Below are 144,179 nucleotides of genomic sequence, written 5' to 3'. Positions count from 1 at the left end.
CCTCCAAGAAAAACCAGAACAATGGTAATAATGGTAATAACCTCTTTGATTTTCTGATATTGCCCCTGTTTCTCTGCTCAGGAGGTTTTATGTGTATTTTAATTCTGGTGCTGATGTCCCCTCCTCCTACCTTCACTTCCTAAATTTAATGATGTGTTTTGTTCATCTTGCTCTCTCCGTCCTTCATCCCTAATGTAGAGATGGAAACTTTCTAGTCCTTAGTTGATCATCTCCCCTCTATAGTCTCCAGATATCTCTGTTTTTCTACATGGTGCGTTTATACTAGCTGACTTGGACACCTCCTCAAAAGGATCTTTATTTACTCTCCTTATATTGAGAACAGAAAAAATTTAAAGCCTGGGCATAAATCCTTTCACTCTAAAGAATTCCAAAAGATTGCAGGGAGTGGAGACATAGAATACTGAGTGTATCAGAGAGAGCTATTGGACTGCTGGAGTTACTTATTCCCCAGGTTTACCAGTATGCTGAGTAGGGGAACTAAAGTAAAACTTTCTGTTACAGAAACCACCCTCAGGTCCACTCACCAGTGCGACACTGTGAGGGAGCCCAGTAAGGAACAACTCTGATAATAACTTCAAATTGATGAAGTTTGTCTTCAGTCTTTTTTGCTTCTAGTGCTTCCCCTGCCCTTCAGAGTCTCCCCTGAGCACCTTGGGTCTAACTGTTAACCTCAGCCCCCAACAGTTTCCAGTCATGGTCCTGCTTTTCACTCATTTCTTCATTCCAAGAATATCTCCAAGCAGCCAGTGTAAGAAAGGTCTTTGCCTGGCAACTAAAGCATCTCTCATTTTAAAGAAGTCTGCAGCCAAATAGCTGGTGCTTTGGGCAAGATCAGGTAACTAATACACCAAAGCCTTTTTCTTAACTTTGACTTGATTCTTAGGTCAGTGAAGCAAATCTAATTTCCTGTAGTAAGAGACTAATTAGGAAAGCCATTTATTTTACTGTTGTTTCTGAGAGCCACAAACTCAGAGAGCCAATAGCCTGCTTCATCCTTTGTAAGAGAAGTTGATCAAATGATGAAATAAGCCATCGACATGAAGCATCTATGTTGGCAAAATGATGACACAGATGTTTATCTAGGACCATCTGAAATATTCTTTTATATCTCCTATCTCTCTGGTTGTTTTATCTTTCTCTTTAATCTTTCCTGTTCTCATCCCTGTAATTAAAATCTGACATCAATCTCTTATATCTTAGATGAAATGAGTCAATACTTCTGAAGAGTGCCTACTAGTTGCATTGTTTTTATGCTTAATTGAGCTGGGATATGAATGAAGACATCTGATTTTGAGGAAGTTCAGATATTAGTTCGAAGTGATATTTAGAATAGAAGGGTAAGGAAACTAGTTTCTTTGTGTTAGTTGGAAATCAAATGAGAAAAGCTGCTTCAGCTTTCATTCATTCATACAAAATGTGGATGCAGGCTAAGAAAGGGCTTCTCCAGAAATTTTGCAGTAGTTTTTGTTCCTGTTTCTTTTCCTTTTTAAAAATTTGTTTTGTTCATTTGCTAGTTTTTGTACTAGAGATTGAACCGAGGGTCTCTTTACAATGAGTCACATCTCCAGCCTTTTTTTTTATTTTGAGGCAGGACCTCACGAATCATTTTTAAATACTATTTTTATTTTATTAAACAATAAAATAAATTTTTTAGTCTTTCTGGTTTTGTTTTGTTTTGTTTTTTGAGATAGGGTCTTGCAGTGCAAGACCTTGAATTCACTATGTAGCACAGGCTGACCTTAAATTCACTGTGTACCTCTGGCTGGCCTGGAACTCCCAGCAATCTTTCTGCCTCAGCCACCCACGTGCTGGGATTACAGATCTGTGCCACCATGCCAGGCTAAAATAAAACAAAATATTCTAACAAAATACTAAGAGAATAACAATAAATTTACTGTGCATCATTATCTTCAAACTAGTTAGAGTATAAGAAATAGGCAAAAATATTCTCTGCTATCTGTTTCTTCTTTGTAAGAAAGATTCTTTTTGATTGTTTTAAACAAGAAATTTTAAAGTCTTATGGATGATGTTGTCAGGTGCCTTTTATGAGAGAAGTACAAGAATGGAAGGAATTTTCAGGATAGTTTTATCCATAATTGCTTTGAGAAATTCAAATCTTTGGAGAAAATGGCTTAAAAATTAAAAATATTTGATATATTACTTGTACATAATTTAAAAAAGTGCTGCTTTCAACAGTATTTACAATTCTATCCATAGAATCCTCAAAAGTAACTTGTGCATCAAGTAACTTCACCATCACTGGATCAAGTTATTTGCCATTGGTACACAAAGGTGAATATTGCCTGCTTATTCAAGCATACAGGTAGTCTTGGGTCTAAAATGGACTTAACGGTGGGCAAATGGATTTATAAATGCAATGAAATGTAAGTTTCTATTGATGGGTTACCACTTGGTTACAGAATGCTGGCAAGGCCAGGAGAGTTAAAATCAGGACAATCTGAATCAGCAAGATTAAATACTTTAAGAGCACAAAAGCCTACCATGAAAACAAATTCTACAAGTGAAACAAAAACAGAATGCTGGCAAATTTGACTAAAAAGTGGCAAGTAAAATGGGAGTCTTTTCTTATTTTATTTTGAAAGCAATAAAACCAACCGAGAAAGGAAATAAAACAGGGTGATTCAAAACAAAAGGATGGATACAAGGTGATCTACAATGGTTACTATGATGTCTCTTGTTATCTTCAAAAGAATTGTCTCTATCATCAGGTATAGTAAAATTGAACATAGCAGTATAGAACAATATCAATAAAAACAAAACATTAGAGACATTATAGGACTTCAAAAGCAGGTAATAGTCAAATCAGAATGGGTATCCTAGTGAATCTGATCATCTTCAGAGTAGTTGCCTATACTCTCAGACTTGATACTATCAAAGCAAATTCAAATAAGATCAGTCATAGTAAGTATAAGTAATGCAGGGTTTCAGATTAACTTAATAAGAAATTAAGGATGGTTACTGAAGTAGATCCTGCTATTTTTGGAATAGCTGTCTGTGCCCTCAAATCTAGTACAAGCAGACACACTGGAACAGAATATAACCAAACTAAACAGCGCAATGAGAACACTGTGTGTTTTAAATGATGATACACTATTAACAATGTCCCCTGCCTTCTTTTTTTAGACAATTCTTCCCTTTTCAGTTTCTCAGGCTGCATTGTACATTTTGGATCCCACTAACTTTAGTTTTTAGATTTGGGAGGCAATCCACTGTTGACCTAAGTTCGAACTTTTTTACTACTGAGCTTGATCATAAGTTGAATTCCTTTACCTACAAAAGCCTCAAGGTTTTCCTTCCTTATAGCTGAATAGTTCTCCACTGCACAAAAGTGTCATGTCTTTCCAACCTATCTGCAGCTTCTGGGGAAGCTGTGCCTATTTCTCTCTGGTTTCCTGTCACATAGAGCATGATTTTCTCATCTTTGACTTTAAGCCCATAAACCCCTTTTCAGGTTGATTATATTTCCTGTACAGAGCATCTCAATGGACCCTATCTCTTGATCTACTTTCCCTGTGTTTCTTTTTGTTAGTGTATCAAGGCCACCTATGTTAGATTATAGCCAGCCTTCTCTGCCTCATCCCATGCTATGCTATTTTTCTGCCACTGGTTGTCTACTTTTCCCCTTCATTCCACTGTCTGCCCTGTTCACTGAGGCCTCTCAGCCATTGTTCCTGAAACTTGATGTTTTTTTCTCTTTGTCTAGAATGTCCTTCAGTATTTTTTGTAGGGTTGGATTGGTGGTCATGAACTCCCCCAGTTCCTCTTTGTCATGGAGGCATTTTATTTCTCCATTAATTTTGAGAGATAGTTTTTCAGGATACATCAATCTGGACTGGAGATTATTTTCTTTCAAGACTTGGAATCCTTTGCTCCAAGCTCTTCTTGATTTGATGGTTTGTATTGAGAAGTCTGTCATGATTTTGATGAGTTTTCCTTTGTAGGTGATGTGTTTCTTTTCTCTGACAGCTTTTAATATTCTTTTCTTGTGTTGAATTTCTGGGATCTTGCTTATTATATGTCCGGGTGTAGATCTGTTTTGGTTGTAGCTGGCTGGAGTTCTGTATGCCTCACATATCTGAATATTGTTTCCTTTTTCTGTGCTTGGGAAGTTTTCCTTAACTATTTCTGTGAATAGCCTTTGCATTTCATTTGTGTTTATTCCTGCTTGTTCACTCACATTTTTTATTCTTAAGTTATAGATCCTCTTGTCCCTTCTAGCCTTTGAATTGTTATTTCCTGGTTCATTGTTATTTTAAAGGGATTTTTCCTTTTATAATCACACATTGCAAACCTGTCTTCAAGTTTTGATAGTCTATCTTTAGTTTGTTTCAAGCAGTTTTGCCAAGTTTCAATGGAGTTTTTAATTTCCTGGTAATCTCTTTGAATCTGTTTCATGTGTTCTAGATTATTTGTATATTCTTCATAGAAGGTTTCCCTCCTTTTTCTGTGCTCTTCCATTCTTCCATCTGTGTCTTCTTGAGAGATGCTTAGCATTTCTCTTATTAATCTTCTTATATCCACTTTGCTTGTATTAGCATTTCTGTTTGGAGTTCTTCTATACTGTAACAAAGATATTTCTTTATGTCAGCTGATGCTGCTCCTATTTAACTGCAGGTTTGCTGCCCTCGATCTCTTCTGTGTTTACCTCTGCTGGACCCATATTCCCTGAGTTTGTGGCTGGAGACTTTTTTTGTTTCTTTCTCTTGTCATGTTTCTGGTTTCTTCCAGACAAGTGTGTAATGGAGGTCCCAGACCCTTTCTGTATAGGTTCAATTACTCTGAAGTGTGCTGGCTAGGGATTGCTGCCCTCTTCAGTTTGCTGTTGATCCCTGAGGTGCAAGCAGGGGTGATGCAGGCTGGCTCCTCCTTCACCATGTTATGTGTGCTGTGCAGATGGATCCAGTTTAGGACAGCTTCAGGAGCAACTTCATCCCTGGCTATTGGGTCCCTCACAGGGACGGAATCCAGTCCAAGCCATTTCCACCAATCTGCTCCACGCCAGGAGCAGCTAACTGAAGCTGCTATGGTTCTGGGTCAGGCCCGTCCTACCTGATTCTGAGACGTTGCCCAGACAGTTACCCTTTCCTGTGGGAGGACCAAATTGTGAGCCCTCATTGAGGGCTAGTGCAGATATCCATGCTGGCTCTGTTCTATGTTGCAACACATCCTCCTACTGAGTCTTTGGGCTTGCCAACCCCTGACTTCAGCACAACCACAAGTCAGACTGGCTCTGTGAGAGTGCATCTGGCTCCACCCTTCTGTCCACATTATTCTTTTCTTTTCTTTTTCATTTTCCTTAGTTTTTTCTTAGGTCATGAGAATCCCTCTCCTTTCATGTGGTCTTCTCCATGGTGTTAAATTCTGGTGTCTGAGTTGTTTCTCTCAGAGAGGTTTTTTACCTTGCTACTTATTGATCTGCCATCTTTTTGCCATCACCGCAGGTGTCTTCTCTTAGGACAATGACTTACCTTATAGTCCCCCCACCATTATTTTAAGTATTATATGATATATAACACAAACTTTACAATCCTGGTCTTCCTGGACACAAGGTTTATACCTAAAGTAAAAGGATGCAACAAAATTTTAAAAGAAAACTGCAAAAACTGTGAAAACTGTGAGACTCTTCTCTTTGATCCCCATGAGATGATAAAAAAATACATCTACAACATGAATGAGAGTAGCACCCTGAAACAATAGCAAAATGTTTGTAGAGTCACAAAAATTATAGTATCAGAGGATGTTGCAACAACATGAAAGGATGTACTCTCCCAAAAAAGAAGCATTCCTAAAACTCAGCAGCAGTAGCCCCTGCATCACATGGATAGGTAGTGTGACATCGTTGATAGGTAATATTAGCAATGCTTCTGCTGGAATTAGGGCTATCAGAGGCACTGACGTGAAAGGGAATGGCTGTGCTTGTCTGAGGCACACACGATATGCTGAATAGAAGATTCTAGAATTGCCTGAGAAGAATAATCTAAAACTAAAATGAGTATTAGTAATGGTGCAGTGAAAGAAGTGATGATTTGATTGTTGTTAAATTGTGCTCCACACCCTCAAAGAGGTCACAGTCTGGAAGGGGGAAAACTGAGATGTATATTTAACATGAGAAAAGAAGCAGCGTTCATACTATGGCATAAGATAAGAGAAGCAGAGGGTTGGAGAAAGGAGCTGGAAAGACAGGCTGAGAGAAAAAACAGATTTACAGGTGACCTTGGAAAGCTCTTGAAAGTTTGGATTAGTGGAATTAAAAGGAAGATACTTAAAGTGAGGAAAAATGTGAACACAGACACAGAACCAAACAGACCATTTTGGTATCAAAAGCAACAAAATGGCTGAAATGTCAAGGGCGAATGATGAAAAGCTCTGAATGTTAAAATAAGAAAATTATTATTATCACCATAGAGTAAGCTTAGACATTGAAACAATAATTATAAAAAAAGTGTTTATAATCTATTTTCTGGATCCCTACTTGTTTTCAACATGCAGTTACAAAACATTCCTACATATCAGTCTTTTCACAGGAGAAATGGAGCTAAAACATCTTATCTCAGGAGTCAGAATTTTATGACAGTTTTCACAAAATTTCCTTAAAACTATGATGGTAATTGAGGAAGTACTTAAAGTCCTATTAAAGTTATAAATACAAATGTCCTATTAACATTAAATGTACTGTCTGTGAAATATGGACCAGAACCACTTTATGACATCCATGAGCACTAGTCACTTTTGCATTTGTGGGCCCATTTTTCCACTCAAAAAAAGTAAAATGCATATAATCCGATTGCATGGTTATAAAGACAAATATAATACAATCTGATCATATTTGTGTTTTTTTTCTGATCTTAAAAATATTAATTACATTTCCATTAATGCTAGAAGAATCGTGACCTTAGGTACTATAAAAGATTGTGGCCCCAGTACTGTGCCTAATGGAGTCAGCCTTCGTGATGGGGTGATTTTCCAAAAATAATTAAAGCTAGTAATAGTGTTGAGAAATTGAGGGGAGAATGAAAGTTTAGAAAACCACTGTAGATCTATGCTATTTTAAAAAAATTTCTGAACTATAGAAACAGTGCAGTAGAGGTTAAATACCGTCAATGTCTGGGTGAGCTACCTAGACTCATTTTCAGGAAATCCTGGTAGAGAAGGAGTAGAATTCTCTAAAGTTTGTAAAGACTATGATGAAAAGTCAGATAACAAAATGAGACAAAGCAGAGAGGGATGGATGAAGAGTGATACCTAGCAGCAGCCAGGAACAACTGCAGGAGCTCTCATCCCTCTTTCTATTTTGTTCTGAAGTATCATCCACAAGGATGTGGAGGAACCACAGCACCATCACTGAATTCATTCTCATCGGACTGTCTGACAACCCCCAGATTGAGGCTCTGCTCTTTGTACTATTCTTGGGGATTTACATGCTGACCATGATGGGGAACTTGACAATGCTGCTGCTGATCAGGATTGACTCTCACCTCCACACCCCCATGTACTTCTTCTTGAGCAACCTATCATTCCTAGATCTCTGCTTCTCTTCAGTCACTGTGCCCAAGCTACTGGAGGATCTCCTGTCTGAGAAGAAAACCATCTCAGTAGAGGGCTGTCTGACCCAGGTCTTCTTTGTGTTTATCACTGCAGGGACTGAGGCCTTTCTTCTTTCAATGATGGCCTATGATCGCTATGTTGCCATCTACTACCCACTGCTTTATGGTCAGATGATGAGCAACCAGCTCTGTGTGAAGCTGGTGCTGCTCTCATGGGGCCTGGCATCTCTCAATTCAGTAGTCATTTTGCTCTTGGCTATTAATCTAGACTTCTGTAAGTCCCAAACCATACAACATTACACTTGTGAACTGCCCTCTCTCTTTCCTCTATCTTGTTCAAATATCTCCATCAATGTTGACATTTTGATCTGCTCCACCTTACTGCATGGGCTTGGAACATTTCTCCCCATCGTTTTCTCTTATGCCCGCATTCTGTCCACAGTTCTGAGCATGAGCTCCACCACAGGCAGGAACAAGGCATTCAATACCTGTTCCTCTCATCTTATTGCAGTGATCCTGTTCTTTGGGTCTGGTTTGGTTCGCTATCTTATGCCCACCTCTGGTTCCTCCTCAGATTTACTCTCCTCCCTGCAGTACAGTGCAGTCACACCCATGCTGAATCCCCTCATCTACAGCCTGAAGAACCAAGAAATGAAGGCGGCTGTGAAAAGAACATTAGTGAAATGCCCATGTTATTTTGGGTAATGAATAGGGACACTAAATGGTAGGAAATAAGTTTGCTTTGCCTAGTACTGAATTTAATGCAGAGTCCTGAACTAACCTCATGGGAGTCCATTACCACTCTCCTGGCTAAAATGACAATGAAAAAATAAAATACCCAAGGCCATCTTATTAATACCGTACATTTATGGTCTGTATTTTCTTTGCTCTACTCTTTTACACCAATACCACAGGCTTCCTCCAAGCGTGTACAGTTAAATGTTGGACCTCCTGAACTGATCATTTCATATCTTATTTTTCACCCTTATTATTTTTGTCTTAATGGTTTACTGTCATAGATACTTCCCATTATTGTCTGCTGCAATAGTTAGACTATGTTATTTCTTCCTCTTAGCTTTAAGCAACAGTCTTAAATCTATTTTATTGAACTTCAAATTTAAAAACAAAATATGTTGACACTTCTGATAAAAGATTAAATTTATTTTATTTTTACAACTTTCTTTTTCCCTCTGCCACTTGTATTTTCCCTTAAATTTTGTTCTACATCCTTAGATTTTTGCCCCTAGGTATAATCAAGGAGTGATTATCCTTATGTGATTTTTTTTTTTACTTTTGGTGTTTTGAGACAGGGTCTCACCATGTAGGTCAGGCTGACCTTGAACTTACTTTGTAGCTCAGGCTGGCTTCAAACTCATGGGGATCCTCCTGCCTCAGCCTTCCAAATGCTGGAATTATAAGTGTATCACTATGTCCAGCATTGTGATTTTTAAAAAATCAATTAAATTCTAAATAAAATCTTTATACCTTATAGATATCATTTTATGTTTACATTTATTTAATATTAACTGATATCTCTTTCACAGCACATTTCCCCATCTTACTTCCCCCTTTGCACAGTATAACAATGACTAGACACCTAGTCTTTAAAAGACAAGTTATCTTGATGCTTTACCCATATAAGATTTCTAATTTTGCTATATATAAAATTAGCACCTACCTCACACTGTTTTTGTGAGTAGTAAATGAAATAGTGAATATAGAGTACTACTACACTAGGAGGTACCATTGAATGTTTCTTCTTCCAGGGCTATCACAACCAATTAACCTGACAATAAGGTAATTGGAAGCAGCCTAATTATGAGAGGAAGAAACGAATTAAAAAGGTTCAAAGAATGTTTCCAGACAAAACATTTTAGGTTGATCACTTGAAAGGATACTTCCAAGAACCCCAGACCATAGTGCATCTCTCTCTTACATGCCTGAATTTTCTCTGAGTGTGTACTTCTGTAACCCCACTTAACAAATCTGCCTACACCTGTCACAGACTTGTCCTGAAATTCTTTTTCTGTGACACGAAGTCAATGAACCTAGCCCACAGAGGGAAGGGGTAAATTGAGGTCCCTGTCTTCTCTTTGGGGTACCTCCTGGGACCTATTCAGTGATGAATATCCTAGGAATCCCTGCCTCCAGATTGACCCTGAAATGCCTGATCTCAGAAGACCTAGACTCCAGGACGGTCCCACAGACTTAGTCTTCAGGTCCCTTCCATCTCAAGAGGCTCCAGAAATCCCAAATTCTAGGGTGGCCTCAGTCCCAAGCTAGCCTCCACAACCCTAGTTTATCAGGCTGATATATCAGGTCCTAGTATTCAAGCCTGCATGAGCATTAGGTCAACTCTCCAAATCCCAAAATCAGGCTAACCTTAATCACCAAGCTCCAAACCACTCCTTGCACTGAGTTGACCCTCATGGTAGGCTCATTGACAGTCTCCAGGCTTTGTCTAGCACCATTCTATTTCCCAGATTCAAGTCAAGCCAACTATGGTGACTATAGGATCCAGGCCATACCTGTTACTACACTTGGAAAAATTTATTTTTCCATGTATATATATGGAATTATATACAATGAAATATTATTCAGCCATAAAGAAGAGCAAAATCATGACATTCACAAGAAAGTGGGTGGAACTGGGAGACCTTAATACTAAGTAAATTAGCCAGACTTAGAAAATCAAATATCACATAATTTCTCTCATGTGGGAAATTTAGGGGAAAATTTTTTAAAGAGAGAGGACATGAAAGTAGAAAAGAAACTATTAGAGAAGAGAAAGTGTATGAAAAAGGGAAAGAAAAAAACCAAGAAATTAAAGGGGTAAATGATCCATGTTACTGGCCACCCAGGTTCATACTTCTTTTTAAAATTTTTTTGTATTATTTTGAAGGTAGTGACAGAACAAGTGACAGAACAAGACAGAACAAAGCCAGTTGAGACTGTGCAGTGAAATTGGTACAGAATGTCACAACAAGTTACTGGGATAATAGTAACAGGTACCATAGTATATCTCATTGTCTTCATAATAATTGTTCTTTCAATCAGGTATAACAAAATCAAACCAAATACAGAACATTATATAACTTATCAAGACAGAATATTGAATAGAGCAATGCAATTAATCAGAACAAAGCAAAACAGTAATAACAATATTTGCCTTCAAAGAGATGGTAGAAGGAAATCCCCCTATTTCTATATTGCATATGGTCAACCTCCCAAGAGTACTCAGACCTCTGGCTCCCATTTGCTAATGGGGGGTTGGGATGGTTGATTTTCAGCCCGCATGCTGGTAGGCTCATGGCTGCTTAGTGGGGGAAGTGAGCTGGTTACTTGGTTTCCCAGTGCCATAAGTTTCAACATGGCATGGTTCTCGGGAGACACTGGATGGTTCTCCTGGGTTGATCACCATTTGCTTGAGCCATGGCTGCTTACCAGGTAGGTGAGCAGGTTGCTTGGTTTTCCAGCACCCTAAGTTCCAACATGGTATGGATCTTGGGAGATGCTCACTGGTTCTCCCCCTGGGGAGGCTGCTGCTTGCCCGAGGAACAGCTGCTTACTGGGGAGGCGAGCCAGGTTCATACTTCTTAAGGATCCACTTTACCTTCTCCGTTAATTTCCCCATTAGTTTAGTCAAGCTCTCAATCCTGAGGACCTTGAGTCATCTCAGCTGCCTGGCTTTTGTGGATTAGCAGGTACATTTCATCAAAGGCAACCTGAGTACAAGTAGAGGAAGGCAATGGTTGAGCCTGGAAAAGTTCTGTTACAGATTGTGAGGCTAAACTCAAAAGGGAATAAAAGCCAGGAGACACCTAACTTCTATGCTTGTTGGAAGGGTGTTTTACTTCAGGTAACCATGCATAAGAATCCTTTTGGTATTATCTCTGAGGCTCTACCTATTTTTTTTTAGTAAATTTGACACAGGTAGCCCCTTTGATTCTAAGAATGCCCCCCTTGTCTATGAAAGCAGTTCTTTTCTAGAGGAATTACCAATCAATTTTTTGGGGTCATTGCTACTGAGTGCTGAGATAGCTTTCTATATGATGGTCAGTCAGATCAGTTTCCATGTTGGAAGGGAAATGATAGATGATTGGAGTCATGGCCAAAACCCTTTTAAGCTGAATATGGGCAGGAACAGACTTAGAAAGAGTAGTTCTTAGGGAAAGTATATCTAGTCTATTGTCTACTTTAATCTTCTAATCTGTAGATGAGAATCAGTATCCCAAAATACTATCCCAAAATACTGAAACTCTGACAAACAAGTTATAAAGTTTATAAGTAAATGTAAAACGAACAAAAGCAAAGTAAATCCAGCCTATATAGTAGATTTGAACTAAGAAACATTGTAACTAAGTTAGTAAAAGAAAACCAATTTATCTGTGAAGCAAAGTTAATTATCAGAAAGATTCATTAAAATTATTCTTATTGAGTTTGGGATCCTTGCTTTGGCTCGGCCAGGGAACTCTGAGACTTCCTGCTGCACTGAACCAGCTCAGTGGTCTTGAGCTCACTGGCACCAACTGCTCCACTCCCTGCTGTGCTTGGAGGACTCCGGGGTCCTGGGCCTGCTGGTGCCCTCAGTTCCAGAGGCTGGGCGGCCTGCAGTGAGTGTCCCTGCACCATCCCTTTAACCCAGGGAGTTTGGGATCCTCACTTTGGCCCTGGCCAGGGAACTTTGCAGCATCCTGCTGCAGTGGACCAGCTCAGTGGGTCTTGAGCCTGCCTGCACCAACTGCCCCACTCCCTGCCATGCTTGGTGGACTTGGGTGTCCTGAGCCAGCTGGCACCCTAAATTTGGGAAACTGGGTGACCTGAGGTGAGGGTCCCTCACCATCTGGAACCAGGAAGATTGGGATCATTGCTCCCACTAGCCGAGGAAATTCACAACTTCCTGCCACACACAACCTGCACCATAGGACTTGGGCCTACCTGCCCCATCCCCAGTGACCCTCTCTCATTTCTGGGAACCAGGCAGCCAGAGTCCCAGGAGCTGAGAGCATAGAAGAGAATTTCCAACAGGTCCTGGAGAAGCCTTGGAATAACACTTGAAGCATGGGAATATAGGAAAATGACAAAACAAAAGACCAAAAGGCAATCTCAAACCTCCATTCCATCCCAAGAAACCTTGGGAGCTATGTACACAGAAAAAAATACATTCCATACACCTGAAAAACCTGACATATTAGCAACTGAAATAAAGAAGCAACTCCAGGAAACTTTAAAGGAATTCAAACTAGAAATAATCTCCCAGGTAAAAGAAGAAATGATAAAAGAAATGAAAGAGATGCTGAACATATCTAAGAAGACACAGTTAAAAAATTGGAGGAACTAAATAAAGAGGTAAAATCCCTGGATTAACAATGTAAGAAACCAACAGAATACATAAAGCAGATGCAAAGAGATGTACAGGAAATCAAAAATTCCACTGAAAGTTGTAAAAACCACCTCAATGAAGGTGAAGATAGAATTTCAGACTTTGAAGACAAGATTGCAGCTAATGAACAGAAAACAAAAGATCTTTCAAAAATAACAAGGAATCAGGAAAGAACAACTCAACAGCTGCAAGATGACGCAAACAAAAACAACATAAGATTGATAGGGATAAATGAAAAAGAAGGAGACAACATAAAGGGTGTCAAGAGGATATTTAGGAAGTAATAGCTGAAAATTTCACAAACATGAGAATGGAAAATGACATCCGAATCAGTGAAGCATATAGAACTCCAAATAGCCATAATCAAAATAAAACAACACCCAGACATATAATAATCATGATCCCAGAAATCCAACATCAAAATAGAATATTAAAAGCTGTCAGAGAGAAAGACAGATCACTTATAAAGGAAAGTCTATCAGAATCATAGCAGACTTCTCAGAACAAACAATAAAGTCAAGAAGAGCATGGAGTGAAGTATTTCAGATCCTAAAGGAAAATGATTTCCAATCTAGACTGATGTACATTGCTAAACTGTCCTTCAAAATCGATGGAGACATAAGATCATTTCATGACAAAGAACAGCTGAAGAACTTCACGATCACCAAGCCAACCCAGCAAGGAATACTGAAAAACAGATTAGACACATTTAGGAAAAAACCACCAAGCAAAGCAGACAATTAAACAGAATGGAAAGATAAAAATGCAACAGCAGAAAAATAACATGTCAACAATAAACCAACATATAACAGTTTTAACCATTAATGTAAATGGCCTCAATGCACTAAATAAAAGAAACAGACTGGGAGAATGGATCAAGAAACAACATCCAAGCATATGCTGTCTACAAGAAACCCATCTAACCCAGAAGGATACTCACAGACTGAAAGTCAAAGGATGGAAAACAATACTTCATGCAACAGGAACTGAAAAAAAAGTGAGGGTAGCTATTCTGTTTGCAGACAATGTGAACTTTAAACCAATAATGACTAGAAGAGATAAAGAAGGTCATTACAAACTGGTTAGGGGAAAACTTCAAGAGAAAGACAGATAATAATCTTAAATATACATGTACTAAATTTCAGAGCACCTAGCTATAGAAATTCTGTCTTAACAGAAATGAAAAACCAAATAAGCAGTAACACAATTATAACAGGAGACCTTAACACACCATTGACAGCAAGAGACAGATCAGCCAGACAGCAAATCAGCAAAGAAATAACAGAACTGAATTACACCTGTGAACAAATGGACTTGATAGACATTCCATCCAACAACATCAGAATACACATTCTTCTCAGTAGTATATAGGACATTCTCTAAAATAGACCATATATTACCACACAGAACATATTTAAATAAATGCAAAAGTGTTGAAATTATCTCATGCATGTTATTGGATCATTGTGCCATGAAATTAGAAATTAATGACAAAAGATACTGCAAATTTCCCACAAACACATGAAAACTGAATAACACACTCTTGAGTAATCAGTGGGTCACAAGGGCAATTAAAGAAGAAATTAAACAATACCTACAAGCAAACAAAAATAGAAATACAGCTTACCAGAGTCTGTGGAATGCAGTGAAAGCTGTTGTATTGCACTGATTTTCCGCATCAGGAAGACAGAATGAATAGAGATAAATAACCTGATGCTACACCTCAAACATCTAGAAAAAGAAGAGCAAGTCAAGCCCAAACCAAAAAGAAGGGAGGAAATTATAAAAATCAGAGCAGAAATTAATGCAATAGAGACTAAGAAAACAATCCAAAGAATCAATGAATCAAAGAGTTGGTTTTTTGAAAGAATAAATAAAACTGATAAGCCCCTAGACAACCTTATTAAAAAAATGGAAGAAAAAGCTCAAATTCATGCAATAAGGAATGAAAAAGGTGAAATCACTACATATTCTGTAGAAATACAGAGGATCATCAACACGTATTTCGAAAAACTCTACTCGCATAGGTTTGGTAATACAGAAGAGATTGACAGATTCCTAGTAATATGTGAAGTACCAAAGCTAGGTCAAGAAGATGTAAAACTGCTGACTAACCCAATTTCTATTAATGAAATTCATAATGTAATTAAGTCCATATCTACAAAGAAGATCCCAGGCCCAGACGGATTCACTACAGAATTCTACAAGAAATACAAAGAAGAATTAATGCTCGATGCTCCTCAAAGTCTTCAGTGAAATTGAAATGGAAGCAATCCTTTCTAAGTCATTCCTGGAAGCAAATATTACTCTAATACCAAAACCTGAGAAAGACCCAACTATAAAAGAGAATTACAGGCCAGTCTCCCTAATGAACACAGATGCAAAATCCTCAGTGAAATATTGGCAAATAGGATGCAGCAAATCATCAAGAAGATTATACACCACGACCAAGTGGGATTCATCCCAGGCATGCAGGGATGGTTCAACATACATAAATCAATAAATGTAATTTACCATATCAATAAAGCCTAAAGTAAAAATCACATGATCATTTCTATAGATGCAGAAAAAGCTTTTAATAAGGTCCAACATTCATTCATGATAAGAACCATTCAGAAAGTTGGAATAGATGGTCTTTACCTCAATATGATAAAGGCCATCTATTAGAAACCAACAGCCAGTACCATGCTAAATGGCCAAAACCCGAAAGCCTTTACCTTGAAATCAGGCACAAGACAAGGATGTCCCTTATCACCACTGTCATGTAATATAGTCCTGGAAATACTAGCCAGAGCAATTAGACAAGAGAGAGAAATAAAAGGGGAAAAGATAGGAAAAGAAGAAGTTAAATTATCATTATTTGCAGATGACGTGATACTCTACATAGAAGATCCCCAAAACTCCATTGAAAGACTCCTAGATATAATAAATAAGTTCAACAATGTAGTTGGATAAAAAATCAATACTCAAAAATCAATAGCATTTCTATACACTAACAACAAGATCACAGAGAAATAAATAATAGAAGCCACATCCTTCACACTAGCAACCAAAAAAAAATGAAATTTTTAGGAATTATTCTCATGAAAGAAGTGAAAGATCTATATAGGGAAAATTATAATACACTTAAAAAAATTGAAGTCGGTCTCAGAAAATGGAAAGACATACCTTGTTCATGGTAAGAATAAACAATGTGAAACATTGTGAAAATGGTCATTCTCCCAAAACTGTTACATACATTCAATGCAATCACAGTAAAAATACCATCAACACACCTCACAGATCTTGAGAAATCACTCCTAAAATTCATCTGGAACCAGAAGAGACCTAGTATAGCAAAGACAATTCTAAGCAGCAAAGGCAAGGCAGGAGGCATCACAATCCCTGACTTGACGTTACACTACAAAGCAACTGTAGTAAAATCAACACGGTACTGGAATCAAAACAGAACCAAAGAACAATGGAATAGATTAGAAGATACAACATCACCTGCAAACATACTCAACCACCTTATCTTGATAAAGGTGCCAAACATGTTCACTGGAAGAATGACAGTCTCCATTAACAAATGGTGTTGGAAAAACTGGCTCTCCATATGCCAAAAACTAAAGCTAGACCCATGCCTGTCACCATGTACTAAATTAAAATCTAAATGGATCAAACATCTGCATATTAAAACAGAAACACTAAATCTATTCGAAGACAAAGTGGGTAAAAACCTTGAAGACATAAGGGTAGGTAGAGAGTTCATTAAGAGGAATCAAACTGCACAGGAAATACTTCCCAGAATCAACAACTGAGATCACGTCTTATTAAAAAGTTCCTGCATGTCAAAAGAAATCTCTACCACATGAAAAGAAAACCTACAAACTGGGAAACAATCTTAGTAAACTGTCCCTCAGACAAAGGACTTCTGTCTAAAACATATAAGGAATGAAAAAAATCAGACGCTCAAAATTTAAGGATCCAATGCAAACATGGGCATCCGAGACAAATACTTTCTCAGATGAAGAAATACAAATGGCAAATAAATACATGAAAAGATGTTCATCATCATTACTCATTAGAGAAATGCACATTAAAACCACACTGAGATTCCATCTCTCTCCTGAAAGAATGGCCAGAATCAAGAAAACTACCAACAACAAATGCTAGAGAGGCTGTGGGGAAAAAGGAACTCTCCTGCACTGTTGGTGGGAGTGTAGACTGGTACAACCATTGTGGAGGTTAGTTTGGAGATTTCTCAGAAAGCTTGGATTGAAGGTCCCATTTGTTTCAGCTATTCCACTTCTAGGCATATTCCCAGAAGAAATGAGAGCATCTTACAACGGTGATATATGTGCACTCATGTTTATAGCAGCACAATTTGTAATAGCCAGATCTTGGAAACAACATAAGTGTCCATCAATTGAGGAATGGATAAAAAAGATGAGGTATTATTATACAACGGAGTACTGATCAGCTATAAAGAATGATCACATTGAGATATTTATAAATAAATGGGTGCAGCTTGAGACCATACTCCTCAGTGAAATAAATAAAACTCACGTGTATACGTACCAAATAGTTTTCCTAGTGTAAGAAATGGTAAGAATACATAAAAGTATGTGGTAATCATGATCCCCATTATATTGTTTTGAAGCCTTGTAATGTTTTCATTCATTAATTGGAATGTTTTTTTTCTGGGGTGTTTGATTTTATTGTCTGTGATGGTATGAACAGTTATTTTGAAGAAAACAAGACAGTATAATAGCTAGTGCTGACCATGTTGTATCTTATTGTATATTATTATACATGATAGTATAAACAAAATTTTTATAGATAAAGAGATAATATAGAAACCATTCTTCATTTTCTCTTAGTTTCTTCTAAATACCCTGTAATACTTTCATTCTCTTGAATGGTTTTGCACTGTCTTGTTATGTTTGATTCTATAGTATATGAAGGTATACTCAAATATTTAAAGGAAAGAGACCCTAAGGTAACTACTGTTATATCAGGTTATCTTGTGGTGAAACACTATGTTCCTTAAATTGTTCTGTTCTGACCTAGGTTGTTCTCTTTTATCTTAATCTCCTTCATTATTTTTAAATAAAAAAGTATTCTTATTGGGCTGGGAATATGGCAGGTCAATAAACAGCAAAGTAAAATCTTTTCTGAGAGAAACAGTTTAGATGCTGGAATATAACATCCTGGAGAAGACCAGATGGAAGCAGATAGATCCTCTACACCCAGGAAGAAACTAAAGTGGAAATGAAAGAAGGAAAGAAAGAAAGAAAGAAATAGAAAAAAAGTGGACAGAAGGCTGTAGCCAGACGCACTCTAATCAGAACTGGTTCCACTGTGTGTGAAATGCCACTGGAATCCAAAGACACATGGTCATGGTGAAGCTGGGGATTGGCAAGGCCGAAGGTCTTGGTGGGTGATGTGGTTATGCAGGGGAATGGCAGGCTGGAGAACTGCACCACCTTGTGGTGAGGGTGGGGAACTTAGTCCTCCTGTGAGAGTGGATGATTGGCTGGGTGACATTTTGGAGTTGGGCAGGGTAAGCCTGGAACCAGAACTGCTGCCAGCTTCATTCAGCCACTCCTAGTGCAGAGCATATTAGTGAGAACTGCTTGGACTGAGTCCCGTCCCTGTGTGCTATCCAATAGCCAATATTGAGATTTCCCTGAAGCTATTCCTAACTGGCCCCAACTGTGTGGCATACACTAATGTGGGGAAGACTCCCAGTGATTGACCAGCTCAGCAGGGAGGGGCCAGCCTGCCCCACCCCTGCTTGTACTCCAGTGGTCACCAGCAGAGGGGGGAGGGCAGCAACTCCTAACCAGTATGCTTCACAGAAAATATAACCAGTGCGGGAAGTGCTGGAGACCCCTACTATCCACTTGTCAGGAAGAAACCAGAAACATGACAAAAGGAAGAAACAAAAGGAAGTCTCCAGCCTCCAACCCAAGCAGTACTAGCCCAGGAGAGGTGGATATGGAAGAGACTGTGGTTGCACACCTGCAGTTTCTGAAGAGGGAGCATCTGATACAAAGAAACATCTTTGTGAAATTATAAAAGAACTTAACACAGAAATACTAATACAAGTCAAAGAAGATATAAGAAAAATAAAAAATAAATGCTAAGCACCTCTCAATAAGACACAGATGAAAGAATAGAGGAACATAGAAAAAGTAGAGAAACTTTCAATGAAGAATATAAAAAAGACTGTAATACATGAAACAGATTCAAAGTGATTACCACGAAATTAAAACTCCATTGAAAGCTGGCAAAACTGCTTGAAAGAAACTAAAGATAGACTATGAGGCCTTGAAGACAGGTTTGCAACTTGTGATTGCAAAAGGAAAGATCTCTTAAAAATAACAATGAACCAGGAAGTAAAAATAAAAAGGCTAGAAGATGACAAGAGGATCTATAATTTAAGGATAAAAAATGTGAGTGAAAAATCAGGGGTAAACACAAATGAAATACAAAGGCTATTTACAGAAATAATTAGGGAAAACTTCCCAAGTATAAGAAAAGGAAATGATATTCAAATATATGAAACATAGAGAACTACAGCCAGCTATAACCAAAATAGATCCACACCCAGATATATAATATTCCAGATTCCAGAAATTCAATACAAGAACAGAATATCAAAAGCTGTCAGAGAAAAGAAACAGATCACCTACAAAGGAAAACCCATCAGAATCATGACAGACTTCTTGATACAAACCATCAAATCAAGAAAAGCTTAGAGTGAAGTATTTCAAGTCCTGAAAGAAAATAACCTCCAGTCTAGATTGATGTAACCTGCAAAACTATCTCAAAATTAATGGAGAAACAAGATGCTTCGATGACAAAGAGGAACTGGGGGAGTTCATGACCACCAATTCAACCCTGCAGAAAATACAGAAGGGCATTCTAAAGACAGAAAAAAGACCATAGCTTCAGGCACAGCAGCAGAGGGGGCTCGCTGAATGGGGCAGACACTGGAATGAAGGGGAAAAGTAGAAAAACAATGATAGAACAATAGCTTGGCAGAGATGAGGCAGAAAGATTGGCCATAATTGCTAACATGGAAGGCCTTGATAAGCTAATAAAAAGAAATATAGGCATAGTGGGTCACGAGATAGGGTTCATCAAGATGTTCTATATAAGAAATATGATTAAGCTGAAAGAGGATTTATGGACTGAATGGTCAAAGATGACAAAATAATGCTCTATGTGACAACAAACCAGAAAAAAAGTGAGGGTGCAGCTTCAGCTGCAGATTTGTTGGAAAGACATAGCACATTTATACAATGGAGAACTACTCAGCTATAAGGAAGAAAAACCTTGGGGCTCTTGTGGGTTGAGATCAAGCTCAACTTGAGATCAAGATCAGGGGTAGAAAGATTCAGAACCACTTAGGTAAATAGTGGGTTCCTCACACTCATCTAAAAAAGGAATTAATGGGGTACAAAATGTACAGTGCACCCTGGGAAAGTGAAAGGGGAGGAACTGTCTAAATAGGGAAGGCAGAGGACACTGTTAACCTTGTATCATGATTTGAAACACATATTGTTTTCACTGCTCTGTTTCGTTTGGTTATATTCTGTTCCAGTTTGTCTACTTGTACTGTATTTGATGGCATGGACTGCTATCCCAAAGACAGCAGAATATGCTATGGTAACCATTTTTAATTTCCTATTAACTTAATCTAAAGCCTTGTATTGATTTCACTGTCTTGACTGATTTTATTTGAATCTGTTATTTTTGATAGTATCAAGACTGAGAGTGTAGACAAATACTCTGAAGACAATAAGATTCACTATGATTCCCATTCTGGTTTGACTATTACCTTCTTTTGAAGTCCTATAATATCTCCAATGTTTCATTTTATTGATTCTGTTCTGTATTGCTATGTTCAATCTTATTGTGCCTGATGATATGAGCAATTCTATTGATGATAAAAAGAGAAAGTATGGTAACCATTGTAGATCACTTTGCTTTTTTTTTTTGCATTTTGAGTTTAAGTCATGTACTATGTCCATCCTTTTGTTTTGACTGACCCTGTTTTGTTTTTCCTCATTGGGCTTTATTCTCTTCAAAATAAAAATAAAAAGATATTCTTATTTTCCTGTAAACCGGTATGCAATGCCATTTGGGAGAAAGAACATCATTTAATCATATCAAATACCAAGCATTACAGTGCAGTAGCACCTTTAAATTTCTTTTAGGTACATAGAATTGTAAAAATTTTGAATGCAAAGTGTAAGAATTAATGTTCATTTAACCAATTAAGAACATGTACTTTTAAGCAGAACATTGTGTTGCACATCTGCAATCATACAACTCAGGAAACTGAGACAGGAGAATCACTTGAGTTTGAGGCCAGCCTGAATCTCACAGTGGAATACTGTCTCAAAAAGATAAACAAACAGATAAACAATACACATAGTTTTCATAGAACAATATTATCTCTTATTGACTAAGAGAAACATCGTTTTTCTAAGCATAATGACTATAAGCAATACATAAAGTCACAATTCAGTAAAACAATTGTTACTCTTACAGCATATTAAGAAATTTCATTCACTTTCTTGTCATTCACAAAATATACCCACAATTCAAAGGAGAAGTGATTTATTTTACTCAGTTTCAGCCCGTGGACAGCTGGCTCCAAGGCAGAGATGGCATGGGAGGGCATGACAGAGAAAAGCTGTTTGAACCATGGCAGCCAGACAACACAGAGTTAAGGAAGAAGCCAGGGACAAAAATACATGTTTCTGAGTCACACACCCGGTAACTCACCTCCAATTAAGGACCCACCTCCCAGAAACACATTCAGTTACTGAACTCATCAACAGGTGAATCCACTGATCAGTAAAGTGCCCCACAATCCAGTCGATATCTCATCAAATAAGCTCAGTTTCTGGGACTGAAAGGAACCTAACCTCAGTGGGAGCCTCACTTCAACTTACAAAACTATTTCCTGTCATAATAGTTGGTGAAAGTTTGTTTTTTTTTTGGACAAAGCCAATTAGCAAACACAGATAGCCATCCAAGTACCAGATAAATCTAGCATGAATGTGTAACAAATACAAATTTTGTTGTCAAGTTCTATTCCTTAAGAACTAGTTACTCAGAACTCTGCAGTCTCGCTGTTTGAATTCCCATTTTACATTTTTGTATCTTGAAAGACTATTTGTAAAACGACAATATGTAAACATCAACTAGTGATTTCTTACTGTTTATTTTTTTCTCTGAATGTATGTATTATTTCTACCTATTTTCTGTTTTGTTTAGTCTTTCTTTAAATAAAAATTTAAAAAAGTTAGATACCCTCAAATTTAAAGACACAGTTAAAAAAACGGGCATGTGAAATTAACAGATAACTTCTCCAGTGAAGAAGTATAAAAGACAATAAGTACATGAAAAGAAGTTTAGCATCAAGAAATTCAAATTAATACATCATTTTTACTCAAATGAAAACATTTTACTTTAGAAAGAATGGCTGCCATCAAGAAATCAGCCAATAACAAGTATTGACAAGACTGTAGGGATAAAAGAACTCTTCTCCATTGTTAGTGGGTGTGTAAACTGATACAGCCATTATGAAAATATATATGGAAGGGGCTGGGGATTTAGCTCAGCTGCATAAGCGCCTGCCTTGAAAGCAGGCAGTCGTGAGTTCAATTCCTGGAGCCGATAAAAACGAAAAAGACCAAAAAAAAAAAATATATATATATATATATATGGAGATTTTTCAAAAATATGAAAAGAGACATTCCATTTGACCCTCTTATCTGCTTCTCCATATCTTACCAAGAGAGCTAAACATACCATAATGATGTATGCATACCCATATTTATAGTAGCACAATGCATAATTGCTAAATGTTGGAAACAGTTTTTATGTCCATCACATTAGATTAATGGATAAAGAAAATATATTTATACACAATCAGGTACTTCTCCAATGTAAAGATAGACAAATTTGAATCATTTGTAGGAAATGAATGTAGCTTGAGACAATAATGATAAGCAAATTAAATCAGACTCAACCTTAAATATCACAAAATTTCTCTTATATGAAAAATACCAATAGAAAAATAAAGTGAAAAAAAGAACCAGCTATTGTTTTCTTTGAAAATACGTAAGTAATGGGTGGTATTTGTTTGGCCATGGTGATATAACAAGAAAATTAATATCCTCAGCTCGTGACACAGAACTCATATAAACATTGCCATTTTCTAAATGATGGTGCTACCAGATGCCCAGTGGTCCTTTCCAAGCTACTGTTGTCCTGTTTAAGGAACTGGATGTGACAACCGAAGAATGTAAAATGTTAGCTTTTAAGTAAGGTGAAATAAGAAGAAAAAAAGGTAACAGATATAAATAAAAATAAAAGATAACAGAGAATAAAATATGCATGAATAAAAGATAATAGAAAAGAAAATATGCCTTACACATAGACCAGGCCACAGCAAGAGCAAAAAGCCAATGACCACTGAACTAATGGCTGCTGTCTTTTACATCCTCCTTCTGATGTCAGATCCAGGCCATCACACACAGAGTTCTAAAGCTGCTCTGTGCACACATCCTGGCTGTAATGGACAGGTCTCCTTAATTGGCAGGTTATATTCCAATTACCCTACAGATTTGCCTTTCCCTAATCTCCTGCCCCAATTGGAATATCTTTTATCATTCATTAACAAATCTGTTTCTACCACATTTAAGTTTACACTAGTAAAATAATTCAAGGTAGAGGTCCTGTGATTAAGTCACGAGAAGGACCCACCATGTGATTAGAAGGTGGAACTTTCATCCTGGTGGAAGGAGGGAGATATGGTTTTAAATATTCTTGAACAGTCTATCTGCTCTCCAAACTGGCCAACTCATGCCCTGCAAGGAAAGAAGAGAGACCTAGGCTTGACAGGTTATTGAGAATGGAGAGAGAGGTGTCTAGCATTTATTTACTGAATGTGTGTGCATTCAAATGTGAGTGGTGTGGGGTGGAAATTTGGAGACCTAGTATGCAGTACAAAGACTCTGATGTTTAAACAGCACTTAGCCTGCAGAAAGGTGATGAAAGTAGAAGATAACTGAACAAAAATATTTTGAATTCAGGTATTTTCTCTATAATCTTTTAGTTTCTTTCTCTCTCTGTTTCTGTGTGCTGCATACCATCAGTATGTATTGACGTCAAGGAGAATTAGTAGTACTAATAAAATGAACTTTCTATAGAGTACATGTTTTGACATATTAGAAGAGGATTTTTGATGTTTCCACTAACTATAATCTATTCTGCTCTTCTCTGGTGTACATTATACTGTGAATGTTTGACTTTAGTGGACTCTTCCCATCACCCTCAGTGTTTATGTCCCTACCTGCTGTTCTCAGGTTTCATTACACTGATAGAGCCCAGGCCAGTGCAATTTGACCCAAAATATAATGATTTGAGGCTAAAGAATTCTTCCCATGTAGTTTCCTAGAGTAAGAAAACACAAAGCCTTCACTGTATGGAAAATAAGATTCCCAGATCAGGAAGCTCAGTGTCTCACAATGAAAAGATAAGATGGAAGGACAAGAAAGGATGGAGGGGTGGTGGTGGAGAGAAGAGATTCACAGCAATCATAGCAGACATTAGTGAACTGTGGGCTTTGATGTCTTAGAAGATTCCCAGTGTTCTGGTCTTTCATGGTGGGATCTCATCTGGGCCTGGCAGTTTGTAAGCTCATGAGAATATCTATCTATCTATCTATCTATCTATCTATCTATCTATCTATCTATCTATCTGTCTGTCTGTCTGTCTGTCTATCTATCTATCTATCTATCTATCTATCTAATTAGCTAGCTAGCTAGCTAGCTATATAGACATACATATTTAGCTCAGTTACAGGAATGAAATACAATTCTTTTTTCATATTGGAAGTCACAATGAGAGTTGAAAACATCACTTGAAAACTACCTGCTCTTCATGGAAGCAGTTTCAGGAATGCCTTCTCCCAACTCTGGCTTGGTCCTGCCTGTCTTTCCAACTGATTACATGGAAAGATCCTCAAATCCTCAACAAGAGGTGTAAGGAACTTCTCTTCAGTGGTCATATGCTGTTATGTGGACATCTCAATTACATTTCTTCTCAGGAAAAAAATCTGTAAAGTGAATGTTTCTCACACATGATCCTTCAGAAGGGTATGGATAAATTAGACACTCATTAACAGTCCAGATGAGCTTGGCAGCTCAGGATACAGAGGATCCAATATCCTTGGTACTCTAAAGTTATAGCCTGAACCCTAATTTAAGACTTATTAGTCAAATCAAAATATGCAGGACCATCAGGTGATCCCACTAACTATAGTCTTTTGGGATTTCTATGTTGAAGCTGTGAGCTAAGATTAAGGCTCTTGGGGTATGTGGCAGGCTCTGAATGAGGTAAGGTGAGTGACCTCCTCATTACAGGATCTCATTTATGGAATCTAATCTGTGTACTGAACTCCAAAATATCCTGACCTTCAGGATATTTTGCCTTGAGTGCTTGAGTTGATCATTTGGAAAATTAGTAGACTTAAAATACCAGGAGAGACCCCTCCTGTGACCCCTGCTGTCTGTGCAGATCACCTAAAGGAACCCAGGAACTCTAGCCAGCAATGTATGTGGGTCAGATTAAACCTGGGCCCCTCCTGTGACCTTCACTATCCCAGAAGACCACCTTGTGGGGCCCAGGAACTCCAGCCAGTGGTACACATGGGGTCAGGCTAGACCCGGGCCCCTCCTGAAACCCCTGCCTTTGGAGGGAGGCCACCTTGTAGGACCCAGGAACTCCAGCCAGTGGTGCAGGAAGGGCCAGGCCAGAACTAGGCCCCTCCCATGTCCCTGCAGTCCTGGCTACCCACCTCAGACCTAGGAACTCCAGCCTGCAGTGCATGCTCCCTCAGTCTCACCACTGCCATCAGGAAACCCTCACCTCCTGGACCTAGTATTGCTGTTAATCTCTGCTCCATACCTCCCCCTAGAACCCTGGACTGCAGTCGGTTGACAATGCAGTATAGAGGGGAGACTCAGTAACCCCTCATCCAAACAAAAGAACTCAGCAGGCTTCCATCCGAGAGTCCACTAGGAGACATTGAAATAGAGGACTTCAAAAGTAACACACTGGCAATTTCTGAAAAGGTATCAAGTGAAATAAAAAAAAAAACCAACTCCATGAGGCTATAGAGGAAATCAAATTAGAAGTAATCACTCATGTAAAGACAGAATTAACAACCTTAGTAAAGGAGTTGTTCAGTGCAGCTAGCAAAGAAGTAGATAAAAAAGTACAGGAGCTTGGGAATGAACAATATAGAAAACAAGCAGAATTCATGAAACAAACTCAAAGAGACATCCAAGAAACAAAATTCTGTTGAAAACTGGCAAAATTGTTTAAGTGAAGCTGAGGATAGAATTTCAGACCTTGAGGAGAGGATCACAATTAGCTATCATGAAAGGATAGAACCTTTAAAAATAACAAAGCAGCATGAAATGACAATCTAGCAGCTTCAAGATGATGTCAAGAGAAACAATGTAATACTAATAGCCATCAGTGAAGATGCAGGAGTCAATACAAATGATATAACTAAAATACAGAAGTAATGGCAGAAAATTTCCCAAACATGGGGAAAAATCTGATATGCAGAAAAGTGAGGCATATAGCACACTAAACAATCACAAGCAACATAAACCTACACCCAGACATATAATAATTAAGCTCCTAGACAGGCAGTATAAAAACAGAATACTAAAAGCTGTTAGAGAAAAGACACAACTCATCTATTAAGGAAAGCCCATTAGAATCATACCAGACTTTTCAGCACAAACACTCAAGTCAAGATGAGCTTGGAGTGAGGTATTTCAAGCCCTGAAGAAAACAACTTTCAACCCAGACTCACATGAGAAACCTAGACTCATCCAGAAAAACTTTCATTCAAGTTTAATGGAGAAACAAGATGCTTCCATGACAAAGAACAACTGAAGAAATTCATGTCTACCAAACCACCCCTAGAAAGAGTATTGAAAGATGTACTAGATAGAGATAAAAATGACCATAATCCCTGGAACAACAACAGAAAGGAAACATCAGGCAGGACAAGCAATTAAACAAGGGGGAAAAGTAGGAAGCAAACAACTGAAACAAACATGGCAAAGCACATATCAGTTATATCCATAAATGTAAATGGCCTCAATCCACCTATCTATCAAAAGAAATAGGTTGACAGAATGGATCAAGAAACAGGATCCCACAATATGTTATACACAAGAAACACATCTGACCCAAAATGAAACTCATAGATTAAAGTCAAAGGATGGAAAACAGTATTCCATGCAACAGGAACACAGAAAAAAGCAGGGGTAACTATTCTATTTGCAGGCAATGTGAACTTCAAACCTAAAATGATTAAAAGAGATAAAGAAGGTCAGTAATACTCGATAGTGGAAAAATTCAAGAGGAAGAACTAACAATTATAAATATATATGCACCAAACAGAGGAGCACACAACTATATAAGACAAATACTTATGGACATGAAAAGCCAAATACACAAGAAAACAATTTTAATAGGGGCCTTTATTGTCACAAAGAGATAGATCAACTAGACAAAATTTCAGCAAAGAAATAATAGAATTGAATCATACCCGTGAACAATTGGACTTAGATAGTTTCAGAGTGTTCCACCCAACCACATCAGAATACACATTCTTCTCAGCTGCACATAGAATACTCTCCAAAATAGACCACATATCCCATAAAACATTCTTAAGTAAATACAAAGGTATTGAAATTATCCCATGCATCATATCTGACCATAGTGCACTGAAACTGGAAATTAATGGCAAAAGAAATGGCAAAACCTGCATAAATACATGGAAATTAAATAACAACCTTCTGAATATCCAGAGGATTACAGATAAAATTAAAGAAGAAATAGAGCAATACCTACATTTCAACAAAAATGCAGAAGCAATGCACTGTAATCTGTGGGATGCAATGAAAGTGGTCTTAAGAGGAAAATATATAGCAATACACTTTCATATCAAGAAAACAGAACAAGTACAAATAAACAACCTAATTCTTCATCTCAAGCCTCTTGAAAAAGAAGAGCAGTTAAACCCAAAGCTCATAGAAGAGAGAAAATTTTAAAGATCAGAGCAGAAATTAATGCAATTGAAACTAAAAAAAAATACAAAGATTAATAAATCAAAAAGCTGGTTTTTTGAGAGAATAAACAAAATTGACAAATCTCTAGCTAACCTTATAAAGAAAAAGAAAAAAACCAAATTTATGCAATAAGGACTTAAAATAGGGAAATTACTACAGATCTCATGAAAATTCAAAAGATCATGAATACCTACCTTGAAAATCTCTACTCACATAGAGTGAAAAGTACAGAGGAAATGGATAGATTTCTAGAAACATATGAACTACCAAATCTCAGCCAAGAAGATATAGCAATTTTGAATAACACAATATCACCTATTGAAATTGAAAATGTAATTAAAAACTTACAAATAAAGAAAAGTCAAGGTCCTGATGAATTCATGGCTGAATTCTACAAGAAATATAGAGATTTGATGTCAATAGTCTTTCAACTCTTCAATGAAATTGAAAAGGAAGCAATCTTCCCTAAATCATTCCTGGAGGCAAATATTACTTTCGTACCAAAATCAGAGAAAGACCCAACCAAAAAGAAGAACTATAGGCCAAACTCACTAATGAACAATGATGCAAAGATTCTCAATAAAATATTGGCAAATAGAATGCTGCAAATCATCAAGAAGATCATACATCATGACCAAGTGGGATTCATTACAGGAATGCAGAGATGGTTCAACATATGCAAGCCAATAAATGTAATATACCACATCAATAGAGCCAAAAACAAAGACCACATGGTCATATCAATAGATGCAGACAAAGCTTTCACTAAAGTCCAACACATGTTCATGATCAAAACCCTTCAGAAACTCAGAATACATAGTGTCTACCTCAATCTCATAAAGTCCATCTATGACAAACCAACAGGTAATATTGAACTAAATGGACAAAAACTGCAAGTTTTCACTCTAAAATCAGGAACAAGACAAGGATGTCCACTATCACCACTCCTATTCCATATAGTTCTGGAAACACTAGCCAGGGCAGTCAGACAAGAGAGAGAAATAAAAGGAATAAAGATGGGAAAGGAAGAAGTTAAATTATCACTATATGTAGATAACATGATACTCTATATAGAAGACCCAAAAAACTCCATTAAAAGACTACTAGAAGTAATAAACAAATTCAGCAGTGCAGTTGGATACAAAGTCAACAGTAAAAAAATCAATAGCATTCCTTAACACAAACAAAAAACTCCCTAAGAGACAAATTACAAAAATATTGCCATTCACAATAGCATCTAAAAAAACCAAAATACTTAGGTATCAATCTAGCTAAAAATGTAAAAGACCTATATGCTGAAAATTATGCTACACTAAAAAAGGAGATTGAAGAGGATACTTGAAAATGGAAGGACATTCCTTCCATTTTGGCTAGGAAGCCAACATTGGCTCTTGGCTCTTGGCTAGGAAGAACCAACATTGTGAAAATGGCCATACTCCCAAAACTGTTATACATATTTAAGGCAATCCCAATCAAAATGCCATTAACATACCTCACAGATCTAGAAAAAACACTCCTAAAATCCTTTTGGAAAGAGAGGAAACCTAGAATGGCAAATGCAGTTCTGGGCAACAAAGGCAAAGCAGGAAGCATCTCAATTCCTGACTTGAAACTACACTACAAAATCACAGTGATAAATTCAGCATGGTACTGGCAAAGAAATAGACCTGAGGATCAGTGGAACAGATTAGAAGAGCACAACTATAAAGACACTCAGCCACCTGATATTTGAAAAAGGGGGCTAAACATGTTCACTGGAAGAAAGATAGTCTTTTTAATAAATGGTGTTGGAAAAATTGGCTCTCCACATGCTTGAAGAATGACATTAGACCCATGCATATCACCATGCACTAAACTAAAATCTAAGTGGATCAAAGATCTAAATATCAAAACAGAAATACTAAGTCTACTGGAAGACGAGGTAGGTAGAAATCTTGGAGACATAGGGGTAGGTAGAGAATTCATGAACACAACGCAAACTGCCAGGGAAACGCTTCAAAGAATCTACAACTATGATCTCATATTTTTGAAGTTTCTGCACTTCAAAAGAAATCACCAACAAAGTGAAAAGAAAACCTATAGAATGGGAAAGAATTTTCATCAGCAACCCCTCAGATAAAAAACTTGTATCTAGAACATATAAAGAATTGAAAAACATCAAGCACCCCAAATTCAAAGACTCTCTCCAGAAATGGGCATCTGAGATGAACACACATTTCTCAGGTGAAGTTATACACATGGCAAATAAATACATGAAGAAATGTTCACCATCACTGGTCACTTGAGAAATGCAAATTAAAAGAGCGTTGAGCTTTTATCTCACTCCAGAAGGAAGAGCTGCTATCAAGAAGTCAACTGGTAACCAACGTTGGTGAGGCTGCAGGGAAAAAGGAACATTGCTCCACTGTTGGTGGGAGTGTAGACTGGTGCAGCCAGTATGGAGATTTCTTAGAAGACTAGAATTGGAAGTTCTATTCAATTCAGTTATTCCCTTCCTGGGTACTTTCCAGAGAAACTGAAAAGTTCATGTCTCAGAGATATATATGCACCCATGTTCATAGCATCACAATTTGTCTATCTAAATCTTGGAAACAACCTAAATGCCCATCAACCACAGAGTGGATGAAAAAGATGTGGTATTTTTATACAATGGAATATTACTCAGGTATAAAAAGGATGATCTTGAGGCCTTCATAGGTAAATGGAGGCAACTTGAGACTATCCTCCTAAGTGAAATAAATAGGAATTATATTTATCAATATCACATTATATCTCTAGTGTAAAAATAATAAGATGTGTAGGAGTAATAAAACCCAAAATGTGTAATTGCTAATGTAAAAAAGGAAGAAAAGTGCTCTAAAGGATATAACTGCATGTATGCTTAAGTGCGTAAGATAGATAACCATATTACTAAGTTTTTGTTGGATTATTGAACAGAAGTGTTCACTGTTTGAATGCCCACTTTGTATGCTTTGATTTTGTAACTTGAAGAACTATTTCTAAGATGACAATATGTAGTTTATCAACTAATGATTCCTTACTATTTAATTTTTTTGAAATTCTGTATTATTTCTACCCTTTTTTCTGTTTTTTCTCTTTAAATAAATTTTTTAAAAATATAAGCAGAATTTTCAAAAAATGGCTGCATGCAATGTGATATATGATTATAAGGGCTATTAATTAGTGGTTATTTATAAGAGATGATAAAATATATAGTTAGCGTTTAAGAAAATTATTAAATAAAAGATGCATTGTACTTCATTGCCCTTCAAAATACTATTCCTCATTTTGAATATGCTTATTACATCTTTGTTTCCACTTTCTGAAGCAGTTTTGGAAGTCTTGTTTGTGTCTTTAGATGCAGTGTAGTGGTTGATTCCCTATCCTGAGTTGATTTAAAACATTTACCTTTCATGGTCATTTTGACTTTGAGAAAGAATCAGAAGTCACATAGTATGAGATCCAGTGAATAAGGTGAATAAAGGCACACCATAATTTTTTTTATGAACCTGACCTTATATTGAATGGTGCTTACCATTCACCATATTTTAATCATATTCCACACAGACAAATGCAAAGATTTCCAGAAGTGCTTTATAAAATGGCCAGAACAATGGTATAAATGAAAAGGGGAGTATTTTGAGGTAGATTGAAGACAATGTATCTTTTACTGTAGTAAATATTTGAATTTCAAAATCCAAGGTATTTCTTATTCTCTTATTGTGCCATATGCTGGATAATGTTTTATGTGTCTTCCATGTTGTGTTTTTCTTTCCTAAAACATTTTGAGCTAGTTACTCATAAGATGTCTATTTTAGAGCCAGGTGTGGTGGCACACACCTGTAATCCCAATCCTTGGGAGACTAAGGCAGGAGAATTGCTGCAAGTTTGAGGCCAGCCTGGGATACATAATGAGTTGAGGGGCAGACTGAACTATAAAATGACACTCCATCTCAATAAAACCAGAAAAAAGCCCTGTTTTACTAATGAGGAATATAAGACATAGGAATATTAAAAACATTTGCCCGAAGCTCTTCCTCTGTACCCAGAAGATCTTAATAGCCTATGACATCATGGACCATCCTTCCTCTGCATCTGGAGGACCTCAGCAACCAAGGCGAGCCTCCCCTGTCTTTCCTCCACATCTGAAAGACCTCAGCAGCTGAGGGGATCATGGACTACCCTTCCTCTGCATGTGAAAGATCTCACAAGCAAATGGGATCATCCACTGCAGAGAAAAATTTGAAATATTTAGTAATCAGCCTAACAAGATATAAAAGACCTGTCCAATGAAAACTAAAAAAAGAGATAGAAGAGGAGGTCAGAAAATGGGAAGATATTTCTTGATCTTGGAGAGGAATAACCAACATAGTAAAAATGGCAATACTACCAAAACTGTTATACATATTGAATGCAATCCTGATCAAAATATCATTAACTTACCTCACAGATCTAGAGAAGTCATTCCTAAAGTTCATTCGGAAACAGAAGAGACCTACAATAGCAAAACAAATCCTGAGCAAGGAAGCATGTGGTGGGGACGGGGTGTATATGGTCCCAATAAACTATTTCTTAAGATAAATGGATGAGTCTTATAAAGAAAAGGGTGTTCCCTATGTCTCCAAATCATAGGTTTCTCATCATGGCTTTGCTGTAATCATTTATTTCTCAAACCATAGCACTTGAAAGAGATCAATGCAAAATTCTTCTTTCTGTTTCCCATAGTATTTTTCACACAGGAGGTCTCAACTGTTTGGAAAACATCTTTGCCAAGATTCTGCACTTTGAATAAGTGCACATTCTTTACACTAATACTAGAATGCCAGACAGGCAGCTTCCCCTAGGAACTGTAAGTTACAAACCATAATTGTTTCCAATGCAGTGACTATTGCTTGTGTTTCTGATATTTCTTTAGGGATCTCTTTCCAGAAGAGTTACTGCCAAACAATGTGAAAAAGGAACACAGTTATCTGAAGTTTTCTCATTGAATCCTCTACTTCCAGTCCGGACACCATGAATATCACAGCAAAGCAGTGTTTCTCTAGTTTCATTTGTTTGGATGAGATTTTTTTCCCCTTCTGTCCTTTATTTTCACACCAAAATTAAATGTAAGATCAGAAGAATTGAAGCAAAACTTAATACATTTATGGGCAGAACTTTGATAATGCTTATCAATTTTTTAATATGCTTACATTTAAATCATAAAGTATCCTAGAGTCAAACACTGAAAGAAGATAGATATGTTTATGCAAGTATTTTTTATAAAAAAGATCTAATCACCGTACTGAATCTTTTATTCTGTAAAAGAATCTGATACTATAAAAAATGAGATATATGGAATATGCTAACTGGAAGAATATCTCTGAACTAAAAATAATAATGAAACTGTTTCATGTTTGTTACATAATTTGAATTTATTTTGAAAGATTTTTATGTAACAGAATGCTAAATAATATTCTTCTCTTACCTTAGAGTTTCAGCTAAATGCTAAAAGTTTAAGACATTAAGAGATATGTATGCCGGTATTCTAAAGAGAACATAAAGGTGCTAATGGGAACCATACTTCTGATTTAATAAAGATAGACAACATGTCCAGGAGCACTGATCCCTCAATACACCAATAAGCTTGTATGAAAAGAGGAAAATTTTAACCAAAATTTTCCAAGGAGTCCAAGTAGAAATGGACTATGGCCTTTCTCCTCTCTTCCACATGGAGAGAGAATTTGAGAGAAAGAACAATAATATAGACATGCATCAAGAAATATAAGATCAAAAATATATAATGAACCATATGATTCAATTCAAAGATAAAAATTGAAAACTTAAACTTATATCCTGTAAATGTAGCTCAGTATTAGAATTTCTGCCTAGCATGCATTAGGCCCTGTGTTTCAATCCCTAGTATGGGAAAAAAAAGAACTGAAAACTGAAATATGGATACATAGGAAAATTCAAGTGTCAACTTTGCCATAATAGTTGACAATTTATTAGACTAAAGATTATGAAAGAAACCGAGACTAGTCCTTACAAAATATACAAACATGGATGGCTATATAGGTGAGTTAAACCATAATTCTAGTAAAATAACTATTTCTTCTATTATTCCATATACTTCTAGAACATAGTATAGAAGCAAGTATATGAGTCTTACTTTAAGAAGCAATGGTAATCTTCATTTCAAATCAGAGAAGTGAAACACAAAAAGAAAACAGTTATGAATATAAGTGTAATTATCATAAATAAAAACCTAATAGATGTAGCATTATATTAAGAAAATAAAACACTGAATCTTGAAGGGTTTACCTCTGGAATGCAAGGAAAGTTCAACATCTGAATACTTATCACTGCAAGTCACACTAATAGACAAGAGGAGAAATGCCATATTCTCTCAAACTATACTTTAAATACATGTGATGAACTTTACAATTTTTTTAACTCTTAAGAAACTAAGAATAGGAGAGATGTTTTAGCTTGGAAAAAGTTATTTAGCAAACCCAATGTAACCATTTTATTTTGTTTATCTCATGTTTATACTTACTGTAAAATATAAATATAAATATACATATAAATACAAAATCAAACTGCCAATTCCATTATTTAACAATCTTACTATTACTACTACTGCTATTATTATTCTCTGAATATATAATCAATTTATTAGGAAATTTATTAGCTCAGCATTACCTAGTGTTATAATCACGACTAAGAAAACCAACATAACTCACTTCCAGAACTAAAAAGAGAGTTTATCCATTGTAAGATCAAATTATCAAAACCAGTGGAATGTCTTTACACCAGCAATAACCAGCTAGAATATATAATCAACAATAAGATAATATTTTCAAAGGTTTTTAATTTCCTAGGAATGAACCTATTACAGAATACATAAGACTTCTGTGAAAATGAGCTTTTCTCCAGTATATATTTCCATAAAAAGGATATTGCAGATTATTTGAATAAAACAAAGAATCATGCTTTTCAAGGAAGTGTTTCACTACTATAAGTATTTCACATTTTCTCTCATTTAGCCTATAATTTCAATGTGAAACCAAACCAACTTCTTGTTTTTCAAAGATCAAAATAAATAAATATACTCTAGTATTTATATAGATTAATAAGACTAATGAATAGACTATTGAAACATTAATATCTTCAATGTAAAAAAGAAATAAGGTAACAAGAAAATAGCTTGCATTTTGAGAGATATTGCAATGTCACAGTAATAGAAAGATTGAGGTAGACAAATAGAAAAAAAGAGTTCAGAAAGAGAAGATTCCCACCAAAATCACTCCAAAATGTGTAGCTATACTAGATGGTAGAAGCTCTAGCTCACTAGTTTAAGAAAATCAAGCTAGATCCCTACTTTTTGGTATGTTCCTTAGATTGTCTTGATTTTGAAGTTAAAAGTATCCCTTAGTACTAACATTTACTAATTTCCAGACTTTGTTTTAATATGTAAGTTTAAATAAAGTTTAATTTATTAAGTACATTTCTAGGATCAGACTTAAATTTGCCTTTGTGCCTATCAAAAAGAATCTCCCTTTTCTAAGAAAGACCTGTGTATTAATTTCATGTACTTCATCACAAACTTGACTTTGTTTATTGAGGTTATAAGAGAGTGATTGGATGATGCTACAGATTTGACATTAAGTGTTCCTTAGTGGTTCATATGCTAAAAATTTGATTCTCAGATGATGCTAATGGGAAATGGTAGAAACATTAAGACATAGATCCCAGTGAGAAGTCTATAAGGCATTATGGATGTGCCCTCAAGGAGCAGTGGGAAAACAGACTCCTGTCTTTCTCTTTTTACAATCCATCAATGAGATGAGTGGCTTTTCCTACGCCATGTATGCCTACCATGATATTCTACCTAAACAATGTTCAGAAGGATGGACCAATTGATCATGGACAGAAACCTCCAAAATCATGAGGAAAAACAAGCCTTTTTATTCACAAATTGATTGTCTCAGTTATCTTGTTACAATAATGAAAACTGACACATGAGAACTACTCCAGAATTTAATGGTATATTCACATGTCAGAAATACTGAAATTTTCTACTTACGACTTTATGCTCCTTATGTTACTGAGGAAGTATGTGACTTCAGAAGAGCATATTCATCTTAGTTCCTGGGTGCTTCTATGTCTGTGTGAATTCTGATGTTTGAACAACTCATAATCCAGTTGATCAAAAAGATTGTCATATGATGATGGGAGTGTTGCTTTATTCTTTCTTTGCATAACACCATGACACTAACATACAACAGAATAAATTGAGAGTATTTTGGATTCTTAAACTTCACATTTGAGTTGTGTACAATGCCTTACATTTTCAAGGTGAATATAGTTTAAGTTGAGAATACTTTAAAATGCTTTTTCAAAAGTACTTTTTTCTTGAGAGGATGTGGAACAATAGAAACTCTGATTCCTTGTTGATAGAAAGTCCAAATGGAACACACTTGGAAGCCAGTTGGCAGTTTCTTATAAAACTATGCTACCTCTGACCATACAGTCCAAAATCACACTACTTGGCATTTACTCAAAGGAGCTTGTTGTAGCCTAGCTCTAACCAGTGCACCTCCATCTTGTTCTGTATGCGCCACACAACCCCCTCCCCTCCCCATTCTTTTTAGGTTAAGTCTCCATTTCCCATAAAAGCCTTAAGTTTCAGTTTCTTGTAATCCCCTCCCATCCCCTTTCACCTATCTGTAATAAAGTGTGCTGTTCCTTAAGAAATGTTTAACTACAAGGAAATTACAGGATGTCTTCCTAATCTAAACTTGCTTGTTTGCAGGGTTTGCAGGATGTGCCTTCCCCCAGAGGATGTTTGCCTAATCTAAACTTGCTTGTTAGCTCAACCTTTACCTGAACCTTGCTCTTCCCAAGAAATGTAATCGCTGTGTTCCTGTTCTGTAGTGTGCCACCAACCCACCCCCTCCTTGCATTGTGAGACCAGCAGCTGTTTGTGGTTTTACAAGATAAAAACCCTGCTCTTTAGCTGTCAGGCACGCAGTCTTCCATATTGGCTCCCAGAGGCTGAGTCACCAGGCTTGGCCTAAAGTAAAGCCTTTGCTCCCTAAATTTTAATTTCTTGCTTCCTTGGATTTTATTCTGGGGTCCGAGCTATCACAGAGCTGAACACTTATGTCCATATCAAAAACAACCAATCAACCAGACAAACAAAGAAAACAACTCTACACATGGTGTTTTTATCAGCTTTATTCATGATTGCCAAAACTTTGAGATAACCTACATGTTCTTCAATGGGGTAAATGGATAAACTTGATATATTAGCACAATGGAAAATTAATTGGCACTAAAAGGTCAATGAGTTATCAACCATGAAAAGACATGGAGGACCATTTGTTGCACAATACTAAGTGAAAGAAACCACTCTAAGATGACTAGAGTATAGTTCCAACTCTGTGACATCCTAGAAAAGACAAAACTTGAGAGACTGAAAGATAAAAATTGTCAGGGATTGAGGGAGATGAGCAGAAAAAGAGTAAATGATTTGAAGTGCAGTAAAATTACTATGAATTATAATACTAATATTACTATGATACTGAATATGTGACATTAGACATTTGTTCAAATTCACAGAAAGAATGGCACCAAGTGTGAGCTCTAGTGAACACTAATGACTTTAGGCGATAATGATGTGTCAGTATAAGTTCACTATAACAAATGCATCACTGCAATAGAGGATGCTGATGATGTGGGAGGCAATGTATCTATTACAATGGGAAATCTCTGTACCTCCCAATTTTTTATGCACCTAAAACCAATCCAAAAATAATATAGTGTATTACCTTCTTAAAACATCACTAAAAAATGTTATCTACCAATCAGAGCCCTCTTTTATGATACAACACAGAGAATTCAAGAATAATGTAGTGGAGGAAAAGTGGGCCCTGGAGAACCTTCTCAGAACAGGGAAGGCCTCCACATTAAGGTTTTCTCCAGGGAACTCCCTCTTTCTCCATGGTCTAGAGCTGAGCTCAAGTCCCATTGGCCTTTGTTATTTGTAAAGCACAGTTAGAAAGACAATGGGGCTATTATCTTGGTGATAGGTTCCTCCCCTATGTCTTCTAAAGGAAGGATAAAGTCAAAGGAACACCATAGAACCCTAACTATCTCTGCGGCTTTTTGTTCCTGTTTTGCGAAAATGCCATACGGATGTCCTCTCCTGAGCTCAGCTGCTGTTGGACTAGAGAGTCCAGGTGAAGAAAGATGTTACTGAACTCCATCTTTTTATGAACTACCCACACCAGGAACCTGTGAGTGTGCAAGGTATGAATAGAAATCAGATCTTCATTTATAAGCATCAGGGAGGAGGAAAGGCAAGGCTCTAGAATAAACACTAGAACTGTATATTTCACCAGGTGGTTCTCTATTTCTCCTCCTTTCATTTGTTTGTTTGTTTATTATTTATTTATTTTTAGTTTTTGTTTTTGCAGGAGTTAGGTGTCTTGGTAATGCACAGATGTTGGCCCATATCTATTATGATTTTATCAAAACCCACTAGAACCAATTCAGGAAATAGCCTCATCTTTGTAGATTCATGTTAAATCTTGTGGGATCATGAGGAAAATAGAGGAAGGACATCATAAACTCACAGAAGCCTGAAATGGAAAGCTCCTATCTGTCCAATGTGCATAACACTCACCTTTAAGGGCTTCTTGCTGTCTGGCTTTTGTAAAACCAGCACAGTCATGTGCTACCTCTGCTTTTGTTAGTACAGAAGGAGAGAAGAGGTTTATATTTAGTACCAGAGACAAAGGAAGGTCATTTCCTCATCTTTACAGTTATTAAGCTAGAATGAACTTTTGAAAACAATGAACTTCTCCAGTTTTTAAAAATGAAAACCTCAAGTGACTTATTCACATGTTTGCAGGGAGAGAGAAAGGATCTATCATCAGGTGTCACAATAGCTCTCTCAATCATTTAAATATTCATCATGGACTGTCTGGAAGCAGGTCCATCAAACACTTGTTGATTTGCTATGCCAGTCAGTGCTTCTGTGGTTTGACTCAGTTTCCTTTGGAAGAGAGAATAGAACTTCTTTGGGTCCTCAGGTCTACCATCAGCTCCTTCATTTCCTCCTCTTCTTAAGGTAATCCTTGTCCTCATCTCTTTCTTTTCCAGGTCTGAATCTCTACACCCTCACTCTCAGGTTTCTGCTCTGAACTAGGCGTTGCTGACAAGAGAGGACCCGGCAGGGCAGCCTGCTGCATAATCTGTCTGGGTCAGTCCTGAAGCTTTACTCAAAATGCCTCATCTCCAGACATACTCTGTTACTGATGAATCATTTCCGCGTTCTTATCAGTTCTTGTTCCTCTGAAGCGATTGTTGTGTGCTCCATGGGAGTTGGCAATGAGACTTCAGTCACTGTGTTTGTTCTCCAAGGACTGTCCAACAATCCTCAGATCCAGCTGCTACTCTTTGTGGTATTTTTAGTAATTTACCTTCTGACCCTCACAGGGAACCTGCTGATAATGCTAATTATCTGTACTGATTCGCACCTCCAGACTCCCATGTACTTCTTCCTGGGACATCTCTCCTTCCTGGATGCTTTCTATTCCTCAGTGATTGTGCCTAAACTGTTAGAAAACCTTCTTTCCAAGGTGAAGGCAGTATCCTTTCATGGGTGTTTCACTCAGATTTCCTTGGTCATATTTTCAGGGGCCACTGAAGCCTGCCTTCTTTCTGTCATGGCCTATGACAGATTCCAGGCTGTGTGTCACCCTCTACTGTATGTGGTGGCTATGAACAGAAGGGTATGTACTGGCCTAGTGGGTGCATCCTGGGCCTTAGGAATAAGTGCCAGCCTAATGAATACTCTCTTACTAGCTCAGCAGCACTTCTGTGGCCCCAACCTCATCCACAATTTTGCCTGTGAGCTACCCCCAGTGCTTTTGTTGGCCTGTTCCAACCCCTACAGTAGTATCGTCTCCATCCTGGCCACCATGGTGGTGCTGGGCTTTGGCACTCTTGTCCCGTTGCTGGGTTCCTACAGCCGTATCATCATGACAGCCCTCGGGATCAACTCTGCCACAGGTCGAAGCAAGATCTTCTCCACCTGCTCTTCTCATGTCATTGTGGTCACCACCTTTTATGGTTCAGGATTTTTGAGGTATGTCATAGTATACTTTCTAAATACAAATGTCACATATTTTTCACTCTAAGTGCCTTTAGTCTCTAGAACAAGGAATTGCAATGTAGCAGGAAAAGGATCATCTAGGAAGTCAGAAAGCCTGGGCTCTACCTCTGCCTCTGCTGTGGATTATCTTTTGGTTTATAAAGAATTCATTTTCTTTTCTCTGACTCAGTTGACTATTTTGAAAAATGAGTTTAGCAAAAGCTTAAAGACTTTTCCATTTCATTAACCCATGATTTGGGAGTTTTCAAATCATTATTCTTAACCATGTTACCCTGTTTTGAGAGAAAGACCTTGAATTTTGAAAGTAAGTAGGTAATTCCTCAAAGGTTCCAAAACAAGGTAGTTGTGGAGCCAGGTAAATGAAGTCTCATGCTCTTTCCCACCATGATTTTCTCAGACGTAAACAGCTTGAGCTAAGGAGTCCTCTCTCTCTCTCTAAGAAAAAGAATAAATAGTGTCAGGGCTCTCTATTCGTGAACTGGAAATGAACTTGCACCAGTTGCTCAATACTTTTCTCACCTTGTGACTTGGAGGGAAGGCAGAGTATAGGAATGGAAGGTAAGGAATACTTCAGGAGAGTCCATGTGTGCCTGAAGATTCATCTCCCTTTAACTTCTCATACGCCTTAAAGGAACACGGAGATCTTTTCCTGCTACTTCACAGAAATATTAAAGGGGATACAAGAGATAAATATTAAAAGGGATAAATTAAAAGAGTTAAGTTTAAAACTCATGGTAAAATTGAGTATCTTTTTAGCCAAATGGGTTACAAGGACTATTCTTTGTACCATCTATATTTATTCCTATAATACTACCACTAAAAGAATAATAACAATAATAATAATAATACTTTGAGAAATAGCCCCTTAACAAGATAGGCCTCAAACTTATCTTATTAACTTTTTATCTTTTGCATAGCACTTTATCTCCTAATTTATGTACCAATCTTAACTTCTTTTCTAAGCCACATGCCAAAAGAAAAGGAAAAAACCACAAGAACAAAAGTTTATTTCATTAAGTATTTTGAATTCTTTTTATTTGTTTATGGTTTCTTTTGAGATAAGATCTTGCTGTGTAGTTTGGGCTGGTCTTGAACTCACTATAGAGCCCAGTACGGCCTGGAAGCTATAGTAATGTTTTGGCCTCAGTCTCTAGAGTGATAGGACTAGAGGTGTGCACCATCACACTTGGCTTTCCACTAAGTACTATAAAAATCATATACTAGAACTATGAGACTAATTCCCATAAGTGTTGGGAACAATGGAAGCAATGTGAAATAAGCATGATGCTGAGCAAGGAACAATCATCACAAGGGGATAACACAGTATGTCTTTAGTAATGTGTATATATGGGGAGAAAGAGGAAGATTTATATCATCATGACAACTATTAGGCATGATGCTTTGAAAAGTATGGAGTACTATGAGAATGCATGAAATTATCTGATTTGTTCTGATCTAACCTGAAGCCCTTGATAAGCTGCAGAACTCTTTCCTTGTGGCAGCTCCTGTAACTTTCTGAATAAGATCACTTGGGTTTGGGGATGTTTGAAAGCAGAAATAACTTATTTCCATATGCCACCACCAGTAATGGTCAACAGAGCTCTGAGGAATGCCTTTGCATTCAGCAGCCATGGAAAAAAACATTGTTGCCAACTGTATTGTGCTGATTATTCTGAACTCAGTGTGCTCCTCTGTGCAATTCCTACAAGGTACATGACTCCAGCATCTGGCTCAGCATTGGAACAAGTGGTATCCCTTCAGTACAGTGTGGTGACACCACTGCTCAACCCCTTCATCTACAGCCTGAGGAACAAAGAGGTGAAGGCAGCTCTGCAGAGGATGCTGGCCAGAAGGCCCAGGCTGATCTTGTGACGTGGACTGCTCTGCTTCACCAGGAGGAAAAGATACAGAGCACAAAGAGAAGCAAAGAAGAGCCAGGAAGAGCCACCACTACTTTGCTGTCTCAGTGCTCAACCCTTTCAGAGAGAAAAGACGTGGCTTCTGTTCATCCAGTGATCTGTCCTCAGACAAAGGAAATGAGAACACCTCCACAATAGAGCAGGTGACACTGCACAAGACAATCTTCAGGTCTTCACGGGCATTTGATTTTATATCTTATTTCTTCTCCTTCCTATCTTTCCCTTCTCTCCATCTCCCTTGTCTCCCCTCTTTTGTTTATGCACAGAATGTAAATCAACTCATCAGGACACTAGCTAACTCTATTATCCCACTGCACTCTACTATCCCATCCAGATACTGTGAGAGCTAATTGCCCTTTATTCCCATTCCAAAGGATCCCTGGCAAATCCGTATCTTATTAACAACTTAAGAAATAGAATAAGATCTCAGTTTTCCTGTCTTCGTTCTTAAAAAGTAGCCCCTTAACCAGACCCTAGAAAATCCCCACTGCTGTGGACAACCTAAGGAATGAAAGAAGGAATAAATCATTGATCCATCTGACATCTTTCTCTTGCATGATCCTAGCAAGCAGGTGGAGGTGAATATTCCCCTTTAAAAAGTGCACTGAAAACAGTACCTTTGTCTAATGTCTTCTGTGCCCCTGTATCTGGTACATCCTGACACCGTCAGGATGTGTTAGATAAGTGAAAAAATAAGTGACTGAGAGGAAGGAAAAGTAAGAGTGCTATGAAGAGGAACATTTAATAACATGCCGTAATCTCCTATCTTCACAACAAGACAGGTGTCAAAGGAAAGCAGCGGGAAGGAGAAATCAGGAAAGGAAATAAGAGACTGGATATTGTAAAGCACCATTCTGAATCTTTCTCAAACAAATCTTGGTTAATGGCCTGCATTCTGACCTTTATCTGAGGCTCCAACACGAAGGTTGGAAAATTTTTGATCCATGTCTGGTTCATGACCTCATTCCAGATCTAGAGAAAAGCAGAGTTGGATAATACAAAGCAAATACCCAGCTTCTGTACAACTGGATACTTGGTTCCCAGTAGATACTCAGGAAGAAAGTGGCAGTTTCTGTCTCATTTCCACTGAAAGACCAAGAGGTCTGTGATAGTCAATACTACTTCCATTAGGAGATGAGAACGCATCCTCAGTGGAGTGTGTGTTTAGTATGCATAAATCCTTTAATTCACAAATATTTGTATAACATGCAGTACACTGTGCAATAATTGAATGGACTTTTTTTAAAGTTTGAAGACTGCTTTCATTTATGCTAGCTTTGTGCCTGTTCTTGACCCTTGAATCAGACTAAGGTCTTATTTATAAATAAAACTCTTACTTCCAGGTTCCTTCAGGCTCCCAAAGATCACGGTCTCATAGATTAGCATCCTTGCCCTTTCAGGTATGCTTTCCCAGTCTCTGTAAGATGAAGGCTGATGCTGTGGTTTGGATGTTGCATGTACCTCAAGGCCCACTTATAAAGGCTTGATCCATGGCCTGCAGCACATCAGTATTAGGAGATGTTTTAGGATGTGTGACCTAATGGGAGCTCCTTAGGTCACTGAGCATGTGCTTTCGAAAGAGGTTGGAGAACTACAGGTCTCTCTATCTCTCTGTTCCTCTCTCTGTCTCTGTCTTTCTGTCTCTCTGTCTCTCTCCTCTCCCTGATCTTCCCTTTCTTTCTCCTTTAGTGTCCTCCTTATCCCTGTCCCATTCCCCTCCTTTCTTCTTTCCTTCCCTCCCTTACTGTCTACCCCACACAGTGGAATTCCTTGACTTTGAACCTCTAAAACAATGAATTAAATAAAACCTTTCTCTTTAATTTAGATGCCTCAGGTATTTCACTGTAGTAATACACATTTGACTAATATAATCCTGGAATGACCATCACAGCCCCAGCTTTAGTGGCATTCCTGTTCTAGCTCCTTGATGGAGGTGGTCCCTCATATTGTCTAGAGCATGTAGCTGTGTCAGATTAACAGGTAAGAAATAAATACTCAGTATCAATGGGTTTAATGTCCATCCAACTCTGCCTCCTCACATACACAATACACAGGGCGTGTATGAACCCTGAGGACTTTGGGAAGCCTGGTGTCCCATACTTAGGAAGGGAAACAATGAAATGCTACAGAACATACCTTATACTATGTATATGACTAGTACTAAGTTATTCCCTAAGAGTTTGTTTTTATTAGGTTTAGGGGGAATGGCCTTGCTATTGCTTGTCTATATTCACAAGTTTTCTAAATATGGAATTTCATTTGGGAGTCAGTGGTTTATTGTTATGACAAGGGAAGCATCATCTGAATGGTGAAAGCCCCATATGGTATTGGGGTGGGAAGAATATAATCAACAATATTAGACTTCCTCTGAAGACAAGGAAGGTAAAAGGAAAACATAAATTTTATATCTTAATAATTCATAAATGTGGTAAATTACATTATAGCTTTGGAATGCTTGATTGTCAAAGCAAAAAGAAATTGCAATAAGAATTCTAGACAAAAAAATTCCTTTTAAGATGAGTAACTGAGTCTCAGAGGACAGAGATGATCTGCCAATATGTAGGTTATCAATGAGTGGCACAAAAAACTTTAGGGCCCAAATCCCTGATCTTTTTTCTTTCATACCTCCAATAACCATTAGAATAAAGTTCTGGAAACATCCTCCATAAAAACAAGCAAAGTAAAAGCAATGGTGGAGCAGAGCATCCAAACCAAGAGGCCCAGGTGCTTAAACTCTTAAGGATCACTGAGCTAACTACAAAGGTCCATATTTCATAGAGTATGCATGGGGTAACTTCAATTCCTTTGCGTTTACTTAAGCCTGTAATATGAGCTAATAGAGGGTCGCTTTTGGAGAAGGTCTCATGTGCAGTGGAGAAAACTTATATTCTATTATGTGGTGTGGAGCACTACAGATATATACTAAGTTCATTTGTTCAAAAGTTTGGTTCACCTGTCATATATTTTTGCACAATTTTTGTCTAGTTGATTTATTTGTGACAGTGTACTGAAGTCTCATTACAATTTTATTAGTGCTTATCTGGTTTTTCTTACCTATAACTATATGTTTTATGCATTTGAATGTGCTGTTATTTTGTGCAAGTATATTTATGGTTGTTATGTCTTCTTTTGGGTTATCCCTTAGTGATTACATAGTGGCCTTTGTCTCCTCTGATTCACCTTAGCTAGAAAACCACTTTATCTGCAAACCTTGCTATGGAGTATGGCTTTCCATACTTTAAATTTCAGTGTATGAATTTCTTTTGGAGTTAAATGTATTGATTGTATGCAACACATTGTTGAATCTCCTCTCCTTTTTTTTTTTGGTGGGGGAACTGGGAATCAAACTCACAACCTTGCATTTGTCAGGTAGGCGATGGCCTATATCCCAGGCTTTTTTTTTTTTAATTTTAAAGATAATAAAATAAAACAAAAAAAGCAAAAATCTCCGAACAAAAAATGCAAGAACACAGGATTTCAAAGCAAGACAACAGGAAATTTACAGTGGTTACCATAATGTCTTTTGTTTTCTTCAAAATAGTTGTCTATACTTTCACACACAATGAATCCAAGCAAAACAAAAATAGCATAAAACCATTCAAAACAAAAGAATGAAAGCATTACAAGTCTTCAAAACCAGACAATAGGAAAATCAACAAGGACTACCATAATGTCTCTTGCTGTCTTCAAAATAGCTGTCCATATGTTTATGTATATTGAAATTGAACAATACAAAAAAGACTAAAACCACTCTGAACAAAGAATAAAAGCATTATTGGACTTCACAACAAGAGGATGGGAAATCAGTAATGGCTACCATAATGTCTCATTTTCTTCAAAGTAGCTGTTCATACCATCCACGTAATAAAATCAAATCTTGTAAACTCTGTAGGATAAGTTCTAGGCATATATAAGCTTATACATGTACATCTACCCTTTCTGTATTAGAGGGAAAAACAAAACAAAAACAAAACAAATTATGAGAAAAGCAAGAAACAAAAGAGACAAATAAATAACAATAAAAAATAACCCAAAGCAATGACAATACAGACTTTCAAAACAAGGTGGTAGGAGCATAACTAAAGTTATTATTTTGCATAGTTATCTTCAAAAGAATTACTCAGATTACCAGATATAATCATGTAAGATTGACCTAATGTTATGAATGTTAACTGTTTTATTCCAAGAATAGAATTAGTAGCACAATCATCTTAGCTTAAGTGTGTATATAAAAATTTGTATCTTTTTTTCCCTTCTCTTTTCTCTCCTTTTCCAAGTTATTTTTCCCCTTTAAGCAGTTTCTTACCCTTTAACAATATTTATTGAAGATTTTGTATTTAATTTGATCTTTCAATTTCTTATACTAGAGAGACAATATGGTTTTTACACATGTGAGTTTGATTCATTTCACTTATGCGTATTGTCTCAAGTCACATCCATTTACCCACAAAAGTCTCAGTGGGATCCTTCTTTATAGGTGAGTAGTACTCCTTTGTATAAAAATACCGTATCTTTTTTTATCCATTCCTCAGTTCTTGGGCATTTGGGTTATTTACAAGATTTAGCTATTACAAATTGTGTTGCTATAAACATAGGTGCACATATATCACTGTGGTATGATGTTTTCAGTTCTTCTGGGAGTATACCCAGAAGTGGAATAGTTGGGTCAAATGAGACTTCCAATCTCTGCATTTTGAGGACGCCCCAGATTGACCTCCACAGTGGGTGCATCATTCTGCACTCCCACCAACAGTGCAGAAGAGTTCCTTTTCCCCTACAGCCTCTCTAGCATTTGTTACTGGTGATTTTCTTGACCCTAGCCCTTCTTTCTGGAGTGAGATGGAATCTCAGTGTGGTTTTAATTTGTATTTCTCTAATGACCAATGATGCTGACCATTTTTTCATGTATTTATTTACTATTTGTAGTTCTTCATCTAAGAATTGAGTATTCATCTCAGATGCCCATTTTTGGATTGGGTCTTTGAGTTTCAGGGGTCTGATTTTAAAAATTATTTATATGTTCTAGACAGAAGTCCTTTGTCTGAGGGACAGCTGACTAAGATTTTTTCTCAGTTTGTGGGTTTTCTTTTTACTCTGTTGGAAATTTCTTTTGACATGCAAAATCTTTTTAATACTATGAGATTCCAGTTATTGATCCTGGGAAGTATTTCCTATGAAGTCCATGAATTCTATGCCTACCACTATATCTTCAAGATTTCTACTTACTTTGTCTTCCAAGAGACTTAGTATTTCTGTTTTAATATTTAACTCTTTGATCCATTTTGACTTTAGTTTAGTACATGGTCACAGGAATGGGTCTAGTTTTAGGTTTTGGCATATGGGAAGACAGTTTTTCCAGCACCACTTATTGAAAAGGCTGTCTTTCTTCCAGTGAACATGTTAGGTCCCTTTATCATAGATAAAGTGGCTGAGTGTGTTTGTAGTTATGGTTGTATCTTCTAATCTATTTCAATGATCTTCAGGTTTCTTTTTATTCCAGTACCATGCTGATATTTATTACAATAGCTCTGTAGCATAACTTCAAGTCACAGATTGTGATGTCTCCTGCCTTGTCTTTGTTGCCCAGAGTTGCCTTTGGTATTTTAGGTGTCTTCTGGTTCCAGATGAATTTTAGGAATGATTTCTCTAGATCTGTGAGGTATGCTAATGGTATTTTGATTGGAATTGCATTAAATATGTATAACAATTTTGGGAGAATGGCCATTTTCACAATGTTTGTTTTTCCTATCTGTGAACAAGGAATACCTTTCCATTTTCTGAGATCATCTTTGATTTCTTTTTTCAGAGTACCATAATTTTCACTGAATAGATCTTTTACTTCATTAGATCAAATCCTAAATATTTCATTTTTTGGGATGCTATTGTGAAGGGTGTGATTTCTCTTATTTCTCTCTCAGTGAATTTGTTGTTTTTGTAGAAGAATGCTATTGATTTTTAGCATTGACTTTGTATTCAGCTATCTTACTGACTTTCATTAGAAGTCTTTCAATGGAGTTTTGTGGGTTTTCTATGTAGAGTAGCATGTCATCTTCAAATAATGATAGTTTAACTTCTTTTTTCCTATCCTTATTCATTTTATTTCTCTCTGTTTTCTAATTGATCTGGCTAATGTTTCCAGCACTATATTGAATAGAAGTGGGGATAATGGATATCCTTGTCTTGTTCCTGATTTTGGAGTAAAAGCTTTCAGTTTTTGACCATTTATTATGATGCTGGCTGTTGGTTTGTCACAGATGGCTTTTATCAGATTGAGGTAAAGACCATCTATTCTGATTTTATGTAGGGTTCTTATCATGAATCAGTGTTGGTTTTTATGGAAAGCTTTTTCTGCATCTATTTATATGAGCATGTTATTCTTATCTTTGGCACTCTTTATATGTTGTATTATGCTTATTGATTTGCATATGTTGAACCATCCCTGAATTCCTGGGATGAATTCCAGTAGTTTATAGTATATGACCTTCTTGATAACTTGCTGCGTTGTGTTTGCCAGTATTTTATTGAGAATTAATGCATCTATGCTTATTAGAGAGACTGGCCTGTAGTTTCTCTCTCTCTCTCTTTTGTTTGTGTCTTTCCCTAGTTTTGGTATTAGGGTAGTACTTGCTTTCAGGAATGAGATAGGAAGACTAGTTTTTCTTTCAAATACATTGAAAAGTTTGAGGAATGTTGGCATTGTCTTGCTTGAATTTGTAGAATTCCACAGTGAATCCAGTAGTATGCTGGCTTTTCTTTGTTGGTAAGGTTCTAACTACATTTTCAATTTCATTAACTTTCATCGGATTATTTGGCAGTTTTACATCTTCTTGATCCAGCTTTGCAATTTGTATGTTTCCAGGAATCTGTCCATTTCTTCTGTGTTTTCAAACCTGTAAGAGTAAAGATTTTTGAAGTAGGTATGGACAACCTTCTACATTTCCAAAGGGTCCATAGTGATTTCATCCTTTTCATTCCTTATTGCATGAATGTGAGGGTTTTCTTTCCTTTTGAAAAATAAGGTTGGATAAGGGTTTATCAATTTTATTTATTCCTTCAAAGAACTCTTTGATTTTTAAATTATTTATATTGTTTTCTTAGTCTCAGTTGCATTAATTTCTGCTCTGCTCTTTGAAGTATTCTCCCTTCTTTTAGCTTTGGGTTTGACTTGCTCTTCTTTTTCTATGTGTTTGAGTTAGAGCATCAGATTATTCATTTGTAGACATTCTGTTTTCCTGATATGGGAATTCACTGCAATAAACTTCCCTCTGAGGAATGCTTTCATTGCATTCCACAAGCTCTAGTAAGTTGTTTGCATTTTATTTTGCTTGTAGATATTATTTAATTTCTTCTTTGAACCATTGATTGTTCAGAAGCGTAATGTTTAATTTCCATGTGTTTATTTAGTTTTCGCAGTTTCTTTTGTCATTAATTTCATGGCACTATGATCAGACAATATGTATGGGATATTCTTGATTCTTTTGCATTTACTTAAGCATGTTTTATGAGCTAGTATATGGTCTATTTTAGAGAATGTCCCATGTGAAACTGAGAAGAATGTATATTCTGATGTTGTTGGGTAGAACACTTTGTACATATCCACTAAGTCCATTTGTTCACAAGTTTGATTCAGTTCTGTTATTTCTTTGCTGATTTTTTTGTCTAGTTGATCTGTCTCTTTGTGTCAATGGAATGTTAAGGTCTCTTGTTATAGTTGTGTTATTGTTTATTTGATTTCTATTAATATTTGTTTTATATAACTAGCTGGTCCCATATTTGGTACATATACATTTAAGATTGTTATCTCTTATTCTTGAAGTTTTCTTTTAACCAGTACATAGTGACCTTCTTTATGTCTTCTGATCATTCTCAGTTTGAAGTTCACATTGTCTGAAAGCCAAATAGTTATTCCTGTTTTTTTTTGTGGAGGATAGGTTTCTGTTGCATGAAATATTGCATTCTATCATTTATCTTTCAGTCTATGAATTGTCTTTAGGATTAAACCCATGGTTGGATGTTGTTTATTGATCCATTCTGCCAGTCTGTTTCTTTTAATTGGTGAATTGAAGCCATTTACATTTATGGTTATAACTGATATACATTGGCTTATTTTTGTCATTCTATCTTTCTGCTGTTGGTTCTTTACCTTTCCCCTCTGTTTAATTGTTTGCCCTGCTTGGTGGTTTTTTCTATTGGTGTTCTTAAAGTTGTAGTTATTTTTTATGTCTATCTAGAATATTTTTCAATATTCTTTGCAGGGTTGGTTTGGTATTCATGAAGTTCTTCAGCTTTTTTTTTGTTGTGTAAGTATCTTATTTCTCCATCAATTTTGAAGGATAGTTTTGCAGAGTACACTAGTCTGGGTTGGAAGTCCATTTCCTCTAGGTTTTGAAATACTTCATGGTCTTCTTGACTTGGTAGTTTGTGTTAAGAAGTCTGCTGTGATTCTGATGGATTTTCCTTTATAGGTGATTTGTTTCTTTTCTCCAATAGCTTTTAATATTCTGTTTTTATGTTGAATTTCTGAGATATTATATATGCAGGTGTAGATTTATTTTGCTTATGGCTAACTGAAGTCCTTTATGCTTCACTTCTCTGTATGTCAGTTTCTTTCCTCACATTTGGGGCATTTTCATTTTCTGCTATTCCTTCTCTCAAGTAGTCTTTTTACATCCATATGTGTTGTCACCTTTTTCATTTACATCTATCAATCTTATATTGTTTTTCTTTGCATCATCTTGCAGCTATTGCACTTTTATTTCCTGATTCTTTGTTATTTTAAAAAGCAAAATTTAAAAAATTTTGTTTCCTGTTCACTAGCTGCAATCTTGTTTTCAAGGTCTTTGGTCAAGTGTATCTTCACATTCTTTCAGGAGGTTTTGCCAGCTTTTGATGGAATTTTTGATTTCCTGGATATCTCTTTGAATCTGTTTCATGCATTATATTTCTTTCTTATATTGTTAATTCAATGTTTCCATCATTTTGCAGTGCTCCTTTATTTTTTAAAGTATGTCTTCTTTAGATGTGTTCAGCATTTCTTTCATTTCATTTGATATTTCTTGTTTTACCTGGGCCATTGTTTCTGATCTGATTTCCTTTACAGCTTCATGAAGGTGTTTCCTTACTTTAGTTCCTGTCATTTCAGAAGTTTCAGATGTGTGGCTTATACTTTCTTCTATGCCCATGTCTCCTAGGCTTGTTTATATGTGCTGGAAGTTTGAGAATGCATTTTGCTCTTCATTTTGCCATTTTCCTCTACACCCTTAGGGCAGCTGAATGCAAAGTCTCAGTTGTTTCCTGGGTTGAGGATGGCTGTCTGTACTAGAGAGGGTTTCCCCAGCTGAGTCAGGGTTTTTATTTGGCAGACCTTGCTAGACCTCTTGCAGCACTCAGAGGCTCCCAGAATGGGTAGAGTATTCCGGGTCAACCTTGATTATGCCCTACACAGTGTCACAAGGAGGGATGGCTGGTTGTGGCCCTATCAGGATCTGAACCGTGCTCTAAGGCTCCCTGGCTACTTGGGGTTGTTGGTGGGTCCCCACCAGTTTCCAAGCAGCTTACCAAGGTTGCATAACTGTTTGGGACTGATTTCTGGGTGGGTTGCTACCAAGATCCAAAAGGTGGACCAAACTGGGACCTACTAGGTTCCAAGTGATGTACCAACACTGTATGACTAGGTGGAGTATGCTGTGCAGGCCTTCAGTTCACACCATGCAGATCACTGAAGCTCCCCAGCTGCTTAATGTTCAAGCTGCTCACTTGAACAATCTACTTTATGGCAAATTTCTGAGACACTGAGCCCATGACCATAAAGTTCACTGTTTCTACATTATTCTACACCACTTGGAAGCTTCTGTTCTGATTAAATGTGAGAATGGACTAATCAAGTAAATTTCCAGATTGATTATCACAATCTTAGCATATGTTCTCTAGTAAGTAGATTGTATGACCATTTTTGCCATAATGCTGTATGCACATTGACTAGAATATAGGGTTCAGCAATCAAGGGAATGAAATATAATTTGACCCTTTTACTGTCATTCTTAATTATCCTTTGGGGAATTTGAGCTTTCCATATCTGAAATTTATTTATTTATTTATATTTGGTACCAGGAGTCAAACTCAACTTCATGCTTGCCAGGCAGGCACTGTGCCACTGAGCTATATCCCTGGCCTCATCCCTGAATTTAAATCTGGCATTTTAGAGATTTTCATGTCTTCAGACAATGTGGAGAAAATTCTACCATGGGCAACAGTATGTAGTTTCCACTCAATATAGTTTGACAACTGCTTCTTGCTTATTTTGGACACCTCATGTCAAATAAGCAGCTATTAACTTATAAAAAAGAGGGGCAGAGCTAAGATGGCAGGTAGCTAACAGCTGGCTACAGAGGCTCCCTGAGATTGTCAACTTAGAACTCATCATAACACAACCTGGGGAGCCCCAAACTGAGGGAGAGGAATTCTCCATCCCAAGAAGAAACTAAGGTGAGAAAAACCAATCAAATATGCACTCCTGGCCAGCCACGCCACCCTGCAGCCCTGAGCGCCTACAGTCCACCAGGGAGACAGGCCATTGCCGCTGGTGTCTCCAGCCACCACTTCCATTCTGTCATCAGAGGCCAGCCAGAGGCTGGGGGAGTGAAGCCACTTGGCACCCACCAGCTGCCCCTGCTCCTGCCCTCACCCCCACTGCCACCACCACTACCACTCCCCGGATGTGGGCTGTGTCCAAGAGGGTGCAAGGAGGAGAGCCAGTTGTGGCATCACTACAGGGGACTGCACCTGCTGGGACTCATTGCCACTTTTGTACTCACCACTCATGCGAAGACCTGAGCCGGTGGTGCCAGCACTGAGCGGGCCCCCAGTGTTGGAGTGCTCCCAAGGTCCCTGGGCAGGCGAGTGTGTCTTCACCACTGCCAGGCCCATGGGACGGAAGCCCCATGGAGCCGCCACCACCACCACCACCGCTGCCTCAGCCGCCCCCCCCTGATCTGGGCTGCGTCCTGGAGGGTGCGAGGAGGAGGGTGTGTTGTGGCATTGCAGGTGCGGGATGGACCTGCTAGGACTCATCGCTGCCTTTGCACTCGCTGCTTGCGTGAGGACCCGAGCCTGTGGTGCTGGCGCTGAGTGGGCCCCCACCACCAGAAACCTCCTAGGCAGGTGAGTGTGTCTTTGCCGCTGCCAGGCCTGCAGAGACTGGAGCCCCATGGAGCCACCGCCACAGACAGAGCCCAGAGAAGCTGCTTCTGAAAACACCTCTTCAGATAATAATCAAAAATACAGAACCAGAACTTTCCGGTTTCCTGTCATGATCAACAAGCTTCGGGGAACTAGGTCTGCCTGCTTGCACCTTGAACTCTGGACTGGGTGGCCTGGGGTGAGTGTCCCCACATGGTCCCTGGGAGGGGACCATGGTCCCTGAGCTTAAGATACCTCAGATAATAGCAGATTGGGGAGGGCAGCAAAACCCCAGTCAGCATGCTTCGGAAAGACCCTAAGCAATACAGAGAGGGTCAGAGCGCCCCCCCCCCCACCTGTCTGAAAGAAACCAGAAACACGACAAGAGATAGAAAAAAAAAAAAACTTACAGCCACTGACCCTGGAAAAATAAGCCCAGGAGAGGTAAATGCAGAAGAGAAACTGTGCAGTAATCATGCAATATTGGATACAGCATCAGCGGACATAAAGAAATACCTTAATGACCTCATAGATGAATTTAAAACTGTACTTTTTTTTCACTCATTAATTAGAAAGGCTTTATTCTGGGCTCCTTGATATGAAAATATTTGAAACTAGAGTATATGAAGTTTTATCCAAATATTTCAAGGAAAAAGACACTATGGTAACTACTATTAAGTCGGGTTATATGGTGGTGAAGTACTAGGTTGTTGAAACAGTCATGCTGTGACCTCTATTGTTATATTGTTATGTCCTGTTTTATCTCAATCTCCCCCTTATTGTTTTAAAAAATTATTTAGTCATTTCTTATGTTTGTCTTAATTAAAGAAAAAAATTCAAAAAATTAGGATATATAAATAGTAACTCTTTTTGATTTCCTATTAACTTGTTTTGAAGTCCTGTAGTACTCCCACGATCTTGTTTTGACTGATTAGACTCTGTTCCATTCTATATGATAGTATCAAGTTTGAAGACATAGGCAACTACTTTGAAGACAATAAGATTCACTAAGATATCCATTCTGGTTTGACTATTGTCTTCTTTGGAAGCCCTGTAATGTTTACAATGCCTAAGTTTTATTGGTCTTGTTCTCTACTGTTTTGTCCAACTTTATAATATCTAATGAGATAGACAATTCTTTTTAAGGAAACAAGGGACAACGTTGATAACCATTATTGATAAACTTGTACTCTGTTCTACACCATGTGCTATGTCTATCCTTGGTATTGACTGACAGCTTTGTTTTGCCATATTTGACTGTATTCTCCCCCCCCCAAAAGTAATAAGCACTAAGGAGTAATAAAATCCAAAATGTGTAAATTTTGTTGTAAAAAAGAGAGGGAAAAAAAAAAGAAAAAGAGCTCTAACGGATATAACAGCAAGTGTGTTTAGGGGTGTTAAATAGCTGACTATATCAATGTTTTTGGATCATTGAACACAGCTGTTTGCAGTCTCCCTGTTTGAATGTCCACCTTGTATTCTTTGATACTGTGATTTGAGGAACTATTTTCAAGATGATAATATGTAATCTACTAACAGGTGATTTCTTACTGTTATGTTTTTTTGTTTTTTGTTTTTTTTTTTTTTTGTACTTCTGTATTACGTGTACCCTTACACCGCTTTGGTTTGTTTTGTGTTTTTCTCTTTTTCCTCTTAAATAAAAAAAAAACTGTACTTTTGATCCAAGTGAGGCAAGATATAAAAAGATTAATTAAAGAAATGATAAGCTCCTCCCAAAAGAACACAGATGGGAGAATGGAGGAACTCAGAAAAGGAAGAGAAACCTTTCATGAAGAATATAAACAAAATCTAGAATACATGAAACAGATCCAAAGAGATTACCAGGAAATTAAAAACTCCATTGAAAGCTGGCAAAATACCTTGACAGAAACTAAAGTTAGCCTTTTGAAACTTGAAGAGGGATTTATAGTGTGTGATCATGAAAGAAAAGATCTCTTAAAAATAACGATGAGCCAGGAAGAAACAATACAAAGGCTAGAAGATGACAAGAGGATTTACAACTTAAGAATAAAAAACATGAGTGAAGAAGCAGGACTAACTACAAATGAACTACAAAGATTATTCACAGATATAATTAAGGAAAACTTCCCAAGCATAGGAAAAAGAAATGATATCGAGATAAAAGAGGCATACAGAACTCCAGCCACCTATAACCAAAACAGATCTACACCCAGACATATAATAATCAAGCTTCCAGAAAGCCACCACAAGAACAGAATATTAAAGACAGTCAGAGAAAAGAAGCAGATTACCTACAATGGAAAAAATATTAAAATAATGACAGACTTATCAACACAAACTCAGATCAAGAAGAGCCTGGGGGGAAATTGTCCAAGCCCTGAAAGAAAATAGCCTCTAACCAAGACTGATGTACCCAGAAAAACTCTCTCTCAAAATCAATGGAGAAACAAGCTATTTCCAAGACAAGGAGGAACTGTGGGAGTTCATAGCCACCAATCCAACCCTACAAAAAATACTGAAGGACATTCCAGAGAGAGAGAGGAAAAAATACCAGGATTCCAGCAACAGTGACAAAGAGACCTCAGTGAATGGGGCAGACAGTGGAATGAAGGAGTAAAGTGGGCAAATAATGACAGAAGAATAAGATACCAGAAATGAGGCAGAGACATTAAGCTACAATCTTTAATATAGATAGCCCTGATACACTAACAAAAAAAGAAACACAGGCAGAGCAGATTTGGAGGCAGGATCCATCGAGATGCTCTGAATAGGAAATACACTCAAGCTGAAAGAGGCTTAATAAACTGAGAGTCAAAGATGAGAAAACAATGTGATATGTAACAGGAAACCAGAGAGGAATAGGGACAACTCCTCCAGCAGCCGCAGATAAACTGGAAAGCTATGACACTTTTGGGCAGTGTAGGACTACACAGCTGGAAGGAAGGACAACCTTGTGACTTTAGTAAGCAAAGGAGTACAGCTCAAGATCAAGCACAGGGTTAAAAAGGTTTAGCAACACTCAGATAGATAACAGGTTGGCCCCCTAATCTAAAAACTAAAAGAGCTAGTGGGACCCAAAATATGCAAAGCACCCTGAGAAAGGGAAAAGGGAGGAATTGTCTAAAAAAGGAAGGCAGAGGACATTGTTAAGAGTGTATCAGGATTTAAAAGTCACATTAGTCTTATCACTCTATTTAGTTTAATTATATTTTGTTCTGGTCTGTCTGCTCATATTAGATTTGAGGGCACAGACAGCTAACCCAAAAATAGCAGGTTATACCATGTTAACTATCCTTAATTTCCTATTAACTTACACTGAAACCCTGTATTACTTACATTGTGTTACTATGACCGCTCTTATTTGAAGCTGGTTTGTTAGACTGCTGTTTAGCCTCAACTGATTTCATTTGAATTTGGTTTCCTTGATAGTACCAAGTCTGGGAGTGGAGACAACTACTCTGAACAACTATTCTTTTACTCTGACAAGATGTAAAAGATATCCATTCTGGTTTTATTAACTGCTTTTAAGTCCTACAATATCTTCAAAGTTGTGTTTTTATTAAAATAGCTATATAATATTATGTTCAATTATATTATGCTTGATGATGTGGACATTTCTATTGAAAATAACAAGAGAAAGCATAGTAACTACTATAGATCACCTAATATTGTGGTGCTATATGTCTTTTTAATTTCATATTTTTCTAGGAATTTATTTTGTTTTGATCTGTTTTTACCTATAATATAGAAAGGATAGATATACATGTAAAGATTCACACATGGGAAGAATTTCTAAACTATTTATGGAAACAGATTATATAATACATGATGTAATGAACAGATACTCTGAAGAAGAAGAGACACTAAGAAACCCAATGCTAATTCTGTAGCATTATGATATGAAATCTAGCAATACTATCATTCACTGTTCAGAGTGATATTAGTCTAGTCTATTATGTTCAGTTTTAGCTTACGTAAAGATAAAAACAGCTACTATGAAGAGACTGAGAAACATTATGATAGACATAATTGACTTCCCCAAAATCAGGTCTTGAAGACCTAAAAAGCCTTCATCATTCTGTAATGATCTGATTAGTTCTATAATGTTCAGTATATATTCAATGTGTGTGAAGATGGGGACAACTATTTGGAAGAAAACTAGAGAAAATAAGATAGACAATGAAGATCTCTAGTAGACTTGCTTTGAAGTCTATGTTTGTTTAAATTATTTCCTTATATCTTTATGTGAAAGATAGAGTTTAACGTATGAACCAAGTACATGCTGGGAAGATAATAACTAGTGCTCCTTTTTTGTTTTTGTTTCACTCTGTGCTTATTATCAAAACACCACCATCTGTTGTCTCTCTTGGTTAGAACCTTCACAGGATATATAACTCAGGAATTTTTCCTCATTTTTCAGGTGATTTCAGCCCTTATTTTGATGATGCAATGAAAGATTTATTTTCATGTATGATTTTTCTGTTGTAGCCTTAATTAAATAATCACAGTTCAGTTTTGTGCCTCATATGTAAAATGCAGTTAATAACATTTATTGTATATGGTTCATATAATAAATGTACCATGACAGTGCAGAGTAAAAAAAATAAATTATTTCCTTATAAACTGTTTTGTTCTGTTTAATCTTCTCCCCTTTAAGATAAAAAACAAGTGTGTAGGACTGATAACCGTATTACTAAATTCTTGTTGGATCACTGAGCAGATTTGTTTGCAGTGTCATTGTTTGAATATCACTTTGTATGCTTTAATTTTGTAACTCGAGCAACTATTTCTATGATGAAGGTATGTAACTTATCGACTGGTGATTTCTTACAGTTTATTTTTCCGAAATTCTGTATGGTTTCTACCCTTTTTATCTGTTTTTTTAATTTAAATTAAAAAATAAATTACAATAAAGATTCCTTAGCATGATGAGGAAGTGCTGCCTCTACATAAAGAGAGTATAAGATATACATCTGGAAGGTATATTTTTTCCCTTAGAGACTTTTAGTGGTTTCCATCAACTGTGATATTAGTAAATGGGCCATTACAGAAATCATGTAGACCTCAAAATCCTGAAGAATGAAGATCCAGTCCATCTATTGAGTTATTTAAAATTTAAAGGAGATTACAATTAAATTATTTTATGAAATCAATTTCAGGATATTTCAAACATGAAGGAAGTATAATCTATTACTATCAGAGGTAGAAGCTTGCATCTTCTGGTGTCTACATATCATCTCCTTTGTTTCATGTAGAAACTTATATTTTTCCAATTTTGCATAATACTGTAAAATGTCAGTGAGTTAGATAATTATTTATTAATCTCACCAATATTGCCACTCAGAAACGTGGGGAGATAGCAACCACCTCCACAGGGACAAGTAGCCCATGAATAAGTTATTTGTAGGGCACTTATCACAGTAGAGCCATATGCAATTTTTAAAAGATCATCCAGTAAATCATATTACTGTTCTTGCAGGCTGTGGCATGGAGAATAATAGTGAACCTTCCTGAATGCTATGACTAAAATATCATCCATTGTAGGCCATAAATTGGACCCCTGGCTGACTAAGATTTGCGTAAACCTATTTCTTGCCTTTAGCACAGCCAACAATCAAATATTTAAGCATAACCTGCCTTATAGAATGCTCAATATTATGGAAAAATTACAGACTACAAGTGGAACAATTCAAACATAAAGTTCTTGAAACTTATAGAAATCAGTAGAACAGCTGAAACACATTTTACAAAACTGAATGGGAGCTGAGTAGTCCTTTAGGGCAGTCATTAAGGACTAAAGTGGATGATGGAGAAAAACAGGGAGAACTGTTCTCACAAACTGGAAGTAATCATGCAGAAAGGTTTGAGATTCAAATGGACAGCATCAAATATACTTACTATAAGTCTAAATTCTATTTTGGAAATTTCTTTTTTAGAACTTTCTTTTTTACTAAGCACTAGAGATAAATGAAAGTATTTCTGCAAAAGTCTAAAAAAACCTCCCTAGCAAATACTGAAAAGTTCTCTATAATTCTGATATGGAATATAATCATGTACTGCAAATGTACTAATAAAAATTTTTAAAAATCAGAAAAAATTGTTGAAATATTATCTGTCACCAACCAACTGTATCAAGTATTGTTCTAGAAACTGAAGAGATGATTTGCAAAATAGAAAAATACATATAAACAATTAATGTCTCAGTTACTTTTCTCATAGCTGAGGCAAAATACATGATACCTATAAAGTAAATGAAGAAAATTTTGCAGAGGTTTCAATAGTCATAGTCATCATCAACTGGCTCCAAGGCAGGATGGTGTGGCAGAGGGGCATTGCAGAGGAGAGACAGTCCAAGGCAGGGCACACAGGTAGCAGCAAGCAGCAAGCAGTGATTCTGGGTTTCTTCTTTTACTGTTATAATCTATCCAAACTATAAAGCTATTGATTGGTTCCAACTACACTTAGGATGGGGCTTTCCATTAAGCACAAACTGTTGTGGAAACATTCACATGACTCAAGAACAACCAATGATCAAGATATATTTTTGTTATACCCGATGCCCAAAGGATATTTGAATAAAGGAAATACTGTTAACAAATATCTTTGATAAGATATGTTATACTCAAGAATATGCTAAAAGGAACTGAATACCTCATATTTGTGAACATTGTCTTAGTAACTTTTCTTGTTGCTGAAACAAAATTAAAGCGGCAAAGGTTTATTCTGCTGACATTTTGTAGAGTCCATAATTTGTCACCTTCAAGGCAGGGTGGCACATGGTAGAGGGACAACAGTTCATAGTGGTAGAAGACAACAAAATCAAGAAAGCAAAAGGCAGGTGGGGGAAGGAACAAACCTCTTTATCCCTTTTTATCTTATTCAGACTGCTGGGATTAGGGTGGTGCCAATCCAATCAGTGGACTGATCCAGGAACCATCCACCCTTAATTCCAGCACCCTTAATCCTAGCATTCAACCATGAATCAATCACAAATTCTAAATTCAGCTATGTCTAAAAAAGCACCATCTAAAAGTACATGAGGCTTTGGGGGGATTTAGACACAAACCATAACAAATCTTTAGGATCAGTGAAAGAATATGCACTCCTACTTATAAATAATCAGAATGTTATGGCTTCCTTCCTACTGGAAAATAGCAAGCTACTGACTCCACCAATAGTAGTTGTATTGAAAAATGGGACTTTCTATGGAATTCTAATGCTTTTTTCTAAGCAGATGGTTGAGGAAGGCAAAGGTAAGCCTATACAATGGACTGCATGGACAGCAGTGTATATAGCAATATAAAAGAATGCTGCTCTCAGCATATCCCTAACTGATATAAAACATATGGCTCTTTCTGGGTCATGATTTGACTAGTGAATGTTTAAACAATACTATACTTTATAGAATGCAATTCAGAAAATTGATGGAATTTCAGAAAGAAAATTATAGTGTATCATAGAAATACCTGCCAAAAAATTTAATTACTGGGTCAGAGAAGAACCAGAATGACAGTATGAACGCTTTTGTCCATTATGTTCAGGTAGCCCTTAGATGCCTGAGATGAGCATGCATGTGTGGTGTCCATTTATGAAACAAGTAGTACAAAATGCTCTACTGATACCCACTAAATCCACTATTATGGCAAAGACTTTTATTAATGTAGTGCAAGAACATGCCTGTGAAATTGTTCTTGGGGGGAAAATCTTTCCAAGAACAAAAACTGACTCAAAGCTGACAGTCAGTATATGGCCACTGCTAACATTTCTGAAGTGTGCAACAGGAATTTTGGCAAAACAGACACTTGTTCCTTCAGAACTTTGCTGAATTTTAAACTGAAGCAGTGGCTAAAATGTCATTGAGTTTCTGGAGATTGGCATTTTATGTTAGTTTGGAACCATAATCTAGATCTCACTGGGTCAAGCAACACATGAGCTTTGTACAGCAGTGTGTCAAGAGGATCCTCTGAAATATATGTAGCACTGATGTAATTTGAGTATTTGGGATGGGAAATTTAAATATTCATATTAAAGACATTAAATCATGGAGGGCTTCCTAGCTTACTTGAGTTACTGTGGGATTCACCTAAAAATGGAGAAATAGGGAGTGGTAACTTTGGAAAAATTATAGAGAGATTCTGAGCTTTGGAGGGTTTTTTTTTTTGTTTTTATTTGTCCAGTTGGTTTGTTTTGTTACCCGCCCCAGTAGTTCTAAACCCAGGGTTATATCTGCATATTTGAACTGAAGGAAACATTCTCAAAATGCTTTTTTTATTTAAAAGAAAAAGGCACATAAAAGAAAAACAAACAACAAAAGAGACAAACAAAAAGCAAACCCAAAACTAATAGTATAGGTTTCCAAAGCCAGATGATAGGAATTTAACAAAGATTGTAATATTGCATATTGTTACCTTCAAAAGAATAACTTAGATTACCAGACATAGACATGAAAATTGATCTAATCATATGAGTATTAACTGTTATTTTCCAAGAACTAATAGAATTAGTAATATAGTCATCTTATCTATCCTATGTATATGTATACAAATTTATGTTTTTTTTCCTTTGTCCTTTCTTCTTTCCTCCTTTCCCCTATCCCAGTTACTTTTCCTTTTTGAGCAGTTGCTTACCCTTACACATTGTTTATTGTTGATTGTGGATCTTATTTACCCTTTCAGTTTCTTGCACTAGGAAGACAAATGGTATTTACACATTCAAGTTTATTTCACTTGTATGGTCTCAAGTTGCATCCTTCTACTTATAAAAACCATGATGCTTTTTGATCTTTCTTTATAGCTGAGTAGTACTCCACTGTATAAAAATACCATGTCTTTTTTTTTTTATCCATTCCTTGACTGATGGGCACTTGGGTTGTTTCCAAGTTTTGCCTGTTACAAATTGTGCTGCTATAAATGAGTGCGTACATATCACTGTGATATGATGTTTTCAATTCTTTTGGGAAAATGCTCAGAAGCAGGATAGTTGGGTTAAATGAAACCTCTAATCCTAGCTTTCAAAATGCTATCTTTAGCCTTTTGAACTACAGGAAGTATGGTTCAGACATTCCTAAATTGCCTCTGAGTTATGTATGCATTCTTGGTTATTTAATATTGACCTTGCCTCATGTGGGAAAACTAGAATTAATGTTGCTATCCTTCTATGATTTCATGATTTGCATGTCCATTTCTCTTTCTTCCTGAGAATGGGCAAAGGAGAGGCTGTAGTAAGATTTTTATTGTTACCTTATGAGTTTTCTTTCTTTATGAAATACAGCATTTTTTATCATTTAGTCATCAACCTCTGTGAATCTGATACTTAAACAGCATTTAGTTGATAATCTCTTGTCAGAGTAGTCCATTTACATGTAATAAAATTACTGTTGCAGTTGTATTTAAACTTCTTATTTCACCATTTGTCCTGTTTCACTATTTGTTCTGTAATTGTCACACTTGTTTTACATTCCTTTTTCTCTCCTTTTTGTCTTTTTTGATTAATCATTTTTCAAATAGCTCGTTTTTCCTTCTAATTAAGAGAAATCTCTTATTCTTGTGTTACCACTTCCTTTAAGTTAGTGTTTTTTTACCACTTTCTAGTCAAGTAAAGATCGTAGTAGTTTTAAACTCTCTCTGGCCTTTTGAGCTGTTTTGTCATATTTTTTGATTATATATGTGTGTATGTGCATCGTGTGTGTGTATGTGCATATATATGTGCACATGAGATAATTTGACATTATTGTTACCATACAGATCAATATTAAGTTAAATTTACTTACATATTCAAATATTCAGTTGCTCTTAACTAATTCTTGTGTTTCAATATTTGCAATAAAGAATACTTTCTCTCTACATGATAAAATCCCTTCAGTATATCATTTGGACCAGTGTGCTAATGCCAAGTATTTTCAGTGGATGCTTGTCTGAAAATAGTTTTCATTTTTAAAAAAGCACACTTTTATTAACTGCAGTTAGGTCTACAGTTATAAATTGCTGTAGTTAGAAAGTTCTGAAAAGTTACTATTATTTTAAAAATTCATTTATTGAATGAGTAATATTCAACACTTCATTCTAAATAGTGTTTAAAAGCCTCTGGCCAAAATATTCCCAAACAAGACACTTGATCAAATTTGTTTTAAACCACATCATTAATGAAGCTGTATGTAGAATGTGAAGTCTTTAGACGAAAAGAGACAAAAGCCAGACACAACTAGGAACATTGGAAATGCTTAGAGATGTCAGCTAGACTACATACAAAGTAATTCTTTTCCAGATTATTCTATTTGAATTATTAATTACTCAATATAACATATCTTCAAAAACAATGATAATTAGTCAACATGATAGAGAACTACATTATTTGGATGTTAGAAAACTCAGATAGTCTTAACAAAAATAGCCTCAGTTATCTGTAGTGATGAACATAATTTGCTATTCATCTGGCTCTTTTGTTGAACAACAATATACAACTGATGAGTTACAGATGATAATGTTTAATATCCTAAAAGTACTTTTTTATTTATGTTTATAAGTACTCACTGTTTGAGTCAAGATTCAGCTTAAATGATTAAAGATAATTTTATTGCAACAATATGTACTCCATTCCAAAAGAATAAAATACAAGCATGAAAAACGTTTTGCTTTTATTTGTAACCTGTAAAGTTAAGTTGTTCTGCTGATTTTAAAAAGCAATAACTCACTTTGGGTAGGATAACATTTTTTTTTATTTAAAGAGATAAAAAACAGAAAAAAGGGGTAGAAATAATACAGAATTTCAGAAAAATAAACAATAATAAATCACTAGTTGATAAGTTACATATTGTCAGCTTAGAAATAGTTGTTCAAGTTACAAAATTAAAGCATACAAAGTGACATTCAAATAATGACACTACAAACAGTTCTGCTCAATGATCCAACAAAAACTTAGTAATATCAGTCCTACACATTTGTTTTTTGTCTTAAAGAGGGTAAGATTAAACATGACAATATGGAACAGAACAGTTCATAGGGAAACAATTTAAAGAAACACAGATTTCAAAGCAAGTCTACTGGGGTTCTTCACTGTCTCTCTTATTGTCTCTAGTTTTCTTCCAAATAGTTGTCCCCATCTTCACACACATTAAATATATACTGAGCATTATAGAACTAATCAAGTCATTACAGGATGATAAAGGCTTTTTAGGTCTTCAAGACCTGATTTTGGGGAAGTCAATAATGGCTATCATAATGTCTCTCATTCTCTTCATGGTAGCTGTCTTTATCTTCACGTATGCTGAAACTGAACATAATAGACTAATATCACTAATATCACTCTGAACAGTGAATAATAGTATTGCTAGATTTTACATCATAATGCTACAGAATTAGCATTGGGTTTCTTAGTGTCTCTTCTTCAGAGTATCTGTTCATTACATCGTGTATTATATAATCTGTTCCCATAAATAGTTTAGAAATTCTTCCCATGTGTGAATCTTTACATGCATATCTATCCCTTCTGTATTTTAGGGAAAAACAGATCAAAACAAGACAACAAAACAAATTCTTGGAAAAACATGAAATGAAAAAGACATATAAGACCACAATATTAGGTGATCTATAGTAGTTACTATGCTTTCTCTTATTATTTTCAATAGGATTGCCCACATCATCAGGCATTATATAGTTAACATAGCATATAGCTATTTTTATAAAAACTTAACTTTGAAGACATTGTAGGACTTGAAAGTAGTTAAAAATCAAAACCAGAATGGATATCTTTTACATCTTGTCACCTTCAGAGTAGTTGCCTCTACTCTTAGACTTGATACTATCAAGCATACCAAATTTGAATAAAATCAGTCAAGGCAAAATAGTGGTCTAACAAACCAGATTCAAATAAGATCAGTCATAGTAAGACAATGTAAGTAATACAGGGCTTCAGTTTAAGTTAATAGGAAATTAAGGATAGTTACCGTGGTATAACCTGCTATTTTTGGGTTAGCTGTCTGTGCCCTCAAATCTCAAATGAGTAGACTGACTGGAACAAAATATAATCAAACTAAACAGTGATAAGACTAATGTGGATTTTAAATCCTGATACACTCTTAACAATGTCCTTTGCCTTCCTTTTTGAGGCAATTCCTCACCTTTCCCCTTCTCAGAATGATTTGTATATTTTGGGTCTCACTAGCTCCTTTAGTTTTTAGACTAGGGGTCAACCTGTTATCTGAGTGTTGCTGAACCTTTTTGCCCCTGAGCTTAATCTTGAGCTGTACTCCTTTACTTGCTAAAGTCACAAAGTTTTCCTTCCTTCCAACTGTGTAGCTCTACACTGCACAAAATTGTCATAACTTTCCAACCTATCTGCGGATGCTGGATGAGCTGTCCCTATTTCTCTCTGGTTCCCTGTCACATAGAGCATCATTTTCTCATCTTTGACTTTTGGTTTATTAACCCTCTTTGAGTATATTTCCTATTCAGAGCATCTCGATGGACCCTATCTCTTGATCTACTCTGCCTGCATTTCTTTTTGTTAGTGTATCAAGGCCATCTACGTCAGAGATTATAGCCAGTCTTCTCTCCTTCATCTCTGCTGTGCTGTTTTTCTGCTGTTAGTGTCTACTTTTCTCCTTCATTCCACTGTGTGCCCCATTCATTGTGGCCTCTCCTACCGCTGTTACTAGAATCCTGGTATTTTTCCCTCTCTCTCTCTGGAATGAGGACAACACTTTGAATATGCCATACAATCACTTCTTAAATAAGGAATAGCAGGTCCCAAATTTGAACAAAACAAAATAATGCCAGCAACTACTAATTGCTCTTGAATATAGATGTCAATCTTAAATAACAGAAAATAAACATCTTGGTAACAAACTATGGAGGAAAAGATCATGACCAGATGAAAGACACCTTTTATTTAAAGACAAAATATTTCAAAAGGCTCCCTGATGCAGACATTTTCTACTTTCACACTTATTAACTTGTGCATGACTTTCTAACCTTAAAAAGTTATTCTCATTCTCTCTCTCTCTCTCTCTCTCTCTCTCTCTCTCTATTTCTCCTTTTCTCTTGTTCTTCTGCACTGGGATTGAAGCCAGGGAGCACTGACCTAAACTGTTAGCCATTTTTATTCTGACATTTTGACAGAGAGTTTTTCTAAATTACCAAGGCTGACCTCAAACTTGGAATCTTCTTGTCTCAGCTTCCTGAATAGCTGGATTACAGGTATGTTCCACCATAGCCTGCAATTGATTTCTTCTAAAAGTTCTCATTTAGATTGAGAATAATGACCACGAGAGAGAAATTTCTGTGGTTACATGAAACCTGTGATAGATTTGCAGAAGTTACAGCTGAAGAAGCAGCAAACAAGTCAGTGGTTCTTCTTGTGAAGAACCTGATTCACTTTAAGGATATTCTCAGTGGCATTGAAATAGGCAGCCATTCTCAGTCCCTGATTATATTTCATTGCTGTGAACATGATTTTTTTTTAACAGAGTAAACTATAACCAGATGAATGAAGTCTTTCTCAGATGCATGTGATATTCTCTTTTGGAAATCTGTTGTGAGCACAACAGGAAGAGCTCCAAGATGCTTTTTGAATTTTCTTTCTTAACTTTTTTGAGCAGACATGAGTGAATGATAGTAAGAATCCCTTTTGTATTTGAAGGTCAAATGACCATAGCTGAAATAATTTATATTCTTTAGGCTCTCAAAATAAGATATGATTCCTTCTCTATCATTCATGTTGAGAAGAGCTCTTCAGAAAGATTTTATGAACTGGAGTTGTTAATTCATTGGCAGCTTCAGCAATGATCTTAGCTCTTAACTCTAGAGCACTGGATTTGGTCAACTGCTTCTTGTGGTATAATGAATCACTATGTCACTATCTGTCTCCAAAATTTTTCCTTTGTAGGCTTTTGCCTTTGGGGAAGCCAATACCAAGATTATCTGGGGGTCTTAAAAAACGCCACAGTTCAGTAACAAAAAGAGGGTGCTAGACCAAATAGACAGCAACCACTCATCCCTAACAAATGAAAGAGACAGGATCTTGAGACATACTTGAAAGCCAAAAGTTAGCTATGACTAGAAGATACTTCTGAAAAGCAATTTCTTCCTAAAGAAAGCTTGATACTAGCAGTAAAGCTACCTACCATAAACAAGTTATAAACATCAATGCAGAAAAAAAAATAGAAAATGTGAAAATGTGGAAGCAAGATGCAACCTTAAACCCCTAACTTGCCCGAGGCAAATCCAGAAGGGATTGAAGTGGAAGTAATCAGTAGCCAACCATCATCTGAAATGATAGCAATAGAAGTAACAAAGCAGATGACTGAGTCTCTAGATAAAGATAAATAAGAAATAATTTCATAGATAATTGAAGGACATGGTTAATTAATCTGGAATATAGATTAAAAAAATAAAGGAGCTTAGGAAAGTGATGTAAAACATGAATGCCTACCATAAGAAAGAATTGGATTCCATAAAACAGATTCAAATACATATCCAGATATCACAACAGAATCAACCAATGTACAGTATATTAGGTCTAGAAGAAAGGCTTGTAGTTGGTGAGCAACTGCCAGACTAGAAACTTGTCTCCAAATAAAGACAATGGAAGTTTTCAGACAATAAGCTGATATTTCTTAGATGATGAAAGAAAAAGGAATTTGGAGCTCTATATCTCAAAATTTACTTTAAAATAAGGTGATCCTACCTCAAATGTGAAAGGAACTCTCCTTGGTCACCCACAGAGAGACACATAAGTTAGACCAGGGTAGGACTTCATTATGGGTTCTGCCTACTCTCTGCACCTCCAATGCATCTTATTTATTTATTTTGTGCTGGGGATTAAACTCATGACCTTGCACTTGCCAGACAAGTGCTTTTGCCACTGAGCTAAATCCCCAGCCCCATTTTTTTATTCTAAGGAGAATAAAACAAAACAGAACAAAGTAAATCAGAACAGAACAATGCAAGCAACATAGCACTTCACAATAAGACAACAGGACATCAAGATCTGGTCTGAAGATGGTGGTTTGACAGGTAGCAGGGTAGAGAGTCTCTCAGACAAAAAAAAAATCCAGATGCTAGAATTTAACATCATGGAGAAGGCCAGACTAAAGGAGAGGGATTCTCATGACCCAGGAAGAAACTGAGGAAAAAGAAAAATAAAAAAAGAAAGGAAGGAAAAAGCACAGACAAAAGGCTGGAACCAGATGCTTTCACTGGGGCTGGTCCTGCACTGTGCTGGGCACACCTTGCAGTCAGATGACTCATGGTTGTGCTGAAGTCATTGTAGTGCTGCCAAGATCGGTGGTTGGTGAGCCCAGGACTCTTGGCAGGAGGATGCGGTGCAATGGAGAGAAGAACCAGTGTGGAGAGCTACATTAATCCCTGGTGAGTGCTGGGAGTTGGGTCCTGCAGAGGGGGTGACAAGCTGGATGACATATTGGCATGACAGGCCTGAATCCAGAACTCCAGTGGCACCAGTCCTCTGGCCAGGAGGACTGGTGGGATCTGTGTGGGCTGGCTATGCCCCTGGTCAGGACCCAATAGCCAGGGACATAACTTTCCCCAACCTGTGACATTTGCATGGCAGAAACAAATGTGCTGAGGACACTTGCTGGTTGACTGGCTCAGAGGAGAGGGGCCAGCCCACTGATATCACACCTGTGTGCACTTAAGATAACAGTAAAATGGAGAGGGCAACAATGTCCTAGACAGCACTCTTCAGAAAAACCATAGGCAAAACAGAAAGAGCCTGAGGCCACCATACACCTGTCTGAAAGAAACCAAAAACATGACAAAAGAAAGAAACAAGAAAAAGTCTCAGACACTGACCAAGGGAAAATAAGTCCAGGAGAGGTAAAAACAGAAGAGATTGAGGGCAGCAATCATGCAATATCAGCCACAGCATCAGTGAAAATAAATACTTCCATGATCTCATAGATGAACTTAAAACTGAAATTCTAATTCAAGTGAGGCAAGATATAAAAAGATTAATAAAAGAAATTCTAAGCACCTCTCAAGAAGACACAGATAGAATAATAGAGGAACCCAGAAAAAGGAGAGAAACCTTTGATGAAGAATATAAACACAATCTAGAATATATGAAGCAGATGCAAAGAGATTACCAGGAAATTAAAAACTCTATTGAAAGCTGGCAAAATTCCTTGACAGAATGTAAAGTTGGACTTTCAAAACTTGAAGATAGATTTGCAAAGTGTGATTGTGAAAGAAAAGATCTCTAAAAAATAACAAAAACAGGAAAGTAACAATACAAAGGCTAGAAGATGACAAGAGGATTTGTAACTTAATAAAAAATGTGAGCAAAGAAGCAGAAATAAACACAAACGAATTACAAAGGTTATTCACAGAAATAATTAAGGAAAACTTCTAAGCATAGCAAAAGGAAATGGTATCCAGATAAATGAGGCATAAAGAACCCCAGCCAGCTAAAACCAAAACAGATCTACATCCAGACATATAATAAGATCCCAGAAATTCATCATGAGAACAGAATATTAAAAGCAATCAGAGAAAACAGATCACCTATAAAGGAAAATCCATCAAAATCATGACAGACTTCACAACACAAACTATCAAATCAAGGAGAGCTTGAGTGAAGTACTCCAAATCCTGAAAGAAAATAACCTCCAACCCAGATTGATGTACTCTGAAAAACTCTCTCTCAAAATTAATGGAGAAAAAGGTGGTTCCATGACAAAGAGGAACCGTGGGAATTCATGACACCAATCCAACCCTACAAAAAATACTGAAGGACATTCTAGAGAGAGAAAGAGAGAAAAATATGAGGATTCCAGCAACAGTGGCAGAAAGGCCTCAATGAATGGGGCAGACAAGTGGAATGAAGGAGAAAAGTAGATACTCAACAGCAAAAAAATAGCATATCAGAGATGAGGGAGAGGAGTGGCTATAACTTCTAACATAGATGGCCTTGATACACTAACAAAAAGAAATGCAGGCAGAGTAGATCAAGAGATAGGGTCCATCGAGATGCTCTGAATAGGAAATATACTCAACCTGAGAGAGGATTAATGAACCAAAAGTCAAAAATGAGAAAATGATGCTCTATGTGACAGGGAACCAGAGAGAAATAGGGACAGCTCATCCAGCATCCGCAGATATGTTGGAAAGTTATGACACTTTTGTGCAGTGTAGAACTACACAGCTGGAAGGAAGGAAAACCACACCAGCAGGCTGATAGGTCTTCAACGAAGGCTGAAAGCTCTACAATGGAAGGCTGAAGAGCCTATGCCAGAAAACTGAAGAGTCTACACTGGAAGCCAGGAGACGATGTCCAAACCAAAGGCAAAGACTGAAGCTTCTCCAAGGGATGGAACACTTTCATCAGTGCTCCTTCCTTTTTATACCATCCAGGTGATGAATCATGTAGAAGGGTGGACCTTCTACAACCTAGGATGTAGAGTTGTTAAATCCATTTAGTTAAGCTTCTGAATGTCTCATATTGACACAATCAATCAACCACTCCACTTCCACAAATAGCCTTTTAATTTCATTTGTGTTGACCCCTGCTTCTTCACTGACACTTATGTCTCTTAAATTATGCTTCTTTGCATCATCTTGCAGCTGTTGAATTCTTGTTTCCTGATTCCTTGTTATTTTTAAGAGATCTTTCCTTTCATCATCAATAGCTGCAATCCTATCTTCAAGGTTTGAAAGTCTATCTTGAGTCTCTTTCAGGTGGTTTTGCCAGCTTTTGATTGACTTTTTAATTTCCCGGATCTCTCTTTAAATCTATTTCATGCATTGTAATTCCTTTTTATATTCACTCAAGGTTTCCATCATTTTCCTATGCTCCTTTTTAGAAGATCTGCATCTACTTTAGACATGCTGAGCAACTCTTTCACTATGTTTGGTATTTCTTCATTTACTTGAGACATTATTTCTGATTTGACTTGCTTTTACAATCTCATGAAGTTGTTTCTTTATTTCAATTGCTATCTTCTCAGAGATTTCAGGTATGTTACTTCCATTTTCTTCCATAACTGTATCTCCCAGGCTTGTTTTGTGTGGGCTAGATGTCAGAGATTGTCTTTTGCTCCTTCATCTTGACATTCTCCTGGGTTCCTCCCAACAAGTTGGTTCTGGGGCCCAGGCATTTCCCATATTGGTTGTACCTCTATAGTGTAGGGGAATCAGACAGGTACCTGGGTTCCTCTAACTCCAAATTACAGAGAGGTATCGGGGCATGGTGTGGGCTTCTCTAGACCTATACAGCTACACTGGCACTTCCCTGATTATCAGGAGTACATGGAGGTGGGGCTGCTTCTCTCAGGCTGTGTGTATATACTGTGACTCCTGCGATGGTGGCAGGTCTACAGAGATGTGTTTATCTGACTCTCCTGGTGGGTGATGGCTACTCAAAGAAATCAAGGATCTCCCATTGTGGCCTACAGGTGCACAGAGTTTACATGACTGTGTCTCCCTGCTTCTGCTGCCCACAAGAAGCAGCCTTCCAGTGGTAGCATCCAGAAAGCAGAGGTGGATATGCTGGCTGCCTGTAGGAAAGGGCCTTCCAGTGATGGCACCTGTCAGGTGGAAGCAGATCTGCTGTTTCTCTCTGCCTGGAACTGGCCACTTGCTGTCTGCCCTACTAAGTGAGCCCTCTCTGACACTGTTTGGCTCATCAGTGGCTATTGGAGTGCACACAGGGGCAGGGATGGCCCTCTGTCTCCTAGTTGACTACATATGGGGGTCTATAGTAATGGTTGCCAGTGTGTATATGCTGCTGAGCTATAGCCCCAGCCCTTAGCTTCTTTTTAATGCTAATATTTTTAGCAATTATACTCTCCTTGCCTCCAGTTTGCAGGCCTCAACTTTTTAGTTTTCCTTTCTGGAGTTTTCAAATTCATTCAATTTGACATTTTGTTCTTGGTTTTTATTGTAAACCTTACCAGAAGCAGCAAGCAGCCTGAATGTAGGGCAGCTTTGAAATTTCCTCCACCAGATTAGTCCAGTGTCCTTAATTTCAGTCTCCCTGATAGTCTCTTTTCTGCCAGAGTGTAACATAAATGGTCTCAAGTCCAACTACTGATGGTGTCCTTGTTTCCAGCTGAAGCCTTTTGAATCTTATTCTTACCTTCTAGATTTTAATCAGTATCATAGTCTTCTGAGCTTCAACCAGTATTAACCATCAAGCTCTGCTTATGGTATTCTAGGGCTTCTCTAGTCAGAATCTCCAAACTTTTCCAAGATCTTCCAATAAACCAGTTCTAAAGACTTCTAAACCATATAGTTACACACAGCAACTCTACTCCTGCTATGAACACCTGTATCTGTTAGAGTTCTCTAGAAAGCCAGACTTCATATAAAATATATGATTATACAAGATATTTATTTAGGTAAGTTTACATACTTGAAGAATGCAAAGAACTTCCTGCTTCTCTTCTTATTCTATTCAATTTACCATCTTATTGGTTGGTGATATGCACTTCTAAGGTGAGCGTTCCCCATTCAGTTTGCTGGCTAACATGTCATATTTAAAAACACGTGAATTTACTAATCTAGGAAGTTCTTACTCAAGTCAAGTTCATGTATCAGAACCACTAACCACAGCACCTTGGTCAAAAAAATCCACTAAGGGATTTCCAGCGAGATGGTGAAGTGGTAAGCCCCAGAGAGCCTCTTGGAATATAGCCATGTAAGGAAAAGAAGGAAGAGGGAAGTGGTACCCTGGACTCAGGAAGGATCAGGAGTGAGAACTGAAGCCACAGGGAGAGCAAAGAGAGACACTTCAACAAAGAAAGGTGGGTCGTGCCTAAGATGGGACTAACTGCATGGGAGACGCAGTTCATACTGAGACTGCTGGCAACCCCAGATACCTCCATAGAAAGAGGCACAAGTGGAATAGAGCAGGGGATACAGAGGATTGCAGTGGCTCATGCTGAGTGGTGTGGACACCCCTCAAAGGGAGGGCAATTGGCAGGGAGCCATCTTAGAGTGAGGCCAACGGAGGCTGGCACTCATAACAACTACTGGCTCCATCTAGTAACCCCCAGCAGAGCCCAAGCCTACAGAATCTGCATGCTGGACTGCTGCATGCTGAACAGATCTGGTTCTAGTCTCATGGTCATAAACCAGGTTGAACTTCAGGAGAAATAAAGATGCAAGCTCATTGTGATTATTCACTATTGTGCTGTCAAGCTACTGCTGAGTTGCTGGCATTAATCAATATGGGTCTGGATCTGGTCTCCCCAAGTTGTCTACCAGTGACAGCAGAGACACATTTTGGGGTGGAAATTTTTTCTTTCTTATTTCTTTCTCTCTTTTCTTTTTTAATTTATTCTTCATTGTTTGTCCTATATACCTTTTATGTAAGTATGAACATGGTTTCTAGTTTTTTTTGTGGTTGTTCTATCTCTTCCATATCTTTTCCTCCTGTCTTCTGCACCAATTCCCCAAGATTTACATGATCCTTCTTTATCAGCTTTGCTGGCAATCTTTTCGTCATCTATTTCCCTATTTTTTTTTTCTCCTAACCTCTTAATTTTTCTGCCCTGAGGGTAAAAGTGCCATCTGGTTTGTTTTTGCTTTTGTTATATAATCACAAGTTCATATGGTTAAAGATGGGAAATTAATAGTTACCTCAGTTTTTCATTTTATAGGCTATTTGATGCTACTATTATTGGTGAAATGTACCGCTTAGCCCAAGTAACACAATTGTTCCAACCAACTGTTCTTCCTGATATGCCAAGATTGAGATTGCCTAAGGGTCATAGAAAATACTGTGGGCCAATGCAAAACAACTAGGAACTGAGCTCAGTAAGCAGCAGTTGCTCATCTCCAATAAATTGAAGAGATAGGAAAAGGACTCAAAACCCAAAAGCCAGCTCTAACTGGAAGACACTTCTGAGAAGTAGTCATTTCCTCCGGGTTATAAGTACTAGCAATAAAACAACTCACCATAGGCAATTTACAAACATTAACTCATGAATTAAACTAAAAAAAGAAAAAAAATGAGATGACAAACAAGATGCAACCTTAGATGTGTAACTCATCCAAGGCAAACCCACGGATCAATCAGATGGGACAATAAAAAAGCCACCAAAGTTGTAACAGTGGATGTAACAAGGCAAATGAATGAAGCTGTAGAAAAGTAATCAAATCAGAAATAATTTCCCAGGTAACAACAGAGATGGTGACCACAATGACTTTTAGAGCAGATACAGATAAAAAATAGAAGAGCTTAGGAAAATGATGGAAACCATGACTGCTCAACTTAAGAAATGGATTCCTTAAAACAAATTCAAATAGATATCAGGAGATTAAAAATTCCATTGAAAGTATATGCAGCAGAATGAGTCAATGTGATGACAGAATCTCAGATGTAAGACAGGATTACAATTAGTAGTCACGAAAAGAAAGTAAGTCACTAAAAATAGCAAGGAACCATGAAAAATCAATTTGGTAGCTACTAGATGAAGCCAAGAATAACAATATTAATTGGACTTGATGAAAAAGCAGGAGACATCACAAATGACCTTAAAAAATCTGTTTGCAGATGTCATGACAAAATTTTGCTAGCAGGGTAAAATAATTTGATATAGTCATATAGAACTTCATTTATATATAGCATACAAACCTATAGCATACAATAGTTAAGATTACAGAATTTAATACAAGAACTGCTACAAACTGTTAGAGAAAAGAAACAAATCACCTCAAAGGAAAGCTTATCAGAATTACAGCTGACTTTTCAACACAAATACCCAGGTCAAGGAGAGCTTGGAGTGAAATATGACAAGCCCTAAAAGAGAACACCTCCAACCTATATTGATGTTCTATTCAAAATTGATGGAGAAATAAGATACTTGCATGACAAGGAAGACCTGAAGAAATTCGTGATCACCAAACCAGCACAGCAATATATGCACACGCATTTATAGTAGCACAGTTTATAATGATTAAATTTTGTAAACAGCCCAAATGCCTATCAACTGATGAATGGATAAAGATGTGTTTTTTTATACTATGGAGTACTATTTCTGCCATAAAGAAGGATGATTTTGAGACACTTCTAGATAAACGGATGCCCTTTGAGATCATACTCTTAAGTGAAATACATCAGATACACGTGAATATCAATAGTTCCTCTGTTTGTGAGAAACTTAAAGTGTAAATAAGGACCAAAATGTGTAAAAGGTATTGTGAAATAGGAAGAAAGTGCTCAAATGAGGAGGAGATGGGATGAGAAAATGGATGAAAAATTTAAAAAAAATGGAAAAAGGGAAAATTGGAGATGAAGCTGCTGTAAACAAGGAAGAGATGAGTTGAAGAGAGGATAAGGGAATGTGAAAAGAAACAAGTTACATCATGTACAGGTTCAAGTACCCAATCTGAATGTGATTGTCATATATACCTAAAATGTACCAAAAATCATTTTTAGAGATTAACAAAAAGTCCAACTGGTTTTCCATGGTTATTATTGACATTTTTACAACATTGGGTATTCCTAGAATATCTATCCATTTATTTAGTTATTTTTATTTCATTAGTTGTGTATCTTGGACATATTAGATTTATGCTCAAATATTTCATTTTGAGAATGCTAATATGTGACATCATTTTTAATTTTCAATTACATTTTTACACTGATGATACATCTGAAAATAGTTGAATCTGTATGATAGGCTCATAATCTGCATCCTTGATATATTTGCTTACACTCACATGAGTTTTTGTCCTAATCTTCTGAATTTTCTACATAGATGATTACATCATCTGTAAACACAATTTTCTTCTTTCCTATTTGTGTCTCTCATTTTTTCTTCTGGTCTTACTAAATGTTACTTTCAGGATGATGGTGATGAAAAGGAATGTGTTTTTTGTTGTTGTTGTTGTTGTTGTTGTTTGTTTTGTTTTTGCCTAACACAGGCTGAACTTTTTCCTGGATCAGTAATGCATTTCTATTCTACTAATTGATTCTTCCTTTTAATATAATACAATGTAATTTCAGCATCTGCAAGTTAGAGAAGTAAAATTTTGAAGGTAATTCCATTAAAATCCTGATTCTGGAAAAGTTTTGCCTTATACTTCTGGGTAAATTGTGCTATCTTTTGAAATTCTATAAAATGTCTGAAATTTTATATTTAATTAGTCTTAGAAACAAAAAGTCAGAGACAGCATTTTTAATGCTGTTAAATTAACATGAAAAAGGAGCATTCTGTCTAGTGTTTGTGTTCAGTACTACTAAATATGATATCTCATTATGTAAAAATTATAAATTAATTTCATAAAATCTTAAGTTAGAATTTGTATTTTAACAAATTCCAAGTCAACAAACATCGAACATTTACCTTCTGTACTTTGTTTATTATTTTATTGGTACTGTGACCAATTCTCACTCCTTGAATTAAATTCTGGGTTGTTTAGTCAAAGTATTATGCTCATTGGTTCATATTTTGTTTAGACAATAGCAATTACCCTTCTTGCTATGCAATATGAGTGTTTACAATTACAAAGTTATTTGACAAATATTCAAAATATCCCTTTCTTATAGGAAATGCTTTTGCACTAGATGGCCTTTCCACAAGAGAGAGGACAAAATAACTATGTTGAAATGGTGCACTGAGATTACAGCCTATTAGGAATGAAAGAAAACTTCAGTAACTTATACTAATGAAAATTTATTTTACAGGAGAAGAAACAGAGATTCACAAAGGTAATAAATTCAGAATGAGTTTATAATTTTATAATCCAGGCCCTCTCACAGCATATAGTGCCATTCTGAGAACCAAATGCAATTCTATCACTACATTCCACCACAACCCATGAAAAACAAAAGGACATTTTTTCATTTCACATTTACTTCCACAGTTGTTTATTTGCTGAGCTCTCTGCTTGGCAATTGGATGTTCTGGGTTTCAACTGATTTCCATGTGCCCAGTTGCAGCCATAGATACAGACGTCTCTGCCCATGGACACATTCCCTCTTCTTGGTTAAGTGATGATGTTTGTCTAATAGTTTCCCTTTTTCAGGCAACTAAGCTGGGCCCTAGATGTCATATGGATGGGGGAAATAAAAGAATTTTATGTCCTCCTTGCTAGGTAGCTTATGAGGCAGATGGTACTAAAGGTAAAAGCAGCTCTTGGAAGATGCTTCTCCTTTGTGATTCCAGCCCAAAGTACCCGACACACACTGAAGAAAGAGATCCATTAGCTGTAGAGCATACCCTTTCTAAACAGTACCCACTTCAGGATCTTTGCTGTCCTACACTTGCTCACCATATTTTATTAATGAGAAAGACAGATGTCTTGTCTTAATATCTGAAACAAAACTGGGTTTTGAGTGATGATTGCAGTTTTGTGAATGTGAGTGTTCCTTTAGAAAGATGTAACCTTGTTATCATAATATTGGATTATTTTCTGTATTCTGTGAACTTGTATGGGAAACAGGACAAAATACATAGAGTTATTATACTAAGTCTCATGGAGATGAAGCTGTTTATCTCAACCACCTATAACTCAGACTGTCTTGAAATGAATTCCCAATGAGCCCTAGAGGGGGCCGTTGAGGGTGAATAACCGAGACAATTTACTTCTCTAGGGTAGGGCTAGGTGTTACATGATTCTCAGGCGCAGGAAAGTTACTTACTAAAGGAACAGTATGCAGTGTCATTGAAGACCCCAACACAGGAGTCCATCAGACTCCTGTGCTGAATTAGGTCCCAAAAGTAATGTAAGTTGGTAGAGGACTTTCCAGAAGCAATTTTGGCTTCATGTTTATTAGTATTTTTAAAGTCTCCATCTTTGCACTTCTTTATCCCATAACTGTTTTTCCCTAATTCCTGAACAATCCTTCTTACACAGAACTACTTACATCTGATACACTCTGAGACCAAAAGAACCTACTCTGAGCTTGGCTTCACCTGCCCAACCTTCTCAACCCATTGCCTCCTGCCCTACATGATATCTTCTTGCTAGGGTGCTGCTCTGCCATGTTGGGTAAATATCTATGAGGCTTGGGCTCCTGGATAAAGTTTGGTAGGCAGTGTAGACAAGAGTTTGCAGGAAAGGTTATCTGGAAGAAACACCTGACAGAAGCAGAGTACTTTTTTCCTTGATGGGTAGAGTTAGGGTCCAAGGTAGTTAGCTGACTGGTTGAAGAGTTGTGTCCTATGGTTGTAGAAATGGGTTCCTGATGACTGGACTCCAATGTCAAACCGTGATTTCACTTTTGAAGTTGCAGAGAAATCTGAAGGTTTTGTGCTTCTGTGCCAAATAAGAGGAGATTGTGGATGCATAAGGAAGAAATATCCCATCCTTTGCACTCTGTCTCTGGTCTTCAACATGTTTACAGATATTGTTATTATACTCTACTAGGAATGGATATCATTGACTTTGGGAGACATAATTCCCTGGTAATCATGGGGACCACAGGAAAATCTCTCACTGGGCATTTGGAAATTAAGTGTAAGCACAGGGCCAGTGGTGGAATGGATAATGCATCTGACTTGGATCAGAAGATTCTAGGAGATTAAGTGTAATAACCTACCTAAGCTTATGGTTTCATCAGAAAAATTCCTCCTGCTTATCACATAGGAATAGTAATATTAAATAAAATTATATATTCAAAGAGATTTAGACCAATCAAAACTGCTCTTGATGTTAAAGTTTATAACAATTACATTTAGAGTATGAGGTGACCTATCAACTGTCCCTTCCATAGTTTCAGCACTGAGTAAGCTGAAGCACAATGACTGACCTCTTTAAAAGACTTGTTCTGCTTTGCAAGGGCTAACTATCCAAGAGAGAAACAAATCCTGTTCACAGGTTATTTAGGGAGCTCACTTTCTCTATTCTTGGTTCAGGCAGGACTGTACCTGGAACATTTCAAACTAACTTTTAAAAAATGTATTTGCCTTTGAAGCTCTCTGAAGCATCGTGTTGCCATCTTCCTGGACTACTCAGTTCCCCATTTTCACTATTGGAAGTCATTCCAATTAAATTTAATCTAAATTAAACCTCTGTATGGTAGCTTGATACTTTCTCTCCTTATCTTGCTCTGTGGAACATAAATTGACATCTCTCAATGTTGGGGCATTGATATCCCAACCATTTTTTATGTTTTATCATTTTTCTAAGACAGATTATTTATCTCTTTTTTCATAGCTTTATAGTTTACCTTCACTTGAGAGTGGTGGGAGCCAACTCTTGCTCTGTATTAATATGTGTATTGAAAGTATAGTCTTCTGAAGGGTCAAAGTTTAGAGCTAGCTGTATTCCTGACCACCACATCCATTTCCAGGTGGGTGCTATTTCCCTTAGAAACTTTCAGATTAGGGACACTTACCCAGTTCTGGGTGAAGATGAGATGGGTGTAACACAACAGTTACTCATCCCTGAGGTGGATACAGGAAGGAAGTATTCTGTTAGAGTGTATGCAAATATTCCTCCAGTTTCCAAGCTCACACGTAAGTCATAGTAGGAGGGTCAGACTTCTGCCAGAGAAGTAGCTTCAGAATGTGGACAAAATGTCTATGAAGTATAGTAAATTGTAGTCCCTGAAGTTCTGCTCAGCCAGAACTGGTTATATAGAGTTAGCTGAATACTTCAATCTGAGGGCTGCCATTGTAACCAGTTATGGTTTCTCTTACCTTCTTTTTGCATATGGAAGAAGGATGTAATGAAACTAATTCTCCTCACTCACTCAAATCTGACCCTTTTCCCCCACATTTCAGAACACAGGGAAATAGCAGCAACAACTAGATCATAAATCCACATTTTTACAGCTGGGTAAATCAGGCTATATTCCCAAAGTTCCTCCAGTGACCTCTTGGAAATCAAGTTTCCTTGAATGAAGAACATCCTTCAAAGCAGAAGCAAGCCTGACCTTTAGCCTTTTGTTCCCAAGGGATAAATAATGAGAAAGGACTCCTGTTCCCACAGTAGATTCTGCCAGACTATATTTTCTTATTCTGGAGTGGAGGCAATTGGCCAGACCTGAAGAAAAATCAGGTTGTTTATACTACCCAGTCTGTGATATTCTAACAACTTAAAGGAATGAGATACTTGATGACTAGGGTGGATAGAGAGGGAACTTGCAATGATGGTGAATCTTTTAGAGCTTTCAATGATAGCAGACAGCTGTTTGTGGCATGTGAACTATATGGACTGGAGTGTTCATGGAAGCTTTAAGGAAAGCCAGTGTCCATTTTGACTGAAGGGAGAATAAAGAGGACTGGGAGCCCCGCTTGAAGCTTAAGGCAAGGTACTAAAATGAGACTTTGAGATGAACCCTTTCTTAAATTCCATCCACACCTTGGAACATATATTATATATATATATTATATAATATATTATATATAATATATGTATATATATTTACCTCGAATTCGAGCATCTTCCTGCAGCTGAAAAATAAAGAAAATTCAGGAAATCAGAAACTCAAGAGACTTGTCTCTGGGATTTCAGAATACATGAGCTATAGGCTTGGCATATATAGAGATGTCTTGGGAACCATGGGATTCTTGTGAATGGAACGTAATTCTGTATTTCCTGAAAACAGAATTTGTATTGTATTTGTATCTCTCAAACCAAACATTGAAGATAATTCTCTGCATACAGTTTATGTGCTACACATGTTGCATAATGAAGTAATAAATATATAGGAGCAAGCTGTCAATCCTTAAGCATGGAGACACATAGTTCATCACTTATATCCTTAACTACTCAAAATTAACTCACCCTTTCTATATGGCTTTTTTTTGGACTCTCAGTTTCCTTTCTGAGTCTCCAGTGGTTTTCAATAGGGACTTTGAACGACTTTGAAGAACCTTTTAAAGAATCTTCATCATTCACTTTGGAGTAAGTAGCTGATTTTCAGCCCTCAGTGAAACTATCACATGAGCCAGTGGCTGGGAGTCACCACATACAAGACACACTTCTGGGCAGCTCTCTTTCCACTAGCTCACTTAAGTTCTTCCTGAAGAAACTATGACAGAAGGAGACCAATGTTCTGGTAAGTGGAGGCATCTTGACCACACAGGCAAGACTTGTTTGAAAATTTCAAGCTTCTGATCTCTACTTAGTGCCCCTTACACCTACAGGTAGATGGAGGCAAAGGCTGCTGTAATCTTTCTGAGGAAGTCCCAGATGCCCTAACAGACTACAGTGACACGGTAACTTGGACCATAGAAAAAGGCTAAGCTCTAAGGCCAAAAGTGATCCAGATAGTGAAAGAGAGAACTTCTCAATCTGTTTGTCCATTATTTTTCCCCAACTAGGAAGAGAGAGATACTTTTCCAAAAATTTCAGGGAGCTAATATTATATTTAGATTTTAGTTTTAACGAAATTATGCTTATACTCAGGGAAACAAAAAGAAATCTGTACAGAAGTTTCCTGTTTGTCCTGGTTTTATGATATTTGTGTGGTCCCACTCTAAATTACATGCTTTCCTCTTTTTATAGCCTATGGAAACAGTCTGCCATTAGTAATTGTGTAGAGAAAGTGTCTATTTCTCTTCACTATATCGGAAAGCAAAAAACTTGCAATAGTGGTTTAATGTGACATTGAGGAAGTTAATATAATAACAGCATAAACAGGCATAGTGGTTCATGTCTGTAATCATACTATGCTGAATAGCTGAGGCAAGATAGAAAGTTTGGGCCTAGTTTGAGCAACTTAATGATTTAGTAAGACACAATCTTGAAATAAAAAATAAAAAGATTTCAGGATATTGCTCAGTGAGAAGGCCCTGGGTTCATTTCCCAGTACCACAACAAAGAAACCTCAGTATCTTTGAAAGACCAACAATGTAGTGTATGTTTGATGATATTATTTAAATATTTGATCAGTATTTAGAAGAGACTGAAATCTGTACAGAGTAAGGGCAGAGAAAGAGAATCATTTCTGTTTACTCTGAAGCCTTGCTCTTTAGTTTGTACTTTCCTGCATTTAATAAACTTACTTACCCAACAAAGTATTTTAAAATATTGATTGTGTACTCCCTTCAATTTGGTCACTTCTCAGCATTTTGAAAAGCTACATACCTGAGAGAAATTATGGTAAGTGTAATTGTATCTATAGATCATCAGAGTTCCTCAAGGGAATTATTAGGGTTCTTTTTGCTTTAGTTGTCTGAACAGACATATCAATGATACTTTTAAAGGAATAAATCACTAAGATAAATAAAGATAAGGCTTCATTCAGTCATCATCTCAGTAGGAAATAAAGATGGGATTCAGGAAGATGATGAGCTAGGAAATTTAGAGAATCAAAGTTTAAGTTTACCTCCTTTTGTATATCCTTAAAAGCTGACAGCACCTGTAAGAAGACAAAAATATATAAAAATTAATATTATAGATTTCATTTGATCAAATAGATTTTATATGAGAATCTAGTTATTTGATCTAGCTATTTGGGTATGGAGTATTGCTTTCTATCTCCAGCAATAAACTCTCATTGACTTCCACTCTACACATATTTCTTGGTTTCCACTTCTTCATTTGGTAAATTAGTGAAATACAGTGAAGTATTTATTTAAGGGGGGGCTGAGTTTTGACAGAATGTCTAAATAGGCCTACTATTGTACTTAATTTTTAAAATTTGTCCTTTCTCTGAAGCTATGCATAGTTATTAAAATGAATATTTAGTTATATTTAGGTTTTGATATACTGGAGGACAGTACTGAATGTTGGTTAGGATATGGAGCAGCTGAAATTCTCATTTGTTATTGGAGGGGATATGAAATCATACAGACAACTTTGGAAGAAGTTCTGGCAGTTTCTTATAAGGCTGAATGACTATATATATATATATATATATATGCATGGGTAGATACAGTAATAGTTGGAGAAAAGGGAAATAACTTTAAAATAGACAACTGTATTTTACTTGGTGGAAATACAATATGTAGATATTCGGGGTTTCAATTTGTCTATAAGAGTGCATATGAAAAATGAATAGTTAAAGGAGTAGAGTGTATCAATTATCAATTTATAACTTTTCAGTAAGTCTTTGTATCTGGTTAGTTATATTTTCAGTTCTCAGCAGGATAATCTTTGATCTTTATGCAAGAAATTCACTTTTAACTAATACAGTAATGTTAGAGTATGAGATAGTAATGCTAATTCCTTATAGTTAAGGTTACTTCCTTCTGTAAAACTTTTAAGTTGCTGAAAATAAGAGAATAAAAATTTGGCCACAGTACTCACTTAGTATGATATTGCTTAGTAGGAACTTATAGGAAAGACTGTGAGGAATTGCACCTTTTCTAATATTTATATATAATTTTTATAAAGTTTTTTTAGCTGTAGTCATTGATTTAGTGAACTGTCATTTTCTGCTTGGTTCCATGTGATAAATGTACTATAAATTCAAAAGTGACTCATTATCCTTTAATTATCAACTCTTGCCAAGAGTTTAAATGTATAATACATGTAACCAAAATATCAAGATTGGGATTTTTAGTAATTGAGATCTGTGAGAAGTTCTCTTAGAAACTGAGTAAACATCTGTGTTCTGTGTCCTCCAAGTTTTTGTTTTGGCTACCTGATGAGCATATCTTGCTTCTGTACTCACTCAAACATAAACTACACAGTTTCCTCTTGAGCATTGGCTACCTTGTCATTTTAAGATATCTGGGAAATCAAGGACATTTTTTCAAAGAGAACAAGTCATCAACTTTAATCTGAGATATTATTCAGACATTCATTGGATTTAAGTCTATTTTAAATACATTTTAGGAATCAAATTTTAAAATCAGGGCTTAACATAATATAGATCCTGAGGAGGTGAGTTCCTGCACACCATCCCGAGCCCCAATAGAGTTTAAGATTATCGCTCCCAGTGGTCAAGGATCCACCCAGCTCCCAGCCACACTAGACTGGGCTCTGCAGGTTTTGGGTCTGCCTGCACCATGCCCAGTGACCTTCTTTCAATCCAGGGACTTGGGCTGCATGCTGAGATGAGTTCCTGCACACTGGCGGGGTCCTGGAAAAGTTTAAAAACATCACTCTCAGTGGTCAAGAACCTGCCCAGCTTCCAGCCACACTAGATTAGGCTTGAGAGGTTTTTGTGGCCTGACTAGATTATGCCCAGGGAACTTCTTAAATCAGGGGAGTCGAGGGCATGTGAAATGAGTTCCAACACATTGGTCCTTACGTGGGGAGAGATTTGGAACATCATTCACAGTGGTTAGGAGCCCGCCCAGCTTCCTGGAACACTGGAGGTGGTATAAGAGGTCCTGTGGGTCTGACTGGACTACACTCAACAACCTCCATTCAGTCCTGGGAGCTGAGGGCATAGAAGATGATTTCTAACATGTGCAGGGGAAAACATGGAACAATACTTGAAACAGGGAAACATAGGAAAATGACAAAACGAAAGACCAAAATGCAATGTCAAACCTCCAGCCCATCCCAAGAAAGCCTAGGAGTCATGTACAAAGAAGGAAATATATGCCTGTCATGGTTTATGTTTGTGTCCCCCAGGCCTCATGAGTTTGCATTGTTCACTTGTGATGGTTCATTGTGTAGTGCTTGGATTGATGGTGTCAGTGCTCCATCCACATAGGGGTGGAGCCAGGATGTGATGTAATGGCAGGAAGAAGGTGTGTCTTTCTCTTTGCTGGTTTGAGCTTGCTGTTGGCAGTCGCCATGAACTGCGATCAGCCAGGCCCGCCTGCCTTGGAGCCAACTGAGTGTGGACTGAAACCTCTAAAAACTATAAGAAATAAACCTTTCCTTTCCCAGCTTTGGGCTTCAGGTATTTTGTCTCAGTGATGAGTAAAAAGTAATTAAGACAATGCCATACACCTGAAATACCTGAAATAATAGCAACTAAAATAGAGAAGCAACTCTGGTAGCTTAAAAGGAATTCAAACTAGAAATAATCTCCCAGGTAAAAGAAGAAATGATAAAAGTAATAAAAGAGATGCTGAACACATCTAAAGAAGACATAGTTAAAAAATTAGAGGAGCAAAACAAAAAGATAGACTCCCTAGATGAACAGTGTAAGAAACAAACAGAATACATGAAGCAGATTCAAAGAGATAAACAGGAAATCAAAGATTCCATTGAAAGTTGTGAAAACTGCCTCAACGAAAGTGAAGATAGAATTTCAGACCTCGAAGACAATATCGCAGCTAGTGAACAGGAAAGGAAAGATCTTTTTAAAATAACAAGGAGTCAGGAAATAACAATTCAACAGCTGCAAGATGATGCAAAGAAAAACAACGTAAGATGGATAGGGATAAATGAAAAAGAAGGGACAAAACAAATGATATCAAGAAGCTATTTACAGAAGTAACAGCTGAAAATTTCCCGAACATGAGAAAGGAAACTGACATTAGGACTAAGGAAGCATATAGAAATCCAAATAGCCAAAACTAAAATAAAGCCACACCCAGACACATAATAATCACCATCCCAGTAATACAACGTAAGAATAGAATATTAAAAGCTGTTAGAGACAAAAGACAGATCACCTATACAGGAAAAACCATCAGAATCACAGCAGACTTCTCAACACAAACAATGAAGTCAAGAAGAGCATGGAGTGAAGTATTTCAGATCCTAAAGGAAAATGATTTCCAACCTTGACTAATGTACCTCGCAAAACTGACCTTCAAAATGGTTGGAGAAATAAGATATTTTCATGACAAACAACAGCTGAAGAACTTCATGATCACCAAGCTAATTCTGCAAAGAATACTGGAAGACAGTTTAGATACACATAGGAAAAAATCACTAGGCAAGGCAGACAAACAGAATGGAAAGTTAAAGATTCAACATTAGAAAGAAAAAATGTCAACAATAAATCAATACAGAGCAGTTATTAACCATTAATGTAAATGGTCTCAATTCAACAATTAAAACAAACAGACTGGCAGAATGGATCAAGAAACAACATTTAAGCATATGCTGTCTATAAGAAACCCATCTAACTCAAAAGGAAACTCACAGACTGAAAGATAAGGATAGACAACAATACTTCATGCAACAGGAACCAAAAAAAAAAAGAAAAAAGTGAGGGTAGCTATTCTGTTTGAAGACAATGTGAAGTTCAAACCAAGAATGACCCAAAGAGATAAAGAAGGTTACTACATACTGCTTAGAGGAAAAGTTCAAGAGGAAGAGATAATAATCTTAAATATATATGAACACAAATTCCAGAGCCAACTATACAAAGCAAGTATTAATAGAAATGAAAAATCAAATAAGCAATAACACAATTATAACAGGAGACCTTAATACACCATTGACCTCAGGGGACAGACAGCCATACAGAAAATCAGCAAAGATATAGCAGAACTGAATCACACCTGTGAACAAATGGACTTGATAGACATAAATAGAATATTCCATCCAATAGCATCAGAATATACATTCTTCCCAGCCGTACATGTGACAGTCTCTATAACAGACCGTATACTAGCCCACAGAGTATATTTAAGTAAATGCAAAAGAATTTAAATTATCCCATGCATGTTATCAGATCATAGTGCCATGAAACTAGAAATTAATGATAAAAGAAACTGTAACCCCTCCCCACAAATACATGAAAATTGAATAAAACACTCCTGAGGAATCATTGGCTTACAGGAGAAATTAAAGAAGAAATTAAACAATAACTACAAGAAAATGAAAATACAAATATGACTTACCAGAAAGTGTGGGATGCAATGAAAACATTCCTCAGAGGAAAATTTATTGCACTGAGTTGCCACATCAGGAAAACAGAGCAAATACAAATAAAAAACTGATGCTACACCTCAAACATCTAGAAAAAAAAGAGCAAGTCAAGCCCAAAACCAAAAGAAGGGAGAAAATTATAAAAATCAGAGCAGAAATTAATGCAATAGCGACTAAGAAAACAATCCAAAGAATCAATGAATCAAAGAGTTGGTTCTTTGAAAGAATGAACAAAATTGATAAGCCCCTCATCAACCTTATTTTAAAAAAGGAAAGAAAAAGCTCAATTTCATGCAATAGGGAATGAAAAAGGTGAAATCACTAAAGACTCTGTGGAAATACAGAAGATCCTCACCTGTTTCAAAAACCTCTACTCTCATAGGTTCGATAACACAGAAGAAATGGACAGATTTCTAGAAACATATGAACTACCAAGGCTGGGTCAAGAAGATGTAACACTGCTGAATAACCCAATTTCTATTAATGAAATTGAAAATATAGTAAGTCCTGATCTACAAAGAAGAGCCCAAGCACAGATGGATTCATTGCGGAATTCTACAAGGAATACAAAGAAGGCTTGATGCTGACACTCCTCAAAATCTTAAATGAATTGGAAAGGGAAGCAATTCTTCCTAAGTCATTCCTGGAAGCAAATATTACTCTAGTACTAAAACCTGAAAAAGACCCAACCAAAAAGGAGAACTACAGGCCAATCTTCCTGATGCAAAAATCCTCAGTAAAATATTGGCTAACAGGATGCAGCAAATCATCAAGAAGATTGTATACTATGACCAAGTAGGATTCATTCCAGGCATTCAGAGATGGTTCTACATGCATAAATCAATAAATGTAATCCACCATATCAATAGAGCCAACAGTAAGAATCACATGATCATTTCTATAGATGCAGAAAAAGCTTTTGATAAGGTACAACATTCATTCATGATAAGAACCTTACAGAAAATTGGAATAGATTATCTTTACCTCAATATGATTAAGGCCATCCATGACAAACCAACAGCCAGCATCATATTAACTGGGTAAAAACGGAAGGCCTTTACCTTAAAATCAGGCACAAGACAAAGATGTCCCTCATCACTGCTCCTATTCAACATAGCACTGGAAATACTAGCCAGAGCAATTAAACAAGAGAGAGAAATAAAAGGGGTAAAGATAGGAAAAGAAGAAGTTAAATTATCATTATTTGTGGATGACATGATACTCTACATAGAAGACCCCCAAAACTCCATTGAAAGACTCCTATATATAATAAATAAATTCAGCAATGTAGCTCGATAAAAAATCAATACTCAAAAATCAATAGCATTCTTATACACTAACAACAAAATCACTGAGAAATAAAAGTAGCCACACCCTTCATACTAGCATCCAAAAAAAGAGAGAAATATTTAGGAATTAATCTCACAAAAGAAGTAAAAGATCTATACAGGGAAAATTATAATGCCCTGAAAAAAGAAATTGAAGAGATCTCAGAAAATGGAAAGACATCCCTTGTTCATAATAGGAAAAATAAATATTGTGAAAATGGCCATTCTCCCAAAACTGTTATACAGATTCAAAGCAATCCCAATGAAAATACCATCAACATATCTCATAAATCTACAGAAATCACTGCTAAAATTCATCTGGAGCCAAAAGAGACTTAAAATAGCAAAGGCAATTCTGGGACAGCGAAGGCAAAGCAGGATGCATCACAATCCCTGACTTGAGGTTATGCTACAAGTCAACTGTAATAAAATCAACACGATCCTGGAATAAAAACAGATCTGAAGATCAATGGAATAGATTAGAAGATACAACCACAACTACAAACACACTCAGCCACCTTATCTTTGATAAAGGGGCCAAACATGTTTACTAGAAGAACAGCAGTCTCTTTAATAAATGGTGCTAGAAAAACTGGCTCTCTATGCTGAAAACTAAAACTAGACCCCATGCCTATCACCATGTACTAAATTAAAATCTAAGTAGATAAAAAATCTGAATATTAAAACAGAAACACTAAATTTTTTGGAAGACAATTTGGGTAAATATCTTGAAAATATAGGGGTAGGTATAAAATTCATGAATAGGAATCAAACCACACGGGAAATACTTCTGAGAATCAATAACTGGGATCATATTTTATTAAAAAGTTTCTGCATGTCAAAAGAAATCTCCAGGGCTGGGGATTTAGCTCAGCGGCATAAGTGCCTGCCTTGCAAGTGTGTGGTCATGAGTTCGATCCCTGGTACTAATAAAAAAAAAATCTCCAGTATAGTGAAAAGAAAACCCACAAACTGGAAAAAAAATCTTAGTGAACTATCCCTCAGACAAAGGTCTTCTCTCTAAAACACATAAAGAATTAAAAAAATCAGACCTCTGAAATCAAAAGACCCAATCCAAAAATGGGCATCTAAGATGAATATGCAGTTCTCAGATGAAGAAATACAAATGGCAAATAAATACATGAAAAAATGTTCACCATCATTAGTCATTACAGAAATGCAGATTAAAGCCACACTGAGATTCTATCTCACTCCAGAAAGAATGGCCAGGATCAGAAATCTCCCAACAACAAATGCTGGAGAGGCTACAGGGAAAAAGGAACTCTCCTGCACTGTTGTTGGGAGTGTAGACTAGTGTAGCCATTATGGAGGTCAGTCTGCAGGTTTCTCCAAACCTGGGATTGGAAGGTCTAGGTATTCCGCTTCAAGGCATATTCTCAAAAGAACTGAAAACATCATACTGTAGTGATATATGTGCACCTGTGTTTATAGCAGTACAAGTTGTAATAGCCAGATACTAGAAACAACCTAAGTGTCCAACAACTGAAGAATGGATAAAAAGTTGTGGTATTTTTATACAATGGAGTACTACTCAGCTATAAAGAATGATCACCCTGAGATATTTATAAATAAACAGACACAACTTGAGATCATACTCCTCAGCAAAATAAATCAAACTCATATGTATTAATACCGTAAAGTCTCTCTAGTGTAAGAATTGGTAAGCATACATAAAATTTTATGGCAATCATGATTTCCTGTTATATTGCTTTGAAGCCATTTGTTAGTTGGAATGATTTTATCCTGGGTTGCTTGATTTTATTATCTGTGATGGTATGAACAGCTATTTTGAAGAAAACAATATCCATCCAATGCTGATTTAATATCATCTTGTTTTGAAGTCCTACCATACTTTTGTTCTTCTGTTTCCATTGGTTCTATCATGTTCTATCTTATTGGATTTTATTATGTGCGGTAGTATAAACAAATTTTTTATGGACAATGAGGTAATGTAGTAACCATTGTTTATTTTCTGTTATTTGGTTCTGAATGCTTTGTAATATTTTTATTCCCTTTAATGGTTTTATATTATTTTGTTATGTCTTATATATTATTGTGTATGAAGGTATGCTCAACTATTTCAAGGAAAGATACATTATGGTAGCTACTCTTATATCAGATTGTCTTGTGGTGAAATACTGTGTTGGTTAAATTGATCTGTTCTGATCTGCTTTGTTATGTCCTCTTTTATCTTAATCTCTTTAAAATAAAAAAATTTTAAAAATATAGATCCTGAGGCTTAATGCTCATGGCATTGGTTTTCTTGAAAGACTGAGGCAATAGGTTCCTATTGATAACTAAATGAGTCTATTTGCATATTAAACTTATAATTTTCAAGGCCTCAAATACTGTCATCATAGGATTCAATTAAGTCATTCATTATGCAACATATGAGTCAACTGTCTTCCATCCAGGAAGATATTTTTTGACTGGATCTTTTTAAACCAATTTAAATGATTTCATCTAGTTCCTAAAGCAAAAGTCCCTTGAAGTAGAATAAAGTCTTTTTTCTTAACACAAGAGAAACAATTCTTTATATCCAAAGTTCAGATCCATAATGTGCTGTTTTTTTCTCACACTTTTGTAGTAAAAAGTGGCCAGTATCCCCAGAATGATAAATTCTTTTGCTGCACAGACAAGTCGTACTTTTTGTTCTAAAAACATCCTTACTTTGAAGATTTTCCCCCCAGGAGTTCCATCTGACTGCTTCATAGAGTGTGGAGGAGAAAGAAATTAAAATAGAACTGGAGTTCACCTGGAACTTTCTCCTCCAGGCTGAGTTTTAATCTAAACTTTCACAGAGGTGGTGAATAATTGACAACATGGCTTAGAAAAGCATAGACATTTCAGACTTAACTGTAGGGATCACAGCACAGCTATCACACTGAACCTGTGAGAAAGACGGGTCTGTGCTTTCAAGTCTGTGGCAGTCACTGAAAACTGTGAAGTCTTTATTAAAGCAGACTTCAAACAAACAAGATTCAAGATAGCCTCAAGTAGTTGGGTGTCAGATATGCTGCAGAGATACAGGGACATGATGTTCTAAGGCCTGGGACTAAATGGGTAATAGAACAGGATGGGAGGCAGGATAGCAATCTTTCACCATCAACCAGCAAGCTGCTCCAGGGAAGGGAAAGAATCTACTCTTAAACTTTCTTTCACATATCACCATTGTACATAAAAAAAATCCCTCTCTACTCACCTGGTCCCACAGAGTTTTGGTGATTGTTTCTTGTCTTTTCTGTTGAAATAAGACAGAAATCCTGCGAATTTTAAACTAACTCTGATAATCTAATTTGACACTGAGGAAATGGTGGAACAAAAGACACATTGAGATGGACCTTGAAGCCGCTCTATTTTTCACAAAGCCCAAAGTCTCTTTCAGTCCTACTCTGGGTCACTTTTAGCGCATATCTCCTACTTATCTCTTCATCTAGCTTGAGGGACAGGTACGAATGAAACTATATGTTTACCTCTTTATCAATACTCACAGAGCTTTCCTGACTCTATAATCATCTGATATAAAAGTGGCTTTGGAATTGGAGCTGGTGTTGGTACACAATGACCTACCAGCTGGTCAAACACCCTTAACCACAAAGCCCAAACCCTCTGTGCCTTCCTGTCTCAGGCTCATCTCTAGCTCCAGGAACCAAGACTCCCAAAGGAACGAGATGTGTTTGGATATTTAACCCACCTGCAGTATCACTGCATCTTCCTTGGAGGTGCTGGAAAAAAGGATGATAGAAATGTGTTGAAGAGCAGATAGCTAAACACTTCCCCCAAATTAACTTTACAATCTTGTCAGGAATTCTTGAGATTTCTATACTAAAGTTTCAGGAAAAATAGCCAGGATTCCATCTTTCCTATTCGAGGACTTGTAGCTTTATTTTCCTAATATATTGACTATTACGATAGAACTTTGGAAATTTGAAAGCATAAAGGATAGAGCTCAGCAACACAGCACTTGCCTGTCAAGTGTGAGGTCTTGCGTGTGATTCCTGGTACAAAAACAAAAGGGGGTGAAAGTGATGGTCACGATCATGAAACTGTACCATTCTCTTGCCTGTCTAGTTGTATCTACTTCCTACCTTCATTCTGGCTGGCCTGTCAAACTACCGATTCCTGTTGTGGGGATAGAGTATATCCAATGATCAAACTGCTTCTTTTTTGTTCCTACAAAGTATTCTCATGACCTCTTGATGGGATGGAATTCTCAAGAAGCAGGTGAAATATCTTGTTTATTCTGCATAGTACAAAGAAGCTCTTATTTCCAAATACTATGAGAATCAGTGTGAAATCATCTGGGGGACAGAGTAGTTGGATACTGGCTAGGGAGAACACTAGAAGAAAGGGGAGGAATTAAAATGGGTCACATGGGGCATCGGTGTGTGTGTCGTATGTGTATTATGTGTGTATGTGGTGACAGGAAGGAGGAGAAAAGATCCATGCTAGTGGATCCTGAAGAAACCCAGCCTGGATTGCCTGGCCAGATGTAGACTGTGCAGAGGTCTCAGGCCAAAGGAAGTCAGGGGATTGGGAAAAAACTGAAGGAAGGATAGGTTATTACCTTAAGAGGCTAAGGTGTCTACAAACCAAGGCTGTGATAAACTTAGTAACCATAATAGGAAAGTTTGTATTTCATTTCAGGTGGGATAGATTTCAATCTACTTTGAAATACTCAAAATACAAAAACAAACAAACAAACAAACAAACACCCCTACCCCAAAACAAAACCATGCTATTGTGCCCCCATTGTTGTATAGCTGAGTTGCTGGAAGACTACATTTTGGTAAGAATTTGGAATTTTAGGGATAGAAAGATTTGAATTTCAGCCTCAAGTTGTTCCCATTATAGGAGTTTCAGCAAGGCTTTTTGCCTGTATGAATGTTTCCTTTTTTCTAAAACAAAAGGAATAGTTTTTATCCAGAGGCTTTCAGGGGAGGGTTATATGAAAGTCTTTATAACTAAGTTAATTTTAACATTATTAGTTTTAGTGTTATTTGTACAATCTTTCCTACTTATACTTTAAAAACCACCTGTTAATCAGCAAAGAAGTTGGGGGCTGTGGTGTAGTTTATGGTGCCTTTTCACATAGAACTATAAGATTCCAGTATTTACTGTTTCTCTTTCAGAGTCCTGCAGCTGTCTAGGAGACAATGCATATTTTTAAAGCAGGTTCCTATTGTTTCCCATGCGTCCGAGTTCTCAGTTCCTTACTGGTTCTTAGACTCAAGGCCCAGTTAACCATTCTGAGCATTTAAGTAATGAGAGGTAGCCAAGAAATTTAGAAAAAACTTTAAACTTTGTCTTTCCTAATTCCTAAAACCCTTATGTCAGAACATCTGCTGCATACTTTGGAGGCTTAATACAAATTCCAATTACTTTCTGAAGCTTTCTTGACCTGTAAGCTCACAGAAATTCTCTTTTTTCTTGACAATGGCTAATACTTCTGGAGCTCATAATTAGCCTCAGGTAATTGTTTCTGGCTGTTTTTACAACCCTGATTCAATGAGCTATGGTTTTAGACAGCTGGTTTTAATTTATATTTGCTCTAAAATGAGTAAGTGTTCTTGGGATGTATCAGTCAACTAATTCCTAGAAGAATTGTAATTGATGTTGTGTTTTAAGTCACAGTTACAGAGACTCAGTATTATCTCACTGCACTGAAGAAACAGAGAAGAAACACATGAAATTCCTTCACATACCCCACCTGGGAATAAGTACTGCCAGATGAAGAGCAGGGAGACAGGGGACCATAGTTCTGCTGCAGAAAATACCCAGTATATGGTTTCTTGAATGTCATTATTAACCCCACTTACTTTTTCCGCTGTATGGATGTCATGCTTGTCTTTTGTTCGTGATTCTGGTGAGGATGCTTTTCCATTTGTTCTTGCACAAAACCAAGGACTCTGGAACTAAAGATGGAAATAGCTCCAGGTCCTAGAATAAACAAGGGGAGATAGAAAACAAAAGCACTTACCCAGTGGACAAGCAGTTCTGGCTGGGTTTTTGTCATTCAGAAAGCATCTGTGTTTTGAATGGGTCTCTCTCTCTCTCTGTGTGTGTGTGTGTGTGTGTGTGTGTGTGTGTGTGTTGTATTATATGTGTATACATATGTATAAAGAAAGATGGGGGTAAGAGGATTTGTTCTAAGTAAAATCTCCTTAATAACTTAAGCAAACATATATCTGATCTTCAACTCAGTGTTCATTACTTCATACTCTTGCCTCAGAGTCCAGGAGCCTCTGGTCAACAACTTTCCCCATTGGACCCCGAGGCAGAAGTATGAAGTAAAGGATACTGAATTAAAGATAATAGATCCACACCCCATCCCACTTCACAGTCAATATATTCACAGTCTACTAAGGATAGGACTATAGGCTGGAGATCATTCAGCTCTAGCCTTGTAAAGGAGCTTGGAAACCCTTGTAGCTGATACTGTCAAAAGCACCAATGACTGAAAGGCTGACGTAGTGACCAAGTTGAGACAAATTGTTCCTTTGAGAAGTTTCTCTACCACTTTTCCCATTCCACCCTTTCCCACTTATAAATTCCAGTTAGGAACCAAGTCAGCTTACCTGGCTGGGATACTCAAATCACACTGTGGTCAGTTCCTGACCCTCTAACACTTTCCTCTCACTAAGCCCATATCACAGCAGTCCTGCCCCGTTATTACCTTCCTGCCCCAGCACTCTGTGACCTCAGCTGTGACTTCACAGACCTAGGACTGTTGCTTGTCCAGTATCAGCCTCAGTTCAGGCTCTGTTTAATTCATATGATAATAGTAAAATAAAAGTCTCATATTGAGAAATTTTAAATTTAATTTCTGGAGTTTTTCCTGCTTTATTGTTCTCTTTTTTACTGCATTAGATATCTATTGCTGCTGAGAGATTGGCAAGAGTGAGCACAAAAGAAGACTTTATCTTTCACTTTGACTTTTAAAATAAAGTCTGAAAAAAGTTTTATCCTAAAGAGATAAGGTCTCAAAAGAGAGCAAAATATTTGTTTTGATTTTAAAAGTCTTTGACTAGGAAGATCACCAAAGACTGATGAATCATAATGGATCTAAAACTGTAGAGGGCACAAAAGTAGTTTTCTAAGTTAAGAAGAAAGAAAGAAAGAAAAAAAGAAAGAAAGAAAGAAAGAAGAAGAAGAAGAAGAACAAGAAGAGAGAGAGGAGAGAGTCTTACTTGAGGGACCTGCTTCTTTTGGATGATGGTGTATGTATACAACCCCCAATATCTTAATATGATTGACTAAGTACAGAAGGGACCAAGGCCCTGTTTTACTCACAACTACACTCTTCAGAGGAGTAGCTTCCAAAGAGGCACTGAGCCAGTGTGGGAGACTCACAGCAAAATAGGACTATTGGTATAGTGTGTGGAGGCAGGCAGGGCCTGAGTGATGGTGGATCAGATCTGGTGATCCCTCATATGAAAATGTGAAGCAGAATAGTAGAGACCTAAAATTTGAAGTGCAGTCATGATGCATTTGACTGTGCCCAAGTGTCAGTAGAGGTACCATGGGCATATGTTTGTGTACTTCGTTACCCCTGCATCTATCTTCAGCAGTATTAAGGGGAAGCTATGCGATTCAACACCTGGTTTTGATTTTAAAGCTCCTGCTGCAGAATTTCCAAGAGAAGGGATTTTCAAAATGATTCTTTAATGGTGCACTATCCCAGCCACTGGAAATATTCAAACTCGTGCTGGGCCCCAAACCAAGGAAAGGTCTTCTTTTACACAATTTGTAATGTCGAGGAAGTAGAGAGGCAGAAGCAGAATGAAGGCAGCTATTTATCCTAGCCGATAACCCTGTTTTAAGCTTGAAAAGAAGACATATCCTGTGCATCTCAGGATGTCAGGATGCTGCAAAGCTCGTTTGTAATCCATTTGTTAGTTTTATCGGTCATGGTACCCAGTATTGTCCCTCTAAGGGAAGAGATTCTCAGGAAAGTACTGCTTGAAGTGTCTCCAGTAGCAGAAAAGTACAGGACTATGGTGAGAAAGTGAAAATTCTCATTCCTGAGAGAGGGATTATTGGAGGGGTTACTTGCCTGGAGCTGGGATTTTACAGAGGGACAGAGGCTGTGTCTCTCTGAGGTCTGCTTTATTCCCCTTTTTGATGCTTTCTATAAGCGAACTTTTAATAGAGAACATCACTCTCAACATCTTTTATCTCAGAGTGGCAGTTCTCCATTAGGCAGAGGTTGGTATCTAGTATGAGCCATCAGTTTGAGTGGTGGTGCATTTTTCCACCAGTTATTATAAAGCTGATGCCCCGACTAGGGAACTGGCACTAATAACCAAGCCAGCTGGTTACTCAGTTTGTGACCCAGGAAAAATATCAACCTTATGTCAGCTATGACCTCTGATCTTCTTCCCAGAAAACCTGGTTTAAGGTTCATACAGGAATAAAATAAAGCAGGGGTTAATGGATTTCTTAATAGAATCAATGTTTCCCCAAACCACAGAAGGGCCATTTCCTTATATTTTGAAGCATGGCAGGCAGCATACCTCAACCTATCTGTAGTCATGTTATGTGCAGTCTGTCTTGGGAAAGAGATCACAGACATCACCCAATAAAACTGTGTAACTAAAACAAAAAAACAAACAATCAATCAAAACAAAACTGTGTGAACTATGAAAAGGGACTAGTTGGTACCCCCCCATATCAAAACAAAAAGGAAATACAGTCTTCTGGAGAGGCTTGGAACATAGGCTATTAGGGTATCCTTTGTTAAGCCCATCAAATATGTAATCACAGGACAAGAGGCTGTCTGTAATTTTTATTTTACTTTTAACATCCTTGTGAAATTCTAGACTATCTCATCCACAAATGTTTGTCCATTGTCTGATTCCCAAAATTAGGGGCAATCTGAAACTTGAGATGATATCCTTTAACAGCAACTTTCTCACTTTTAGTGTCTTTTCTATGGGTGGGGAGAGCTTCAACACATTCTGGCAAAGTGAAAACTGGCACTAACATTTACAAATAACCTCCTGGTTGGGGCAGTTCATTGAAGTCTACAAGCAAGTTTTTATAAGCAGTGGCACATGCGTCTTAGATACCATGGGACCTGTGGCCTTTGGTTTGGGTTTTCTGTATACAGATTAAGCATTGTTTGCAAACAGCAAAAGTGATGGTGGTAAGCTCTGATATGCAGTAATAATGACTTAGTGACATCTCTAGTATCCTTTTTCCATGTGAGACCCTTGATGGAATTGCCTCACAAACTTAGGGGTCATCATTTTAGGGATAACCAGTCTCCCATCAAGAGAATATTTATCTTTTCTTGATATAAGCCCCTGGCTCCCAGTTAAACTGTGTCTGTTTAATTGAAGTATGGTTTGGGATTTCTAGGAGTAGGGATTCTGGGATGAGGGGCAAGGCCAGGACCCTTCTTTTGGATTGTGGGGCTGCTGTAGAGGCCTATTTTTTTTCTGTTTTTTCCCTTCTATTGTACCAGTCCATTGATGTCCCCTGTAGTGTGTAACAGGCTCTTTTCCTGGTGTTCATGTGGCATCTAGGAGCTGACAAAAATTTTTTGTGGTTAATCTTCCCCTCCAGATTCAGAACTCCTCTCTCCCTGTATATAGTTCCATGCACATGTAGTGTGGCAAAGACATACTTATAATTAGTATAGATGTTAACCTTTTTTGTTTTTAACTAGTAAAGGGGCCCTTGTCAAAAGAGTTAGCTCAGCCTTTACGGTAAGGTTCTGGTAGGCAGAGGCTGTGCCTCTACCACAGAATTTATCATCACTACCATGTATACTTCCCAGCTGGACTCCTTCCAATACAAAACTACTCCTGTCTGTGAAATACTTAACCTTTTTGTGTACAACAGGGTACTGTGTAAGGTCTCCTCAGCTTGAGAATACTTTGTCTACAATTTTTATACAGTCATGAATGGAAGGAAATCCATTTGACTGGGAAGCAAAGTGACTGAGTTGAGTGTTTATGATCTCTAGAGTTATGTGAGGATTTGTACATAAAAGCCTCTGATACTGAGTCATCTTCAGGTTAAATAGCCAATGGTGCCCCCGTCCCTGGTTTATTAAGGTTATAATTGAATGTGGTATTAGGATTGTTGATTTCTCCCAAAGTCAACTCATTAGCTTCCTGCACAAATAAGGCAGTGTCAGTGAGGGCCCTGAAGCACAAAAACCAACCTAGAGTTAGAGTCTAACTGTTTTGACAAGTATGCCAACAAAAGATCCAGGATTCTATGTCCTGGTAGTGGTGGTTCCTGGTGTGATGAAATCTTTACAATCACTGCCTAGCACCTTTCCAGAGATGTAAGGGGAGTTTCTGAACACTTGGGAAATCCTAGTCCAGATTAGTGGTTTCTTTATGCCTATAACAGGATCTTCCCATTGAAATACTAAGATAGGCTAACTAATATAAAGCAGAGAGAGAAAAAAGCATCCATTAAGTCTAGGCAGTTAAATTAGGTAGCACTTGTTGGAGAGTCTCATCAGTGTGTATGGATTTGGCACCATTGGGTAAATAGCCTCAGTAGACTGATTTGCACGCGAAAATCTTGTACTGGCCTATGTATTATTCCCAGCTTATGTCCTGGCAAAAGTAGATGTTTCAGGAGTACTGTCATCTGTTTAAAAATCCATGATCTAAGAGCCATTTTAAATGTTCTTGAATGCCTTGCATGGCTTCCAGGAAAAGGAGGTATTGTTGAACTCTAACTGGAATTGCCTCTGGCTTTAATTTCACTATCACTGGTGTTTGACTTACAGTCAGCTCTGGGGTTTGTCTTTAGCCCATATGCATGGGATCTTATGTATGAGCCCAATAATTTAACCTATATTTTACTTTTTTTGTTCCCCTGCTGTTTTATCTTTACCCTTATAGCTACTGGTGAAGTAGGTCTTTTATCTCTCATGTTGGACACAGCTTGAGCCACAAGGATTTTGTAATACATTGCCAGACAGGGTTGAAGTCATGCAGGCTCAGTTTGAATCACACTCATCCACAAGTCAATGTAGAAAAGTTGTTTTGGATGTGCCGGCTGTTGTCCTTCATTTCCAGTTACCACTCAATATACCATTCCAATCATCTCCCTACCTATTGTCCCCTTGGCAGGCTACCCTACATTAAAAGATGTCCAATCAATTTTATAGAGTTCTCAGTCTCTGAGGGGTAAATTTTACTCTATATTTTCCAGTACAAGCTTTTAAAAAATTCTTTAGCACACATTTTAATAGATAGGTTTTGACCCTTCGTCTTTCTGCCCAAGTGTGGTGCAATTTACTGTCATAATTACTATAAATGAGACCAAAAAAAAAAAAAAAAAAAAAAAAAGAACTGACGAGGGCTGGAGGTTTAGCTCAGCGGCATAAGCACCTGCCTTACAAGCAGGCGGTCGTGAGTTCGATCCCTGGTACCGATAAAAATGAAAAAAAGACCAAAAAAAAAATAATTACTATAAATGTTTTACAATAAATTTGACTGCACCACTTGGATTTTAAAGTGTCCTTTTAAATTCTTTTATTTCCAGATTGTTACTTTGTAAATTTGACTAACTGCTCTAAGTAACCTCTAAGTAACCTTGGATTAATGTTTTTATGTTAAACCAACAGAGAGCAAAGAGCAAATTAACCCTGTAATTGTCATTTAAGAATTTGCAATACACAAGAAATATATATATATATATATATATATTCCAATTAATTAACTCAAATTGGAAACCAAAAGTACATGTATTAATTAGTTAAAATTTGTAATTTGGGAGTGACCCAAGGAGAGAACCAGCCAGCCAATGTCTCCTGAGATCCATGTCATGTTGGAACTTAGGGATCTGGGCAACAAAGGAACCCGCTCACCTTTCTGGTAAGCAGTTATAAGCATACTGGCAGGTGGGCTGAGAATCAAGCATTCCTTTCTTCTCCCACCCCCAATTAGCAAATGGGAGCCAGAGGTCTGAGCATCTCTTGGGAGGATGACCGTATGCAATATAGCAAATATGGGGGTTTCCTTCTACCATCTCTTTGAAGGCAAATATTGTTATCACTGTTTTGTTTTGTTCTGATTAATTGTATTGCTCTATTCAATATTCTGTTTTGATAGGTTTTATGATGTTCTGTATTGTTTGATTTTGCTATACCTGATGAAAGCACAACTATTGTGAAGATAATGAGATATACTATCACACTATTACTGTTATCCCAGTAACCTGCTGTGACATTCTATACCAATTTCACTGCATTGTCTCAATTGGCTTTGTTATGTCTTGTTCTGCTGTATTTTACTACCTTCAAAATAAAAAAAAAAATTGTAATTTGATTTTTTTCTGAAAAGCTTGCTTCAGCCTGGTAGGACTTTGGTCATTCAGCCCCAGGTTGGGGCTTCTCTGGCTTCTAGATTTCTGTATGAGTACCAGGCTGGTGACACTGAATGAGCATTGGTCTTGAGACGCTAGAATCCAGGAGTGCTCCTTGTACTGTCTCACTTTGAGCTCCATTTTAAATTTTTTTTATTTTGAAGAGAATAAAGCCAAATGAAATAACACAGAATAGAGTCAATCAAAACTAAACAATGAATGTGGTGCAGGACTTCAAAACAAGATAAAGGGAAATCAATCATGGCTAACATAATGCCCTTGTTATCTTTAAAGTAGCTACCTGTACCATCAGACATAATAAAATCAAACAAAAAACAAAACAAAACAGAATAAAATCAAAACAAAACAACAAAAGCAATAGAGGGCTTTGAAACAAGATAATAGGAAATCAATAATTATGAACCCAAAAGGAAAGATCTCTTAAAAACAATAAGGAACCAGGAAATAACATTTCAATGGTTGCAAGATGATGCAAAGAAAAATAACTTAAATAGCAGAAAACTTCCCAAGCATGGGAAAAGGATGCGGCACATAGATAAAGTCAGGCATACAGAAAGACCTCCAGGTAGCCATAACTAAACTAAATCTACACCCAGACATATAATAACCAAGATGCCAGAAATTCAGCACAAGAACAGAATATAAAGCTATTAGAATAAAGAATCTGACCATCTGTAAAGGAAACGCATCAGAATCAAGACAGACTTCTCAACACAAACTATCAAGTCAAGAAGAGGCTGGAGTCAAGTATTTAAAGCCCTGAAAGACTTCCAACCAGACTTCCAACCCAGAACAATGTACCTTGCAAAACTATCTCACTCTGAAGACGAGCCTTGTTTTGTCCCTCCAATCTCCGCAGGGACTGCTGGGCCTGTCTCTCAGCCTTGTGTAATAGTTTCAGCTCAGCTGCCAGATCAGCTGGTTGCTCAGGCATCTTTTAGTCTCAATCCCCAGCTGAGCTCAGCTGACCTCAGTCTTACACACTGTACCCTGCTCACTCCTACACTGTGTTATATTTTCTTCACGTTGAACTCACACATTTTACACACACACACACACACACACACACACACAAACACACACACACACACACACACACACACACACATTTATATACCTTTCTTTTCCTTTCCTAGTTGTTTTCATCCAGGTGTTAGAGTCTTAAGTCTCTCCTAGCACAAACCACTCCAGAAATTCCAATATTTTGCTTGCCTTGGGGCACCCCTGTGTTGTGAACCTTCTTCCTCACCTAGACCACTTCCCTGCTTTCCAGTTGGGGGTGTAAGTTTCATTAGACTCTCTCCGAGACACATCTTTGTAAGCTGTTCTCATTGCAAGCCCCTCCTTGAGTTATTAGAGAGCAACTGTCAATGCAGGCCTCCCCCATACTCTACTTGGGGTTATAGATTTTATCTGATCTAGTCCAGATTGGGCTGACCTCGAAAGTCTCCCACATCCCCAGCATCCCTAGGAGCAAATTCTCATCGTGAGCCATTCCTGCTTGGAAATGCTGGTACAGTTTGGCTTCTAATCCAGGCTGGATTACTAGGTATTCCCCAGGAGGTGATGAGGCTCCCTTTCCATCCTAATGAGAAGAGCTTTTCCCCTTGAACCCCCTTACTTTTCCATGGTCCTGTAATGCTACTCCTGAGTTGTCCTGTCCCACTTTAGGTTTCATTTGTTCTGGTGAGGGGGATCTTCCAGGCAGTGGTTCCCTTTCTGAGCTAAGCTTTACCTGATGCACCCGAAACAGATCTTCCCTAGCTTGTGAGTCCCTGGTCTGCAGGCAAAAGGAGACAGCAGCCTGCTCTCTCCAGTCCTTTGGTGGTAGCTGGACTCTAAGTACTACTAGTGAGACCACCATCAGGCTCTGCCTGGGCACTACTTTATTACTAATATGAACTACTTGAAAGACCAGACCCAAGACAAGATTCCTACCAGATAGAAAGATGAAAATCTTTGTTCAAATCAGGCAGTGTAAGTTGTTTTACTTTGTTCTTTTCTTTCAAATTGTGTTTATTATTCTAAGTGACTTATATTTCTATATGAATTTTAGAATCCACTTGCCAATTTCTACAGAAAGCTTTACAGGAATTTTTTATTAGGATTGTGTTGAATTTATAGATTAAATTGTGATGGGCACTGGCATACTGTCATTTCGATATCGGACTTTTCTATACATTATCATGTTGTGCCTGGATGTTTCAGAATTTTTTTGATGGGTGTGATGATGCACACCTATAATCCCAGCTTTTGGGAGGCTGAGGCAGGAGATTTGTTGTGAGTTTGAGGCTGGCCTGAACTACAGTGAGTCCCTGTATTAAGCAACAACAGTAATTTTTTATAAGCAGCAATTTCACAGATTTTAGTGTGCATATCTTGCATATAATCAGATTTATTTATACCTAGTATTTAATGTTTGTGTTGCTAATGGAAATGTTATTTTTCTCTTTAATCTTGTTTTATTTGTTCTCACAGTATTTGTTCTCACAATATTAGTTTTCTATTCTGAAATCTTTCAAAATTCATATATATTACTTTAATAGGAGGGTTTTTTTGTCTGAATATACAGTTTAAAGTTTTTCTTTCCTCTCTGGCTGCCTTTTGTCTCTCCCACTGGGCTAATCTCACTGGCTAGAACCTGTAATATAATTTTGAAGTGTTGAGAGCCAATTCTTCACTTGATCTGGATCAGAAAGGGACTGCTTTCAGTCTTTTACTATAAAGTATGATGTTGACTATAGATATTTTTGTAGATTCCTTTTATCAAGTTAAATAAGTTTCTTTATATCCTAGATTATTGAAATTCTTTTTATTGGGAATGCATTTTATATGTTGTGAAATGGTTTTTTCGTACATACTTTTTTTTAGTGTGTTAATATTAATTTTTGAACTTTAATCTTGGGAGACTGTTATAAATCTATTCTGATAATTTATACTTATTCCTAAAATAAACCCAGCTTAATTGCACTATTCTCTTTATCTATTACTGACTTGGTTTCACAACATTTTATTAAAAATTTTTGCATCTATGTTCACGAGCAATGTTCTCTGATTTTTAGTATTAAAGTCCTAGTATTACATTAATCAAGAGATATTACTTAATATTTTGGGAGATGTTCATGATTCATTATTTAAATGTAATATTCATCAAGGATGCTATCTAGGCTTAAGTTTTCCTTTATGGAAAATGTTTTAAAATATAAATTAAGTTCTTTAAAATGAAATCTTTAATAGGGCAATTCAGGTTAGCTGTATTCTCTCTTAAAATTTTACTAGTATATGTTTTGATCCATAAGAAATATTTTCATCATAGGATATTGATAAATATACATGTTACATCTTGATTTTTTTTTTTTTTTTACTTTCTCTTTCCCTTTCTTCCTTCTGAACTTTAGTAATTTGGGGCTATTAAGAAATGTGTGGGGGCTGCGAGGAGAGTGTGTGCTGCAGCCGCTGCTTCTCCTAGAGGCTGGACGGGCACCTATCTCACCCTGGACGGACGGACGGACTGACGGACGGATGGCGAGGCGGCAGTGAGGAAGGACCGCTGGAGACGACTGCAGCAGCGCCTCAGAGGCCACACGGCCCAGGACGTAGTGGGTCATGGCCTCTCTGGCCGAGGGAGTCTGGGGCCACAGGCAAATCGCCGCCAGGCTCCTGTTCAACTTGTTGGTGTCCATCTGCATCGTGTTCCTCAACAAATGGATCTACGTGCACCACGGCTTCCCCAATGTGACCTGTCCCTGGTGCACTTCATGGTCACCTGGCTGGGCTTGTGCATCTACCAGAAGCTGGACCTCTTTACTCCCAAAAGTCTGCCACCCTCCAGAGTCTCCCCCTGGCTCTGAGCTTCTGTGGCTTTGTGGTCTTCACCAACCTCTCGCTGCAGAGCAACACCATCGGCACCTATCAGCTGGCCAAGGCCGTGACCACACTGGCGATGATAGCCATCCAGACCTTGAGCTACCAGAAGAGCTTCTCCACCAGGATTCAGCTTACACCGATTCCTATAACTCTAGGTGTAATCCTGAATTCTTATTACAATGTGAAGTTTGATTTCCTTGGGCTGGTGTTTGCAGCTCTTGTTTTAGTTACATCTCTTTATCAAGCGTGGGTAGGTGTCAAACAGCACGAGCTGCAACGAAACTCTGCAGTTGCTGCACCACCAGGCTCCCGTGTCCTCTGCCATTTGCTAGTCGCTGTGCCCTTCTTTGAGCCAGTGTTAGGAAAGGAGGAATATTTGGTCCCGGGTCAGTATCTGCTGTGCTTACAATGCTGCTGTCTGGAGTGATTATGTTCACGGTGAATTTATCAACTTATTGGATCACTGGGAACATTGCACCAGTCACATGTAACCTGTTCGTACACTTTAAGTTCTGCGTTACTTTATGTGGAGGATGTTTCATTTAAGGATCAGGGTCTTCGCATTTTATGTACTTTATTTGGCATTCTCGCCTATACTCACTTCGAACTCAGTGAGCAAGAAGGAAATAAGAACAAACTTGTACAACATCCTTGAGTTTTGGGGGAGAAAAGAAAGTTGCCCACAGACAAAAAAAATGTTTACTTTCAAAAATGAAAAAAAATTGTAGTACAAAATGTATTGTTTTGTAAGAAATAATACAAATATTATTCACAAATATGACTTTTTTTTAAAAAAGCAGTGACAAGGTTTATTTGAAAAAGTAAAAGTGAAGAGAGTGAAGGAGAAATGGGCTCTGTCTGGGGCACAAGCTTGGGCCAAGTAAAAGAGGAAAAAGCAAGATGAACGTACACGCCGCAGGACACAGGGCGGCTACAGTGAGGACAGCCAGGATCGCCACAAATACGATATTTTTAGTACTTTTTAAAAAAGTTAATTCTTAAAAACCTAAGCTGGGCCTGGTGGTGCACAGCTATAATCCCAGCATTTGGGACACTGAGGAGGGAGAGTTGCAAGTTCAAGGCCAGCCCGGACTACACAGCAACAATCCGTCTCAAAAAATAGCCCAAAAACCTAAATGGTTTGTGCTTCTTTTCAAAGATGATTATAGGAAAGATATATAGGGCAGACTGGTTAGACCGAGTGAAATACATGAAAAGTCTTATAATAATGATAAAGGGATTCTGTATTACAGTACTAGAAATGCATTTTTTTCAGTGTTATATTCTTCTTGGGAAGGTTATATAAAAACCTTTTATCTGTTAGTAGATGATTTTTTATTGTGAAATGTACTACAGTTTTTGTCATAATGTTTAAGGAGTGATGGGGCTCAAACACAGAGCTTTGTATGTACATGATAAATAATCTGTCACCGAGTTATATCTGTACCCCTGAAGACACATTTGAAAAAAGAATACTTTTTTGAGATATGAAGGAAATACATGATTTCTGATCAAGCAAATATTATAAGTGCCACATAATTATAAAAAGTACTTTTGCCTTCCAACATCTTGACATTTCAATATTGAAATCAGCTGTTATTAATCTCACCATAAATTGAGACAAATCTTTCCGCTGGTAATAAATAATTCTTTTTCTGGATATTATAAACTTTCTGCGAGAAAGCAACGTAAGAAAACAGCCCCATAGCTGGGCAGGGGGGTGTACCTTTGTAGTCCCAGCACTTGAGAGGCTGAGGCTGGAAGAGTGCCATGAGTTCAAGACCAGCCTGAACTACAAAGTGAGATCCTGCTTCAGAAAAAAAAAAGAATGAAAAAGAAAACAGTTACTTCAACAAAATATAACTTCAATAAGATGATAAGTTTTTGTTTGTGTCTTTTATCACAATAACACATACATATATACCTTTTAGAGACTTTTTTCCTGGCTCATTTTAAATAAAAAGCCTCAGTGAAAATCAATTTTGAAGAATTCAGCTTGTGAGTCAATCTGTTGTGTATGACTAGTATGTGTGTTTTTCTGCTTTAAAGTATTCTTTGACTCTCAGTTTACAATATCTTTTACTGTGCTACAAAAGAGTACCTCATCACCGCTACAAAAGCCTTGCTACAAAAGTATTTTGCACATCTAAAATACTTTCTCTGATTATGTTTGCAATAAATACAAGTATTTCCCAAAATCTGGAGAAAAGTGTTTCATCACAGTGAAGACGACTTGATTTTAGCACCAAGCCCCGAGTTGGTTTGTGCCAGGAACAAATTCTTAATTGTAAATAAAACTTGAGGGCAGAAGGTAGTACTAATAATTAGGGGGGTTATAGTAAATGAGTGATGTCAGTAGGAATGCCGTAACAAAGTTGGAGCAAGTTGAGTAAGGACATATATATAAATGAATAAAATGTGCACTGTGCTGAAACCTAGAGTGCAGTGTTTTGCCCTGGAAGACAATCATCACATTGAAAAGGAAATTTACTGTGGAAAAAGTGCACCACATGATCGGGACCAAGCACAGAAACAAACCAGACATCAATCTTTGGAAGAAAACATGTTGTCTGTTTGTTACTGTATGACTGGACTTTTAAAAAAAAATCTGATGTTAAATGACTTAAGTTTTATCTGTTAAAAGTAAAAAGAACCTCTTATTTTTAAAAAAGAAATGTCTACTTCTTGTATATTTTCTGATTTACTTAAAACTTTTCCAAAAATGCCTTTATCTTTTCTATACAATTTGTAGTAAAGTTTCATTTATCATTTTTAACACTGGAAATATTTTCATTTTCTTTCTCTGCTCTCTTTCCCTCCGCTTTTCTCCCCCATCCTTTTCCCTTTTCTCTCTCATAACATCCTGGCTGTTAATATATAAATTCTATTCCTCTTAGAGACCAGTTTTTGGTTTCATTGATTTTCCATTTTAATGATACCCACTATACTTTTTTATTATAGTTTTCTTTCACTATTTTTTTTTACCAATTTCTAACTTAGAGTGGTGGCTGAAGTCATTAATTTTAGACATTTCTTTTCCTATAAAGATATTAATACTACAAACATTTCCTATATATCATAAGTTTTGAAACATTGTGCTTTCATTTTTATCTAGTTGAAAATAATTTCCCCCTTTTTCATTTCCTCTTTTAATTTTAGGTTTTTTAAAAAGGAGAAAAAGAAAAAAAAGCAGAAAAAGGGTACAAGTTATACAGAGTTTCAGAAAAAAAAACAGTAGAAAGTCACTCGTTAATAGATTACATACTATCATCTTAGAAATATTTGTTCCAGTTACAAAATTAAAGCATATAAAGTGGACATTCAAATAGTGAGACTGCAAACAGTTCTGTTCAATGATCCAACAAAACTCAGTAATACGGTTATCTGTCTTATACAGTTAAATATACCTGCAGTTATACTGTTTAGAGCACTTTCTTTTCCTCTCTTTTGTACAATGACAATTACACATTTGAGGTTTTATTATTCCCACAGTTCTTATTACTTTTTTTTTTGAAGAGAGTAAAACCAAATGTGACATAACAGAATAGAATCAGTAACGTCATAACAGATAGAGTCAGTCGTATCAAAAGGATGGACTTAATATATAATATAAAAACATAATACAAGGTGACCAACAGTGGTTACCATGGTGCCTCTTGCTATCTTAAAAAGAATTGCCTATATCATCAGATATAATAAAATTGAACAAAACAATAAAGAACAAAACCAATAAAACCAAAACATTGGAGACATTACAGGACTTCAAAAGAAGATAATAGTCAACCAGAATGGGCATCATAATGACTCTTACTATCTTCACAGTTGTTGCCTATACTTTCAAACTTGGTACTATCCAGCAAAACAGAATAGAGGAAAATCACTCAAAACAAGATGGTGAGAGCAACGCAGGGTTTCAAATCAAGTTAATAGGAAATCAAAGTGGGTTACTATAATACATCCTGCTATGTTTTATTTATTTTTCCCTTAATTAAAAGGATAAAAATATAAAAGTAAATAATAAAATGGAGGTTGAGATAAAAGAGGACATAACAACAAAACAGCACAGGTCAAAACATAACCATTTAAGCAAAATAGTGTTTAACTACAAGATAATCCCGACATAAAAGTAGTTACCATAGTGTCTCTTTCCTTGAAATCTTTGAGTATAACTTCATTTGTAGCATCAAACATATCAAAGCAATGTAAAACCATTCAAGGGAATGGCAGTAATACAGGGAATTTAGAATCAACTAACAGAAAATGAACAATTGCTTCTATATAATCTCCTTGCCTATAGAAGTTTTTGTTTATATTATCACATATAATAAAATCCAGTAAGATACAACATGTTAAGACCTATGGAGACAGAAGAACAAAAGCTTGATGAGACTTCAAAACAAGATGATATTAAATCAGCACTAGCTATTATGATGCCTTGTTTTCTCCAAAATAGCTGTTCCTACCATCTAACCTTCTCTGCCTCATTTCTGTTGAGCTTTTTTTCTGTCATTAGTTGTCAGTTTGTCTTCTGCATTTCGCTTTCTGCTCCATTCATTGTGGCCTCTCTGCCACTGTTTCTGGAATCTTGGTATTTTTCTTTTTTAGAATATCCTGCAGTATTTTTTGTAGAGTTGAATTGGTGGTTGCAAATTCTCCTAGTTCCTCTTTATCCTGGAAGCACCTTGTTTTCCCATCAATTTCTAGGGACAGTTGTGCAGGATATATCAATCTTGGCTGGAGGTTATTATCTTTCAAAGCTTGAATTATTTCCCCCCACACTCTTTGTGATTTGGTGGTTTGTGCTGAGAAGTCTGCTGTAATTCTGATGGGTGTTCCCTTGTAAGTGATATGTTTCTTGTCTCTGACGGCTTTTAATATTCTGTTCTTATGTTAGATTTCTGGAATTTTGATTATTATATACCTGGGTGTAGCTCTGTTTGGGTTGTAGGTGGCTGGGGTCCTGTATGCCTCATACATCTGAGTATCTTTACCTTTTGCTAAATTAGGGAAATTCTTTTGGATTATTTCTGTAAATAGCTTTTGTAGTTCATTTGTTTGTGTGCCTACTTCTTCTTTTATGTTCTTAATTCTTAAGTTATAGATCCTCTTATCATCTTCTAGCCTTTGTATTATTGCTGTTTCTTTTTTGTTATTTTTAAGAAGTTTTTCATTTCATGCTCCCACCTTACAAATCTGTCCTCCAGTTCAGATAATCTATCCTTAGTTTCTTTCAAGCTGTCATGCCAGCTTTCAATAGAGTTTTTAGTTTCCTGGTAATCTCTTTGAACCTGCTTCACATATTCTATGTTTTCTGTATTTTCTCCATCAAACAATTCTCCCCTTTTTTTCTGTTCTTCTATTCCACCATCTGTTTTTTTCTTGGGTGGTGCTCAGCATTTCTCTAACTATTCTACTTATATCTTGCTTTATTTCATTAAATACTTCACTTTTGAAGTCATCTATGAGGCTCTGGAGATATTGCTTTATGTCTATTTGGTGCCATGCCTGATATTGCATATTTTGTGTTCTCATTCTCCTTTGTATTTGCCTTTCCTGGATCAATGTTCTCAGGATTGGGGGCCAAGGACCCTTTCTTGTTGCTCCCTCTTCCCATATTTTTGTTTCTTCCATACAAGTGTAAATAGGAGGCCCATTTTTTTTTTTTTTTTGTCGGTTACAGTTTGTTTGTATCTAATGGCTAGGTGTTCCCACCCACTGCAGTGTACTAGGGAGACACAGACCTGGGCAGCCTCTGCTGGGCCCACCCCTCCAGATCAGTCAACCTACCGAAGGCTTCCCTGCTAGGGTGCACTGCCATGCACTGGGACCTGGTTTGGGCTAGCCCACTGGGTCTTTGTCTGCAGTGTCACCAGGCGAGGCTGTCCCCACCAATCCCACTTGAGAGGGGAATATGCAACTGAAGTCACTGCAGCATCCTGTTCTGACTACTCTGCCCAGTCCCAGAATGTCCCCTGTTGGAGCCTCCTAGTCCATGAAAGATTCCCCGCTCCCGCCACTCACCAAAGGTCGATGCAGGGCTCCCTGCCAGTCCCGCTTTCAACTCTGTTTTGTTCTCCATTCCGCTCTCAGAGTTTTCGCGCATTTCTCCCTGCTGTGCCGATTCAGACGCAGGATCCAGCTTCTGTGCTGAGATTTTATCTGTTCCTGTTATAGTACCAGGATTGCATTTCCAGTTGGTTTCTCTCAGCTTAGATTGTTCTTGGGTTAGCAGGGTATATCTCCCCTTGCTTAGGACTCCTCACACCGCCCCATTCCTGGATTTCAAGCTGGTAATCTCAGAGAGCCTCCATAGCTGCTGCTATCTGTTCGTCATGTTCTCCTGGAAGTCTGTACTTTTAGGTTTTTGAGATGTGTATTAGTTTCCAAAATTTGGGAAAATTTTCAGATATCTCCTTTGCCGTTGATTTCAATCATTGTAATATGGGGAGATAAAATGCTTTTATGATTAGATTGTTAAAAAATTTATTGAGACATGGTTCATAGTAAAAAATGTGATCACTTGTGGAAATGTTTGATATGCATTTGAAAAGATATATATTATGCCGCCATCATATGGAACATTGTATGATTTTCAATAAGATCTAATTGATTCATAATCTTTTTCGAGTATCTATAACTTGCTAATTTTTGGTCTATTACTATCACTCCTTGAAAGAAGGTGCTCAAAGCTTTAACTATAAATTGTTAACTTTTCTATCTTTCTATAGTTCTCTCAGTTTTTGTGTTAGGAATTTTGTTAACTGCACAGATGGGTTATTAATGAATTGGCCCTTCATCAGTACACATAAACTTTAGCTCAGGTAAAATTTTTCTTCAAAAACTATTTTTCTTTAAGTAGTCAACTAGTCTTAGAAGATTTTAAGAGAATTAAAATGCCTTTTACAACTATCCATGTAAGTATCATTTCTAATGTTCTTCACTTCTTCGTAGAACACAATATTTACATGGTTTCAACTGTCTTTTCCCTGAAGGAATTCTCCCCAGGTTTCTTGCATTGTAAATTTCCTTATAATTTTTCACCTTTTTTGTGTCTTAAAAATCTTATTAACTTTCATTTTAGTAAATAGTTAAATCATCGTACCTATCTTTCAAGTTTCATTTTGAAATTTATTCACTTTTCACTATACTAAATTCTTAAAAAGTGGCAATGAGTTGAGTATCTAACAATCAAGAGAGGTTATTTGAACTCCAAAGTGGATCCACTGAATATGAAAAATTAGCTCTGTAGGCTTAGGTTTCCCAAAACCTACAAACATCAAAGACCAGTCTTCAGGGTTGGTCCCTCAATGCCTTTAGGAGACAATTTCTTGACCTTTGGAATATTCTTTCCTGATACGAGCATTTCTGTATGCATGAGAAGTTGAGCCATGATATGCCTACCAGAAAACTTAAAGGCAAATGCTTGTCTTTGCTCTAGAAAAAACTTGAGCAGCTGAGATCAGACATATGGACTGACCCCAATAAAAATGCTGGCCTACTTGCTTAGGTGAGTTTCCCTGGGTGTTAACACTTTGTATGTGTATAGTCATACATCATTGCTGGGTGAATTAAGTGTATCCTTGTACAATTATACTGGGAAAGGGTTCCTAAAAATTTGCCTGGTGTTTCCTGTGCCTTTTCCCTTTGCTGATTTTGATCTGTGTTTTTTTTCCTGCAATGAACTCTGATCATAATTATGTTGACTTCTCCATCATAAAATATTCTTAGTAAATCACTGAGTCTGATGGTGCTATTAGGATCTCTGACAAACTTTCCCAATCCCCATGACATGAAACTGGAAAGGCTGTATTTCTGCTCTCACTGGGTCATTTCTGCGTGGGCTTGAGGGAAGAACTCTGGCCTGTGTTGTACTCATTCAGGTAATTGTGCTGAGGTTGCTTTCTTCTTCATACTGCAGAAGTTTTTCAGCTAGAAAGACAGAAACTCAGTGAAGAGAGCACTATTTTATAAACCACTGCCTTGACCTGAAGCACAGTACATTCGCTTTCCACTGGGCCAAACCAGGCATACACCTGTATTAAAACCACAGCATTGGTGAGCAGTCCTACTGACCACCACATCATGTGGAAGTTCTGTAAGTTCTGGCTTGAAACTTTCATCATTTAGACAGGTGAAAAGAAGGAGAGATTGAAGTCAGATTACAGGAGAAAATAAGATTCAAAAAAAGAATAGATGAGTAGGAGACAATGTCATTATACCTGGACATGCTTTTGGAAAGCTTGAATGAAAAATAAAGATGCAGTAAGTTCTGTGAAATGATTAAAATTTCTATTTGAAGATGGAAGTAAAAATATTTATGTGTTTCAGTGATGACTAAAGGTCCATGACTGTTTACATGTACTGGAGTATTTAAGTCTTTCAGGAAGAAATAGGGTGGCATGAGTTTATTAAAATATAAAAACAACAACTAAGGTACCTTCTGTGAAGAGGGTGAGAGGGTAAATCATAAGGAAATAATACTAAAGATCAAAAGGTTGACATTAACATTAATTTTGTAAATATTTGTTAAATACCTGCTGTCCCAGGCATTAGGATTAAAATGAGGAGTTAAAGTAATTGGAGAATAGTAGTCTCTGGACTTAAGAAACTGTTTTGCTATTTTGTACTTTAGCACTAAATCACTAATGATTTAAGCAATGCAGTAAATGATTACATTAGTCAGAGATAGAAGCCAAAGGGGTGCTGGCTGTTACCACAAAACAGTGGTAGAAAGGATATATGAACAATTATGGAAAAGAAGAGCCTGTCTTGCCCCAAAACACCAACGTAAAAATCACATGTATGTTTAACTCAAATATTTTAATGTTTATAGCTCAGAGTTATTGACTGTCCTAATCTCTCTCATATCAGTCAACAAATATTTTCTAAATCCAGAATATTCTCCCAAGTGGCTCCTGGACAACTTTAGTGCCAACCTAATGAGAGTTTGTGCATGTAATTGGCAATAGTAGGTCAGGCTGGAGCTTACTAAGAAAACCCAAAGAGCTCTCCCTGCGTTTCTGCATTTTTGTTTCTTTCTTTTGTCAAGAGGAAGCTGAAGACCAGGTGGGTGTCTGGCCAGTTCCTTTGGAAGTCTTCAGCTGAGGGAGGCTTAGAGCACAGGTTATTCTTATCTCTGTAATTCTTCCTGGGCTCAGACTCCAGGGAGCTACTTCCACATACTTCCTCAGCTAAGCTTTCTTGGATATGCTGAAAAGGAAGAAGCTTGTGATGTCTAAAAAGACAAGTGCAGATTTTCAGTAACAAGGTCCCAAGACACCTGGTCAGAATCTCACTCCTCAGTTATCCTGTGCTGTGGCTAATAATGCTCCATGGGATCACAGATGTTTTTCCCTAAGACAATATCTCAATGCCATTGTTGGTGGATAGAATGCCAGAGAAAAGTGAGCCACAACCAAAGAAGGCAGAGGACTGGAGAGGCTTACAGTCTTCAGGGTGTTCAGGCAGCTTTACCTCTCCCACCAGAAAGAGGCTCAGATGAGTCCGGTGCCCTCAGAATAATTGTCTCTGTCTAAGGCTGTGGAGTTCAACTATTTGTAGTACTATATTTCTCAAAGTATAATTCTGAGACTAATTCTGAGACAGTGATGGAAAATCTTTTAGAGGTTTCCATAATAGTATACAGCCTGCTGCTGCACATACGATGATCTGGGAGGTTGTTAGAAAGGTCTCCAAATCCTGAATCATACTAATAAAACCCTGATTGCTAGATCCCAGTCCCAGAGTTTCTGATTCAGTACGTTCGAGGTGGAGCTGAGAATTCGTGTTTCTAATAACTTCCTAGGTAGTCCTGGTGATTTTCCATTGCACTGATTTTGTTTTGTGCTTTGCCAAGGACAAGGATGGGGTTTGGGGGAGATGAAGTAACAGTCATAGGGTCCAGGTAAAAATTGCTTTTTGCATTTATTTGGCACTGAGCTTACGGATTTGAGTTCTAGCCTGTGATCTCAGTGATCATCTCTCAGCCTCAAACTCCTTCTAAGTTGGTCAGATTTTTTTAAATTTCAGTCTGTGAAATGCCCATTTTGTGCTTACAACATGCTAAACAGAGAACACATAATTCTAAGGAAGACAAACAAATGTATATTAACTTTAATGTGTAATTTAAGAGTTACAAAACAGCAAGAAAAAATTTTAACAACTCAAAATATTAATTGTATTAAATATTTTTTGCAGATTGATTCTAACAATGGTGGAAATGTAACATCCTTAATTCTATGATTCACATTTTTTGTATTTAGTATTTCTGAAGCTTAGATACATCTTTACAATTGATATGCACATTTAATATGGCTTATTCAGCTTCTTAAGAGAAGAAAAAAATCCTCACAACAATTGCTTTACTTTTTCTAGCCAATAGCAACTTAGACAAAGGGAAATAATAATAACACAGACTATGCAACATGCTAAGTGCACATTTTCCTAAATTCTTGTAGCCTACCTGTGACAGGTAAGAATTATCAGAGCCATTTTCTAGCCAAGAAACAGAGAAAGAGGAGTAATCTGTGCAAAGTTTCAAGGAGAACAAGGAGCAGAGTTGGGATTCAAATGCTGCTTATCTATCTAGATAAAGCTAAGTTAAATACCCTTCCTATAAAGATCTCCCTAACCATCAAATACAGAATGAATTTTCTCCTCTGAGCTAGTACAATAGTCTTGTCACACTGGTAGAAAATAACTATATTGTTATAGTTTTCAATCAATATAACTTCCCTCTTCAGTTCAAGTCAGTGTTTTAAAGGTAGAGCCTTCCTCGTTGGAAAACAATCATTGTTGGCGGAATTGTTCAAATAAATGTGTTTTTCCTACTTGACTGAGATATAGAGAGATCTTTATGTACTTTAAAATATGATTTATTGAGCACACACTGCTAACATAGTATTAGCCTAGAGCTTTATATCCTTGATAAATGTTGTGAGAAGAAATGATAAAGTAAAAACAGTTAAAGGAGTATATGCTACACGGTAGGAACTCAATCATGTTGGGTTTTAAGCAGTTATCTCTATTTAAATATTGCCAGATTTACTGAGGAGTTTACTATGACTGTCTCTGTTCTATAAACAGGAAGGTGATTAATAGAAGGCAGTCAAAATTCCAGTTTGGAGAAATTTGGAAAAATCAGAACTTGTCATTCTGAAACTATACCACACGGAGACAGTAGTGTTCTAGTCATGAAGTCTGAAGGAGTTTCCTACATTTATAACCTCAAGTTTAACATATGATTCACTAATTTACAATAGTTACTCAATATTGTATTAAATATGGACGGTATTTGGAATTGATGTTAATAGGTAATGTCACAGTGACATTCTTCTTCATTGAGACATAATACTCTACACTCATAATCTAAAGGAGGAAAGATTTATTTTGGCTCATAATTTGTAGAAGTTTTAGTCCATAGTCAGATGGTTCCAAGGAAGGGAAGAATGGCAGAGAGACATGACAGAGAGAGGCGGCTTATGGTATAAGAGATAAATCCTTCCAGGCCACAGCCCCACTGACTCACTTCCTCTACCAGGCTTCACCTCTCAGTACCACATTTAGCTCTAAACTTATCTGTGGGGTAATCCACTGATGACTGTCAGGCCATGATTCAGTTACCTCCCAACCCATGAACATTTGAGGCTTTTGAGGAACATTTAGTTATAAGCTATAACAGATAATAATTTAAATGTTAAAAATGAAGTCAAGGAGCTGGGGATTTAGCTCAGCGGCATAAGCACCTGCCTTGCAAGCAGGCAGTCGTAAATTCAATCCCCGGTACCAATAAAAAAAAATGAAGTCAAGGTATAATTCTATACTTTTTCTCTTAATCTTTAACTTACTACCATTCATCTTAGGTTGCATTAAAAGATGAAAAAATGGATAAGGAAAGAATTGGAGAAAAAGTAATCTGTGTGCTTTATTCTCAATTTTTAGATTTACTCAGCCAAACTCTACATCTTCCAGGTCTTCCTAATCTGCCTGTGGTTTTTGATTTGTCTCAGTCTTGTTTATGTATATGTCAGTAAAAGTGCTATGCAACTTTCCAAATTTAATTAATCTAATAATGGGAACTATGCTGATTTTGTTTCCTATAATTTACAGGCCCTCCTTCTCAAAACTTGTCCAGATTAAGAGTAGACATTTCCCTTCATTCTGTTAAGTAGTAAAATACCACCTTTTTTTGTTTCCCAAGGCCAGATTAAATGAGCCTCAAATAATTATGTAGATGTATATATGGATAGATAGATATATTGGTACATAGTAGATGGTACTTCACTTACATTGTGTGTGCAAATGTGTGCATATAAGTTGCATGAAGTAAAGAAATACAAAGTATTTTCAATACAAATAAATTTAAGAATAAATCCAGGCTCTTCACTATCTTTGAATTTCTGACTGTGAGGCTTTGAAAAAATTATTTAATTCCTTTGAACCTTGGAATATGAATGTATATATGTGTGTGTGTGTGTGTGTGTGTGTGTGTGTGTGTGTGTGAAATGACTGTTAGAAAGGATCATTTTTTTCCCTCTCTTCTAGTTTTAAAGTGATTGGATTCACATCACTGATGTAAGAATTTTCTAATTCACAGTTTGGAAAACTTTTTATTTATGTCTGTTAATTAAAATTTTAAGTGAAAAAGATCATGTTCCCTAAATAGATGCAAAAAATATTAAAATGCAACACTTAAAATTTAATTCATTTAAATATCAATTCTTTACAAAGGTCTTAGCAAACTGGGAATAGTAGGGAGCTCTCTTAACAAGATAGAGTAACTATAAAACCTAGAGTAAATTTTGGCTTAAAAACATATTTTATAAGTTTTATATACAATTAAAATAAGGATGGTCTCACTGACTTCTGCAATTAAACCTTGTGTTGAACATACCAATTAATATGATAAGAGAATTTAAAATTTAATAACTGAAAAAGATAAATATCTAGTTCTTATTTGAAGATGATGTGCTTGTCTATAGAGAAAATTCTATAGAATTTACAGGTAAACCAGAAAGTATTCAAATTCATTGCATGTACTTTAATCTTCTGAAAATTATATAGTGTGATATAGTCATAAAATAGACCACCATGTAGCAATTAAATATACTACTATTAATTAAATGAATGCACTATTTCTACATTTATCAACAGGGATAAAGTTTTAAGAAAATATAATTTCATATTAAATCAAACTTTGAAACTAAGAGGTTTTTGAAAATAAAGTTTATTGTGCAATACAGAGAGGACCCCAAAAAGGTAAAGGTGAAAGGTTAGGGGCTGGCTCTGGGACAAATTGTCTCAGCCACCAGCAGCACGGCAGCATAACAGTTGGAAAACTTCCCACTACACCTACAGGGATAGGGAGTTTTACAATAATAATTTGTGGAGAAGCAACACGGGTCATTTACATTGAACCTACACTGTCTATAGTTAAGAGGGGCAGGCAGGAAGTGAGGAAAGCCCTGAATAAGAGAAGTGTTTTCTTCTCCTTGGGTAGGTTCCAAAACCAGAATGGTTTTGGATCACCCTTCAGTGGGTGATCTCCAGCACAGAAGAAAGGAACATGGAAGACTCTGCCCATTTTTTCTTTGTTGATTTAGCTTTTGCTTGTGTGTTGAAATGGCCTCTCATCTCCCTCTCCCCTCCATCTTCTGACTTGTAACTTTACATCTCAAAATTCTCTTATTGAGAATGTTACATACAGAGATAGCATTTATTTAAAATTTCAAAACATATATATATTAAAATATAAGCATGCTGAAGAAAGCATATTAATTTTGTATTGATACTGTAATAAGTTGCCATGAATTTTATGACAATATTAAGTACAGAATGTTCATCTGGGTCTCCCTTTAAAGTCCTTCCAGGGCTGAAGTCATGGTGTCAGCAAGCACTGTACTATTCTTTTGATTTCCAGGGATGAATCACTTTCAACCCTCGGAATGAAGGCTGAATTTCGTGTCTTTGGGTTGTAGGACTGTGTCTCTGGGTTCAGTCTCTGCCAGTTGGTTCTGCTCTTGCTTCTAAAGCTGCCTGCATTACTGCTCATCCTGTTTGTCACTCTCTGAGCAAGGATGGGTCAAATCTTCATATGCTTTGATTCTCCTTGCCTTCACTTCTGTCACATCTCACACACTATGGGAAAAAATTCCCTGCTTTTAAGGATTCATGTGACTACATCAGAATACCTTGGACTGTCCAGGATGATCTCTCTATTTTAAGCTTTGTGATTTAGTGTCATCTGTAAAGCTCCTTTTGCCATGTAAGCTTGCATATTCACAGGTTTCAGGGTTTAAAATGTGAACAGTTGGGAGGTCATTTTGCCTTACGACAAGATGCTGTAGTCTGACCATAAGATAATGATTATTTATGGGGAAGGAAAGATTAACAAATGGTATAAAGATTACCTTCCATAACTTCCCATTTAAAAAATAATCTGAAGAAAATATGGTAAAAGTATAATAAATAAAAAGAAATCCATATTTTATACATCATAATAAAATTACTGAAAATTAAAAGACAAAATAGTAAAGAATACAAAAAGAAAAAAGATTAACTACAGAGAAAATAAAATTACATGAACTGACTTTTTAAGAGAAATGTCAGACTATAGAGTGATATCTTCAAAGTATGAAATATTTTCCCATTAGAGTCGCTATGTGTACTAATAAATCATATATATTGTATAATGCATCATTATTACACTAGGTCACATAAATATGTATAGCTAAAATAATAATTAATAATAAAATAAAATGGTATGAGATTTTGAGAAAAAAGTTTGAGAGAAATTTATCACTAGAAGACTTGCACTAAAGGAAAATTTTACAGGAAGCTTTAGAGAACACAGGAAATGCTTACACATTGAAGTTTTATTTTTTTCTATCTTTATCATCAATAGCCACTGTTCAATTTTACTTTATTTTAATTTTTTTGGTACTAGGAATCAATCCCAGGATCTTGCACTTGCCAGGTAGGCACTGTGCCACTGAGTTGCATTCCTAGCTAGTGTCCAATATTATTAACCATTCAAGTAGCATTTGGTATGATTGCAACAGAATTAGGGTTGAAAGATGAACAGATATTCAAGGATGCAACAATTTGAATGAAATCACTACATACTCTTTTCACCAATATGCTTTCACAGAGCCAATGCAGTACTAGACAGTAATCCTGTATACCAAGTACAGTGATGTCAAAAAAAAGTAACAAGAAAAATAGCTACATTTGAAAGACCAACACTTTAGAAAAAAGTCAAAACACTTTTAATTTCTTCCCTTTAGCCCAATAACAGCATCTTACAGTCTGGATCTACCTATACAGTCCTACATCAGCTTCTGAAATATTTGTCAGGAAGGAAACAATAAAATGAAGCTGGTCAGCACAGTCTTTGGATATTTAGGAAGACAGGGGGAGAAAATTTTCAGAACAGATTAGTTAGTTCAGTATCATCAGCAGGATCTTTGGATTCTTGGTTCTTTTCTACTTCTTCAGTATGTTTATCCTCTCCCAAACAGTCCAGTATGGCAGCCATTTGTGTCTCTTGGATTTCTCTGTTAGTTTCCGTTTTGTGGGTTGATTTCTCTCCTGCCAGTTTACTGAAGTTGTTGCCTCTTCTACTGCTGCTTTTGAACCACTTCTTTTTCATGCTCTTTTTTCTTATCAAGCTGCTTTAGGACTTCAGTTTTATAGAACTTGCATCTTTCATTTGCAGCTTCCAGTTTCTTCTGAATTTCCCCCAGAAATTTGGAGGAGAAAGGGGTAAATCTGTGGTGGATTCCCTTGGCAAGGGTCGAGAGTTAAATCAAAGCGTGGCCTGGAGCTCACTTCTCCAGTTCTTTCACCTGAATACCAGAAGCCATAGTAAACAGAAGACAAAATGTGGCAGTGTATTCTACATGCTCCACTGGCAAGAAAAGCCCTGCTCGGTCTGAGCTGCTTGGCAACACTCTAGTCTCTTCTATTTTCTGATTCATTAAAACCTCTTCAGCTTTGTCTTATTTTTGTCAAACTTGTCCGTTGAAATCTTAGCTTTAGTTATCAAGTTTTTCATTCTAGATGTGGCAAAGTTGAGTAGGAAAAACGGTAAATATGTAGGTAAATTTAAATTATCATTGACTAATGATTTCATATATGATATGATTACATCTTTATTTTATAGTAATTTAATGTATTAATAACTATGCCTTTAACATGTATGATTATATAGCATTGGCAAGATATCTATTTTAAAGCAAAGCTGTGAGTCACTTGGCCTCAATGGGAATTCTCAGAGGAATTGTCTAGTAACTATTTTCTGCTAATGAGCCCAAAGTTTTCCTGAGGCTGAACTTTCTTGCAATTGGATGGACTCAACTGCCCCTGAGTTTTCAGATCACAGCTTGCTTATCCTAGTGGCCACCTTAACTAAGAGCCCTTATGAATGGCTATACCTGAGCCTTCTTTGTTAGCATTATATTAATAACCACAGAGAGACGATTGTGCAATTATGCTAGGCTGTGGGAAAGAATCGATGAAGTTGCTTTAATACCTGTTAAGCTTTTCAAATTCTCCTCTTTTTATGGGGTCATTAAGTGATAAAAGCAAAATGCTGTCAAAATTTTGAAAAAGTTTTCTGAAGTCTTTATTTGCTAGTGATTTTGAGGCATGAGCTTATGTGTTTTTCCTTATTCAACACAAAATGTCTTTAGATAAAAACAATGTGAGTCCTAAAATTGGAAAGTTACTATACATTTTCCCTCTCATGAATTTTTTCCGAGTCTAGAAACACATCCACTGTCTCAGAAAGGAGGACATAGTCTGTATCAGGAACAGGGAGAAGAGGGTAAGCTTTCCTTTTGTCTTTTGTTGCTTTTGTCTGCTGCTGGGTTCCCTCCTGTCATTCTCTGGTCAGGCACTTCTTTTTGCTTTGAATCCACTTGTCTGATGTGTGTCTCCTGGTATGGTAGTATCTTCCTCTTTGGCATGGGGTTAATTTCTGCTATCTAAGATATTTTGGTATGCTCCTCAACATTTCTTCTTTTCTTTCTTTTAGGAAATTATACACTTAGGTTGGATGTGAAGAAAAGAAAATATGATGTTTTTCAGCACCTCTGTTCTCATTAATAGTATTCTCAAGTAGTAAGTCTTCACAGCCTTCCATGAGAGGCATTTTTAACTTCCATTTTACATGTGGAACGAATGAGACAAGATCTCTTTCCTATATCGTGCTACATTCCTTGTTTCTTGTGCTGAGAATCCGTACCAGAAACCTGGGAATTCATGGAGGTTAATAGCAGAGAGCTGTCTGTAAGATATGGGGAGGGGAAGACGAAGACTCCAGTGACTTACAATGGTATTCAGAAAGAACTCCACACAAAGTTCAGAAAGGAATTACACCTAAAATCTCTTACTGGATCCTAGCCAGTTTGCTCTCTGTTCGTAGCAAAGCCTTCTGTCACTTTGTCACTCTGTCACTTCAGTCACCCCTCTGAACCATTCTTTGAACACTACTCTACTTTAATTTTATCAGTAACTGAATACATAATGATAGCATTCTCAGAGCTGTTTGTCGTCTAAATTTGGACTCAGAGTTCGAATAAATGAATCATGAGAATGGTGATATTGCATCAGTAGGTAAAAACAGTGATGAGTTTGTTTATTTCTGTACCCTTAAGTTTAGCATAGTATACCTGACCTATGAGGAAAGAAGTCAGAACCCTATTGTAGCACAATTTTTACTTGTCCTTTGAGAAAATGTTCTTTGTAAGATTTTCTTTTTGTTCGGGCCTTTATTTCTAAAGCAGAAAATTTCTCAAAATTTTAAAAATTTCTGGTGTGAGTGAGGTTCTGTTTGAAGGTGAGTAGTAGAGAAGTGACTTTTTTTTGTTATCTCCCCAAATTGCCAAATGATTAGAGTGTGTTCCCACACTGAGCTACTGTCTTGTATCACTGTATCACGTGTGTGGCAGCTCAGTGCTACTTTCCTTCTCACTGTTTCTCTATCTTTACTCTGCAAACCTCTAACCATCATTCCGTTTCACTTTCCACTATTGAGTTCACTTAAATATTTTCTGAAAAAGTAAAAGTCACTGGATAGGAGTTGCTTACTTCCCAACAGCAAACCTTCTGACCTCATGTATGTTTAATGGATGCAGCAAACCTGCTCCCATCAAAGACCTCACTCTGCTTCTTCTTTGAAACCTGCTACTTTGCCTCTCCCAAAGGCACTGTGCCTGCAATTTTCTGTTATTCCTCTTGCAATTTCATCCTTATCTACTAGATTTAAAAACAACTTCAAGTACTTTAGCAATAAAAGAATAATAACAAATTCTAAAGCATTTAAGAGAGAACAATAAAAATGTATAGGATACTGATGTGCAGTTAGGGTGTTGCAAAAATAATTATCACAGGGTTTAGGAAATCAAGAGACTTAGGGAAGTTTATCATTCTTGAACATAAATTTTTCAGTAGGCATGACACTCTGACACTTAGTGAATAAAAAAGAGGGTTAGAACACGTAGATGTTTGCTAGGCATAGGAAGAGGCTTCACACAATTTATTTGTTACATCTCAAAAAAATACTGAAGACAATGAGAAACCACAGTGCTGTCCTTGAGTTCATCCTCCTTGGGCTGTCTGCTGATGCCCAGATCCAGGCTCTGCTCTTCGTGTTCTTCTTGTTGATTTACCTTCTGACCGTGGTGGGGAACCTGATGATGCTGCTGGTGATCAGTACTGATTCCCATCTCTACGCAGCCATGTACTTCTTCCTGGGACAATTGTCTTTCCTGGATCTTTGCCACTCCTCTGTCACTGTGCCTAAGCTGTTGGAGAATCTTTCGTCTGAGAAGAAAACCATCTCAGTGGAGGGCTGCCTCTCGCAGGTTTTCTTCGTGTTTGCTACAGGGGGCACTGAATCCTGCTTACTTGTTGTCATGGCCTATGACCGCTATGTTGCCATCAACTCTCCTCTGCTGTATGGCCAGGTGATGAACAGACAGCTGTGTGTAAGGTTGGTGTTGGGTGCCTGGGGTTTGGCTTTTATGGATGCTTTCATTAATATCCTTGTAGCTCTCAATTTAGACTTCTGTGATGCTCAAAATATCCACCACTTCATCTGCGAACTGCCCTCTCTTTATCCTTTGTCTTGCTCAGATATATCTGCAAGTTTTACTACTCTGCTCTGCTCCAGTCTGATACATTTCATTGGAAATTTTCTTCTGATAATATTGTCTTATATTCGCATTTTGCTCACCATCTTGAGCATCAGCTCCACCTCAGGTAGAAGTAAGGCCTTCTCCACCTGCTCATCCCACCTCACGGTGGTGCTCTTCTTTTATGGCTCAGGATTACTCCGGTATCTCATGCCAAATTCAGGATCCACTCAAGAGCTAATCTTCTCCTTGCAGTACAGTGTGATCACTCCCATGCTGAATCCTCTCATCTATAGCCTGCAGAACAAAGAAGTGAAAGCAGCTGTGAGAAGAATGTTGAGAAAATATTTTAAGTTTTTCAAATAATATAATACAAAATCAGAATGATGAGCAAATTGGATACAACTGCTATAAAAGTGTCTGGACATTAAGGAGGATCTCCTGATATCTGGATCTCTATAATACCTTATTTTTCTCTTTGAAGATACTTCAGAAAAAGTACAAAGTTATTTTCTTGTAATGATATTAGTTTAGTCCTACTTAGAGGAAAATAGAAGGATGTGCATCTTGTCTATCAATTTTAAAAAGTAAAAGTACTATAATTATTATGCACAATAATGTAGACATTGTTACTGCCTACTCAGTCTCTCTTTGCCATTCTGCCAGAAACTAGTAGGCTCTTCAGTATGGTTCCAGAGAGGCTGTTCATCATGGTTTCCAAAAGCCCCCTTCCCCCAGCATAGCCATTGTTCTTCCTTGCAGAGTAGATGTTTCAGGAACCAACACATAATCAATATCACTGTGTTAGGAATTTTAATTTTGAGGAAAGATTCAGAAAGGCAAAAGTCAGGCATTCTATTTGCAGCACTTGTACAGTCTATGCTAGTGCTCCTGCTGATTGGATCATTAGAGTATCCTATATTCTACAATTTCAAGGTCAGATATATAAACGTGAATTATGAGTATATTATTATTTGAGTCATTTTATGCAATGTTAAGTATTTCCATACTTTATTTAAATATCACAATAAGTGCATTAAGTGAATGTTTTACTTGTACCTATTTCATAGAAAAGGAAACCAACCCAGAGATAAGGGATGAGATATAATTTAGAACCAAATACAAATACGAATAGGCTTATACCAAAGCCTGTTTTCTTTATCAGCTTAATAATCGATCTTTTGTGTGACACTGCACATTACCCTGGACTCAATGAATCCCATTTTAAATGTTTATTACTACTTCTGTCTTATTTTATTTTCTAAAGTAAGTCAAAATTAGATCATTGTTAGTGAGGGAAGGGCCTAAAGGAAATACGTTGATATCATAATGATACTGCAGGTGTAGAAGTTGTGATATTGGAATTATTTATTGCAGCTAGACTGCTTCAAACTACTTATCCAGTGGTTAATCATCTCTAACTGTGAAGGAATCCCTAACCAGAGATGAGTCCCCAGCTCATACACAATACCAGACAAGTAACACTGCCACTCAGCCCACACAGAGCTGAGGAAATGAAATGGTAAACACAAGAGAGCCAATGGCAGAGAAGTTCAGATGGAGTCTGTGTGGCAAACACCAAGAAGAAACCAGCAGCATTTCAGCAAGATATCTTAAATCATGAAAAGAAATTGGAGGATTCGTGAGGAGATTTGTTACAGGTGTATGAACTAAATTGATAATATTAAAAAATAACTTTTTAAGTTACATTTTAATTTTTTCTTACTCACAAACTTTTCTTATTCGCAAATCCATCAATTGCCATCCTTCTTCAATGTGTATTCTTTAGGAATAAAGAATATAAATTAACATTATCTAATATCTTCAGCACTTTTTCAAAAACATTAACATTCTTTCTAACATTCTAGTTGTGTAAAAGTATATTTTAAATGTTCGAGTAATAGGGTAAGAAACAGAGAATATGTTTAAGATGAATTCTCAACAAAGGGGCCCCACTGCTAAAGCATAATAGACAAGTAGAGTAGTTTACCTTGCAAATTACAGTCCCCTCCTGAGCAGCTAGTCTGGTTCATGAATGAAAACACTGCAGCTATAGCTGGGCAGGTAATTATGCAAATGATCAATATTTTCATTCAGCAAGACTGATCTACCACTGGTGAAAATTATTTTCGTAGAAATCGCACATAGGGTTTGGGGATATAGCTCAGCAGTATTGGTGCCTGCCTGGTATGGTCCTGAGTTTGATTCCTAGGAAACCCCCCTCCCAAAAAAGTAACACATAAATTTTCTCAGAAATATTACCAGATACTTTCTGGTTTTTATTTCTATTGTGTTAAAAATGAGTACATTGGTTAGTTATAATATATGGAAATTTCATGATATCTTGTATTTTGATCTTTTATTTATGAACTTTGTTGAGCAATGTTTTTAGTTCTAGTCTTTTGCTTAGAGACACTAATTAATTCACCTGTCTAAACATATTATCTCCTTAGTGTGAGAACCTGAATGTATAAATAAGATTCAAAATGTACAAAAGATATTTTGAAATGTGAAGAAACTGTTGAAAAGGAAAGAGAAACTGATGGAGAAAAGGAGAAAGACAGGAAGGGAAAAGGAAAATTGCAAAATCTCAGATTGCTGAATAGAAAGGTTTGTGCTAATATGGGTTGGAGAACTTCATGCCCATATCTTGTACTCTGAGTAACTACTTCAAAGATAACAATAATCAGTGTATTAGCTATCGTTATTTTCCTTTTATTTTGTTTTGAAATTTTGTTCTACTTTTTCCACAAAAATTTTAATGTATATCTAATTATTTCATTTTATTTAAAAGGGAAGAATTTTTATATGCAATTTTCATTAATCTAATTTTTGTAATTAAATCAATGGCCAGAATATCTAGCATAGGCATTTTTTTCATTGGAAGCAATGAGAAAACTTATGTTTGGCACTAAGGATGATGTTCTATTTTTGGTGAAAATATTAGTCAAGAGAGTTTTTCTAATCATTTTCATAATAATTGGTGAGAAATTTTGTCAAATGCTTTTTCTACTTCTATTGAGGACCAGGACTTTCTTTTGTTTACTACTGTATAGTATCTATCATACAATAGCCACATAGACATGTTATGTGTACTTACTCTCCATGATGAATGTAATCATTATGTACTATAAACATGTACTAACAAAATACAATGGAACATATAAACATTGAATAAAAATTGATGGAAATAATCATATTGTTTTATTATTTAAATTGGTAGCCATAAGTTAAGCCATAGTTTAAATTGGTAGGAGTTCTCTTGTTGAAGAATTATTGCATTCCTAGAATTCATCCTACTTAAGTAGAATATTAAAAGCTTAATTAACTCTTATCAAAGTGTAGCTTAGAAAGTTTCTCTCTCTATATTCATAATAAGTACATTTTATTACATTTTCTTACCTGTTCTTTTTATTGAGTTTAAAATCCACATTCAAATTCACCTAGTCAAAGTATATAAATCAGTAGTCTGTAGAACTTTCACAGAGTTGTGCAACCATCCCTGCAACCTAATTTTGGAATATTTTTACCACCTCCAAAGAAATCCTATGTATATTTTCTTTAAACTTTTTAAATTAGTTTTTAAATCGACAAACAAGTGAATAATAGAAGGTAACAGGGAGGTACAGGGTTTGCAAACAGGAAGGGATCCAGGGGACCATGGGTGAGGGCACGTGGGAGGGAAAGAGAAGTAAAAGTCTCTTATCAATGATAGCATGGGAAAAGATATAAAGTGATGTTTTGGAGTATATGTAAACTGTAGAATAGTGAAATTTAGTTAATTAACTTGTGCATTACTTCAAAAAAGTAGTTATCACTTTTCTGTGATGTGAATAAGATCTTTTTTTGGAGTTTTCAAGAATACAGTATATCAACTATCATCACCATGCTGTACAATTAAATTATTCTACTGAGTAATTGCAATTAGGAATCCTTTAACCAACAATTCGCCACTACATCCTCTACCCTAATCACTCCAGCTTCTGATAATCACCAATTCATTCTCTTCATATGTGCTGCAGTTTGGATCTTAAATCAAAGCTCATGTGTTAAAGGATTGTTTCCACAACAGGTACAGTCTTTTTAAGGGGCACAACAGGCCTTCAGATCATTAGGGCTGTGTCCTTGAAAGGGATAGTGGTACCCGAGCCTCTCCTCTTTTATTTTTGTCTCCTGTGCATGAGGTATATGGTTTTGCACTGCCACATGTTTCTGTCATGATGAGCTACCTCACCAAAGCTCCAACACAATAGAATTCAATTGAGGCTGGACTGAAACCTCTGAAACTGTGAGCCAAAAGAAACTTTTTTGGGGGAAGTTATTTATCTCAGGTATATTCTACAATGAATGAAAACTGAGTAACACAATCTATGTTATCAACTTTTTAAGATTCCACATGTGAGTAAAATCCTGCATTTCTGTGTTCTTGTGCCTGACTCATCTCACCTAACACAACGTTCACTAGGTTCATGTTGATATGAATGGTAGGATTTCCTCTTTTAATGAAAGCTGAACTGTATTCCATCAAGGCCTTTATTTATTGAAACCTTATTCACAAGACATGGAATCAACCTAGATGTTCGACAACAGATGCACGAATAAAGAAAATGTGCTATATATACACACACACATAGACTACAAGCATACTTCTCATAGAGGAACAGAGCAGAGTGAGGGTTACCAGAAGCTTAGGTCAGGTGAGAAGATACTGGTCAAGTGATATACTCCTACAGTTAGGTAGGAAAAGAAGAATAGTGCAGAGTAGACAAGTATATAGAGACAGAAAGGACATAAGTGATTGTGGGGCAGCCCAAGATGGGAAGGAGGTATGAAGGAAAAGAGGAATGAGGAAAGACTTCTAGTCATTATGGCCCAAGGTTGATGGTGAGGATGGCTGCAGGTAGAGACAATGACATAATTGTTCTAACATATTTAAAAAATCACTTGATTTTACTTTTCAAATGAGCAAGTTGTGTTATGTGAGTTACATTTTTTATTAGTGCATGTTTACTGTGCATGAAGTTTACATTCATCTTAGAGAATATGTTCATGTACATGCACATCTTGATTCTGTTTTATTCCTTTTCTGTTCGCCATTCACCTTCCTCCCTCCATCTCTGCCTCCACTTTCCTTATCGCTATTATTTTTTAGCTCATGTTTACAACACTAAACGTTTACATTCATTGTGGGTATTTGATATGAGTACCTGATACATCTTAAACCCTTTTACTTCTCTTTCCCTCCCATGTCCCCTCACCCATGGTCCCCTGGATCCCTTCCTGTTTGCAAACCCTCTACCTCCCTGTTACCTTCTATTATTCACTTGTTTTATTCTTTTTTGTACTTTGCTTTGTTGAAATGAGAGATATCATATGGTACTTAATCTCATGTGTGTGATTTTTTTTCACTTAATGTGTTTTCCAGGTACATGCATTTTCCTGAAAATGTCTTGAATTTACTCTTCATTATAGTTGAGTAACATTTCCTTATGTATAGGTGTCACATTGTTTTTATCCGTACATCCATTGATGAACATACTGACATGCATGTATCACTGTAATGTGACAATAGCTCTTTGAGGAAGATACTTAAATGACAAATAGCCGGGTCAAATGGAATTTCTAATTTTAGTTTGAGAATTCTTCATACTGATTTCCATGATAAATGTACTAGTTTACATTCCCATCAAGAATATATGAGGATTCCTTTTTTACCACAGTCATATCAGATTTTGTTATTATTTGATTTTTTTGATGACAGGCATTCTTTCTGGTACAAGACTAAGTTTTAACATTGCTTTAATTTTCATTTTTTTAATGGCCAGAGATGTGGAACATTTTTTCACATTTTTTTGCCATTTGTACTTCTTAGAAGTGTGTATTATTTTACTTGCCATTTTTTGAGTGGGTCTTTTATTTGGGGTGACCTAATTATTTTGAATTCTTTATATATTTTAGGTATTATCCCTCTTTCTGATGAATAACTGGAAAAATTTTCTCCATTCTATAGGTTGACTCTTCACTCTGCTGATTATTTTCTGTGTTGTGCAGAAGCTTTTTAATTTGGTATAATTCCATTTACTGATTCTTGGTAATATTTCTTATGCGATTGGAGTTCTGCTCAGAAAGTCTTTGCCTATACCTGACTTCAAGTGTTGTACCTCTTTTATCTTCCAATAGGTTCGCTGTTTCTGTTTTAATATGTAGATCTTTGGTCCATTTTGATTTTAGTTTAGTACATGGTATGTGACTCCAGCTTGAATTTTCTGCATGTAGATAAACAGTTTTTTCATCACCATTTGCTGAATAGGCCATCCTTCTTCCAGGGTATACTTTTGGCCTCTTTGTCAAAATTATGTGTCTGAATCTGTTTCTGCTTCTTCTGTTGTGTTCTATTGATTCACATTTTGTGCCAGTATCATGCCATTTTTATCACTGATGCTTCTAGGAGCAAGCAATTAGAGCAGCAGATTCATCTGCCTCTCCATGTCTATAGTTCATGCCAAGTAAGCTGAATCTCAGCTGGGTTGACTTTTCCTTAGAACCTGAAATGTGCATTCATGCTGGCATTTTGTCAAAGGGCCCCAGCCTGCACTTTGTTTTCTTTGTGCTCACAGAGGAGGTCAGTTAGGCCTCAATTATTATTATCTGGTTTCCCACATTTTGTGATCAATATTCTGGCTTCCAGGAAAGAGTTTGGGAGCATTTTTTTCTCTTTAAGTTTTATTGAAGAGTTTGATGAGTATGGATGTTGTAATGTCTTTAATTTTGTAGAATTCAATAATGAATTCATGAAGTAGATTTTATATTACTGCCTCAATTTTATTGCTTGCTACAGTATTGTTCAAAACTTTGGTTTTCTTGGTTTAGTTAGTTTTGGTAATTCTTTTGTGTCTCAGAATCTATCCATTACTTCAAGATTTTCCAGGTTGTTGGAAGACAATTTATCACAGTACCTGATCGATATCTTCTGAATTTAAAAAGTGACAATTGTTATTTCACCTTTTTTGTTTCTAATTGCATTAACATGAATTTTTTCTCTCTTTTAGTAAGTTTGGGTAAGATTTTATCTATTTTGTTTATTCTTTCCAAGAATCAGCCATTTGATTCATTGGTTCTAATTACAGACTTTAAGACACTTGAGAAACAACAAAATCGTAAGCTCAAACTAAAGTTAAGGGGGGAGTTACAAAAATCAAGGCATAACAGTGAAAATGAGACAAAAGAAATAAGACCAGTGTGGACCAGTCTTGGAGGAGCCATTTCAATTTCTTTCTTTTTAAAAACTAATCCAGATGTTTGGTTTAATATATATGTATCTTATTTTCAATTTTATTTTTCATATCAGGTTGTAAATCCTCCCTTTGCTTCTGAATACCTGTTTTTTTCAGTTGATCTTCCTTGAGTATTTCTAACATGACTCCTGTAGTCACCTATGTTGCTTCTTACCTTCTGAATTATATCTCAATAAATCTTTTTTAAAAGAGGAAATATATATATATATATATATATATATATATATATAATTTTTTTTTCTGGTTTTGCCACCTGTGAAAAGTCTTTCTGTCTGGTTGTTTGTATTTCCTCTTTCCTGGCTTTTATTTCTCCACCAGTCTTTACTTCTTGTTTTGGGGTAAAGTTGTAAAACTCTTGTCATGAGTCATTGAGCAGATTGTCTTAATGTTTCCTCATTAATTTTCCCCCCTATTATGCTTGTTCTAAGAGCTCTGATACTTATCTGAAAGTTAAAAATATTTCATTTGTTCCTAGCTTTCTATTAGGAACCAGGCAACCCCATGCTACATACTTTGAAATTTGAATAAATCTTAAAAGTTTATGTTGCTCATAATTTCTTTGGGGCTTACAATTTGGGTTCTTCAAAAGCAGTTGCTTAAAGTTTGAGGTACAAAATATTCATTGAGAATTTCTGTGATTTGATAAAGTATCTCCCAAAGGTACATGGGTTAAAGACCTGTTTCCTAGGATGGTGCTATTGGAAATGGTAGGCCTTTTAGGAATTGGGACGTTGTAGGAGTTTTAGCTATGACTATAAAGGGGGTCATGAGTCTCTGGCCTCTCTCTTTCTGTCTTTCTCACTTTCTGACTATGAAATGAATGATTTTTCTTGATCATGCACTCCTACCATGATGTGCTGTCTCATTACAGGCCAAAAGCGGTGGAGCTGAACTGATCGTGGACTGGAACCTCCAAAACTACAAGCTGAAACCACTTTCTTCTTACAAAACTGATTATCTCAGATAAATTTTTACAGTGATAGAGGCTGACACAGGGTTTATTAAGGAGTAAGTGCAATTCAGCCCAGGGAGAAGAAGCAACGTGATACAGGGCTAATCAAATTGTGCATGACCCATTCGAAGCTCTAATATAAATAATGACCTTCAAAATCATTCCCCAACAGGCCAAAACAGTTAGGCCTTAAACTACCATCTTATTTACCATCTCTCCAACTCTGGAAAGACATAACCTTGGGATAGATGGCTTCGTGAAGCTGACGAAAGTACTTACGAGAAAACACCAGGAAGTTTTCTCTTTACTGCATTCCTTTACTGCTTCTAAGCAGCAGGTACTTCTTGAAGTCAAATCTGAGAAATTCATTTTTGTCCACCACAGCATATAAGAAAAGGGCTAGTGGAAATCTGCTTCTGCTGAACCTCAGCCATAACTAATTATCACCTCCATTCTCTACTATCCATTATAGTGCCCCTTTAGCATCAGCTGGCACAAACACTGTGAAAAATAGAGCTTCTTCGAGGTATATGAAACATTTTTTTCCTAAGCCATTATCAGTATATGTCTGCTGTAACTCCAGTGCCAAATAATGCCCCAGAGATAACCTGAATGCTGCACATTTTCTGCATTATTTCCATTGTGTAGCAGCTTTATTGAGGCTTCTATAATAATAGCTTTAGTATATTATTTACATATAATTGTACAAACATAAAGTATGTAACTTGAGATTTGGCATAAATATACACCATGATCATCACTAAGAATGTTTAATGAATCTATCTTCAATTATTGAATTATTTTTACATTTTCCTTTGTGGATCCCTCCATTTAAACCCTAGCCAAAAGACCTAATAGTCTATTAATTATATAATCTATGGTTTTTAGAGGCTTGTCTGAAGTTAATATTTTTACTCATTATGGGTTGTATTTCTTTACATGCTTAGGAATCATCTTATTTTAATCAGTCATTATAAATTTACTTTCTTAGATAAAAGACTTTTTTGAGTTTCTAAAATTAGTTTTAATCTTCATTCTATGACTGCAATGAAGTTACTTAGAGCCAATTAGGTACTTTCAGATCTTGATTTAAAACTTTATTAGGCAGTTCCAGGACAATAATGGTCAAATTTTAATTTTCCTTATTATTGAGGCAATGCCCTTCTGAGTGTACTAATGTCCAGTGAACTGTGCAATCTTCTACAATGATTTGGTCACCTTGATCATTTTATTCAAATACAAAGTATTTTTTCTAGGTATTTTATTATTGGAATATTTGACTGTTGTAATGATAAGATATTACAAACTAAAATAGATAATACAGGAAGATGTATTTTCTGAAGGAAAATAAAATTTGAAGAACTCTTCTGGATACTGTGGTCTTGGTGTGATTTAAGTTAGCATCATGTTTGAACTATTTCATAGCCTTCTGTTGGAAAAATTCATACTTTCTACTGGTGATCATAGAAACATTCAAATATGCAATTTGTTTGGTTAATCCTCAACACTGTGTTCAAGGCAAACATCATGGAAAGAATACTGATCTTCACTCTTTAAAGAAATGGCCACATTCCTGACTGATCACTCAAATTATTAAACTCAATGGATTAAGAGAATAAAAGTTTAGAAATTGTTCAGTACGTACTTATGCACTATTCTTTTTAACCATAAAAAGTCTTAAAATTTTTTTATGTTTTGACTTCTTCATTTCTTCAAAACAATTGGCTTGGAATTTTAAAATGCCAATGACTTGAAACATTAGAAATAATTGGAGAGCTTTTCTAGAGTAGAGGACATTTTAAAAAAATATATAAACTAAATGCTCGTCATGATTCTTAATGAAATTTTGCATTTAAATGGACATTAGTGTGATAAATGGGAAAATATCACATTGTTTTGTTTTGATTGGCTTCATTCTGTTTGATTTTGCTTGGTTTTATTCTCTTTAAAAATTATAAAAAGGGAGGATCGTACCACAGTTGCCGGCCGGAAGGAGAGAGAACAGCCAAGTGGAGGGACTCTGTTCCAGCCTCGCCCACCGCCTTTCCCCCTGGAGGAGTGCACCACAGCTGCCCGCCAGAAGGAGGGAGCTGGACCGAGCTGCTGGAAACTGCTTGATCTCTTCTGCGACCTTCTTTTGACCTGGAGAGCACCAGCACTACTGCCACTGCCTGGAGGAGGGAGCAGCCCTACTGAGGAGGTTTGAGCCCTACCTAGGCCATAGGGGGACCCTCTATCAGCCTGGGGGAGCTTTGTCATCCAAGGAATTGGATGACTACACAACATCCAGTCCCTGGGAGAGTATGAGATCCTGGCTTTAGAGGGTTGGGGGTCCACTGGGCTTGCAGCCACACTAGACTGGGCTTAGCAGGCTTTGGGATTGCCTGGACCACACCAAGTGGCCTTCTTTCCCTCAGGGGAGCTTTGCTACCACAGAGGGAAACTGTGCACATTGAGGAGGCTTTAGGTCTACCTGAGAGGAGCCTGGAAATCCTCTTTTAATCCAGGGGCTCCGCTCCCCAAGAAGGTAGTTACACTACCAGAGGAGTCCCAAGAGCCCAGGACATAAGAGACAATTTCCAACACACCCAGGGGAAAATCTGGAACAACACTTGAAACATAGAATATAGGAAAATGACAAAACAAATGACCAAAATGCAATCTCAAACATCCAGCCCATCCCAAGAAGGCCTAGGAGCCATGTACATAGAAGAAAATACACACCATGTACCTGAAACACCTGAAACAATAGTAAGCAAAATAAAGAAGCAACTCTGGGAAGCTTTAAAGGAATTCAAACTAGAAATAACCTCTCAGGTAAAAGAAGAAATGATAAAAGAAATGAAGGAGATGCTGAACATATCTAAAGAAGACACAGTTAAAAATTTGGAGTAACTAAACAAAAAGATAGAATCCCTGGATGAACAATATCAGAAACAAACAGAATATATAAAACAGATGAAAACAGATACACAGGAAATCAAAAATTCCATTGAAAGTTGTAAAAACCAGCTCAATGAAAGCGAAGATAGAATTTTGGACCTCTAAGACAAGATTGCAGCCAGTGAACAGGAAAGGAAAGATCTCTTAAAAATAACAAGAAATCAAGAAATAACAATTCAAAACCTGCAAGATGACACAAAGAAAAACAACATAAGGTCGATAGGGATAAATTGAAAAGAAGGAGACAACATAAAAGATGTCAAGAGGATATTTAGAGAAGTAATAGCAGAAAATTTCTCAAACATGAAATTGGAAACTGATATCAGGATCAATGAAGCATATAGAACTCCAAATAGCCATAGCTAAAAAGAAGCTACACTCAGACATATAATAATCACCATCCCAGAAATCCAACAAAAGAATAGAATGTTAAAAGCTGTCAGAGAGATAAGACAGATCACCTATAAAGGAAAACCTATCAGAATCACAGCAGACTTCTCAACACAAATAATAAAGGAAGAAGAGCATGGAGTGAAGTATTTCAGATACTAAAGGAAAATGTTTTCCAACCTAGACTGATGTACCCTGCAAAACTGTCCTTCAAAATCTATGGAGAAATAAGATACTTCCAAAACAAAGAACAGCTGAAGAACTTCACGATCAGCAGCCAGTCCTGCAAAGAATACTGAAAGACAGTTTAGATACACTTAGGAAAAAACCACTCAACAAAGCAGACAATTAAACAGAACAGAAAGATAAAGATGGAACAGCAGAAATATAACATGTCAGCAATAAACCAATATATAACAGTTATAACCATTAAGTAAATGGTCTCAATGCACCAATTAAAAGAAATAGACTGGCAGAATGGATCAAGAAACAAAATCCCACCATATCCTGTCTACAAGAAATGCAATTCCCATCTAATGCAAAAGGATACTCACAGACTGAAAGTCAAAGGATGGAAAACAATACTTTGTACAACAGGAACCCCAAAAAAAGCAGGGATAGCTATTCTGTTTGCAGACAATGTGAACTTCAAATCAATAATGATCAGAAGAGATAAAGAAGGTCACTACATACTGGTTACGGGAAAACTTCAAGAGGAAAAGATAACTATCTTAAATATATATGCACCAAATTCCAGAGCATCTAGTTATATAAAACAAGAAATATCAGAAATGAAAAACCAAATTAGCAGTAATACAATTACAACAGGAGATTTTAACACACCATTGACACCAATGGACAGATCAACTAGACAGAAAATCAGCAAAGAAATAAAAGAACTGAATCATACCTGTGAACAAATGGAATTGATAGACATATACAGAGTATTCCGCCCAACAACAACAGAATACAAATTCTTCTCTGCAGTACATGGGTCATTCTCTAAAATAGACCATATATTAACTCACAGAATATATTTAAATAAATGCAAAAGAGTTGAAATTATCCCTTGCATGTTATTGGATCGTAGTGCTATGAAATTAGAAATTAATGTTAAAAAATACTGCAAAAATCCCACAAACACATGGAAACTGAGTAACACACTTCAGTAATCAATGAGTCACAGAGGAAATTAAAGGAGAAATTAAACAATGCCTACAAACAAATGAAGACAAAAATACAAATTACCGGAATCTGTGGGATGCAATGAAAGCTGTCCTCAGAGGAAAATTTATTGCACTGAGTTCCCACATCAGGAAAACAGAACAAATACAAAGAAATAACCTAATGTTACACCTCAAACAGCTAGAAAAAGAAGAGCAAGTCAAGCCCAAAGCCAAAAGAAGAGAGGAAATTATAAAAATCAGAGCAGAAATCAATGCAATAGAGACTAAGAAAACAATCCAAAAAAATCAATGAATCAAAGAGTTGGTTCTTTGAAAGAATAAATAAAATCGAGAAGCCCCTAGCCAGCCTTATTTTAAAAAGGGAAGAAAAAGCTCAAATTCATGCAATAAGAAATGAAAAAGGAGAAATCACTACAGACCCAATAGAAATACAGAAGATCATCAACACCTATTTCAAAAACCTCTACTCTCAAAGGTTTGACAACACAGAAGAAATAGACAGATTCCTAGAAACATATGAAGTACCAAAGCTGGGTCAAGAAGATGTAAAACTCCTGAATAACCCAATTTCTATTAATGAAATAGAAAATGTAATTAAGTCCTTACCTACAAAGAAGAGCCCAGACTCAGACGGATTCACTGCAGAATTCTACAAGAAATACAAAGAAGACTTAATGCGAACACTCCTCAAGCTCTTCAATGAAATTGAAAGGGAAGCAATCCTTCCCAAGCCATTCCTGGAAGCAAACATTATTCTACTACCAAAACCTCAGAAAGACCCAAATGAAAAAGAGAACTACAGACCAATCTCCCTAATGAACACAGATGCAAAAATCTTCAATAAAATATTGGCAAATAGGATGCAGCAAATCATCAAGAAGATTACACACCATGACCAAGTGGGATTCATCCCAGGTATGCAGGAATGGTTCAACATATGTAAATCAATAAATGTAATCCACCATATCAATAGAGTCAAAAGTAAGAATCACATGATCATTTCTATAGATGCAGAAAAAGCTTTTGATAAGGTACAACATTCATTTATGATAAGGACCTTGCAGAAAATTGGAATAGATGGTCTTTACCTCAACATAATAAAGGCCATATGTGACAAACCAACAGGCTGTATCATACTAAATGGCCAAAATTGAAGGCCTTTACTTTAAAATCAGGCACAAGATAAGGATGTCCCCTGTCATTGCTCCTATTTAATATAGTACTGGAAATACTAGCCATAGCAATTAGACAAGAGAGAGAAATAAAAGGCGTAAAGATAGGAAAAGAAGAAGTTAAATTATCACTATTTGCAGATGATATGATACTCTACATAAAGACCCCCAAAACTCTATTGAAAGACTCCTAGATATAATAAATGAATTCAGCAATGTGGCTGGCTACAAAATCAATACTCAAAAATCAATAGCATTCCTATATACTAAGAACAAAATCGCAGAGAGAAATAAGAGAAGCCACACCCTTAGCAACAAAAAAATGAAATATTTAGGAATAATTCCCACGAAAGAAGTGAAAGACCTATACTGAAAAATGAAATTGAAGATGATCTCAGAAAATGGAAAGACATCCCTTGCTCATGTATAGGAAGAATAAATACTGTGAAAATGGTCATTCTCCCAAAACTGTTATACAGATTCAATGCAATCCTGATAACAATACCATCAACATACCTCATAGATCTCGAGAAATCACTCCTAAAATTCATCTGGAGTGAGAAGAGACCTAGAATAGCAATGACAGTTCTAAGCAGCAAAGGCAAGGCAGGAGGCGTCACAGTCCCTGACTTGAAGTTATACTACAAAACAATTGTAGTAAAATCAACATGGTACTGGAATCAAAACAGAGCTGAAGATCAGTGGAATAGATTAGAACATACAACCACAACTACAAACACACTCAACCACCTTATCTTGGATAAAGGGGCCAAACATGTTCACTGGAAGAACGACAGTCTCTTTAATAAATGGTGTTGGAAAAACTGACTCTCCATATGCTGAAAACTAAAACTAGAACCATGCCTATCACCATATACTAAAATAAAATCTAAGTGGATCAAAGATCTAAATATTATAACAGAAACACTAAATCTATTGGAAGACAAATTGGGTAAAAACCTTGAAGACATAGAGGTAGGTAGAGAATTCATGAACAAGACTCAAACCGCATGGGGAATACTTCCCAGAGTCAATAACTAGGATTACATCTTATTAAAATGTTTCTGCATGTCAAAAGAAATCTCCAGCATAGTGAAAAGAAAACCCACAAACTGGGAAAAAAATCTTAGTGAACTGCCCCTCAGACAAAGGACTTCTGTCTAAAACATATAAAGAATTTTTAAAAATCAGACTCCCAAAATTCAAAGACCCCATCCAAAAATGGGCATCTGAGATGAATAAACAATTTTCAGGTGAAGAAATACAAACGGCAAATAAATATATGAAAAAATGTTCATCATCACTAGTCATTAGAGAAATGCAAATTAAAACCACACTGAGATTTCATCTCACTCCTGAAAGAATGGTCAAGATCAACAAAACCATCAACAACAAATGCTGGAGAGGCTATGGGGAATAAGGAACTCTCCTGCACTCTTGGTGGGTAGACTTGTGCAACCATTGTGGAGGGCAGTCTGGAGATTTCTCAGAAAGCTGGGATTGGAATCCCCATTTGACCCAGCTATTCCATTTCCAGGCATAGTCCCAGAAGAACTGAAAGCATCATACCACAGTGATATATGTGCACCCATGTCTATAGCAGCACAATTTGTAATAGCCAGATCTTGGAAACAACCTAAGTGTCCATCAACTGAGGAGTGGATAAACAAGTTGTGGTATTTTTATACAATGGAGTACTACTCAGCTATAAAGAATGATCACATTGAGACATTTATAAATAAATGGACACAGCTTGAGATCATACTCATAAGTGAAATAAATCAAACTCACATGTATAAATACTGAATAGTTTTCCTAGTGTAAGAAATGATAATAATACATAAAAGTATGTGGTAATCATGATTCCCAGTCATACTGGTTTGAAGCCATATAATGTTTTCACTCATTAATGGGAACAGTTTTAATCTGGGTTGTTTTATTTTATTGTTTGTGATACTATGAATAACTATTTTGAAGAAAATAAGACAGCATAATAGCTAGTGCTAATTTAATATCATCCTGTTTTGAAGTCCCATCATGTTGTTGTTCATCTGTTTTCATTGGTTTTAAACATGCTGTATCTTATTATATTTTAGTGTATGCAATAGTATAAGCAAAATTTTTTATAGGCAAAGAGATAATATAGAAACCAATGTCCGGTTTCTGTTGGCTGGTTCTAAATACCCTGCAATACTTTCATTCTCTTGAATTGTTTCACAGTGTCTTGGTAAGTTTGATGCTACAGTATACAAAGTTAGACTCAAATATTTCAAGGAAAGAGACACTATGGTAACTACTATTAATTTCAGGCTATCTGGTGGTGAAACACAACAATGCTTAAATTGTTCGGTTCTGATCAGTGTTGTTCTATTGATATGTTCTTTTTTATCTCAATTTCCCCCCTTTTTTCTTTTTTAAAAATTAATTTATTTCTTAGTATGTTTTAATTAAGGGAAAACTAAATTAAAAATAGGGGGATATGTTATAATAACTTTTTTGTTTTTCTATTAACCTGATCTGAACCCCTGCATTGTTCTCCACATCTTATTCTGACTGATTTTATTATATTCTGTTTTGTTTAATAGTATCAAATTTGAGGGTATAGGCAACCACTCTGAAGGCAACCAGATATTCTATGATGCCCATTAGGGTTTGACTATTATCTTCTTTGGAAGCCCTGTAAGGTCTCCAATGTGGGTTTTATTGGTCTTGTTCTGTACTGTTTTGTTCAATTCTTTTATACCAGCTGGTATAGGCAACTCTTTTTAGGATAACAAGAGGCATAATGGTAACCATTTTTGATCACCTCGTAATCTTTTTGCATTATATACTATGTCCATCCTCCTGTTCTGACTCTGTTTTGCTTTGTCACATTGGGTTTTTCTTTGTTCTTTTTTGTTTTGTTTTGTTTTTTCTTTTCTTCTTCAAAGAAAAAGTTAGAACAGCTATGGGAGTAATGGAAACCAAAATGTGTGATTGTTAGCGTAAAATAGAGAGGAAAGAAAGTGATCTAAAGGATATAACTGCAAATGTATTTAAGTGTGTAGGATAGAAAACCATATTACTGAGTTTTTGTTGGATAATTGAACAGAACTGTCTGCAATCTCACTGTATTAATGTCCACTTTGTATGCTTTAATTTTGTAATTTGGACAACTGTTTCTGAGATGACAATATGTAATCTATTAACTAGTGAATTCTTACTGTATATTTTTTCTCTTGAAGTTCTGTATTACTTGTAGCCTTTTACTGTTTTGTTTTCTCTTTAAATAAAAAAAATTATAAAAAGATGGAAGATCTTGAAGAGAGACTCATACATAATGATACACACAGACAAGAATATTAAAGATATAAATGAGTTCTTAAGAAGCTCCAAAATTCTTCTAATAGAATGATATAATAAAACAAGAAAACAATAAAATCTGAAGAAACAAAATCTTAAATGACTATAACAAAATTTACATAATTTGTGAAGTATAACTTCTCAGCTACTTCAAGGAAATATAAAAATCATATAGGTAAGGTCAAATAGTAAATAAATGATACACAACGCTCAACTTTACCCATGTATATGAAGAGCTGGAAAGAGCATCATTCAGACACACTGTGAATTAATACCTATTCTTGAGTCTATAAGAGAACAGCAAACCAGAAATATAGAGAAAAGGAAACACCTGTAGGGGTAATAGTATCTGTAATTAACTAGGACAGGTAGCACCCAAAACCATATAAGCTGTTAGGAAAAATAAGCAAAAATTTTAATTAATTCATAAAGGTTTAGTGTGAATGTGAAAATATAAAGTCTTTGGGAACTGTAGATACATGGGGTTCACATCTTCTTGCAGGCTTTTTCTTTACATTTTCTCTGAGAAATCTAAAGAAACAAAGGCTGAGAAGTCCTCCTATAGTCAGATCTCTTGTTAGAAACTTCCAGCAAAAAGACAATGGAATGAAATCTTTAACTCACTGCCAAGAGTCAACCGAGAACTAACCTAGTGAAAAGTAACCTTAAAAAAATAATAAGCAAGCTGAGTGTGGTGGCTCACACCTGTAATCCCAGCACTTGGGAGGCTGAGGCAGGAGGATCATTGTGAATTTGAAATCAGCCTGGGCTACAAAGTGAGGTCAAGGCTTGCCTGAACTGCATAAAGAGAACTTGTCGACAAAAACACAACAGCAGCAACAACAAAAAACACTTTCAGAGTAAGCAAACATGAGAAAATTTATTGCTACAAGATCTACTCTGGGCCAGGGACATAGCTCAGCAGAAGAGCATCTACCTGGCAAGCATGAGGTCATGAGTTTGTTTCCTGGTCCAAAAACAAACAAACAAACAAACAAAGGTCTACTCTAAGAAAAAGGTAAATGAAGTTCCTGGGGCAGATGAAGTATTATATAGATAAGGACTTTGGATTACACAAAAATAGTGTAAAAATGAAATGAATGTCAGCAAAATATAAACTAGAAAGCTTTTCTCCACAAAGCCTTTCTAAAGCAAAATAGTAGCAGTCCACTGTGTTTACAGAATACATAAAACAGAAATGTATGCCGACACTCAAAAGGGACAAGAAAGAATTGTACAAGGGATAGGAAGAAATAGAAAATCTTTTAACTACTCAAAAGGTAATATTATTAGAAGGTAGTCAGATAGTTATTAAATGTATACTGTAAATCTTAGGGCAATTATTAATAATTTAAATGTGAATGATTAAAGGAGTGAAAGTATGATAACTATTATCAGATTGTACTAAAAAGCAAGTCCCAACTATATATATAGACTATAAAAGTAAAATTAAAGAAGACAATAATGGATTCAAGAAAAGTAATGTAGATAAAGATGCCTCAAAAGATGAATCAGAGGAAAGGCAGATAACTTGTGCTAGTTTTTCAAAGAAACTTCAGAATCAAGAACAGTGATCAAGGACAGTGAGAGGTATTACATAATGATAAAGTATCCTAGTCTCAAAAATTGCATAAACCTCTAAGCATATATGGAACTAAAGACAGTTTCAGAAACATATAGGCAAAACCCAATGGATATAAAAGTAAAAATAAACAAATTAACAATGAAGGGTGGAAACTTAAATATCTATGCATCATTGGATAATACAAGAAATACATAGAAAGTCAGATGACATCAACACCACCACCAATCAATGTAACCTACTCACCATTTTTAAAATATGCATCCACCATCAACAAAAATTATACTTTTTTGGGTACATAGAATATTCAACAAGATAATCTGAAACATAAAATAAATCTTAACCAATTTAAAACAGAAATCATATTGGTGATCTCAACACCTCAAATGAGTCAAAATGGAATGCTGCAAACTGCTCTATGCTCACAAATTTGATAATCTAAATAAAATATTTGGACATTATTTGAAAGATCCAAACTACCAAAGCTTTCTTAAAAAAAGCCAAAAGTTAAAATTGCTCTCCGTGTTAAATAAACTAAATTTGTAGTTAGAAACGCTGTTCAAAAAACATGAAAACTTTAGGTATGGATAGCTTCATTTTTGAATTATTCTAATTACTCTTAAGAAATAACAATATCCAATTGAAAGTTTCTTCCTTTCAGCAAACAGAAGAAAAATAAACAATTTGTAACACATTTCCTGAGCCAGCATTGTCCAGATACTTAAAAACAAAAACTGCATGAAAATGACTGAGAATAAAATTCCTTGAGGGCAAAAGAAAAACTGATGGCCCTTACCCATGACTATTTTACAACAATTTCCTATTTGTCATAGTCACCATAGCATTTGGGGAGATGATCATCCCAAATATGTGACATGTAATACAGTCAATTTCTTATTTAAAAATATGTCTCTTTCCATCTCTCAGAGATTTTACATTTTAAGGATAATGAGAGAATTTTTTTTGTGTGCTGGGGATTGAACTCATGACCATGCATTTGCAAAGCAGGTGCTATGCAACTGAGCTAAATCCCTGGCCCAAGAATTATTTTATATGGGAAAGCATGTGGATTTGCTTTAGTATTGGGCTTGTAAAATGAATCCCACAGTTACTATGACAGATAATTTCTAGAGGAAAAATGGAGAGTGTTATTTATCTTGAAATAGAGGAGGAAGTTGACTCTGACCACAGTGAAAAATTAAAAAATACAAAAACATAAACACAATCTTGAGAGTATCATAAAATTATTAGACATCAACAATGAAAGGGACAGCACTGTGTTGGTATAAATCAAATTGCATTTTCCTGAACTCTATTCCCAGTTTTCATTCCTATTGTATCCTTGGGAAAATATACAGAAAGAGTGACACTAAAGGTATTATCTTACAGATTTCAAACCTACTCAAACCAGTTTTGGTGGATGTCGTACAAGTTTCTACACTTGCTATCAGTACTGAGCCTATAAGAAGTTGTAACTTTAGCGTTTGTGTAGTGTTACACAGAAAAACCTTGAAATCAACCATTTCTATGTTTTAGGTGTTCATAAACAACTTGAACTATTTCAAATGTTCTAATA

General features: G+C 36.6%; 4 protein-coding genes and 2 pseudogenes across 8 annotated transcripts; 4 read left to right on the top strand and 2 right to left on the bottom strand.

Moving 5' to 3' along the window:
- Positions 1-7,358: 7,358 nt before the first annotated feature.
- On the top strand, positions 7,359-8,291 carry LOC100720370 (olfactory receptor 8S1-like). Its single transcript, XM_003476071.1, has one exon. The coding sequence runs from the start codon at positions 7,359-7,361 to the stop codon at positions 8,289-8,291; it is 933 nt and encodes a 310-aa protein (XP_003476119.1).
- A 30,635-nt stretch (positions 8,292-38,926) lies between these two features.
- LOC100720643 (olfactory receptor 8S1-like) lies at positions 38,927-44,346 on the top strand. The gene is made up of 2 exons (XM_003476072.3): positions 38,927-40,275; positions 42,012-44,346. Exons 1-2 carry the CDS (start codon positions 39,443-39,445, stop codon positions 42,172-42,174), a joined length of 996 nt encoding a protein of 331 aa, XP_003476120.3. The 5' UTR covers positions 38,927-39,442; the 3' UTR covers positions 42,175-44,346.
- Positions 40,593-95,069, bottom strand: CUNH12orf54 (chromosome unknown C12orf54 homolog). 5 transcript variants are annotated; one of them, XR_010049250.1, is made up of 10 exons: positions 94,956-95,069; positions 94,197-94,317; positions 92,346-92,375; positions 92,072-92,102; positions 91,580-91,618; positions 82,626-82,658; positions 80,721-80,745; positions 79,686-79,734; positions 40,822-40,957; positions 40,593-40,737 (listed from the first exon to the last, which is right to left on the bottom strand). XR_010049250.1 is itself a non-coding variant. In XM_063254643.1 (9 exons), exons 2-9 carry the CDS (start codon positions 94,259-94,261, stop codon positions 78,466-78,468), a joined length of 411 nt encoding a protein of 136 aa, XP_063110713.1. In that variant the 5' UTR covers positions 94,262-94,317; positions 94,956-95,069; the 3' UTR covers positions 78,103-78,465. The 5 variants fall into 5 exon arrangements, 2 of the variants coding, with proteins under 2 accessions (XP_063110714.1, XP_063110713.1); XR_010049251.1 differs by having other exon boundaries at positions 40,822-40,954; XR_010049252.1 differs by lacking the exon at positions 91,580-91,618 and having other exon boundaries at positions 40,822-40,954.
- A 9,274-nt stretch (positions 95,070-104,343) lies between these two features.
- Positions 104,344-105,259, top strand: LOC100720905 (solute carrier family 35 member E3-like; annotated as a pseudogene).
- A 14,769-nt stretch (positions 105,260-120,028) lies between these two features.
- LOC100721179 (stathmin-like) lies at positions 120,029-120,467 on the bottom strand (annotated as a pseudogene).
- Positions 120,468-123,176: 2,709 nt separating this feature from the next.
- Positions 123,177-124,106, top strand: LOC100732228 (olfactory receptor 8S1-like). Its single transcript, XM_003475830.1, has one exon. The coding sequence runs from the start codon at positions 123,177-123,179 to the stop codon at positions 124,104-124,106; it is 930 nt and encodes a 309-aa protein (XP_003475878.1).
- Positions 124,107-144,179: the final 20,073 nt, after the last annotated feature.

Source organism: Cavia porcellus, unplaced genomic scaffold (genome assembly GCF_034190915.1).
Source record: "Cavia porcellus strain 051 isolate PalLab524CR breed Dunkin Hartley unplaced genomic scaffold, mCavPor4.1 scaffold_8, whole genome shotgun sequence".
NCBI lineage: Eukaryota > Metazoa > Chordata > Mammalia > Rodentia > Caviidae > Cavia > Cavia porcellus.
Note: the sequence above shows the minus strand (reverse complement) of the source record. Positions and strands in the feature narration are given on the sequence as shown.

Excerpts from the sequence above, each read along its gene's own strand:
- LOC100732228 (XM_003475830.1), top strand. The coding sequence starts at position 123,177 with ATGAGAAACCACAGTGCTGTCCTTGAGTTCATCCTCCTTGGGCTGTCT.
- LOC100720643 (XM_003476072.3), top strand. The coding sequence starts at position 39,443 with ATGAATCATTTCCGCGTTCTTATCAGTTCTTGTTCCTCTGAAGCGATT. Across the intron at positions 40,276-42,011 it reads TATGGTTCAGGATTTTTGAG|GTACATGACTCCAGCATCTG; the intron begins GTATGTCATAGT and ends AATTCCTACAAG.
- LOC100720370 (XM_003476071.1), top strand. The coding sequence starts at position 7,359 with ATGTGGAGGAACCACAGCACCATCACTGAATTCATTCTCATCGGACTG.
- CUNH12orf54 (XM_063254643.1), bottom strand. The coding sequence starts at position 94,261 with ATGGAAAAGCATCCTCACCAGAATCACGAACAAAAGACAAGCATGACA. Across the intron at positions 92,376-94,196 it reads ACATCCATACAGCGGAAAAA|GAATCACACGCAAGACCTCA; the intron begins GTAAGTGGGGTT and ends TTTTTGTACCAG. Across the intron at positions 79,735-80,720 it reads GGAAGATGCTCGAATTCGAG|GGATGAGTAACTGTTGTGTT; the intron begins GTAAATATATAT and ends TATCCACCTCAG.